Source organism: Hemicordylus capensis, chromosome 4, assembly GCF_027244095.1.
Source record: "Hemicordylus capensis ecotype Gifberg chromosome 4, rHemCap1.1.pri, whole genome shotgun sequence".
NCBI classification, from domain to species: Eukaryota; Metazoa; Chordata; class Lepidosauria; order Squamata; family Cordylidae; genus Hemicordylus; species Hemicordylus capensis.
Genome location: NC_069660.1, coordinates 9,093,628 through 9,218,692, shown reverse-complemented (window position 1 = coordinate 9,218,692; position 125,065 = coordinate 9,093,628). Strand labels below are relative to the sequence as shown.

Genomic DNA, 125,065 nt, shown 5'->3' with positions numbered 1-125,065 from the left:
TACAGATTATCTAGATCCATTTCAAACTGGCTTTCGTGTGGGCATTGGAGTTGAGATTGTCTTGCTTGGCCTGATGGATGATCTCCAACTGGATATCGACAGAGGGAGTGTGACTCTGCTGATCCTTATGGATCTCTCTGCAGCTTTCGATACCATTGACCATGGTATCCTTCTGGACCACCTGAGAGAGGTGGGATTGGGTGGCACTGTTTCACAGTGGTTCCGCTCCTCCCTCTCTGGTAGATTCCAGATGGTGCCACTTGGAGACAGTTGCTCTGCAAAACGAGAAGTGAAGTGTGGAGTTACACAAGGCACCATATTGTCTCCAATGCTCTTTGTGCGCGTTGCTTGCACACGTGCACACACGGGTGTGTGCGCACAACACGAGCAGCTGCCATTGCTACTTCCGGTGACATCCGGTATATGGCGGCATGGGGTGGCAGGGAGGTACGCTGCCACCCTGATGGGCTCTTACATACTCATGCGCCAGTGGGGGAAACACGGTGGTGGGGGTAAGTGCACCAACCCCCACCCTTAAAGCCATTTCCCCCCAACCCCCCGCTGCCATTGAACCAGCCCTTGCTGATTCCATGCACATCCCTACTGGATGAGGGATAATAAACAGAAGTTGAATCTAAATAAGATGGAGGTACTGACTGTGTGGGGTCAGGACCCGAGAGATGGTTTAGATCTGTCTGTTCTGGAGGGTGTCACACTCCTGCTGAAAGATCAGGTACGTAGCTTGCGAGTGCTCCTGGACCCAAAGCTCTCCCTGGATTTTCAGGTTGAGGCAGTGGCCAGGAGCACTTTTTATCTGCTTCGGCTGATAACGTCAGCTACATCCATTTCTAGAAGTGAATGACTTTAAAACAGTGGTACATATGTTGGTAACCTCCAGGCTTGACTACTGTAATGTGCTCGACGTTGGGCTGCCTTTGTACAGTGTCCGGAAACTACAATTGGTACAGAATGCAGCAGCCAGATTGGTCTCTAGGACAACACGAAGGGACCATATAACACCGGTTTTGAAAGAACTGCACTGGCTGCCGATATGTTTCCGGGTGAAATACAAAGTGCTGGCTATTACCTATAAAGCCCTTAACGGCTTGGGTCCAGGCTATTTGAGAGAGTGCCACCTTTGTCATGAACCCTGCCGCCTTTTACAATCTTCTGAAGAAGTCCAGTTATGGTTGCCACCAGCTCATCTGGTGCGACTCAGGACTGGGCTTTGCTGTGGCTGCCCCAGGGCTTTGGAATAGGCTCCCTGCTGAAATTAGAGCGTCTCCTTCTCTGTTTGTTTTCAGGAAGACCCTCAAGACTTTCCTGTTCTCGCAAGCTTTTAATTAGAATTAATTTTAATAATGTTAATAATTTGTTTTATATGTTTATTGTGTTTTATGTATTTTAATATGTGGTTTTTAATATTAAACTTTGTACGCCACCTAGAGATGTACATATCAGGTGGCATAAAAATACGATAAATAAGTAATAAACCATTATTTAAGAGCTGGCCTGGATTAAGGAGTGGATTCATCAGAAACACCACACTGGGCATGATCCAGGGGAGGCAGTTGGAAACAGGTATTTAGGAGCAGCTGGCAGAGTCCCAGGCAGCAGGTCAGGTTCAGGTTCTGAGCAACTAGGGATATGCATGGAATGGGATTTGCTTTCCGTTCTGAGCTTGGAAGGGAATGTAAATGCCCAGAACATTCCGTTGGAACAACCAGCTGAGCCGGTTGTTCCGATGGAATGAGCTCGAAATGTTCTGAGTGCCATTTTGGATACGTGTTTTCCCCTTGCTGACTGGTTTTATTTATTTATTTATTATTTATTTATTTTTAAAACTTTTATACCACCCTTCCAAAAGGCTCAGGGCAGTTTACATTAAGACACCATTAAAATCAATTAACAATTAAAACAGAAATTATAAAACTACATAAAATAATAATTAACAATTAAAACATCATAAAACACCAATTAAATAGCCAAAGCAATTTAAAAACAAGTTTTTAAAAGCTGAGAAAGCTTGGTTGAAGAGATGTGTTTTCAGAAGTTTCTTTAAAATTGCCAGAGATGAAGAGGATCGTATCCCAGCAGGGAGTGCATTCCACAATCTCGGGGCAGCAACCGAGAAGGCCCATCTCTGTGTAGCCACCAAACGAGTTGGCGGCAACTGGAGACGGACCTCTTCAAGTGACCTCAATGGGCGGTGGGACATATAGCAAAGAAGACGTGCTCTTAAATACCCAGGGCCTAAGCTGTTTAGGGCTTTGTAAGTTATAACTAGCACTTTGTATGTTGCCCGGAAACCTATTGGCAACCAGTGTTTCTAACATACAAATCAATAACAAGCTAACCGCAAAGCAAGGGGATTGAAAGCCAATCGAAAGCCAGTTACAAAACCAGTCAGCAGGGGGGAAACACGCCTCCGAAATGGCACTCAGAACACTTGGAACGGGTTTGCTCCATTCCAAGCTCGAATCAGGCCCTTCATTTGAATGGTGTCCTGATTTGAGCTTGAAACACCCGAAACGGCCCATTTCGAGTCAGAACCTTTTGAGCTCAGAACATTCTGCGCATCCCTATGAACAACCAAGGAGAGCTCCCCGGAATAGCAATGATTACTTGGAGGAAGGTGAGAACCCAATTTAGTGGAGTAGGCCAACCAATTGCTCAAGCCCAGCTCCTTGGCTGTGAGATCAGAGAGAGAGGTGGAAGAAAAGGAAAAGGAGGAGGGTCAGCCCCCAAAGCAGAGGGTTGCCCCTTTAAGGCTGTTCCTCTCCAGGCATAGAGGCAGAGCCTGTTGGGGTGGACTTGTTGGAGGCAAGGAGTTTGACTAACCCCAATGACAGAGCCATCATGAGCAGTACAAGTTGAGCCCACTAAAGAGTAGCTTGAGACAGTTGTAGAAGATCCAAAAGCAAGTAAGCTCTGCTGAGGAAATATATTCTTGGATAGAAAAGCCTGAGCTTTCTAGTCCGATTCAGACATTATGCTGTATGAGTGTACAGATGTCTGTACACCCATACACATGTTGGTGTGAATGACTGTAGCTGGGTTCATTTTAAAAGTGAACCTGGATACAGGCCATTCACACACTTGTAACAGAAAGGAACTGTACCTGCATTCAGCATAACATGTGAATGACTGTACCTGCATATAGATCTGTACCTGTGTACACTGTACATTGGTTGTGCATGTGTTGAACATAATGTATGAATGGGCCTTCTGTCTTCAAATGAGAAAGAGAGAGAGATGCATGGTTAATGGAGTCTGCAGCAGAGCAGAGAGCAAGAAGCAGTGTGAAGCAAGAAGAATGGAAATATCCATCTGCCATCACAGAAAGTGAGATCAGAGAGAGAGAGAAACAACAAGAGGAGAAAATACAGAGGAAGACTCTATGCTCCAGAGTTCCATCTGCAACAAGACTGAGCTCAGAGGTGTTTTACGAGCTCAGTTTAGCTCTGGCTGTTGTTGAATCAAAGTGTCTTATAGATCATCTGTGCATGGTGGTCTCCTGGCCAATGTTGCCTTGCTCCTCTCTCCCCCCCCCCCCGCAATGCTCCTGCATATTTGGAAGGTCTTTCCTCATAGCTCAGGGCTATCATGCTATGCGTCTCCCCATCCCGCCTCGTGACCACTGCACAGATAATCTCTTTGAACAGCTGCCTTTAGAAAACAGAACTGACTTCTGTCCGCCTGAGATTCATTGTCAGTGATTGATTTTTTTTTTTAATCCTCCGGGGCCACAGGGAAGCTAATTAGTTGTCATTTAAAGCATTAAGATCTTTTTAATTAATAGTCTAGTTTCACAACGGCTCCATTATACAGGGCACTGCAATGGATTACATGTCATTGTTTTCATTTCCATCTCAGATTAACATTATTGAAGGCAAATACTGGGAGATGTTTTGGGCGAATTTAAAAAAGGGAATTTCTGTTGCTAGAGCCACAAAAGCCTTGCTGGGTGGGGCATTCTTTCCCAAATCATACTGATGGCTAGCCCTGAGCAGAGCATCTATCTATCTATCTATCTATCTATCTATCTATCTATCTATCTATCTATCTGTCAAATTTGTACACCGCCCCAAACTTTCATCTCTGGGCAAATGAATGCATGAATGCTGTGTTTCATGTCATTGCTTAACTCCCTGTTCAGCAATGCCAATAATGTTAAGAAGAGAAATGCCTTAATGATAAGAGCAGTTCAGCAGTGGAACCAGTTATCTAGACCAGGGCTGCCAAACCCAGATTACATGGTGGGCCGGATTTGATCCCAATGCATCTCTAGGGGGCTGCATCGACCTCATTCCAGCCTCACGCCTTCCGTCATCCTCCTTCTCCACCCTCTTTCTATCACTCTCTTCCTTTCTTCCTCCGTCTCTCTTCTTTTCACACCAGAATATGCTCAGGGAAAGGTTGTTTTGTTTTGTTTTTTTAGAAGAAATTCTGCAGAACACACTTCCCCATGACCTACATCCACCAAATTTTGCATGGACAATCCTGCCACTTAACTGAATGCACTACCTCTTACACCAGAATATGCTGGGGGTGAGGGAAAGAGATTTTTAAAAAAGAGCCAGTCAGATCAACTGATCTTCAAAACAGATCACAGCTGTGGATTTCCTTCCCTTTTTTCATCCTGCCAGACCCCTCTCCAGCTTTTCAAGCAATTCCCACCAACCCCCTTCATTGAGCACTGTGAAGGGGATGCTCAGAGTCAGGAGAGGCCTGGCGGTTCCCAGGCAGTCTTCTCCTTGACAGCCAGCATATTGCCTCTCCCCTCCCAGGCACCCACCGGCTCGCCCTGCTCCTGTGGCTCCTGATGCCCACCCCTCTGTCTCTGGGGCCGCCTAGTCCTTTCAGGGCAAGGGGAGCCCCCTCAGCTCAGCAGCAACACCGGCCTCCTCAGCCCTGAGGGGTGGGTGACCCAAGGCTGGAGGCGGCGGCGGCAGCAATACAGGGCTTCCCATCCCATCTCAGGATGCACAGAAGCACGGCGAGGGTGAGGGGTAAAGAACGCTGTGGCGGGGGTTAGGAGAGCCTCCGCCACCATGGAAGGAGGAAGTGTGGTGGCAGGCAGTGGCTTGATGAGGGCCGGAATGCCCGCCAGCTGGACGTTTGACAGCCCTGGTCTAGAGGGATAGATGGTTTTCTGGAGATCTTTGCTGGAGGTCTTCAAGCCGAGGCACAGCCATCTATTCAGGAGGCTTTAGCTCTGGACTTCCTGCATCTTGCAGAGCAGTAGACTTGATGGCCCACAAGACTCCAACTCAGTATTGGCAACATTGTTGTCAATGTTGACCATCCATATAAAATTCTATTCATAGCCTTGGGACTGCTCCTTCCTCCAGTTGTTGTTGGACTACAGCTCCCATCTTTCCCACTCACAGTGGCCAGTGGCCAGGGATGATGGGGACTGTATGCCAATATCTGCAGGAGGGCTACAGTTTGAGACCCCTGTGCTAAGTCTTTGGAAACACTGAAATTGTGGCTGGGGGTGGTGGGAGTTGCAATTCAACAACCACTGGAGAGCCAACATTCTCTCACCCTACTCTAGAACAAGGGTTCCCAACCATTGGCCGCCAGACGTTGCTGGACTACAACTCCCATCATCCCCAGACACAATGGCCAAAGGCCACTGTTGCTGGGGCTGATGGGAATTGTAGTCCAATCCCATCTGGAGACCCCAGATTGCAAACCCCTGCTACAGAGAGAAGGACGAGCAGGGCCAGGCCTGTCTTCACCTTGAAGGAGCAGCCTAGCAGTGCACCAGACTTCTCCATCAATTGTTCCTCAAGGACTTCAAGTGGGAGTCAATGTGCCTAGGTGGCCAGGGTACAAAAAGAATCAGGCAGTTCACACGAGACGCATCCTACCCAAGTTCAGAAGCTGCATGCGCTACAGTTTTGTGATCCTCTGCGAGCGTAAAACAAGGTAGGTGGGGCATATCTAGGGTGGGGCAGGCAGGGCACGTGCCCCGGGTGCCACTTGAAGGGCGGCACCATTTCTTAAAAAAAAAATTTTTTAAAGGCTGCCAAAAACAAAATGGCCACCGCGCATGCTCAATTGGCCTCTGTGAGGCCCTAGGCCATACCAGGCCTCACAGAGGCCATTTGAGCATTTGTGGTGGCCATTTTATTTCAGCTGCAATTTTTTGAAAAAAGATTATTTTTAAAATGGCCACTGCACATGCTTAAATGGTCCCTGTGAGGCCCTAGAGGCCAGCAGGGGGGAGGGGAAACCTTTGCAGACCCCACCCCCAGCCTTTAGGAACCCCCCCAAAAGGGCTACAGGTAATTTTTTTTTTAAAAAAAAAACAAAACAATCCTCTCTAATAAAACGCTTGGTGTCCGTCCGTGGACGGGCACCAAGCGTGTGTTCGTGCCTCCCTGCCCTGTTCTGCGCCTGCGCGAAGCGCAGGCGCAGAACAGGGCAAGGGAGACACGCTTGCTGGTACCAGGGAAAAAGCAGGAAAACACCAACGAGGAAAACGAGCCAGAAACACGAGCACCGGGAAAACGAACACCAACGAGGCCACCGGGAAAACGAGGACCAACCAGCAGGACCTGAACGAGACAAACCCCGAAGCAAACTCCGGGGGCCGAGTGGAGGCTGTTCCGAAAAAGCCTGACAGGGAGAATGCTGCCCCCGCCGCCGCCGCCAAACTCCCAGCCTCCCTCCCAACTTCCAAAACCACCTTACCCTGTCCCATGTAAGCTGGATGATGAAATACCGGCATTGAAGAGGAAGTGAGGAGCACGCAGGCAGAGCTCCTCTCTCTGCACAGACTCTGCCCGAACTGCCGCTTTGGGCGGAAAGGACGCAAGAGGCGTCCTTTCCGTCCAAAGCGCCAGTTCAGAAAGAGGCATTGCAGAGAGAGAAGCACTGCTTGCAATCTTCTCTCTCCCTCTTCTATGCCAGTTTTCCTTCAGCCAGCTGAAAAGGGCCAGGGTGAGGTGGTCACTGAAGCTGGGAGGAAGGGTGGGAGTTTCGCTGCAATGGCGGGGGCAGCTTTAACCCTTTCAGGCTTTAACGGAACAGCCTCCGCTCGGCCCCCGGAGTATGGTCCCTGTCTCCCCGGTGCCGTCTCTGTCGCTCCTGCTCTCTTTCCCCCACCGCCTCGCCCCCCCCCGATCAGAACCGCAACAACATAAAAGTAACACTAAGCACTACAACAGCCACAAAAAGTAACACAAAGCACAACACACTACATTAATTTAAAAAATAAAAAACTGAGGCAGTGGCCACAAGCGAGACCAGCACACTCCCCCCCCCCAACAGCACAGCATAAAAACCCCCACCCACACACACACATACACACACACAATGCATGAAAAGAGGGAGAATAGTCTAGCACCCGTTATTCTAACGGGCTTAAAAACACTAGTATAATATAAGTCACTGTACACATATTCAGATATGTGACTTGTATGTGACCTTCAGACTTGTATTTTTCCGCTGATATTATGGTAAAGTTATCTGAAAGATGGGTGTCAAATGTTTAGACAGGGGGCGCAATTTCAATGCTTGCCCTAGGTGCTATTTTCCCTAGATACGCCACTGAAGTAGTGGTAGAGAGCATGATAATTTGCTAAGCCACAGCTGGGTCAGCCACTTTCCCCTCTTACATAGGAAGAAAGGAAGCTGCCTTCTATCAAGTCAGGCCATTGGTCCATCTAGCTCAGTATTGTCTACCCAGACTGGCAGCAGCTTCTCCAAGGTTGCAAAGACAGGAATCTCTCTCAGCCCTATCTTGGAGATGCTGCCATGGAGGGAACATGGAATCTAGATGCTCTTCCCAGAGCGGCTCCATCCCCTGAGGGGAATCTCTTACAGTGCTCACATGTGGTCTCCCGTTCAAATGCAACCAGGGTGGACCCTGCTTAGCTAAGGGGACAAGTCATGCTCCCTACCCCAAGGCTAGCTCTCCAGGGAAGGAACTTGCAACCTCAGTTGCTCTTCCCAGAGTGGCCCCATCCCCTAAGCATCTTACTGTGCTCACATGCAGTCTCCCATTCAAATGCAAACCAGGGTGGACCCTGTTTAGCAAAGAGGACACCAGACCAGCTCTCCTCCTCATTCTGAAGCTGGGGACAGAATCTGGGTAGGATATGCTCCATAGCTGAGATCATGAGGAGGAAAAAAACCAAGCTGGGTCCTCCAGTATCACACAATGCACTGCATGCACAGCAAAGAGGCAGCCTTCAGTACAGCAAGAGTGCTCTTCTCCCTGGCCTTGCAAGCCACAGGACTTTGTGGTAAACATGGCTGCCAGCTGCCCGGGAGCAATTTAAAAGCAGCAGCGGCACAGACAACCCTAGGAAGAATAGGGCAGCCTCTGTTTTCCTCCTACCTCACTTTTACCCTGGGTAGCGAATCTGGGCCACCCAAACTTTGAGCTGGTGGGTCGTGAGGACTCCCAGTGCCCCAGATGACCAGAGATTCCTGGGTTAACCCCTCTCCTACCCTGGAATCCCTGGTTATGAGAACAAGCTGACTAGCTTCTAAATGCAAGCTATATCCAAAGCCCCACAAAAACAGACATTGTACAAGTCATTCCATTTGGGGGGGGCAGATTCTAGTCCTAATTCCAGGACATGCACAGACCTTTCCCTCTCCCTGAAATGCACGGAACAGCTCCTTTTGCTCAGAATCTTTTCTTGCACACATGGAATTGCTGGATCAGAGCTCCAAAGCTTTAGGTTTTCACGAGAGGTGGGGAAACAGCCTTAAGGAAAGAAACATCAAGCCAGATCCCAGTTTCTTTCTAGCAGGCACAGAGCAATAAAACGGAAAGTAAATCATAAGAGAAACGTCATCTGAAGATATATCCGTTGCACCCCTTCTGCGTGTCGTAGAGAGCATTGCTCATACAAGGATGGTGGCAATAAAAGATGAATAATTCAGACATGAGGGGAGGAGATAAAGTGTGTGTGTTGGAGGGAGGGAGATAAGACAGCAGGAGGAGAGGAATGTGGCAGGCAGGCAGGCAGGTTTCATGCCTTCGCTGATCTTGGTGAGAACAACATTTCCAAAGCAGCTTTGGAGAGCCCAGTTAAACTGAACTCACACCACCAGTTAGACTGAAGCAGATTTCATTGCAAGATATGCTGTAGTCTGATTGGAAGGAGGAAGGTTTGGGAGGATTCCGGGCATTCTCCAGTCAGGGTTTAAATCACACTTAACAGAAGAACAGCCCTGCTGGATCAGGCCCAAGGCCCATCTAATCCAGAACCTTGTTTCACACAATGGCCCACCAGATGCCTCTGAGAAGCCCACAGGCAAGAGGTGAGGGCATGCCCTCTCTCTCCTGCTGTTGTTCCCCTGCAACTGGTATTTAGAGGCGCAGTGGGGAAATGCTTGACTAACAAGCAGAAGGTTGCTGGTTTGAATCCCCGCTGGTATGTTTCCCAGACTATGGGAAATGCTTATCTCAGGCAGCAGTGATATAGGAAGATGCTGAAAGGCATCATCTCAAACTATGCGGGAGATGGCAATGGTAAACCCCTCCTGTATTCTACCAAAGAAAACCACAGGGCTCTGTGGGTGCCAGGAGTCAAAATCGCCTTGACGGCACACTTTAAGGCTGGAGGTAGCCTATAGCCCTCAGACTAGTAGCCACTGATAGAGCTGTCCTCCATGAATTTATCTAAACCCCTCATAAAGCCATCCAGGTTGTTGGCTGTCACCACATCTTGTGGCAGAGAATTCCATAGTTAATTATGTGTTGTGTGAAAAATGTGTGACACTGTTTTCGGCTTCAGAGCATCTCTTTGGGATTGATCTGACTCTTGCAAATTTTGCAAGGTATGCTTCTCCTGAAACTCCTCGCAAAGCTTGTTGGAAGTACCAGGAGAGAAGAGAAGTCTGCGGGTACGTTTCCCTCCTTCCTACCCCCAACCCCCAGACGAGGGGCATGGGACAAGGCAGCATTGGGCAATTTGCCTCAAGCACTGCAATCCTGGTCTGGCTAGCTGCATGTTTCCATCAGGAACAGAGGGGTCATGCTCCCGCATCTGATGTCAGATGCAGGGGTGTGGTTTAGCTCCCAAATGGGTCTGCGAGGCCCCGTTTGTAGCTAAATTGGCCAGCGCTGCCTTTGCTGCATGGCCAGGAGTGGCAGGGAGAGTTGCTCCGGCCGCGCTGCAAATGCAGTACTGGCCGATTTAGCTCAAAAACAGGGCCGCGCAACCCCGTTTGGGAGCGAAATCACGCCCCCCACGTCTGACGTCAGACACAGAGGCCGTGCCTGTGGCACAAGGCGCGGCCCCTGTGGGGCAGCGGCCCGGGTTCTTTGAACCCATCTGCTCAAGGGTGTCTCTGCTCCTGGACACCAAGTGCTAGGTTAGGAAGCACCAATAGGAGGGGAGTTGCCCTGCTTGCAGGCTTCCCAGATGCACCTGGTTGCCCACTGCATGAAGATGGGACTTTGGCCTGATCCAGCGAGGCCTTTCCCTGTGTCGTTATGTACTTTGGCCACCCCTGCTCAGCACACAAGCATTCTGGGGCATGTTGCACTGGTCTTGTGGTAGCAAGCATGACTTGTCCCCATAGCTAAGCAGGGTCTGCCCTGGTTGCATTTGAATGGGAGACTTGATGTGTGAGCACTGCAAGATATCCCCCTCAGGGGATGAAGCCGCTCTGGGAAGAGCAGAAGGTTCCAAGTTCCCTCCCTGGCTTCTCCAAGATAGGGCTGAGAGAGATTCCTGCCTGCAACCTTGGAGAAGCCACTGCCAGTCTGTGAAGACAATTCTGAGCTAGATGGACCAATGGTCTGACTCAGTATATGGCAGTGTCCTATGTTTCCTACGTTGAACAGTTACCTACACCAGGCATTCCCAAACTGTGGTGCTCCGGGTGTTGCTGAACTACAACTCCCATCATCCCTACGCCACAAGAAATTGTAGCTGGGGGCGACGGGAGTTTGTAGTCCAGCAACATCTGGAGAACCACAGGTTAGGAAGCCCTGACCTACATGCAGTGTGGAGGCTGAACCAGCAGTCAAGGTTCAACAGGTGACACAGGGACCACACTCACAGCTCATACAGGCTCGACATTCTTCTCCTTGCCTCTGGATTCAACAAAATTCTCCTTCTCTTCAGCTCCATTTTCAGGTCCTTAAAAATCAGAAGTGCTTAAAACCAGAGTGGCTTGCCTTAATGAATGAGGCTGCAGCTCCACTGAACCCCTCTTTATCATTCTGCCTCACCCTGACGTTCACTAGAGCCACTCTGCCTGCAGGCTGGCCATATGTCAGGTAGAGCTGTGTGGGCTGGCCAAGGATTAACCAGCCCACACAGCTCTACCTGATGAACACCGACCTGCAGGCAGAACAGCACTCATTAATGCCAAGGGAGGACAGAATGGGAGAGGGAGGCACAACAGAGTTGCTGGGAACCAGAGGTAGCTGCGCCTCATTTGCTGCCCCCTCTCCCACTGGCTCGTTAAGGTTGGCCATTGCTGGCTTTAAGCAGAGGTCTCTGAAATAACAGCACCTCTGAGTATGTGCAGAGTTACTGGTTCTCGGGAATATATTTGTTTCCAGGAAACGAGGCATGCAGAAAGGCTGGAGTCTTGGGATGTCTAATTTGGAAACGAAGCACTGGGTGACACTCACTGGAGGCCAAGCACCGGGACGAGTAGCAGCAAACCAACCAACGTGATGCTGAGAGGGACGGGAGGATGGTGAACGTTGCTTTAGAAAAGGCACAGAGGTTCTGTCCGCTTCTTCCAGGAAAAACTGGACTCTGTACTGCTGGAGTTGGGCGGCACCTACTGGAGGCCCAAGGAGGCTGCAGCCTAGAGCGAAACGCACATTTGCAGAGCGAGAGGGATGGTCTGAGAGCCGGTCGCCTTCCAGCCCTGCACGGGGAAACCAAGCAGCCCGCCAGTCATCCTTGTCACCGAGCATAAAATGAGTAGCAGCACATTGAGAACGGGCCCTGGTTGAGAGAAACAGATCAGAGAAGTGGTCCGAGATTTGGGACAACTTTCTAGAGCGATCGATATTATGACAAAGCCACTTAATGGTACAGCGGGGAAATGACTTGAATGGCAAGCCAGAGGTTGCCGGTTCAAATCCCCGCTGGTGTGAAACACCTCAATCGGGCAGCAGCGATATAGGAAAAGGCTGAAAGGCATCATCTCATGTTGCGAGGGAGATGGCAATGGTCAACCCCTCCTGTATTCTACCAAAGACAATCAAAGGGCTTGAGTCGACACCGACTCGACGGAACACTTTACCTTTATATTATGACAACCTTTTCATTTACCTATATCCATAGACATAAAGATGTGCATTTCTCTTTCTTTCCCCTCCTTCCTTCTTTCCTTCCTTCTGTCTTCTTCCTCCCCTCCCCTTCCTTTGCTTCCCCGCCCCCTTTATTTCTGCCTCTTAGTCCCTTCCCCTTGTCCGCATGGGGTGCAGGAGAACAAGCCTTCTCCCCCACCCCATGCGGACAAGAGTAGGGGGGTGGGAGGAAGGGAGGCTGGGACATTTGGGAGGCAAAGGGGCAGCGATTCCATTTAGGCATCACTTAGCCATCGCTTAGCCATCACTGCCACAGCTCTGTAGGATTGCAGGATATAGAATTGGGAAGGAGACAGTTAGTTGCACAGAAAAAGTATACATGGTTGAGAATACCTCCCATGCGGTATGTGGATTCCCCCACCTTTTCCATGGAACTGTGAAACTGGAAACTACTTGAATCCTAACAACTTACATGGAAGTTGTACCACATATGCTGAAGAGGCAACCCACTTCTCAGATATGCTGCTTGCCTCTTCAGCTGTACACTTCAGCAAGCACTGAAAAGCATAGTCTTCCAGTTTCATTGATACATTTAAGAATAGTGTTGGAAGTGAAGGACTCTGCACTGCCTCACGCCTCAGTGACAGAGGGGGACAGACTAGTGAGTCAGAGGGCTAGAGGGGTCAAGACATTGGTCATTCCTCCTCTCTACTGCTCTGACGCTATCCCTTTGATATGTAGATTGCTATTCTCAGGGACTTCCTTCCTCCCTTCCTCCTTCTCTTCTCCCTAACACATGCTTGCCTCTCTCTGCACCATGTGTGCACAGAGATGCAGACAACATCTGTCTGCATCCAGCTAGCTAGCTAAATTAGAGATACTATCTCTCCACTATACTATCTAGAATGGAGTTCTCCAATAAAGACTCCTCATATTGATTTGAAACTATGAACTGGCTCCAAGTTTCTTTTGGCTCTTAGCAGACACGCATGCCTGGGCAGACTCTGCTGTGTTTTGCCTCTGTGCATTCTGCTGTAATAGAAGGGTGTCTCCTACCAGAGAGAACTCCCAACAGGCTGACATACAGAGCACCAGTGCAGTGAGAGCAGCAGGCTAACACTTCCAATGGTGTAGCTAGCACCCAGTGGGCATGTGTTCAATCCCACTCCCACCCCCACCCCAGCATGCAGCCCTCCCCCATGGCAAGCATGTGGTAGCATGCATGTGACCTCCCCCCCCGCCGGTGGCATATGGCATGTGCATGACCCTCCCAGTGGTGTGCACATGACCTTACCCCATGTTCACCTGCCACCTGCTGCCACCATTGCTTCCCATCCCAGTTGGAAGCAGGAAGGAAAGAGGTGGAAGGACGAAGGGATGGGAAGCAGGCAGGCAGAAGTGGTGGCAAGTGGGTAGAAGTGGAGGTAGGGAGAGCACTGGAGGCAGGAGACAAGTGTGCAAAGCTGCGGGCATCCGGAGGAGGGGAGGGGGAGGGGAGATGGAGGGTGACACCCCTAGGGGCAGACAGGCCTGTGCTCAAGGGACACCCTTGATCACCAGTAGCTCTGCTCCTGGACACTTCCCAACTGCCTGTAATGGTACACAGGGGAAGGAGCAATTTTTGATGATTTTCGCTTTGTCAGGAAGCCCTCTGTGCCATAGCTCTGCAGCCCACAGGGACATTTAGTTAGATGGCACAGAGGGCTTCCTGCGGAAGGGGGAACTGGCAAAATTAGCCCCTTCCCTGGTGCACCAGGGCCGTGGTTCAGGGAATGCTCTTTGCTGCTCCTCACACAATGCTGGTGCTTCCTCGCTCTGCATGTCAGTCAGGAGGTTTTGTTTTTGTTTGCTTTTGCATTCTGGATTATTACAACCAGCAGATCATCACACCGTTCAAGCAAAATGTAACAATTTAAGTAATACCCCAGTTCCGGAAAAAGTTCTCAGCCCGGCAGCAGAGGGGGAAACTCAGACGGAGAACTGCACTGCAAGCGGGATGATTTTTAAAAGGGCAATACCAACACTTCAATTAGCACTCAAAGGCTTTGACGCTGTAATCGCTGAGGCAGTTCTGCTGTTGATCTGTCATGCCTAAGAGCTGTTGCCAAATTCATCCTCCTTGAATTTCTCAAATCTCTTTTTAAAGCAAAGGTTCTCAGACTTGGGTCCCCTCCCCAGACTGGACTGCAACTCCCATCATGTGACTGGAGATGATGGGAGTTATAGTCCAATAACATCTGAGGGCCCACGTTTGACAACCCGTGCTTTAAAGTCATCTTAGTTACTGGCCACTGCCTCTGCACCCATGCTTTCCACACCACTCATAACCATATACTACTACACGACTACACATGCTGTATATTACGCTATTCAGCAGAATAGTCACCTTAAGTGGCACAGCGGGGAAATGCTTGACTAACAAGCAGAAGGTTGCCGGTTTGAATCCCCGCTGGTACTATATCGGGCAGCAGCGATATAGGAAGACGCTGAAAGGCATCATCAAGGGAGGAGGCAATGGGAAACCCCTCCTGTATTCTATGAAAGAAAACCACAGGGCTCTGTGGGCGCCAGGAATTGAAATCAACTTGACAGCACACTTTTTCAACAGAAGTGCTCAAAGCAGTTTACAAAGAAAAATAAATAAATAAGTTGAGAATTGTATAAACTTCTAACCCCCCCCACACACCCCCAAAAACCCCGAGAGTATAATAGAGTATAGGTCATATACTCTTGCCTAGCGAGCAAGAGGTTGTTGGTTCGAATCCCAGCTGGTATGTTTCCCAGACTATGGGAAACACTTATATCGGGCAGCAGCAATATAGGAAGATGCTGAAAGGCATCGTCTCACACTGTGGGGGAGGAAGCAATGGGAAACCCCTCCTGTTTTCTACCAAAGACAACCACAGGGCTCTGTGGGCGCCAGGAGTCGACACCGACTCGAGGGCACAACTTTACCTTTATAACATAAGAACATAAGAACAGCCCTGCTGGAACAAGTCCAAGGCCCATCTGAGTCCAGCAGTCAGTTTCACATAGTGGTCCACCAGATGCCTCCGGGAAAACCACACAACCCGGAGGCGAGGACATGCCCCCTCTCCTGCTGTTGCTACCTTGCAACTGGTATTCGGAGGCATCCTACCTCGGAACCTGGAGGTAGCCTCTATCCCCCTCACTTCTGAGATATACTTGGCAGGTCATTGAATTTAGGGTGCAATCCTGCTCTGGTTCATAGCAAGATGTCTGCTGACTACTATGGAGCAGAATAGTCGTATCAGACAGTTTCCTGTTTATTTGCATCCTGAGCTTTGAAAATTAAAGCCTGCCTGGTTAGAGCCAATTACATTTTTAAAAAGTTCTATTCCCTGCACACACACACACATCCGAGTCCAGGTTGCATCGTAAATTGCTGCACAAGGCATTCTCAATTTCTGAGCTGCCACAGCAAATCATGCAGTGCTGCAAGCAATAAATTTGCTATGATTGAACACCTAAAAACAATCTTAGAGCAACCATCAATTTTAACCAAATCAGCTGATCTCCCAGTACTTTTTCCCCTTGGGCCATTGCATATGCTACAGAAGATAACATAGCAACACATATTTTCAAGTGACAGAGCCCAGCAAGAGATGTACATGAGATGGTCCAGCATCGTGGTGAAGTGCCTGAGCTACAAATCAAGCCATCCCAGGTTGAACCCTCACCTCTGCTGTGGACTCATTAGGAGGCCTTAGAGGGACCTATTTTAGAGGAATCTAAAATGGGGGGGATGCTAACCCACCTTACAGGGCTGTTGTTTGTAAGGATGACATCAAAATAATTCATGTGGAGGGCTTTGCACACGCAAAATGCACTGTTAATGCTAACCAATTTCTGAATGAGCTGGAAATGTTATGATCCTTATGGACATATAACAAGAGTGCCTGCAGGCAAGGGAGAGGTACTGGAGGACTTGGGTTACCCCGCAGACATGTTGGTTTCACAAAAATCTGACCGGGGGGGACTAAGGAAGCCAATCGCACACCCTCAAATGTAAGTAATTGGGACAGAATGTTCATGGGCTCAAAGCACAGTTAACAAACAAGCAGGTGGGCTGGGCTAACGGCACACAGTGGCAAGCGGGAGTGGGGGCTTGAACAGAAAAAGGGGAAATTTCACAGCTTGAAGAATATTCTCTCAAGACAGTCACAACCCCTCCTGCTTCTGAAAGGGAAAGGTGTTTAAAACTGTCACCACACTCAGGCACAGGCTCGGGTAACACATGCACACCAGGGATTTACTGCAACATTTTGTTGCAGGTCTGTACTTGTTGCTATTCTTCATGACTTCCACAGGATGACCTGAAGCTGGGGCTCAGCTAAGGAGGCAGTCAGGGTGGAAGCAGAAGATGCGAGGCGCCCAATCAAGCGCCTAACTGAAACAGGAAGCTGTTCTAGGCCCTCCTATTCAAAAGGGGCTAATCACACCCCTCCATGGAATACCAGCAGAGAAGCTTCTTCACTAGGGCATAAGAGACTCAAGTAACTCCCACGAAGTCCAGTTAGGAGCAGCCTCTCCAGGAGGCAGGGTGAAGCGGTCAGAGATGCACCTAGGTAATTTTGGAGCCTGGACCTAAAGGCCTTTGGAGGCTCTCCCGCTGCAAGTTGTTGGAAATTCTCTGTGGTGAGAGAATCCCTTTCTCATTCTAGCAGAGTGCACAGAGGCACAACACAGCGGAATTTGGTTAGGCATGTGTGTATGCTGAGAGTAAAGTAACTTGGAGCCAATTCATAGTTTCAAATCAATATAAAAGGCATTTATTAAGGAACTCCATTCTAGATAGGAAAGTGAGGAGTTAGGATCTCTAATCTATCTATTTAGCTGGATGCAGATGGATTCTGCATCTTCTCTGCACACATGCTGCAGGGAGAGGAGCTTGCCATGTTGCAAGGTAGAAGGGCAGGTAGGGAAGAGAGAGAGGAAGGAAGGAAGTTAATCCCTGAGATTAGCAATCTACATATCCAAAGGGATAGTGTCAGAGCAGTGGAGAAGTGATGACCAATGTCATGACCCTCTAGCCCTCTGACTCACTAGTCTGTCCTCCACTGTCTGAGACAAGAGACAGCGCAAAGTCCTTTAACTTCCAACAAGTTAAGCATCACTTTTTAACATGTAGGTACTTGAGGGCACAAACCACACCACCTAGGACAGACTAAAGAGGTTTTGGGGGCCCCCAGGGGGTGTGTGGAGGCCCTGGACTTCGGCCCCAAAGTCCAGGGGTAAGAGCACCTCTGGAAGCGGTCTCCGCAGGCAGGGACCGGGGGGGGAAGTGGCCGCTCCCCGCCTTGCCACAGGTTTCCCTGCTTCCCAGTGCCCCTGTCCTTTCTCACTCCACTGCAGCAGGCAGTTTATTCCCCCCCTACCCCACTGACACACCTCTCCCTCCACCCCTGCCCCACTGCATATCATGCAAGTAAGGAACGCCACGGCCTGCCTTGGGGCCATAATCCGAGAATGCTCACACACCACCACCACTGCCTCAGCAGCATGGCCTGAGCATGCTGAATACCCCGCCTGTAGATTGTGATGGGGCACCATTTCCTTTGCCCTGGGAAATTCACTTCAGCTGGATCTTTTAGAGCCCAAATCACAAGAAATACAGAACAAGAAGGGTAGGATTTTGACCTTTGGCAAGTTCTGATTCTGGAGCTAATTCCCTCCGGATCCCCATTTTCAATTGGCATGCACCGAATCTGGCATGCACTGAATTTTCAAATCCTAATTTCCAATCCAATTTTGAATTGACATGCACTGAAGAAGCCAGGAAACAGCCCCTCAGTTTCATAAAACGGGGAGGGGAGAGAACCACATACATTACTTTGAGCTCCTTGAAAGAATGCACATTAAAAAAATGTGGGATAAACATGAAAAATAAATAAATGGAAAACCTGAACATTCACATTAATTCATCTGTCATCTCCTAAGGTGTTGCAAATTGAGTGGATTGTTAAGAGATGCATTATTTGCATATACGCTGACATAAAGTTGCACAATTAATTCTAGGAACAAAACCTCCATTTCCACCAAACAGAAGCTGATACACTGCACAAAAATTGCAGAAATGCTGTTGTGCAATTCCCAACTATTATTTCAAATGCTGCAACGTAGCAAAGTGTGCATAACATTGGCAGGATGTCATGCAGCATCATTTCCTCACAAGAACCTTATGAGGTAGATTAGGTGGGCAGGTTGTGACGGGCTGAACAAGGATTTAAATCCAGGTCTCTCCAGTTCTAGTCTAGTGCTCTATACCACACGGGTGTCTGTGAATGGCATAGATTATTTCTGTGGCTGCTTTTAAACAACAACTGAAAACGCTTTTATTTTTTTCAGGCTTTTACCCTTTAGGGGTTGCCAATCTCTCCTTTCCAGCCACTCTGTTGTTGTTGTTGTTGTTGTTGTTTTTAAATGGCTCTTTGTTTTTTTAGTTCATGCACTCTTAACTGATTTTGACATTTTAATGTGATTTTGTAGAATTTTTATTGTATTAACTTTTATGAACTGCCTTGGGATAAGTTTTATGAAAGGCAGTATATAAACTGAACAAGCAGTCCAATCAATTAGTCAAGCACTCAGAATCCATCAATTAATTTAGTACTGTGTTTTAAATGGTGTCTGTTTTTATGTCTTTTTACATTTGTTGTACACCACCCAGAGCCTTTGGATGGGGTGGTTTATAAATGATGATGATGAAGAAATGAAATTGAGCGGCTCTGGAAAAAGAAAACAGTAGTGGTGCCAATAGTTGTTGGTCCCCTTGGTGCAGTACCAAAAGCCGGCGTGGTGTAGTGGCTAGAGTGCTGGACTAGGACCGGGGAGACCCGAGTTCAAATCCCCATTCAGCCATGATACTAGCTGGGTGACTCTGGGCCAGTCACTTCTCTCTCAGCCTAACCTAATTCACAGGGTTGTTGTGAGGAGAAACCTAAGTATGTAGTACACCGCTCTGGGCTCCTTGGAGGAAGAGAGGGATATAAATGCAAAATAATAATAATAATAATAATAATAATACCAAAAGAACTTGAACACCATCTTGGGCATCGATAAAATTACAACAGAAGGCCACACTACTCGGGACAGCGCAAATACTACGATGCTATCTTTAATTTTTCTTTAGTTATCCTAGACCCTTGGAAAGGGCCCGATAATTAAAGTACCAAATCCAGTCAATAACATCAAATAGCATAATAATAATAATTTCCCCTATCTTCTGTTTCATTCTTAGCCCTCTGCATATGCACAGAGGCACTGTGCCTTCACATTCCTTTCTAATAACAGCCCTAACTGAACATGGAAATTGGATGCTACTTCTAACTACAAGGCCCTGTTCAGAGATATGGGGTAATGTTAGGACTGTCACTATATATTTTTTCCCCAATGTGTGCTCTGAAAGATCCAATTATGGTGGACTTCCCACTGAAACCAATGGGAATTGGAGCCTTTTCTAGCCTGTGAATGGCCCAAGTGGAGAAGCTTGCATTTTGGTGCATTTCCAGTATGTATTCAGAACTTCCTTGTTGTGGGTGCACATGTGGTCTTTTCTTATGTCTGTGGGCCCAAAGGTACCCACAGACATCTCTGTCTGTGGCCAGAGCCAGGCTAGAACCTGGAAACCTTTATTGCCTAGAAAGCTACTGCAGTCTTGAAGGTTTCCCACACAAGGCAGCTGCACACAAAGCTGAAAGTTAGCACTTCTAGCCCCAGACACCTGTGAGTTGCAGTTTCTGTTTCTATCTGATTAGCAGCATCAATATATGCACCATTCTTCCTCAACTCATTAGCACATCTGGGCTTGCCCACCCTCCAGGATTGGCTTGGAATCACCAGTGATTGGCATCAATCTGCAGGCGACTCTTGAAAGCAATTCTGGAGATGTTAATGGGTTGCTATTGTGGGAAATAGTGGGGGAAATACTGAGCGGTGGGGGTGGGGGGGAGGTGGGGGTGGGGAGAATCTTAGGATAACTTCAGTCAGAATTGGCAACCCAATTATCCCCAAAAATGCAGCTCACATCTTTACCCAGGAATTCAAGGAAACATGGTAAAGTGCCACATTTCAACTCCAAAGGAGAAAAGATGCAGAAGATTGTGGAAAAGAAAATGTCAAGTCCTCTGCTCTCCTCTCCTTGAATCGCTGTTGCTTTCAGGTGGCAAACTTAGGCACGCAGCCTAGAGCTCTTCATGGCTCCTGCAGTTGCTGCAGGATATTCCTACCTGGGGGCCAGCAAACAAGTCCCCGCTGGCTGGCTCTGGCCCCCGGGGCCCTATTTGTGCAGGCCCGATCTAGGAGAATGAATGCTCATTCTGATTTCTGACAAGCTTTACGCCCCTAGGGATGGAAAATAGGTAATAGCTTTGCAATCCTTTCAGCGTTCAGTGTGTTATCATACTTTTATGATCCTCACCACTGAGCCTGCAGCTGCCAAATTAAAAAGCTTTTTTAAGCATGCTAAAAAGACAAAAATTCTATACATTTTTATCAAAGTTTATAAAATGTGTCAGAGGAATAGAAGCGAAAATTGGCAGGAATCTTTTCCAAAGATTGCTCCATGGACAGAGTACAACAATTTGTTACCCTAACCCTTTTCTCCATATAAAAATGACTGCAATTTTGCCCTAATCATTTGGGAGTAAGGATACAGAAGGCTTGATGATAATGCAGTGAAAACTATAAGCGCAACAATACTATCACCGATTTCCCATTCCCATCTAGGAGGATAGATGTTGCCAAAAATTACTATGAGCATTCATCCCCTGCGATGGTGACGATGACCAAAATGGGTAGACAAGACGCCTGGACAAAGAGGCTTGATGGATCAGACTCAAAGTCCATGAGGACTAGCATCCTGCTTCTGACAGTTGTCAACCTGATGCCTCCAGGAAGTCCACACGCAGGGTATAACTTTCTCCAGTTACTTTCTCCAGTTGTTATTCTTCAGTATCTGGAATTCAGAGGGGCACACAGTCTCTGAACTTGGAAGTTCCACAGAACAGGGGTTCTCAAATTCAAGTTCCCTGGAATTGTTGGACTGTAACTTCCATCAGTCCCAACAAGTCCATTGTTGCTGGGAATGATAGGAGTTGCAGTCCTAACACATCTTGGGACCCAAGTTAAAGAACCCTGCCATATGACGTGAAAAATTGAATGAAAAGTATTTTAAAAAGAAGAAGAAGAACCCTGCCATATGACCATCACACGCAATTGCCACTGAGAGAACTTCCTTCCTCTCTAAACTTGTTCTAATCCCCTTTTAAAGCTAAGATAGTGGCCATCATCACATCCTGTGACAGTGAGTTCCATAGGTTAATTATGTGTTGTGTGAAGAAGGGCTTCCTTATGTCTGTCCTGAATCTCCTGCCAATCCGTTTCAAGTGGATGACCAAATTCCAGAGTTATAAGAAAGAAAAGCTTCTCTCTACTTTTTCTTTCTTTTTATCACGTGATCAAAAGAAAGTTAGTGTCACGGACCCAAGCCTGCCACCACACCATGCAGAGGCGGACAGTGAGAGCTCAGAGGACAAGGCATCACCCTGGACTCCAAGTCCCCTGGAGACACCCGCACAACCCAGCCCCGAGACTCCCCTCGGGAAACCATGTACATCACCAGCAACATCAGGACAGAGTGAGGAAGGCTCTGAGGATGAGGAAACCAAAGGGACACTTGTTCCCGAAAAGCTTCCACCCATGCCTCGCCCCGAGGATACTCCCTTGCCCATATCCTCTCACTCAGAAGATGACCTCGACCCTCCTCCAGGGACTGAAGAACCACCTCCTCTCCATAGGAGCCTGCAATTAAGGAACAGAGATTGACCCCTTTAAAGAGCCAAAATCTCTGGAAGGGGGTGGGGGGTGGAGCTGAAGTCACATTGTTGCCCAAATAAAGGTAAAGTGTGCCATCGGGTCGGTGAGTCCTGATGATCGCAAAGCCCTGTGGTTGTCTTTGGTAGGATACAGGAGGGACTTACCGTTGTCTTCTCCCGTGCAGTATGAGATGATGCCTTTCAGCCTCTTCCTATATCGCTGCTGCCCGCAGGGATTTGAACTGGCAACCTCTGGCTTGCTAGTCAAGTCAAGTCAAGGTAAAGTGTGCCATCAAGTTGATTTCGACTCCTGGTGCCCACAGAGCCCTGTGGTTTTCTTTGGTAGAATACAGGAGGGGTTTACCATTGCCTCCTCCCACTCAGTATGAGATTATGCTTTTCAGCCTCTTCCTATATTGCTGCTGCCCGATATAGTACCAGCGGGGATTCAAACCGGCAACCTTCTGCTTGTTAGTCAAGCATTTCCCTGCTGCGCCACTTACCTGCCTGTTATTCCTTCTTAGCCTAGTTCCTGATCCTTGACTTGCTTTGATCAGACTCTCCTCTGCTGCTGCTGTGTGCCACTCCATATAGACTCCTGGCTTTTCACCCTCGGCTGCCCTTGACCACGCCCTCTGATTGCCCTGTGCACTCCTCCTCTTGACACGTGGCTCCCACGGACCAAGCCTCGCGTCTCCTCCCGAGTGGCTCTCTTGGCTCCAGACCATCACCTCCATGTAGAACATGATAATTAGCACACACTAGATCTGTGATGACGACCTTGCTTGGGGAGAAAAACGGGTTTGCTCTGTTAATCAGCAGCGCTTGGATCAGCAACTCTGTTCCTTGGACTTTTTAGTCTAGAGTAGATAATGACGGACACCCTAACTAAGCTACGAAAGGAAGTCCTACTGCAATTCAGTCGTCCTTTAGCCCAACTCCTGAGTGGTGCTGTTGAGAAGCTTCATCTGGATGTCAGCCAGTGTGATTTCCTTGGAGTAAATTGTTCCAGGGGTGTGGAGGATGTAGCTGGGGAGCAGTGCTTTCACTAGAAGTGTGAGCACTGTAAGATCCGCTCTGGGAAGAGCAGAAGGTTTCAAGTTCCCTCTCTGGCTTCCCCAAGATAGGGCTGAGAGAGATTCCTGCCTGCAACCTTGGAGAAGCTGCTGCCAGTCTGTGAAGACAATACTGAGCTAGATAGACCAATGGTCTGACTCAGTATATGGCAGCTTCCTATGTTCCTATGTGGCCAGCTGAGGCGGTGGCTTCAGAGGGTAGATTACTGGGGCACCAACAGGGTGGCAAGATATTCCTTGCCTCCACCACCCACTCAGAGCTGCACTTTGGGGCTGATCAGACCCTTGCAGGCTTTGCAAGCAGTGCTTCTCCTCATTCTCCTTGCAAACGTGAGGAGAGAAGACGAGGCCTCTGAAACTGAAGGCCAGGTTCTCCTTGGCCAGATTCTACACAAGACCAAGAGAGGTAGTCTTGTGGTAGCAAGCATGGCTTGTCCCCTTAGCTAAGCAGGGTCTGCCTGCTTAGCTAAGCAGGAGACCACATGTGAGCACTGGAAGATATTCCCCTCAGGGGATGGAGCCGCTCTGGGAAGAGCAGAAGGTTCCAAGTTCCCTCCCTGGCTTCTCCAAGCTAGGGCTGAGAGAGATTCCTGCCTGCAACCTTGGAGAAGCTGCTGCCGGTCCGTGTAGACAATACTGAGCTAGATGGACTTATGGTCTGATTCAGTATATGGCAGCTTCCTATGTTCCTTCAGCAAGGCCTTATGCTTAGCAATGTTGTCCTTGCAGGGAACAGCTGGGAAGTATGCAACCAGTGCATGGATAAAATCAGGGGTCAAATCAATGAAACTGAAGGTCAGGAATTTTAGGAAGTATGGAATACCATGGAATTATATGGGAAACCGATGGGATGTGGTGACGGCCACTAGCTTGAATGGCTTTAAAAGGGGCTTAAACAAAGTCATGGTCTATCAATGGCTACTAGTCTGGTGGCTATAGGCCCACCAGCCTCAGGGGCAAGATGCTTCTCTAAATACCAGTTGCAGGGGAGCAACAGCAGGGCACTTTCCAGATTAACCCCTACAACAGTGTCACAACGTATCTGCTAAGTGTGCTTCCGTACTTCCTGTGTTGTGACACCACAGTCCCTACTCTGTCAACAGGATGCCGTTCACATTTCGGATGCCACATTTCGGATCTGTTTTCACAAGACATACATAAATATCACCCACCTCATTAGGGGAAATGACTTGACTAGCAAGCCAGAGGTTGCCAGTTCAAATCCCCGCAGGTATGTTTCCCAGTCTTTGCAAAATGCCTATGTATATTGGGCAGCAGTGATATAGGAAGATTCTGAAAGGCATCATCTCATACTGTGTGGGAGGAGGCAATGGGAAACCCCTCCTGTATTCTACAAAACACAACCAATGGGCTCCAGTCGACACCAACTCAACGACACACTTTACGTTTACTTTACATAAATATCAGTTTTGGCATTGTCTGTGTGTGCAATTTGTAGCACTATTTATTACTTGTTTTATTTTTTTAAATGTACATCCTGTCTTTCTTTTACAAGACTGTTCAAGGTGGCTAACATCTAATAATTAAATTCCGGCATAGAAACACTAAAAACTAAACAAATGACTTCCAAAGATAATTAAGTCAATGCAACACATGCAAAACTGCAGTAGCTGCAATTTAAGAAACTTAAACGAGGATTCCTAAACAGCGGGGGCCCTCAGGAAAGCTGGTACTAACAAGCTCAGAAAAGCGGTATGTATGTAGGATATCACTGGTAGATAAGCGAATGGAGAAAGGAGCCCAAGATGGGCAGGGTTGTCTGAGGAAGGAGTTATTTAAGGTGCCTGGCAATCTCAACCATTTCAATGAGAAAGAAAAAACAGGAGATATCTAAAATGCTGGTGGGGCTGCACAAAAAGCTAAGGAATGAATCCAAAATAATAATAAAACACACACACACATATATAAAAATGGAAGATAGGACAAGACTTTAGGACAGAGACAGATAAGAGGCCCACACTTGTAGGGACAGTGTCAAGAAAGCTAAAGGCTAAAATGAGTGCCCGCTAACAAAAGGATGGTAAGGGCAACCAAAAGGGCTTTTTCTGGAGTGCAGGGGCGGATTAATCTTTTGCCTCCCATAAGCAGCCAAAGATTTGCTGCCCCAGGGACAAGAGTAAGGGGGCTTAGGGGGGAGAAAACTTAATTCTGTTTTTTACCTTTAAAAATGCTGCCGTGTTGCGGCAGAGGAGGCTCTGCCCGCCTCCTAAACCATCACAGGAGGTGGGGTCGGGCACTGGAGGATGGCAGCGAAAGAGCTCCACACTCAAGCCCAGCTTACTCGCAAATGACACAGAGCGGGGGATTTCGGGCCTCTGCGCATGCACGTGCACGCACAGAGGCCCGAAATGCCCTGCAATGTGTCATTTGCGAGTAAACCGGGCTTGAGTGTAGACCTTTTTCACCGCCATCCTCCAGTGCCTGACCCCACCTCCTGTGATGGTTTAGGTGGCGGGCAGAGCCTCTGCTGCTACGCAGCAGCATTTTTAAAGGATGAAGATAAAATGAATTAAGTTTCCCTCCAAGATGCCGCCCCCCCCCAAGATTTGCTGCCATAGGCGGCTGCCTATACTGCCTATGCGGTAATCTGCTATTGCTGGTGTGTACAAAGTAGGAGGGAGAACTGTGAGACCCCTGTTCAGTAAGCATGGTGAAATGTTCATTGGTGACCAAGAGAAAGCAGAACTCCTATTTTGCTCAGTGTTCTCCCAAAGGGGGCATTGTGTGCAGCCACACAAAAGTGATGTGAATTAGTAAACTGATCAAATGAGGGCAGGATTATAATACCCAGAAGAATTCACAGCATTGGAAAAGCATACTCAAAGAATATTCATCAAAGAATCACGGAGAGAGGTTTCAAGTGGGGGCTCTGTTCTGGGCCCAGTACGGTCACTTCTACATTAGTATGGATGACTTAGATGGTGATAGGGATCTTTATCAAATTTGCAGATAAAACAAAACAAGGAGGGATAAGATAAGGGTTCAGAAGATAGGATTACCATTGGATTGCTAGAAAATAAAACTGGGCTGAAACGAACAGAGACACATTTAAAGTTCTGCCCTTGCGGGAGGGGGAGGGAAATCAAATCCACAAGTATATTATCCTATATCGGTGCATTTTATTTGTTTATTTATTTGTTTGCTTGCTTGTTTGCCTAAATGCAAAAGTTTGCATTTGTGCTTGCATTTGTATTTCATGCATGCAAAAGGATCTCAGGACTGCAGCTGATCACAAGCTGAAATGAGTCAGCAGTCATGCAGCTGCAAAAAAGACTAATGAGAATTTAGGCAGCAATAATGGAAGAGTCACAGTTTCCATGTCATGAGAAGTAATAGTTCCACACTAGTCAGATCTCACTGGGAATATTGTGCCGGGTTCTGGGCATATGACTTTAAAAAGCACGTAGGCAAATTGAAACAGTTTCAGCAGAGAGTCACAAAGATGGTCAGGGGTCTGCAAAACATGCCATAGAAGAAGGAAAGGTTCAAGAAACTGTATGCTTGAACTGGGGAAGAAATCACTGAGGGGCGGGGAGAAAGGGAAGCACACTTCAAATTCCTGAAGGGCTGCTGTGCAGAAGAGGGGCAGGCCTAGATCTAATGGACTAAAGTTAAAAGAAGGCAGATTTTGGATGAACATTAGAAGAAATATCTTAATGATAAGAACAGCAAAAGAATGGAACCTGTTCCTACAGGGCTCCTGGTGGGCTTTTCCTTACTGGAGGGCTTGAAATAGAAGCTGAGATAATAGCTGGGATGTTCCTGCTCTTCATTCCCTGCATAGAACAGACAGTTCGACTAAATGATCTATTAAGGTCATTGAGGAAGGTCCGGTTGTGATTCCCACCAGCTCATTTGGCCCCAAAACTGGGCCTTCTCTAGGGTTGCCCCAGGCTCTGGAACAATGTGCTCTCAAATGAAGTCAGAACCTACCCATCTCTAGCTGTTTTTAAGGGTCTTTTGAAAATGCACTTATTTTTATTAAGTTTATAATATTTTAGTTTATAATCTTTTAAAGTTTTATGGATAATTATTTTAATTGGTTTTATATTATTTTAGGATTTAATTGTTGTTGGGTTTTAATTGTAACCACCAAGAGATTAGAGGGTGGTATATAAATATGGTGCTGGAGAAGACTTTTGAGGAGACCATGGACAGCCAGGAGAACAAACAAATGGATCCTAGAACAAATCAATCCAGAATTTTCACTCGAGGCACAAATGGCCAGGCTCAAACTATCATACTTTGGACACATTATGCGAAGACCCAGCTCCTCGAGAAGTCCGTAATGCTGGGAAAAGTTGAAGGAAAGAGAAGAAGAGGGTGACCAGCAGCAAGGTGGATGGACTTGATTATGACAGTAATGAATGCACCACTGAGAGACCTCAAAGAACAAGTTGAAGATAGATCATCCTGGAGAGAATCTATCTGTATGGTTGCTAAAAGTTGACACCAACTTGACAGCACTTAATCAATCAATCAATCAATCAATCATATAAATATGGTAAGTAAGTAGACAGACAGACAGACAGATAGATAGATAGATGCCCTACAAGACCCCATCAACTCTTGGATTCTCAAGCAACAGTCAGCCATTACCAAAAGCCTTCCAAAAAGGTTATGTCTTCCTGAATAACAAAAATTGAGCAGGGATGTGGCCAGGCAGGCTTCTCTGGACAGGGTTTTCCACAAAAAGGGGGCCACAGCTGAAAAGACCTTGCCCTTTATGGCTCTGCTGAGCTTCAGACAGTGGGAGAAACAGAGAAGGACCTCTGATACTGCTCCAGGTGCAGAGGAGGAAGCAGGTAGTGATTAGCTTAGTATTTAGACCCTTGAAGTGTTCAGAGTAGTTCTTTTCACATGCAATGATCAATATGGCTACAATCTGTGTAGCATGTATGCATGATGGCCAGTCTGTACAGGCATACAGTTATTTACATGTTACATTTAACGTACATATAGGTTTACATGCAATCTGCACTCTACATTTTTTAGAGGTCCAATTCCCATACTAACTTTTAAAATGAACACATGTACAGGCATTCCTGCAAAACTAAAAATAAAAAAAAAATGTACAGACACCTGCACATGTGCACAACAGAAGGCCCATTCAAATGTCATGTCCAACACTCGTACAATGAGTGTACAGTATACACAGGTACAGATTTGTACACAGGTATGGTCATACACATGTTATGCTGAACGCAGGTACAGAAATACTTTTCCTATCTGTACCATGCATTTGAAGGGCCTGCATCCAGGTTCACTTTTAAAATGAACACAGGTACAGTCATTCACACAAACATGTGTGCGAGTGGACAGAGATCTGTACACTCCTGCAGCATAATTACTACTACTAAAGGTAAAGTTGTGCCGAGTCGGTGTCGACTCCTGGTGACCACAGAGCCATGTGGCTTTCTTTGGTAGAATACAGGAGGGCTTTACCATTATTACTATACTACAGTGTATATACCACTTTTCAACAAAGGTTTCCCAAGCAGTTTACATAGAAAAATAATAAGCAAGTAAGTAAACAAGTAAGTAAGATGGATCCCTATCCGCAAAGGGCTCACAATCTAATATCTTAATCAGGCTACAGTGTGCAACTACTAGTCCTCATGTTTCACAGAGCCAGCGTGGTGTAGTGGTTAGAGTGCTGGACTAGGACTGGGGAGACCTGAGTTCAAATCTCCATTCAGCAATGGAACTCACTGGGTGACTCTGAGCCAGTCACTTCTCTCTCAGCCTAACCTACTTCACAGGGTTGTTGTGAAAGAGAAACTCAAGTATGTAGTACACCGCTCTGGGCTCCTTGGAGGAAAAGCGGGATAGAAATGTAAAAAAATACATACATACATTCATGCTGTCAGTAATCCTTACACTGGCCCTGTAAGGGAATCAGATATTCTGATCCGTTAATGCAGATGTGGAGGGTGGCGGCTGAGGCCACCTTGAGAACCCATGGCTCACTTGGAATCTGAACCAGGGACTTCCCTGCTGCAGCTTTCAACATTCCCCAGAATTGCAAACGCACAAGTGGTGTTTGCATATGTTTTTCAGGCTTCCGATGTGATATTTATTGCATTTATTAATAATCAACGGAGAGAAGCACCCAGCTCCAACTACACTCCAATCTTTCCAGTTTCCCAGGGACAGTCTTTATTTTCTGGCCCCATCCGTAGTAAGCCACTGGCCCTGTTTTGGCTTTTGGGGGGGGGGGTCTTGTTAGAATGCTGCTATTCGTTGGGAGTTGCTACTAGACCTAGGAGATAAGCAAAGGCGCTCTTACCCCTGGACGTCCGGGTGGAAATCCAGGGCCTCCACACCGCCTGGGCCCCCCCAAATCCTCTTTAGTCTGTCCCGGGTGGTGCAGTTGCCGGTCACTATGCTGTGCTGCCAGCCTGCGGCACCAGCCCGCTCTGTGCCAGGTGGCCAAGCGTGGCTATGACCTCTGCAGCAAGCGTGTCCTCAGCTTCAGGGGGCGGGGAGTGGGGAAAGAAATGTGTGGGATGGGAATATGTTAAGTGGCATGTCGAAAAGTTCTGCTAATGCAGATTTGCATCAATATACCTGTTTTATATGTTTATATTCTTGTGAGTTCAGTTGCTGTTTGTGCCCTCAAGAACCTGTGTGTTAAAAATACTGCATGTGTCATGGTGTGTGTGTGTGTGTGTGTGTAGGGAAATGATGCTTCACTTGCAGTGAGGGTGGAGGTGGGGCCCAGGCTCCAAAATTACCTAGATCCCTCCAGGATCGGTCTGGAGTCTCCAGAATGGGCATCAGTCTCCGAGTGAGCTTTGAAAACAATCCTGGAGTTTTGAATGGCAGGTTTGATATTGTGAAAAGTGGAGGGGGGGGGGGGTTAGGTGTTAGTGCGAATGTCCAGAAATAGCTTTACAGACAGAAATGAAATCTGTGTGTTCCTGAGTGCATCTTATCTTCTCGATACTGTACATCCATATGAAGGCACACGAACACGAAGGAACCATGCCGTGTGCGATTTGCTGGTTCCGCTGTGTGTAGACGACTGTAGGCCGACTAGCTTTAACCTAAAGAACAAGCCTCTCTGTCTGGCTTGCAATGGGGAAATGCCAGCGACAGAAGGAAGAGCGGCATCTTCAGCTATGTAATAAATGATGCGGGGCGGGGGTGGGGGTGGGTGTCGGGCAGCACTCATCCTTGGACTCGGAAGTATGGGGTTGCAAGAATGTCCCGAATTATGACTCGTTGGGTGATGCACGCTGCGTCAGTGAGCTCTCCCTGCCTCTGGCTCCCTCCTTCCGACGTTGCACTGGAAACCCCATCCGCTATGTGGTGAGCCAAGGAAATCCCTCTGTGGCAAAGGGAAAGCACTTTGCACGTCCTCAGAGGCACTGTGCACGAGGAATTTCCATGGGCGCCGCCAGTCTTCCGGCTTGGCGCTGCATGCACACATGTCCCGGGGCTCCTCCGGGGAAACCCTGCCCGCACCCCCCCGCGACACAGCCCGGTGCAGAGGCAGGCCGGCGCGTGGCAGGCGCGGCCTCTTTGATCAGGCGCGCAGAGGAGCCCCCAGTGGGGCGCGCGGCGGCGCGCAAGGGAAGCCTGAACTTTCTCACATCTGGAGCCAGGCAGGGCGAAGCTGCCGCCCCCAACTTCTGCCGGCGGGAGATGCAATGCAGATGTTGGCCATTGCTGTTTGCGGCTCTTTGCAAAGCGAGCGCCTCTCCCGGCAGCTGCCGTGGCCACTTTGCAGGCTGCAGTGACTGGTTGCAACGCGTGGCGGGGGGGGGGGGGAGACGACGTGCCCCCTGCTGCCCGGTCCTGCAAAAGAGGCGAGGGAGGGGGGTTCGCTTGCTTGACGCGAGGAAGTGCAAGGCTGCAGTTGCTTTAGGAAGTCAATCGTTGGGGCCGGGGGACGCGTGCGCAGTGGAGACCCTGCCAGCCAGTTGTGTGTGTGTTTTTTTAACGCTTGCTCCCCCCCGTCCCCCCCCCCGCCGCTTTCCTCAAAGGGTGTCGATTCTGGACCTTAAAAAAAGAAGCGAGGAGCAAGGCACGAATGTGCTCCAGCCAGCGGAGAGGCTGCAGGGGCCTCGGATGCAGAGAACGTGAGTACCCCCCCCCCCCCTTTTAAAAATAAAAATTAAATATCTCTAGGTATAGATACAACTCTTCTTGCTATCAGTGTGGGGAGGGTGGGAGGCGATGGGGCAAGGGGGGGCACAGGAGAGGGTGTTTCCTCGGAGGAGGGAAGAAAGGGAGGGGAATCGGAGCCAACCTTGCAACACGCCCCCCCCCCCCTCGCCCGGGTCTTCTTCCTGTCTTGCTGCTGGCTGGGTTGCCTCGAATTGCAGATTACGGCCCCGTCCTCTGAACTGCCGCGGCGGGAGGACGGGGGGGGGGGCGGAGAAGAAGTGCACGGGGGAGCAGCCCGGGCTGGAGTGGAGTCGGTCTCTTCGCCAGGGCCCCCCTTGCAAGCTGGGGTTCCCCCCCCCTCCAAAGGGCTCTGGGGCGTGGAGTTCCCCAGTCTGCTGCTCTGACGGCCAGCCCTCTTGCATGCATCAAGTGTGCGGCGGCAAGATACCGTTGCAACGCTCTCTGGGGAGAAGAAACCGGGGCCGAGATGCAGCCGTGCCGGGGCGGGTGGGCGGCGGCGGACAGTGTCCCGAGTTGCCAGCAACCACGGGGGGGGGGCTCGCATCACGCTCCCCCTGTCTGTAATGAAAGCCATGTGCGGTGGTGGTGGTGGTGCAAGCCGCGAAGGGGGGATCGGCGAGGAGGGAAGCCCTCGGCGGCGCCTCTTTGCCTGAGGGAGGAGGGGAGGGGAGGGGAGGCGAGAGCGCCCCGGAGGAGTTGGGAAGGGCAGGGCATCTCCTCTCCCAGCCCCCGGCGTGCAGCGCGCAGTGTGACTCCAGGGTCTTCTTCTCGGGCTCCGGGGAGAGCAGCCCTGGAGACTGCCGTGGGGAGGGCTCCGGTCCCGGCTTCTCCTCTTCCCTGACCCAGGGATGTGCCGCGCCGCTGCTTCTCCGCTTGGCACGAGGCAGACAGAACCGTAAAAGGACCCCCTCCCGCAACACACACACACACACACACCACCCCCCGCAAACCTCCCCCCCCCTTGCGGGCGCGCTCAGTGCAGAAGGGCGCTCCCACTCTTCCTCCATCCTCTTCCCTGGGCTCAGGCAGCCCCTCCATGGCTACTCGCGAGCATCGCCCCCCCCCCGCATGGGTGGGTTTTTCTTCCTCTTCCGTGGCTTCAAAGGGAAATAAATGATTTCTCTCTCTCTCTCTCTCTCTCTCTCTCACACACACCTCGCGGGGGGGGGGGATACACGGGCTTCCCTTTGCCACAGTCTAGTGTGAGGTTTCCCTTCCCCTCCTCCTGATTGCAAGATTTCCCCCCCCCTCGGCCCCACCCTCTAGAGGCCAGCATGCTCTGTTGGAGCAAGGGAATCCCTGCTTCTTCTCTCTGCTTGCTCTCTCTCTCTCTCTCTCTCTCTCTCTCTCTCTCTCACACACACACACACAGAGTAATCTCCCTTTCCCAGCAGAAAATATGGCAGGGCATTGAAGTCTGGGATTTCCTCCCCCACCCCCCAAATGCTGGTGCTTCCTGGCAGAACCAGGCGCTCTGCTTCCTTCGCCTCCAAGGTCGTCTGCAGAAATAATTCTCGGGGGGCCTCCTGGGAGATGCTGAATGTTGGAGTTGGTTGCGGTGCATGCATGCCGTGTGGGTCTGACATTGCTCACGCAGACAGCACACAACATCACCGCTTCTGCACACATCTGGGCATCTCCCATCTCCTGTGCTTGCTTTTTGAGACACCAGCAATTGCTCAGTGAATGATCACTGCCATCCTCAGCCCACTTCAGGGTTCACTGTGTATCAAATTTCCAGCTGCATTAGCATTGCCTGAAGGCAGGAGGGTGTCTCCGCACATATGCAGAGTGCATGCTCCTTGCTACTGAATGACCACACCAGGTGATCCCCACACTTCTGTAGGGATTATCATGTCTTCCTGCTAACTGAGCAAAGAGGCACCTTTTTAAAGTGCCGATTCTCTTTGTTGAACAGGGGGAGAGCAACTGGCCCTCTCCATCCCCAGCACAGCATCCCTCCAGAGGCTGTTGCTGGTGTCTCTCTTACGTTTCTTTTTTTAGATTGTGAGACCTTTGGGGACAGGGAGCCATTTTATTTATTTCTATCGCTTTGGGAACTTCTGTGGAAAAGCGGAATATAAATATTTGTCGTATTCATATTCTACCAAAACACAGAGTATCATCACTGTTGGTTCTCTGCATGAGTAGAATAATCCCCTCTTTTATGCAGTTCTGAATTGAAAAGGTGATTAAATGGGAGCTGCCTTATACCGAGTCAGATCATTGCTCTATTTAGCTCAGTATCGTCTACACTGGCTGGCAGCAGCTCTCCAAGGTTCTAGGCAGGAGCCTCTCCCAGACCTACCTGGAGATGTTGCCAGGGTTTGAACCTGGGACCTGCTGCATGCAAAGCAGATGTTCTGCCGCTGAGCTACGGCCACACCTCCATATGGTACATGGTACATACCTACAGCTGTTATAAAAATGGAATGTGCAAGATTATTTGAAGAACAGCAAAAAGTACAAGGATGATACAACCACACCTTTATCAGGAGGAAAGTCCTCAATGCAGTATGTAAGCTTTGGGGCTACAGAGAACTCAATCCAGTATGTAAGCTTTGGGGCTACAGAGAATTCTTCTCTCATGCTGGATGCAATTGGAAAAAGGGGGGAAATAGCTTTTTCTGGGGAAAGTCATCGCATTTTTCAAGTCTGCTGTCTGTATCCATTTTCGAATTGGTAGGAAAAGTTGTTGCAGACAACTTGTTCAAAGGTCTGCAAATATCTGCTTGGCCTAGCATAAATTTGTTTCCCTGACACACACACACACACCCTTCTAAAACACCCCCAGCCTTTCATGCACACCATACATACACACCAAGCACACACACACCCCAAACCATCTGTTCCCAAGCACACACTCAACATCTCCACCCCAGGGGCCCACAGCTGTGAAATATAATCCCACCATGATACTACAGCAGTACTGTAGTATGTAAATATGCCTGTTACTAGTACTAGTATGAAATGCATTTTCAAAACAGGTAGTTCCATCAAGCTGAGTGAAGTTATGTATTACTTCAGGCTTTATCTATGTTAATGAACACATAGATGATTATGTTTTATTTCTAGTCTGTGGTTTGACTTTTCCACTTTTTAATTATATCTCATCTTTCCTCCCCTGCAAATATATTTCTCTGATTTTATTAGAAGCTCAATTATTATATTTTCTGGTGCAAAACAAGTATGCACGGCAAGTATGGATTTTGGCCTGTCTTACAAAAGGGCCTCTCTTAATTCCCTGCCTGACATCGTCTTTAAAAAGTCAAGAATGATGGGCACTAGACTTGTTCACATGATTCTAAACAGGATAGGAGGAGCAGCCTGCCAGGCGGCGGCAGCTTGTCCTACATAGCTCTACCTGATGAATGGCCAGCCTGCAGGCAGTTAACACAGGGCAGGGTGGGATGAGAGAAACAGGCACAGTCAGGCTACCAGGAACTAGAAGCAGTTGTGTCCCGTTTGGAGCCCCCCTGGCTCGGTCAGATGAGCCTCCTCTGCAACCAGGGTAGGAAATCTGCGCATGCCTCAGATCAGTGGCTGTGTAAATTCAAACAGCAAGGTAGGAGGAGGTGAGAGGGATTGTGTGGGAGGCATTGAGCTTTCCGCCCACCCCTGATAAAATGCTGGGGAGAGAATCTGGGTAGGCCGTGCCCGTCTTACCCGGCTCTTGCCTCCCACATGATCACTCTCCCCTTCTCCTTCTACCTTTCTGTTTGGGTTTACACGACTGCTGGTCTGGAGCACGCCTGGTTCTTCTGCCCTGATGAGGATTGTGAGAACCAGCCTAGTTTCCACCCCCCACCCCACCCCAAAAGCAGGAGTCCTGTGGCACCTGGAAGACTAACCACTTTTTTGTAGCTTGGATGCTCATATTAGTGTGTTCTGGGGCAGATTTTCCAGGCTAGAACACAGAAATTATCTGCCTACAAGATCTGAATAGCTCTACTTTGGACTTTATTTTTTATGCAGAATCCATAATAGAAACTTGTTGTTTGTACATGTAGGATCCTGTGACCCAAAAGGTTGCAATCCAGTGATAACACTGCCTTGCCTCCGAGTACAAACTTTGACTCCTTATGATACTCTTCTAAGATTGCAATCCTGTGCACACTTACCTGGGAGTAAGTTCCACTGCAATCCCTGAGACTGACTTCTGAGCAAGTATGTGTAGGTTCAGGCTGGAAAGAACGCGTGATCTGCTTAACAAAGATTCTCTTCCGCCAACTTTAATGCAGTGTTTGCATTTCTAAAAAAGCTAAAGCGTTATTTAGAGAACTGCGCTTTTTCTCAAGTTTCATTCTGAGCTAGAAGCTCCATCAAATGAATGAGAGAATATCCAGCCCTGCACTACATGATCCTTTTTATTCCTCCTTCTTTGCCTCTGTCTCTCTCTTGTGTGCATGGAGTGTATGTTTTCTCTCTTTCTTTTTTAATTATTTGTTTTAGCTTGGAATCCCTGCACGCTAATTAGCAAAGATAAGATCATTGGTTCCCCTACCCCTGATCACCAAATGCTCCTCTACAGCGTATCTTTAGTATTTGTGCTCGTGCTTGAGACTCACAGCTATCAGTTCATTCCAGCTGCCAGAGTTAAGAGGGGCACTTGCCTTGCCTGGCAACTGCTTTCGTGGAATCCTGACTTTCTTTATTTAAAACTTATCTATAATTTTTTTTGACAAGGCTGTTCTCCAAACTTGTGTATCTTAAGAGATCAGTACAGACTTTCATAATAAAATAACAACAGTACAGTATTCACTTGTACTAAAATAAAGTTATTAGAATCACAGAATCTTACCATTTTAGTGTTGAAGGGACCTTTGAGTCTTCGAGTCCAGCTCCCAGCTCAGTGCTTGCACAGATGGTGGGCCAGTGAAGCCGATCAGGAGCTGATTTGGGAGCATGATCCTATGCAGGTCTTCTCAAAAATAAGTCCCATTGATTTTATTAGGGCTTATGCCTAAGAAAGTGTGCTCTGAGAATCGGACTCGAGTTGGTGCAGACCATACGTCCCCTGCCTGTGTCGTTGGGAAGGGGACATGCTGAGGGGGTGTCTTATCATGACTGACATCTTCTGATGAAACAGGTACTTCATTTCATCTTTCTTTCTTACTTGCTTGCTTGCTTTCTTTGTATGTGTGAGTATATGTGTGTGTGTGTGTGTATACACACACGCACATACATATACATATACATACATACATACCACACTACTCCAAGGGCTCTAGGGATTCACAAAAATAAACACAATAGAAACAGAATAAAACCAACTATTAAACAATTAAAAATATTAAAACATTCAAAGATTACCACAGTTAAAAAATTCAAACAGCAATTAAAAATTTAAGACATTCAGAGACTATTAAAAGCCTGGCTTTAAAAAAAGTGTGTCTTGCGTGCTTTTTTAAAGGCTGGTAAAGATGTTAAGCCACAATTGTCTATAGGGAGCATGTTCCCCACAGCCCAGGAGCAATTATAGAGAACGCTCGAGTCACCGCCAGATGAGCCTTAATGTGTGGTTGGGGCTCATGCAAAAGAAGACACCCTCCCAGATAACCCGGTCTGAAGCCAGTTAGGGCTTTAAAGGCAATGTAAACCGCCCTGAGCCTTTTGGAAGGGCGGTATAAAAGTTTTAATAATAATAATAAATAATAATAATAATTACCAGTACTTTGTATTTTGCCTGGAAACCTATTGGCAGCCAATGCAGTTGCTTTAAAACAGGCATAATATGATCTCTCTGAGAAACCCTGGAGACCTATCTAGCCCCACTGCATTTTGAACCAACGCCACCAAACTCTGGAGACCAATCTAGCTGCTGCATGCAGAAAGCTCCCTCCATGCACACAGGGAGTTTGGCTGCAGCCGAGGAGATGAAGTCCTAGAACACTGGCTAGGGAGAAGAGGGGTGCACTTCATGCTCCCAGCTGGCGAGCACTTCATTCGCCATTGGGAGGCGGGAGGGGACAAGGGGGCGCCAAGGGCAAGGGGATGCCTTGGCAGCCCCCCCAGACCCTGGCGGTTGGGGGATGGTTGTTAGCCAAGCCAGTGGGAGGAAACGATGTAGATATGTTCCACCAGAAACCCCTTGATTGCACTCTTGCAAGTAAGCCCATTGCTGCATGAGAAACACTGAAGCGAAATTGTAGTAGATCACACTTGAGGTTTTTTTAATGCATAGTTTTCCCCACTATGTATATACTGAGGTTGTTCCCATGACTGGGCGGGCGGTGGAGAAGGCTTGTTATACTCCCCTTCCCTCCAGACAACCATTCTATGTTGCTGGGAGTGCGTCCCTGCAGTGCGGAGCTTTGGAGCCCAGGACAACACGTCCTGGCTTCTGGAGAGACCCCACAATGTACCATGCAGTACACGTGATGCATTGGAGGATTCCCCATCTCTTACCCCTGCGAACCTGGCAAAGAGGCACCTTTTTAATGTGGTGATTCTCTTTATTCAGCAGGAGGAGAGTAACTGGCCCTATCCACCCCCAGCACAGGACCACCAGTGACTGTTGCTGGTGTCTGTCATGTTTCTTTTTAGATTGTGAGCTTTTTGGGAATAGGGATCCATCTTATTTATTTGTTATTTCTCTATGTAAACCACCCTGAGCCATTTTTGGAAGGGTGGCATAGAAATTGAATTATTATTTCTTGTTTACACAGTCAGACAGGTGTTATTGACTGGTTTGTTTTATCCAGACATCAAGTCCTTCCCAAGGACCTGGGATGCCAGAATTTTATTGTCAATTGTTATTGTCGCAGAATATAGGCTGATCCCAGTAAAGCTGCTTTTTGTAATTGGCTGATGGTGATTTCTGTGGCCCCTATGGTGTTGAGGTGCTCTTCAAGGTCTTTTGGAACTGCACCCAGGGCGCCAATGACCACTGGGATTATTTTGGTCTTTTTCTGCCACAGCCTTTCAATTTCCATTTGTAGATCTTTGTATTTGGTGATTTTTTCTATTTCTTTTTCTATTCTGCTATCCCCTGGTATTGCTATGTCGATTATTTTAACTTGTTTTTCTTTCTTCTCGACTACAGTTATATCTGGTGTATTGTGTGGCAGATGTTTGTCTGTTTGTAGTCGGAAGTCCCATAATATTTTTACATCTTCATTTTCTTCAACTTTTTCAATTTTATGGTACCACCAATTTTTGGCTATAGGTAGCTTGTATTTTTTGCAGATGTTCCAGTGTATCATCCCTGCTACCTTGTCATGCCTTTGTTTGTAGTCAGTCTGTGTGATCTTTTGACAACAGCTGATTAGGTAGTCCACGGTTTCATCTGCTTCTTTACAAAGGCAGCACTTGCTGTTTGTTGTGGATTTTTCGACTTTTGCTCTTATTGCATTTGTTCTTAGTGCCTGTTCTTGCGCAGCCAGTATTAAACCCTCTGTTTCTTTCTTCAGGTTGCCATTCTTAAGCCATTGCCAGGTCTTGGTGATGTCTGATTTTCCACTTATATTGTGCAAATATTGACCATGCAGGGGCTTATTTTTCCATTTTTCTTTTCGGTTCTCGGCTTGTTCTTTCTTGTAGGCCTGCTTTCTTTCATTGGTGTTGAATAGTTTCGCGTTATTGACCATTTGAAGTGCAACTGCATAATAAGTGCATAATATGTCCGAAGTATGATAGTTTATTTATTATATAAATAAATAAGTATGATAAGTATGAATAGATCAGTCGGAAGTTTGATAGTGCTTTTATTATTTTTAGTAAATGCAAAATGCCAGGGGAGATACGTGCCCCTTCTTGGCCCCCTACAGACATCCATGCTTATGTTGTAGTGTATTATCACTGAAATCTTGGCTTGTTACTGTTCTTCTCCATACATGGCTTGCATGTAGAAGATCTGAGATTAAATCCCAGGCATTTCTGTGTTTAAATGATTGCTGGTAAAAGGACTGGGGAAGATCTCTGCTTCAGTTCTTCCTTGAAGGAGAACTGCTGTCAGACTTCAGCATGGAAGACCGAAGGAAGAGGCAAAGCCTCAAAACCGGTATTCAGAAGGTAGGATTTATTAAGGAGGATCAGGGTAGGCACAGGGCTGCTCGGACTCAGTATTAGAGCTGCTTCCTGTTTTTGTCCTTTGTTTGGCACTTTGAAATAGGCATGTCAGAAATGCTGTGGCCAAAGCAGTGATTTTTACCTTGCAAAGACTGGATCGCATGTCAGCCCTGCAAAGTAGGTAATTGCTACTCCTGCAAACATGGGTTTGGGAAATTCAGGGCTATAGTTCAGGAGCAGCAGAGTATCTGCTTTTGCATGCAGAGGGACTCGGGTTCCGACGCTGGCAGCATCTCCAGGTAGAGCGGAGAGAGACTCCTGCCTGAAATCTTGGAGCTGCTGCCAGTCAGTGTAGACCATACTGAGCTAGATGGATCAGTGGTGTGACTCAGTGCAAGGCAGCTTCCTGTGTTCCTACATGTGAGAAAATGACTTGCGCAGGGCCGGTCAGGCTATGGAGGGCCTTGGGGCCAGCTGTCCTAGAACCCAAGACCAGCGCTAGTCTGTGGGCTCATAGAATAGTTTTTGCCAAACTCAGCAGGAACTGATGACGCAGCACTCTTCAGCATGCGTTAAGGATGGTGACTGGTCTCGTTAGACGCAGTTTGGGAAGGTTTAGATTTTGGACGTTGTGACTCAGAACTGTGACGAGAAATGTTCAGATTGCAAAATGGTGACTGCTGATTTGTTGGTGTTTTGCCTTCCCTCGGGCTGTGCTGCAGCTATGATCTTAAAATGCAACACATAAAAATTAGTAAGATGCATTCCCAAGTTAACAGGTAACTTATGGACACAGATTAAAGTGTCTCCCTGCCCCTGCAGCCCTGGCACTGTTTTACCTAAGCTTTTTATTATTTATTATTTATTTTATTTTTACATTTTATATCCCACTCTTCCTCCAAGGAGCCCAGAGCAGTGTACTACATACTTAAGTTTCTCCACACAACAACCCTGTGAAGTAGGTTAGGCTGAGAGAGAAGTGACTGGCTCAGAGTCACCCAGTGAGTTCCATTGCTGAATGGAGATTTGAATTCAGGTCTCCTCAGTCCTAGTCCAGCACTCTAACCACTATACACGCTGGCTTTAACAGCAAGAAGGCAATCGCCACCTGGCTTACCACTCACCTAGCAGTTGTTCCCCAGGAAAGCATGCAAGGGGCAGGCTCCAGGCATCCTCTGGGTGAAAGCACGTTGTGAGAACGGGCTCACTTATGGACCTCATTGTTGCCAAGTTCTCCCTTCCGTCAGAGCACCAAACGTGGGCAAGCAGGAGGCCTGTGGGTGCTTCCCGCACATCACATCCTCGAGGCAACATACAGCCAAGCTGCAGCTTCCCAAGCAAAGGACTTACCTGGGCATGGTCGGGGGACATGGGTGGCTGGGATGGGTTGGGAGTGTAAAGGAGGGTTACTGCGTGTTAAAGAAGGTAATAAAGAGAGGAAGTTCATATAGAGGTAATGGAGAGAGGAAGGGAGAGGGACAGGAAGGCAATTTGTGGCATATAAGGCTAGCAGAGTCAGTGATGGGGTTGCCGCCCTCTGGGGCAGTGTGGTATTTAGTTACAAGTGGAAGATCCTAGAGCACCTTCCTTATGAGGCAAGGCTACAACACTTGGGGCTTTTTAGTTTAGAAAAAAAGACGACTGCGGGGAGACATGATAGAGGTCTATAAAATCATGCATGGTGCGGAGAAAGTGGATAGAGAGAAATTATTTTCCCTCTCACATAACACTAGAACCAGGGGTCACTCCATGAAACTGATTGCCAGGAAATCTAGGACCAACAAACGGAAGTACTTTTTCACACAACGCATAATCCACTTGTGGAATTCTCTGCCACGAGATGTGGTGACAGCCAACAACCTGGAGGCTTTAAGAGGCGTTTGGATAACTTCATGGAAGAGGGGTCTATCATCTGCTACTAGTTGGAGGGCCACCTCCAGCCTCCAAGGCAGGATGCCTCTGAGTACCAGTTGTGGGGGAGTAACAGCAGGAGAGAGGACGTGCCCTCAACGCCTGCCTGTAGACTTCCAGTGAAACCGGATGCTGGACTAGATGGGCCTTGAGCCTGATCCAGCAGGGCTGTTCTTATGCTTTTTGACACCCTTTGTTCATTGGGTACTTTTGACGCCATTGATGCAGGCGTCTTTTGAAAACCAGGATATTTGGGGTCTGGTTCTTCATTTTTAAATGAAACTTCCTTCAGAACACTTGGCTGTGGGGAAACCCGAACTGTGCATTATGTGGCAATTTGTTAATAGGTGGTGCTTGTGGGGCCTTCCTTTGGCCCTGCTTTGCCATTTTTCTCACTATCGGAAGAAGAAGAAGAGGTTGCTGTAGACTGACTGTGGAGTAAGCTGGGAGGCAAGCAGAGGCGGAAGGAAGGCAAGCAGCTTTGGGAGGTGAAGGCTGAGGGTGCTGGAATCCCTCCATTACCATTCGGAGACTTGGCTAGGCCTGAAACCCAAATGGTCCCGGCTCACAGCGAGGCTCTGCAATACACTTCCCTATCCACTTCCTTTGATTGCTTGCTTGGCTCACCAAAAAAGGTGGGTTGGATGGTGATATGGGAAGCCCCCATATGCACTTCCCATAGTGGTCTTGGGGTATCCGGGGGAAGGTGGGAAAACTCTCCCTTATGCCTTACGGGATCCCTCCACAAATGCTGCTCCCACACCTGGAAGGATCGTGGCCATTATATTGGGGAAAAGAGTCACAGTGCGTTCTAAACCTACATTTTGTGTATTGTAATTCCCAATTGTAGGCTTGTGTATTGTAATTCCCAATTCCAATAGGTGCTTTTTTCTACCTCTCTGGTCCTGCACAGAGGCAGATGCTCCCAGCGTGGCCAATTTCATGCTGCCATTTCTGGTGTCAGGATAGCCCCTTCTACAGACTCACAGTCCATGGGGACAGCTGGGAAGCCATGTGGGGATGATGCCATTGTCATGGGTCTGACCCCCCCCCCACTTCTTCTACGAGAGACCCAGAGACAGAGTCTATTTATGCAGAGGAAGAAGCACTCTGCAAGGCCCCTCTGCTCCAGGACCCTGGGGACCCTATATCTTGAAATCTGCCTTTGACCTGAGGATGCCTCCCAGGACTCGGAGGACCCTACGTCTCCTGCACCTCTGCTTCCGCCTGACGACATCCCATTACCCTCTCCTTCCTCTTTTAGTTCTGAAGAGGAAGCTAAAGCCACTCTAGTTCCAGCACCAGTACACAGCTAGCAATTGTGTAATAAGGCACAGTCAACATAGGAATCTGCCTTCTACTGAGTCAGACCATTGGTCTATCTAGCTCAGTATTGTCTGCACAGACTGGCAGCGGCTTCTCCAAGGTGGCGGGCAGGAGTCTCTCTCAGCCCTATCCTGGAGATGCTGCCAGGGAGGGAACTTGGAACCTTCTGCATGCAGCTGCTCTTCCCAGAGTGGCTGCCTCCCCAAAGGGGAATCTCTTCTAGTGCCCACATGTGGTCTCCCATTCAAATGCAACCAGGGCAGAGCCTGCTTAGCAAAGGCTACCACAAGACCAGCCCCCCCTTCCATTGCACTTCAAGGCATGCAGCATTACAGGCCAGGCGCCACACTTCCCCTTCAAAAGGCCTCAGCTTGCAACAGAACTTTGCTGAAGCAACATCATTGACCAACTCTCAACCTGGTCTTTGAGCTTTGCTTTGCTCCCATGTAGACCTGACTTCCCTCCCTTCTGACCTTGGCTTGATGACCTCGATTTATGCTTCACGCCCTTGTTGAGTGCTTGCTGGGAGGCCAGCACTGCACGGCCCCTGCAAGACGTGATAGTCCCCTGGGAAGCGTAATTCCTGCCATTACTCTCCCCATGTGGGAAGTGACATGCTTGTGCTCCTTCCTGGCCCCCGCACATTCCTCGCCAGCCGTCCCTGTGGACTCTATTCCCAGTGAAAAGTGTCCTCCAGTAGTGGCATTAGCAGGTACTGCATTTGTGGTAGCGAGCATGAATTGTCCCCTTTGCTAAGAGGGTCTGCCTTGGTTTGCATTTGCATGGGTGACTACATGCGAGCCCTGTAAGATATTCTCGGAAACTCCAGTTGGTTCAGAATGTGGCAGCCAGGTTGGTCTCTGGGTCATCTTGGAGAGACCACATTACTCCTCTGCTGATGGAGCTTCACTGGCTGCCAATAGGTTTCCGGGCAAAATACAAAGTGCTCGTTATAACTTATAAAGCCCTAAATGGCCTAGGCCCTGAGTATTTAAGAGAGCATCTTCTTCACTATGAGCCCCACCGCCCATTGAGGTCACTTGAGGAGGTCCGTCTCCGGTTACCGCCAACTCGTCTGGTGGCCACACAGAGATGGGCCTTCTCGATTGCTGCCCTGAGATTGTGGAATGCGCTCCCTGCTGAGATATGATCCTCCCCATCTCTGGCAATTTTTAAAAAACACCTGAAAACCCCTCTTTTCACCCAAGCTTCCCAAGCTTTTAAAAATTGTCTGTTTTTAATTTTATGGCTGTTTTTAAATTGTTGCATTGTTTTGACTTTTATACATGTTTTAATTGTTTTTATGTTAACTGCCCAGAGACGAAAGTTTGGGCGGTATAGAAGTTTAATAAATAATAATAAAATAATATAGGAGATGGGGCTGTAGCTCAGTGGAAGAGCATCGGCTTGGCATGCAGAAGGTCCCAGGTTCAATCCCTGGTAACATCTCCAGGCAGGGCTGGGAGAGACTGCTGCCTAAAACCTTGGAGAGCCTTTGCCGGTCACTGTACTGAGCTAGATGGACCAATGGTCTGACTTGCTATAAGGCAGCTTCTTATGTAGACTGGAAGCACCTCCTTCATGTGGCATTGAGGGGCGGGCGGTGGCACACATTTGTCAGAATGGGATATACCGACACACAGACCTAGTAAACCGAGGCAAAAGATGCATTCAGTTCAGTTACGCATGCTAGCCCCCTTCAGACATTTTCCAGAAGCACTACTGTAACCATGCACAACGGGTTTCAAGTCCAAATGGGTCGGAAGTCCCGCCCTCAACCTGTCACTAACTGCTGCGCCTGCCGCTCAAACTGACAGTGGCATTTGTATGAACAGGGAAGTGCCATATCTGTACTAGTGGACGCTTCCATGATCGCAGGGCTGGACTGCTAATTGAAGAAGAGTTTCAGAGATGTAAGAGAGGAGGCTTTTCTCTGGTGTCCCGGGAGGGGTTTCCAGGAATAAGGGGCAGCCAGGGAGAAAGAACAGAATTGCTTAAGGAAGCCGGGAATCTTAAACAGAATGAGGGTAGTGGAGCTGGAGAAGCAAAGGCAGGAATATTTCACAATACGGAGTGTGAAAATCGAGCCAGGCCCTGGAGAGCTGAGAAGTTTGTGCTGCATTTGGGATCAGGCAGGAAGTAGGCTGGAGAGCTTGTCCCTCACCTGAACATCACAGTGTGGGAAGTCAACAAAGACGACAAGAGGAAGCCAGGTGACTCATCTCTTGAGGCCTTTTGGCGCCTTCATCGCTGGCCACACAGGAAGCTTGCACAATGGCAGGCGGCCTTTTTTTCTAGAAGCTGACTCTTTCTTTCTTTCTTTCTTTCTTTCTTTCTTTCTTTCTTTCTTTCTTTCTTTCTTTCTTTCTTTCTTATTGTTTTTTCTTACGGTGCAACTGTAGAAGCATTTTCCGAGTGGGCCACTGTGGCTCCTATCATAGCTGCAGAAGCCTTTCCAGTGTTGTGTGTGTTTTTGTGGGGGGTGGGACACCCATGGGGATCCTGTCTGAGAAGCACTGCCCCCCGCCCACCGCCCCTGGTCAGTCCTCCAAAGGCTGACAAGCAGCCTAGGTAGACTTAGGCTTAAAACAGGGGTTCCCAACCTTGGGTCCCACAGTGGCCAAAGTACTACAACTTTGGCCATTGTGGCTGGGGATGATGGGAGTTGTAGTACCACACCTGGGACCCAAGGTTGCTTTAAACTCCTGCTTTAGAGGCTGCTGGGTCCTGATGCTGGACTATTTTTAATCGCATTCCAGACTCTAAACCCAGAATAGATCCTTTTATCTCTGGAAAACCCAGCTTCCTGGAATGCCACTGGCTGGACAGCTTAAGTCCGGAGTTTCCCTTACATTTGAAATTTTGATGACTGGAAGTGGTTGTAATTCATAGCGTTTGTAAAGCACATGAAAAGCATAGGGCACTTGGGTGTTTTTAACCTCTTTGGCCTCTCAAACCTGCCCCTTAGAGAAGAGAGCATCTGCGAGCAGGTTGCATCTTTGGGTCAGGCATTCAGATTGCTCCCCAAAAAGATATTAACAAGAATGGAAAGGGAGTTCCCTTCTTATTATCTACTGCCTCTGTTGCTTTTCTTGTCTTCTGTAAACATTTGCAGAGAAATAACCACAAACGGGTAAAATGCACTTTCTTGCAAGGTGGGAAGAGTTGCAAGGTTAAGCTGAGACTTTCTAGCCCTATTCACATGGTATGTTGAAAACAGATTTGTTCACAGGTACAGTTATTTGCACATGTTGGACACATGTACATCATCGCACTTCCTATCTTCATCCTGCATTTCAGGAGACCTGTACCCAGATTCACCACTAACATGAACACAGATACAATCATTCACATTAAAACATGGACAAGTGTACAGACATCTGAACACAGTACAATGTAATGTCCGAATAGGACTATGGTCTTAATACCTGCAGAATTAGGAAGGATTGGCATCCTACTCCCAGGCTGACAGCTCCTCTGCTATCATGGAGAATGAAGGTCTCTGGGAAGGAGGACATCAGTCTGAGGGAAAGGAGGAGGCTTCCTTTAGAAGGGACCCCTTCCTTGGGTGACGCACCCTTATCCTCTCGCACAGAGGATATTCCTCCGGGGGTTGGGGTCCTCCTAGTAGAGGGTGATTTGATTGTTAGGGGCATAGAGAGATGGGTTCTGGGACCTATGTGTAGACCGCACGGTGACTTGCCTGTCTGCGGACATCAAGCAGCATCTAGATAGGCTATTATGCAGTGTTGGGGAGGAGTCGGCTGTCGTGGTGCATGTTGGCACCAACGATGTTGGGAAATGCAGTTGAGAGGCCCTGAAAACCAAATGTAGGCTGCTAGGTAGCATATTGAAGTCCAGGACCCTCAGGTAGCATTATCCGAAGTGCTACCTGTTCCACCTGCAGGTTCAGTGAGACAGGCGGAGCTGAGAGGTCTCAATGCATGGATCAGATGGTGGTACCAGGAGGAGGGGTTTAGATTGGGCACTGGGATACATTTTGCGGCAAGCGAAGCCTGTACAAAAGGGGCGGGCTTCACTTGAACCAAGATGGAACCAGACTGCTGGCTCTTAAAATCAAGAAGACCACAGAGCAGCTTTTTAAAATGATGACTGGAGGATTGCTGACAGGAACTGGGTGGTATCTGGTTCGGCAAGCAAAACCCCCTAAGGCACGAGGGTGCAAACATTTCAGATAAGCCAGAAGGGGACATAGTAGAACCAGGAGTAGAGAAGATGGAAACACATGATAGCTGGTCAAAAAGATCAAGTGACAGTAAGGAAGACAGCATATGCCAGTGCCAGGTAAAAGATTTGGTGTACAGGTGTTTACGGCATTATACCATTGCCAGAAGCCTCTGAGACAAGATGGGCCAAATGGAGTGCTTGGTTGCTAATGAAAATTGTGGGCATAATGGAAATCTGGTAGAATGGTGAGAACCAGTGGGATACTGTTATTCCTGGATACAAACACTACAGAAAGGACGGAGTGGGGGGAGATTAGGGGTGAAGTAGCACTGTATATTAAAGAAGGGATAGAATCCAAGAAGCTAGAAAACTTAGGAGGACCTGAGTCCTTCACAAAATAATTATGGGTGACAATATGAGGATTGAAAGGAGATGTGTTACTAGGAACATGCTATCACCCTCTGGATAAAAACTCTGAGAGTGACCTGGAGTTGGGGAAGCAAGTCAGAGAAGCTTCAAAGTGAGACAGAGCTATAATAAAGGGTGACTTCAATCACCCTCACATAGTCTGAGTAAATTCACATTCAGGTAGTGAAAAATAGGTCACATTTCTAGACATGCTAAATGACTGTGCCTTAGAACAGTTGGTTTGAGTACCAACAAGAGAGAAGGTGACCTTGGACTTAATCCTGAGTGGTGCCCAGGACCTGGTGCAAGATGTCAGAGTTCTAGAACCATTGGGGAACAGTGACCATTGTGTGATCCAGTTCAGCGTATATGGAAGTGGAGCATTGCCAAGTAAGTCCAAGACAGATGCGTTGGACTTCAGAAGAGGAAACTGCTCAAAAATGAGGGGACTGGTAAAAAGGAAGCTGAAAGGGAAAGTCAGGAGGGACAAATCACTCCAGAAAGCATGGAACTTATTCAAAACCACAATAATAGAAGCTCAGTTGGAATGTATACCAAGAAGGAGGAAAGGTACCACCAAGTTCATGAGTTCGCCAGCATGACTAACAAATAGGAAAGCTATAAAAGGGAAGAAGACTTCCTTGAGAAAATGGAATTCCTGCCTAAATGAAGAGAACAGAAAGGAACATAAAGTCTGGCAAAAGAAATGCAAGGAGACAAGGGATGAATAAGAGAGTTTGAGGTGCATAAAGCTAGAAATGTCAAGAGGAATAACAAAAACTTCTTCAAATATATCGGAAGCCGAAAACCTACGAGGGAGGCAGTTGGACCCTTAGATAATGACGTGAAAGGGATTATTATGGAGGATAAGGAGATTGCAGAGAAGCTGAATGAGTTGATTGCAGAGAAGCTGAATGAGTTATTTGCATCTCTCTTCATGGCAGAGGATACTGACCATATACCTGCTCTGGAACAGAGCTTCTCAGGCTTGAAGGCTGAAGAACTGGGCCAATTTGAGGTGACAAGAGAGGATGTTCCAAACTGCCTTGAAAAACTAAAAATTAACAAATTGCCAGGGCCAGATAGCATCCACCCAAGAGTTCTGAAGGAACTCAAATGTGAAATTGCTGATCTCTTAGCAAAAATATGAAACTTGTCCCTACAATCAGGCTCTGTAGCAGAGAACTGGGAAGTAGCTAATGTAACATCGATTTTCAAAAAGGAATCCAGGGGCAATCCAGGAAATTACAGGCCGGTGAGTTAAGCTCTGTGCCTGGTAAATTGATGGAAAGCATACTTAAGGACAACATTGTTAAACAAATAGAAGAACAGGCCTTGCTGAAGGAGAACTAGCATGGCTTCTACAAGGGCAAGTCTTGCCTCACTAACCTCTTGGAGTTCTTTGAGAGTGTCAACAGACATATGGATAAAGGTGATCCACTTGACATAGTATACTTGGACTTCCAAAAAGCTTTTGACAAAGTTCTCACTCAAGGCTCTTGAATAAACTTAGCAGTCATAGGATAGGGGGACAGATTCATGTGTAGATTGGTAACTGGTTGAAGGACAGGAAACAGAGGGTAGGAATAAATGGACAGTTTTCACAATGGAGGGAAGTAAGAAGTGGGGTCCCCAAAGAATCTACTGGGACCAGTGCTCTTTAACTTGTTCATAAATGATCATTTTATGATCAGTTGGGGTAAGCAGCGAAGTGGCCAGATTTGCGGATGACACTAAACTATTTAGGGTAGTGAAATCTACAACAGAATGTGAGGAGCTGCAAACTTCATGAGTGGGCAACAAAATGGTAAATGCGGGTTAATGTAAGCAAGTGTAAAGTGATGCATATTGTGGGGGGGAAACCCGCTTCACATATACTCTGATGGAGTCTGAGCTGTCAGTGACTGCCCAGGAGAGAGCTCTTGGAGATGTGGTAGACAGTTCGTTGAATGTGTTGACAAGTTTGGAAAAGAGGTGACTATGAGGAGACATGATAGAAGGGTATAAAATTATGCATGGGGTAGAGCTGTGAAAAAGGCAAATTCCATAACCGAGATCATTAGGAAGGGGATTGAAATTAAAAATAATATTATTGTAATGCCCTTAAACAGATTTATGGTGTGGCCACATTTCGAGTACTGCGTCTAGTTCTGGTCACCGTATCTTAAGAAGAACTTTGTAGAACTGGGAAAGGTGCAGAAGAGGGCAACCAAGATGATCAGGGGCTTGGAGCACCTTCCTTATGAGGCTAGGCTACAGCATCTGGGGCTCTTTAGTTTGGAAAAGAGGCTACTATGGTGAGACATGATAGAGGTATATAAAATTATGCATGGAGCACACAGAGTGAGCAGAGATAAATGTTTCTCCTTCTCTCACAAGACTAGAACTAGGGGTCATCCCATGAAACTAAAGGCTGGGAGTTTTAGGACCATCAAAAGGAAGTGCTTTTTCACACAGTGCTTAATTAATCTATGGAATTCTCTGCAATGGAATGTGGCGATGGCCACTAGCTTGGATGGCTTTAAAAGAGGCTTAGATTAATTCATGGAGAACAGGTCTATCAATGGCTACTAGTCCGGTGTCTATAGGCCGCTTCCATCCTCAGAGGCAAGATTCCCCTAAAGACCAGTTGCAGGGGAGCAACAGCAAGAGAGAGGGCATGCCCTCAGCTCTTACCTGTGGGCTTCTTAGAGGCATCTGGTGGGCCACTGTGTGAAATGGAATGCTGGATGGGCCTTGTGCCTGATCCATCAGGGCTGTTCTTATGGCCATGGTAATAAAATATAACTCCCATGACCAAGAGCAGCATATCTCCAAATGCTTGGAGCTGGAGACAGACTGGGGAGGGTTGTAACTTTTATATGCCAAAGCAGCTGGTTGACTATTGTTGGAAACAGACTGGTGAACAAAATTGGATCTTTGGTCTGAGGCGGGAGGGCAATTCTTAGATTTTTGTTTGGATATTATGTTTGAAGAACAGGACAAGTGTTTGTAGATCTTGGCAAGGGACAGATTCTATGACACAAAGGCAGTTGGCTGTCCGTCCCAGTGGGCCAGGAGGCAAGTTCCAGAACAGCAATCAAGCCTAGGGAGAAGTCGCTTAGACAGGCATTGTCCTCACACCGGGAACAAGTTGCTGGAACTGAGGAGCAAAACCGGACGCTAGGGCTTTATAGGGCCTGGTGGCCATGGATTGGTCCTCCGGGGCCAGCTGACCAAGGCAGGCTGCTATTGCAGCCCAGATGGCACTTTGATGCATGGAGCCCAGCACACCCGGCTTGCCTTGGAAACACCAGTGGTGGCCCAGAAAGTGAGGCTTCAGGGCCTGACAGGTGGAAACCCCCATTTGAGATTCTCTTTTCGCACCCCCACCACTGTTCCCTCTAACAGGGATTCCCAGGTGTTGTTGACTCCATCTCCCAGAATCCCCAGCTGTGCTTAGGGATTCTGGGAGTTGTAGTCAACAACATCTGGTAATCCCTGTTAGAGGGAACACTGACCCCCCCACACACCAGTCCCATGGTACTTTGTGATTTACAGTGGGGCACTGGTCAAGACAATTGAGTGAGCTACTTCTATGAAATTTGGGGTTTTCTTCTGCCAGAGAATTTTTTAAAAAACCCTAACCGGAAGATATAATAAAGCTTGCAAAGCACACATCTGATTTAGTCCCCAAGATTGTGTTGCTCTTGCTCATTATCTCACTCCTAAAGCATTAAAGTCTGCTGCATTGCTGAGCTCAGTGTGCCCTCTTACAGTTGTGATATCTGATGAAAGTAGGTAGCAGTCTGTGATATCACTGCAGTAGAAGGCTGTGGGGAACCTTAACTTTTGGAGAAGACCGTCTGGGTATGCTGAGATTCTACCTTGAGGCTAAAGGCTCTCCTCTCATCTGGCTATGCATGTCACTAAGATGTTTGTTTACAGCCATCTTCTGAAGGCTGATTTGCTACAGACATTTTCAGAGCACCAGTGCTAGAAAAAGTAATGATGGGAAATTCGTCCTCCTGGATCTAAGTGTCTTTCCACATGTGCAGTAAAGTCATAGTTATCGTTGTTGATTGTATATAGTGAGATCTTCCTTCAGGACAGGTCTCCTGTCATGGGTACTGTATTTACCTGAATCCAAGTTTTCCCCAAGTTCTTTCATTTTAGAAATCAGGGGGTCATTTTAAATTCCTTTGGGGGTAAATAAGGGTATAACCTGTATTTAACCTCCATTTTAAAAGCGGCTCATCTTGAATTCAGTGTCATTGGGTAAATACGGTAGATTGCATTCTCCCAGCAATGAAAGCACAGCCCTTTCCCGCCAGGAACATGTGATTCTTCCCCCAAACTAGTGCCTGCATTGCTCTTGCGGTTGTGTTGTGGAATTCACATGAGTCATAGACACCTATTGGTTGTTGTCTTTGACATTATTAGAGATGGTGATTTGGGTTGGGCCACTGCTCAGTTTTGGCCAGCTAAATATTGCCATTTGACTGGTGATAAATATTTCACAAAGTCAAGAATGGCCGTATATAAACAGCAGCTTATCTTTTTAAAAATTACCTTCATGTGGTCATTGGATAGCAGTGGTTGAGGGATTTGGATCCAGTTGGATTCACTGAAACACTGCACCGATATCATAATTCCTAAATTAGAGTTCTGTGGCTAATCTTACTGTGCTGCACTAATGCTCTGCCTAACGCTATATTAAATAATTACTGCCTTAGCATTCCCTGTTTTGAGCTAGAGCCCCTGGTTTGAATTGAGCTTCAGCCATGAATTCACATTTTTTAAAAAAAATATATTTTTATCAGCCACAATCTCAGTGGGTGATCTTAGGAAAGCTGCTATTGTTCAGTCTCAAGTCGCCCACTTGCACTATGGTGGTGTTCAGAGTGACCTCCCTTGCAGAGTTATTATAAGGATTACTGAGACAATGTGTATGAAATGTTTGAACCCTCTCAAACATGGAACAGTCTGCCTTGCGCAGTGGAGGGCTCTCTGAGGGTTTGCAAGCAGAGGCTGGATGGTCATCTGTCAGGGATGTGATAGCAGATTCCTGCACTGAGCAGGGGGGTGGATTAGAAGATCACCAAGGTCCCTTCCAACTCTAACATTCAATGGGTGGGTTCATGCAACCACCTGAATAGGAATGTGCAGAACATTCCAATAGTGAAACATTTCCACTCGAAATGGGCTGTGTCGAGCTCAAAACATTTGGAATGGGCCATTTTGAGTGTTTCGAGCTTGAAACAAAATACCCTTTAAATAAAGGACCTGTTTTGAGCAGAACAACCTTGTTTCGATCAAAATGTTTTGAGCGCTAAATACGGTAGGCACCTCCCCCCTGTGTTTCCCCCCGCGAAAATCGATGTCCTTGGCAATGTTTTCCCCTGACTGGGAACCTAACCCCCAATCCCCCATTGCAGCATTGCCTCGATATTTGCAGTTTCCATATCCGCGGCTTTACCATGGAATGGAATCCCCACAAATATTGAGGTCCTCCTGTATTCTAAGAGACTGTGAGGCAGAGAGAGCCCTTATGCCTCTCTTGAAGAGGATACATCAGGAGAGGGGGAAGGTAGGTTTGATTTTGTTTGTTTGTTTGTTTTTCTTTTCTCAGCACTGAGTATATTATGCTGTGCTGTTGTTGCTATAACTATCTGGTTTTGCTGGATCTCAGACTGACAAAGGCAGAACTTGGGTGCCTCCCTTCCTTGAGTTGTGGTTTCTTTTGTTTGTGAAATAGTGTTGTGGCAAGAAATGGACAGTGGCAGCTCTCTCTCTCTCTCTCTCTCTCTCTCTCTGTGTGTGTGTGTGTGTGCATGCGTGCATAATATTTTATGGTGATAAGCTCCATTTCTGGCCTTGAGAATAACTTGTGTTTCACTCGCTGCTCTGGTCTGCTTTGCAAGGTGTACTCAGTCAAAATGTGGCTGAAGTTGCTCCAGTCGAGCTTGCTTGCTTATCTATCTATCTATCATATTTCTATACCGCCTGATATGTACATCTCTAGGTGGTGTACAAAATTTAAAATATTTAAAAATCACAGATTAAAATACATGACAATAAAAACAACAGAATAAAATAGTTATTTTAAAAAGTTTTTTAAATTATTGAAAATTAATTCTAATTAAGAGCCTATGAAAACAGGAGAGTCTTGAGGTTTTTCCTGAAAACCAGCAGAGAAGGAGATGCTCTTATTTCAGTAGGGAGCATATTCCATAGCCTTATGGCTAAGCTTTCTGCAAAGTAAGGGTGCTTCTGTAGCAACTGTTGCAATACTAGGAAGTAACATAAGGAGTCCTAATTGTGTGTGAGAGAGAGACTTGTGCCAGTGATGTTACTGCAGTGTTGGCCCTGGATTCTTTTGTGGCCATTTGGACTATGTTTGAAATGTGTGTTCTGTGTTGGGAGGGTCAGCTTCCCTTTTACTGTGTGCTTCTGTAGTGTTTTTCAAGGCAGGGTTTCAAAATGCATTATACTCTTTGAGTGCAGCTTGTTCTGGCCATAGGGAACAAAGAGGAAACTCAAAACACCCCTTGTTTCCCATGGGTAGCACCTAGGGACACCAAAGTGGTTTGTGTGGTAGGGCATGATGGACGCTACCTACCACCTGACCCACAAAGGAAATGGGCAAGTGGGTAATTTTTAACAGTTTTTTAAACTTTTCCCCTAGGAGCTACCCGTGGGGAACAATGGAATCTTTCGAGTTTTCCCATGTTCCCTATGGCTGAAACGCTCAAAACTTTCAAGTTTTGTTCCATCGAAACAACCAGTTCAGCACTGTTTTGATGAAACATTTTGGCCATCTGCATTTTGTTTTGAGTTCGAAACAGAACACAAAATCTGTTTCATTCACATCCCTACACCTGAATGTTAGGAGGTCTGGGACATGGACCAATGCTGGGAGTGGCCGTACGTACTCCCAGTGGATATAGCATCTGAATCTACCCGTCTGGTTCCAGCACTGGATTCCCAATATTTGTCTGGGATTCTCCCCCAGATTCTCTGTCATCTACATTGGAAGTTGGCCACCTCTGCTCTAAAATGCCACATAAATCCTGCTATTAACTCTGATGAAATGCTTCCAGACTTCCAGCACTGCTTTCCCCCAGTGTCATGTGACTGTGAAGTGTCCTCGCTTGAGGCTCAGGGAGAAATGGACTTTCAGGCCCATGGTATGATTTCTGAATGTATTTGCATTTCAGCATCTGTCTTAGAAAACATAAGCACTGCTTTTGATCTGGTTTCATTTCAGAATCCTGATAATATAGAAGCCTGCCTTGGGACACGGAGGCTTGCAAAATAAAAGCAAAATGGAGATTATGTTTGTTGATTTAGGCGCGGTAAGGTTTTGGAGGATTAAGTGGATGTCTGTTCTTATCATCATTAGTATCTTGCATTCTAACGTTAGTCATATCCTTTTTGAGCAGAGAAGCTACAAAATACCTTTATTGGAAAAGAATAAAATGATAAAGACTAATGCAAAGTAACATTTTAAAGTTGGGCCAGTTCTCACGATCAGAGCAAAGTTGGATGAAAGAAAACCGGAGATCCTGCCATCAGGTGTGCTCCCACAGAATGTGATGGGAGAATCCAGGAAAAATCTTGGATTGGCACCAGTGTTCCTTCAAGCAGGGATTCTCAGCTGTTTTTGACTACAACTCCCATAATCCCCAGCTGCAATGGCCAAAGGCCATTACAGCTGGGGATCATGGGAGTTGTAGTCAAAAAAATATCTGGGAATCCCTGGCACCAAATCAGAGGTGTTTGTCAGCCCTATTCAATACTGTGCCTTAAATATCGCACATTAAAAATGGTATTGTGCAACCCTTTTTATATTACACATTTTACATGAGTCAGGAAGTAATCATGTAAACTGGAAACGTGGGAATCTTGCCATCAGTGTACCAAAAATGACAGCACGTGTGGGCAGGCAAATGGCTAGCAAGAATTGTTTTCTCAGTTAGCAATTTTTGTGGGTTTGCTTGAAAGTTGTGGCTCCTAGTGGTCTGAATCCAACCAGAGTTGGGATGCTGGGGTCCTAATAATTAATAAATAAACTTTATTTGTTAGCCGCCCCATAACAAATTCTTCTCTAGGTGGCACACAACAGAGGATTAAAGTGTACAATAAAAACGCATAACACACTAAATCATAACAGACAAAAAAAGTGAAAAGAAAATACAAAATACAAAGCAGCTTGAAAACTCATTTTAAAATTAGTTAAAAATCAGATCAAATCTGAAAATCAGAATTTAAAAGGCCTAGCTGACCAAAACTATATTTACCTGGTGTCTAAAAGAACAAAGTGATGAAGCCAGGTGAACCTCACTGGGGAGACTATTCCATAAACAGAGTGCAACCACCGAAAAGGTCCTCTCCCTGGTAGCCACTCGCCTCACCTTGTTTGGCAGGGTCACCTGGAGAAGGTCCTCCAAAGACTATCTTAAGGTTCAGTTTGGGACATATGGAGCAAGACCTATTCCTTTAACTACCCCACTCTTTTGTTCCTTCTTTATTTCAGCCTCCTGCTTCTCTTTAGTGGCTATAGGCCACCCCCAGCCTCAAAGGCAAGATGCCTCTGAGTACCAGTTGCAGGGGTAGCAACAGCAGGAGAGAGGGCTTGCCCTCACCTCTTTTACCTGTGGGCTTCTCAGAGGCATCTGGTGTGCCACTGTGGGAAACAGGATGCTGGACTAGAGAGGCCTTGGGCCTGATCCAGCAGGGCTGTTCCTCTGTTCTTCTGTGCTGTATCTTCATTAAAAATAAAATCTGAAATCTAATGTAGATATTGCATGTCTTGTTCTGTAATGGGCTTACAGGGTGAGAAATCTTTTTAAATTCTTAGGTGCCAAAATTTAAAATTATTGTTGATGGCATGAAATCTTTTAACCTCCATCCCTCTGTGGGAATGGTTTGGGTGCTGGCTGGGGAAGGTTAAAAATTCTAAGTGCCAACACCCTATTAACAGCATCAGGTGCCTGGGATTTTTGACTGCCTAACCTAAAGGATGTACATCTGAGTGCTATTTTTAGTGTTTTGCATAATTTATATTGCATGCTGAATTTAGATTTCTTGTTGGCACGGAGGTGTCTTGGCACAGAGTGCATGAACAGCCTTTCGGAGCAATAGATATGCTGTTTGGCTTGGTTCTCCTGTCTTGCTGCTAGCTTCTCCCATCGGTTTACTCGCTCAGGAATGCTTTTTAAGAGGGAGTTAGAAACGCATTCCATTTTGTCGAAGGGAAATGCTGATTAAATAGCTATTGACTCTTTAAGCCGTCTTTTATAGAGCTTTAACTAGTGATTAATAGGTGCTTATCTGTGCCAGTGTGACCCTATTATTAGTGATTAATAGGTGCTTATCTGCGCTATAAATATGCCATTTGGGCATCAGTAGCTGTGTGATCTAAATCTTAAAGGCTAGGAAGGATTACAGAGGCTGACAATTGAGGGGTAAATAAGTGGAGAGACGTGTGTGCACTGGCTGTAGGCTGGCAGTGCAACTTGTATTCTGTAAAAGGGAAAAAAGCAGCCCTTGGTAGTATGCGGGGGAGAAGAAAATAATGTGGTTGTGTGTGTGTGTGTGTGTGTGTGTGTGTGTGTGTGTGTGTGTGTGTGTGTAGGGGGTGTGGTCTCTCTCCAGAACCCGATGCTGTGTGTGATTTCATTTTTGCACCCACACCCTATGTCAGGGGTTCCCAACCTGGGGTCCCCAAATGTTGTTGGACTACAACTCCCATCATCCCCTGGTACAATGGCCCTCTGGCAAGCAGGCTTCCAGAACTACTAAAGGGGAAGGAATCTGAATTCACCTCTGAAGAGGCGCCTCGAAATCCACTTGCCAGCTCGACAGTGTGAGTGTCCCCTGCCCTCTGGCCAGCAGGACCATCATGCAGACCTCACCAGAGTCCTCCTTTCCAGTGCCATTTATTTATGAGAAGGCAAACAGCAGGAATCCTTTCTGAGCCATAGGAGAGGGCTCCTGCGGTTTCTTACCATCTTCATATTCCAGTGCAAACGGCAGAAGACCTGCTTCTCCCCTATGCCTGTGGGCCAGAGAAGGATTTGAGGGGAGAGGGGACTGGTGGTGACCACAAATAATGTCTGGCTAGTGAGCCAAGCCTAAATTTGTAGACCTCTGATGCAGAAGGTCCCAGATTCAGTCTGGCAGCATCTTCAGACAGGGCTGAGAAAGCTCCTCCTCTGAAACTTTCAAGCTGTTACTAGTCTCTGCAGACAGCACCCACCAGGTGGGACATAGAGGAAGCAATCTCCAAAATTTATCTTGGCATCAAATGCAATGCAGAAAGCAAATGAATTTCCTCTATACACTATTATTACAAATATATATATACTACTTTTCAGCAGCAACAACAAAAAGTTCTTAAAGTAGTTTACATAGAAAAATAAACAAGATGATGATGATGATGATGATTTACGTTTATATCTCGCTCTTCCTCCAAGGAGCCCAGAGCGGTGTACTACATACTTAAGTTTCTCTTTCACAACAACCCTGTGAAGTAGGCTAGGCTGAGAGAGAAGTGACTGGCCCAGAGTCACCCAGCTAGTTTTATGGCTGAATGGGGATTTGAACTTGGGTCTCCCCGGTCCTAGTCCAGCACTCTAACCACTACACCACGCTGATCCCCTGCCCCAAAAGACTCACAATCTAAAAAAGAAAAAGTGGCATAGCCACTGTCACGTGTATGTGTGTAGGGTGTGTGTGTGTCCCTGGGCCACGGGGGTAGGGTGGGGTGAGGGGCTTGCCAGGTCATCCCTTGCTCTGCCCTCCGGCACCCCGCTCACCTCTCTCACCCCCCAGCGCTTCTACAGCAGCGCCAACCCCCCCCCCCCTTCAGAATGGGGCCTTCCTGATTCAACCTGAGCCGGATCTAAAATGAACTGAGTGGATATCCAAAACTTGTGAGTTTTGTGAGTGAAGCTCTGGCTGGCGCACGCCTTAGAGGGAACAGTGCAGAGCTTTCTTTGTGGGCCCAGCTGGGGGCTTCTCTCCTCCCCGTCACTTGCAAGGGAGAGGAGAGACACACCCAGTCAGACGGGCGAAGAAAGCTCTGGCCGGTTGCATGGGCACCCCATTGGTACCCGGAGCAGCCATGCCCCCTGCATGGGCTTGCTGATGCAGCTGGGACAGATATGGTTGGTGTGGGGTAGCATGCTTGGCAAGGAAGGGGGCAGGTGTGGTGGCAGCAGCGAGTGGGGGCGGGCATGGCCCCCACCCTCCAATCCTGTCCTGGGACTTCCACCAGCCTTTCTACATCCCTGGAAGCAGCAACAACCATTGGGTGGATACTGTGCTAGGGTGGTAGAGGGCCATGTGCTCTTCCCCGCTAAACATACGAGTGTCACCGCTTTGAAAGGTGTCTGTTTTCTCAGTTATCAGAGGCTGTGTATAGTCCAGTCTCCTTTTCAGCCATAACCTCGTTCCGGGTTGTAAACATCCACTCGCCAAATGAGAAATCCCCTGCTTTCATTCATTCATTCATTCACAGAAGCCGTACAAAATGTGTCAGTCTTCTTCTCTGTTAGGCCACAGATGACTAATACAGGTATTTTGTGGGCAGGCAGTAACACATGTATGTTGTGGGTTAGGAACTGCTGCAGGCTTGTTTGCAAGATTGGGTTTGCTAACCGGAAGAACTATCTCTAACAGAAGGCACAGATGGTAAGGAAGCCACTATTAAAAGAAGAGAAAACCCCTCAAGTTTTTCTAGGAAGGCACAGGCAGTGATCGGCCTCAAGGCAATACAGAGCTCTCGTCTGAAGGGTTGGTGAAACAGGAAGAGTGATTTTAAGTAATGTTAAAGTATCTCTGGAGCTCGGTCCCGGGACTCTGCTTACTATTTATTATCTATGTATTGCTATATCCCCTCCCTTTCTGTGTTCAGTACATTCAGGGTAGCTCTGGGGAGGCTTGGAAGTCCTGAATGGTAACTGGTGGCAGTTTAGACTGGATCAGGGCAACAAACAAAAGATTAGTCTAGATAATAAGGCAGCGGCAATAGCCCTATTCAGACATTATGATGTATCTTAATTCAGATGTTTGTATACTCGTATATGTTTTTGTGTGAGTGACAATACCTGCATTCATTTTTTTTTTCATTAGTGAGCGGGGAATGAATTTTGTTCTGGGTAGCAGTATCAAGGCAGTGTGCACACATGTGCATTATTTTGTGCCACTATAGATACAACACACACACACACACACACACACACACACGCAATTGTATTTGCCATTGGTGGTTAAAAGTGGCCTATAAAATAATAATTTTTTAAAAAAACTTGTCTAAGTGCTGTTTATTTAAATTTGAGTTCATCCTTGCGTTCTTACTCTTATCCTGTGAAATTTTGGTTGCCCCTATAATTTGATAATCACACGGTAGGCTTCCCATTTCCTTCCAAATAGCCTGGAGATTGGCGCTCACATGCCTTAGATTAGCCAAACTAGCTACTTGCCAAAGTCAGGGTGTTAAATAAGGGCCCTGACTGTAGACTGTAGATTAATTTGTACATTTTTGTTCCATCTTTTGGAGCTGATTCAAACCTTCAAGGCAGGTAATAACATTAGAAATTTTAAAATAGCTAAACATTGGAAGCTGCCATATACTGAGTCAGACTGTTGGTCCATCTAGCTCTGTATTGTTGACCCAGACTGGCAGTGGCTGCTTCTCCAAGGTTGCAGCAGGCAGGAGCAGTGTTCCCTCTAATTTTTACAATCAATGGGTGGAAAAAGTTTTGTCCTGGGCGGCAGCATCAAGTTGGTGTGTGCACATAACTCTCTCTCTCTCTCTCTCACACACGCACACACGGGTTAATGACCTTTGCTCTTTTTAAAAAAGTTAATTAATGTTTAACCCTTTCCCCACCTGCCAGGGGGAGTCACCACTACCTCCCCTCCTCTACCTCTGGTCCCTCCCTCCCGTTCTTTTCTGGCTGCTCCGTCTGCAGACTGCCGCCTCCTGCCCCCCAACCCCGGTCTCTCTGGGCTCTGTCTGGGCTGCCGGAGGGGAGGGGAGCAGCCATCTCTTGTCCTCCACTGGCTGCTGCAGATCTTGCGAGATCCACAGCTGGAACTGGAGGGAGAGGAGGCGGCGGTGGCAGTGGCCGCGGGGTGGCAGCGACCCAGCCGAGGAGAGGGGAAAGCGCGGTAATGCTTCCCTGCTGGGGAGGGGGGAAACGGGGTGCCGGGCAATTGGGCGGCAGTGGCGGGGTCCTGTGCGGGGGTCTGGAAGCTGGTGCACGCACACCTTAGAGGGAACACAGGGCAGGAGTCTCTCTCAGTCCTATCTGAAGATGCCGGGGAGGGAACCTAAAACCTTCTCTGTGCAAGCATGCAGGATTATATTATACTAGTATTTTTCAGCCCGTTGAAATAACGGGCACTAGTTGCCTACTCCGCCCTCCCCCGCCGCCGCCTCCCGGCTGGACTTTCCACCTTCCACGGTAGTTTTGGGTGGGGGGGGCCTCCGCGGTGGTGCTGCCCGCCGACGCCACCTTTGGCCTTCTGGGGGGCCGCGCGGCCCCTTCGGGAGTTGGACTTTAACTCCCGAATGGAACCTCAAGGCTCCATTCGGGAGCCAGACCACACGTCTGACGTCGGACACGGGGGGCGGGGTCAGCGGGGCCACTGCCGTGGCCGCACACGGGCCGCTGATGGTCACGCTCCGCGCCTGAAGACTTTGGATTCTCTCAACGAGACTTCCAATGAGATCTGTAACCAGAGCTAGAGGCCTGGCCAGGGAGAGAGGGGAGGGGGAAACCGGGACCTTGGCGGGCAGTTGGGTGGTGTTGGCGGAGACGTGATATGTGAGCACTGGAAGATATTCCCTTCAGGGGATGGAGCCGCTCTGGGAAGAGCAGAAGCTTCCAAGTTAAGAACATAAGAACAGCCCTGCTGGATCAGGCCCAAGGCCCATCTAGTCTAGCATCCTGTTTCGCACAGTGGCCCACCAGAGTTCCCTCCCTGGCAGCATCTCCAAGATAGGGCTGAGAGAGAGACTCCTGCCTGCAACTTTGGAGAAGCTGCTGCCAGTCTGTGAAGACAATGCTGAGCTAGATGGACCAGTGGTCTGACTCAGTATATGGCAGCTTCCTATGTTCCTATGACATAATGAGGCTGTAGTCACAAGCAGGCAACCCCAGCCAAGCCCACGCAGATCCTGGCAGTGCCAAACCCTGCATGTCCATGCTTAGCCAAGGTTAAGGTCAACTCGGCTTGTAGCTCACACTGATACAGAGACAGGTGCCTAGAGCTCGCATGCCCTGGGGGAATCCCCCAGTGCACCGCACTCAGCGCATGGACCCAGCCTCAGAGCAATCTGCCCTGCTCCATACTGCCTGGAGCAGCGGAGATTGTGTGGGAGCACACTCTGCGCTCCCACCAAGCAAAACATGGTCATCGGGGGCGGGGGGGAAGCAAGGTTTGCAGAACTTCCCTAACTTCCTTGAATATCCTAGTCTATGCACCATAGTTAAATTTCTAGCACCATGGCTCCCTGGCACCTGGGATTCCTCAATCCTTAAACTCTGTTCAACACCCGTACAATCTGTGTACAGTGTACGCAAGTACAGCTCTGTGTACAGGTATAGTTATCCACACGTAATTCTTGTACCATGTACTGCAGGGGGCCTGTACCAGTGTTCCCTCTAAGGTGCGCAGCTACAGGCACACACAGCTGGGGCACCTCAGCCTGTTGATCACAGAAACGGGCAAAATAATGCATACAGTATTCACTTCTTCAAACAAACGACATTAGCCACTGTTAAAACAGCAATTTAAAACATTCAAACATTACTAAAAGCCTGGCTTTAAAAAGTGTGTCTAAAGGGCTCTTTTAAAGGCTGGTAAAGATGTTAAACCACAAACATCTATAGGGAGTGCATTCCATAGCCCAGGAGTGACTACAGAGAAGGCCTAGGAACTAGGAGCCAGCCCCAACATTAAGAAACCAGACAATGGACACGACAAAATTACCGAACTTAGTGATGGATATTGTGAAGGGGAAAGATAAATGGGCTTCTCTTTATCTCATTTATAAAGAACATGCTTAAAAAAGAAACAGAGCTGTTTGGGAGAAATAAAGATAGTATTCAATAACAGAGCCTTCCCCCACTCTCCCGCTTGCCTGTTAGGTCGTGAGAATGACCCCAATGTGTGAATGCAGGGCTCAGGAAATCCACTCGTCTACTTGTTTGTGACGAGTGAAAAATGATGCCTGACAAGCGAAAACAATCCTGAAGAGTAATGTACCAACATAGTTTGCTGAGTGAAAAATTTCTGGGGGCTGAAGAGGTAGACAACTAGAGTGCAAGTGGAGAAAGACTCAACTTGAATCCAACAGATTATTACATAGAGCGCATGTGAAGATCTATGCTCAGGCGATAAGTGTGGCAAAGAAGCGATTCTTTTCTGCCTGTATCATGTCCTCAAGTTTACATCCAGAGGAGTTGTTCAGGGTTATGAGGGGACTAGTGCTTGCCCCTTCCCCCTTGAATCAGAACTTGGAATCAGCAATTACTCCCTGTGATGTTTTTCAATGAGTTTTTTGTGGGGGAAATCTCTCGTGTTTGGGCCAACTTAGATTTAAACTCCACAATTATTACAGTTTCTGATGCCAAGGTGTCCAGCAGCTCTTATGAAATGATCCTGGATCAGTTTCAGCTTGCGACTCCTGAGGATGTGGACAAGCTGCTTGGAGTGATGTCGCCTACCACCTGCCCTCTTGATCCTTGTCCGACATGGCTTATACTATCTGACAGGGAGGCTGTTGTAGAGGGCCTGGTAGAGATAATAAATGCTTCTCTGAGGGAGGGCAGGATGCCTCCTTTTCTCAAGGAGGCAATCATTAGACCACTTCTGAAGAGGCCTGCCTTGGATCCCTCAGAGTTAAGCGATTACAGACCTGTCTCCAACCTTCCATTGCTGGACAAAGTGATTGAGAGATTGATGGCCTCCCGGCTCCAGGCAGTCTTGGAGGAAACTGATTATCTAGACCCATTTCAGAGACTAGCTTTCGGGCGGGCTATGGGGTGGAGACTGCCTTGGTCGGCCTGATGGATGATCTCCAGTTGGGAATTGACAGAGTCAGTGTACCTCTGTTGGTCCTTTTGGATATCTTGGCAACCTTCAATACTATCCACCATAGCATCCTTCTGGAACATCTGAGAGGATTGGGGGTGGGAGGCACTGCTTAGCAGTGGTTCCACTCCTACCTTTCTGGCAGGTTCCAGATGTTATCTCTTGGAGACTGTTGTTCTTCAAAATCTGAACTTTTGGTGTCCCCCAGGGCTCCATATCATCTCCAATGTTGTTTAACATCTACATGAAGCTGCTGGGAGGAATCATCAGGAGATTTGGTGCAGGGTGTTATCAATATGCTTATGACACCCAAATATATTTCTCCGTGTCAATCTCATCGGGAGAATGCATAATCTCCCTAAATGTCTGCCTGGAGGTGGTGATAGGTTGGATGAGGGTGGGGTCACGCTCCCCCAGAAGGAACAGGCCTGCAGCCTGGGAGTGCTTCTGGATCTGAATCTCTCTCTGGTGTCCCAGGTTTAGGCGGTGGCCAGAGGTGCTTTCTATCAGCTTTGGTTGATACGCCAGCTGCGTCCATTTCTTGAGATGGATGACCTCAAAATGGTGGTACATCTGCTGGTAACCTCTAGGCTGGATTATGGCAATGTGCTCTATGTGGGTCTGCCTTTGTGTGTAGTCCAGAAACTGCAGTTGGTATCTCTGGGTCATCTTGGAGAGACCATATTATTCCTGTATTGAAAGAGCTACACTGCCTGCCGATAAAATCCCGGGCAAATACAAGGTGCTGGCTATTAACTATAAAGCCCTAAAGAGCTTAGGCCCTGTGTATTTAAGAGAACATTTCCGTGAGTGAGGCTGCAGTATAGCTTCCTCTGTTTGTGTGACCTAGACTCTAGCTGATCTTGCATCCCCAGGGCCCTCCACACCAGGAGAACCAGGGAAACCTGATTTAGTACCTCCATCTTGACACAGCCCTGCCTTCATCTTCTAACTCAGAGGAGTCTCCTGAGGTTCTGCCTGCTCTGGTAGAGGTCTCCCAGCATCCTGGAAATCAGTCCATGCTTAGGAAATCAGACAAGACCCCTTTAAGCAACAGAGCCTTCCTTAGGGAAGGTGTGGAGCCAGTTAACTTCTCCTGGGCAAAATGAATAATATCTGCAGCTGCTGAAGCAACATTCCTCCTGTCTTGCTAAACCCAGCTCTTATATCTCTTGTATGTGCCTGCTTGAAGCTAGCCAAAGTGCTGATCCTGTTCCCGTTGGAACTCTCAAAGGTTTGCGAAATTCTTGGATTCTTGCTTTGGCGATGTCAATCTTGCACACACAAAAAGTTGCTCTACACAAATAGTGTGTTTCAAGCGGGTCCGGAAGTCCCACCCACTGCAAGAATCTGGATTGCTGGTCACCTTCCCGCCCACAATCATCATGCTAATGTCGTTTGTTTGAAGAAGTGAATACTGTAAGCATTATTTTGCCCGTTTCTGTGATCAACAGGCTGAGGTGCCCCAGCTGTCTAATCAGATACGAGTGTGTGGGGCCAGAGACATGAGTGTGGGACGGTATAAAAGTGTAATCAATACAATACAACACAACGCAACACAATACAACGAATATATATATACGTTTTTCAACAAAAGTTCCCAAAGTGGTTTACATAGAGAAATATAAATAAACAAATAAATAAATTAAATGGGTGCAGTCACACGGTGTGCACCTTTTCAGACAAATGACATAACCGTGAAGATCACGGGCAGGAGGGCGACTGATGTGCCAGATTCTTGCAGCAGGTGGGACTTGCAGACCCTGGTGGAACATTCTGCTTGTGCAGAGCAGTGTTTTGGTAAACGACTAAATAGGGCTACAGGTACATCCAAGCCCTGTTCACACATTACATTCAACATACATACGATGTGCACACAGTGTACTCGGATACAGTTCTTCACATGTTATGCTGAACACAGGTATACCAGTACACTTTCTACCTGTAGCATGCATTTGAGGGGCCTGTACCCAGGTTCACTTTTTAAATGGACATGGATACAGTCATTCACACCCAAACATGTACGAATGTACAGATACCTGTACACTTGTATAACATAATATCGGAATAATTCTCCAGTCTCCAATATCAGCCCTGTGCAGACGTGCCCTAAGCTGACACTAACTGATGATCAGGGAGTGAGAACGTGCTGAGAAGAGAAATGTCCTAATTCCTCCTCAGTCGCAAGCACTATGCCCGACACTGACACTGCAGAATCAAAGTCGCCATGTCTCCATGCTGATGGGGTGTGTGGCGGATGGAAATTGTATAAATGTAATTAGATTTTGGTGGGGATTTGGTGACTGCAAACAGCCAACATAGCAGCAAACAACCAACATAGCAATTGTGGTTTAGGGAGCCTATTTAAAAGTGATTCACAATTTTAAAATGCAAAAAATGACTGTTCATGGTATGTGTCATGGCAGGGTTTGACCCCATTCATTAGTCAGAGTCAGTATAGAGTAGACTGTTTACTCAGCTATGAGAGCGGCATTAGTATTCTGAATACGTATGTCAAATTAGCCCTGGCACTACAGCTAATTTCCATATTTAATTGCAGTTAAACCCAAATCTCTTCACCTCTTTGCTCCCTTCCCTCCCAGGCTCCTGTAGGGTTGCCGCCCACTCATAATTTCTATGGACTGCTCATATTTCAGGAGCCCTCTCCATAGATGGAGAGCATCTGTGCATGCCACAATAGGAAATGAGGAACATAGGAAGCGGCCTTCTACCGAGTCAGACCCTTGGTCCATCTAGCTCAGTATTGTCTTCACAGACTGGCAGCGGCTTCTCCAAGGTTGCAGGCAGGAGTCTCTCTGGAGATGCTGCCAGGGAGGGAAAGTGGAACTTTCTGCATGCAAACATGCATGTACTCGTCTGCTGCACTATAGCACCTAAGGGGAATATCTTGCATGCTCTCTTTCTTTCTTTCTTTCTTTCTTTCTTTATTTATTTATTTATTTATTTATTTATTTATTTATTTGACTTGACTCATATACTGCCCTTCCAAAAATGGGGTGGTATATTGCAAATGACTAGACATGTGGTCTCCTATTCAAATGCAAACCAGGGTGAACCCTACTTCACCAAGAGGACAATTCATGCTTGCTACCACCAGGACAGCTCTCTTCCCATAGATCTTCCCACTGCGGACTAGGGGTGTGCACGGAACCGCCACACTGTGGTCCGGCACTGGGGTTGGGGGTAGCTTTAAGAGCGGCGGGAGGGTTTGCTTACCCCTCCCGCCGCTTTCCCGCTCTGGCGCCGTAAAGTTATGAGTAATTGGGGCGGCAGGATACCTCCCTGCCGCCCCTTCCCCGATGTTGCTTTAAAAAAACCTCCCAGTAGTCCTTTGAGTCTCTGACGTGCGCGTGCGCAAAGGACTACTGGGAGGTTTTTTTAGAGCAACATCGGGGAAGGGGCGGCAGGGAGGTATCCTGCCGCCCCAATTACTCATAATTTTACAGCGCCAGAGCGGGAAAGCAGCGGGAGGGGTAAGTAAACCCTTCCGCCGCTCTTAAAGCTACCCCCGAACCGAACCACCCAGGTCTGGGCCCATCCCTACTGCGGACTGCAAAGCTTCATCCTGTGCAGAATTAAGTCTGTTCAGTGGTTTTTACTCACAAGTCTGCGTGCAAAGGGTTGCAGTGATGATGATGTTGATGAATATTTATGTACCACTTTTCAACAAAAAGGGATATACATGGAAGAAAAATGATGGTTCCGTGTCCCAGAAAAGCTCACAAGGTTAAAAAAAACAAAACAAAACCCTAAGGTAGACACCAGCAATAGCCACTAGAGAAATGCGGTTCGGGGGAGATAATAGGGTCAGTTGCTCTCCCCCTGCTAAGATAAAAGAATCACCACTTTAAAAAGGTGCCTATAATTGCCTAAGTGCACTTATTTTTGTGTTAGATGGAGGCCAACATATTTGGCAAGTGATATGTTTCCTAGCAGCAAAGAGCGGCAGCAAAGATACTTTTAAAACAAGTTCTGGTAAGAACTAATCTGCCTAGTTTCCTTTCACTGTAATCTTAATTCAAAGTTACAATTTTCACAAGTATGCTCACTTCAACCTTAAATGTTCATGCATTTGCCATCTTGAATTGGGGTAAAGGATATAATCACAAACTATATTGTTGAGGTATCCCTGTCAGTCACTCGCCACAGTTGTTCCAAATTTGGTTCATAGGAACATAGGAAGCTGCCATATACTGAATCAGACCATTGGTCTATTCAGTATTGTCTTCACAGACTGGCAGTAGCTTCTCCAAGGTTGCAGGCAGGAATTTCTCTCAGGCCTATTTTGGAGAAGCCATGGAGGGAACTTGGAACCTAGATGCTCTTCCTAGAGCATCTCCTTCCCGTGAGGGGAATATCTTACAGTGCTCACATATTTAGTCTCCCATTCATATGCAACCAGGGCAGACCCTGCTTAACTAAGGGGACAAGTCATGCTTGCTATCACAAGACCAGCTCTCCTCCCTTCAAATCAGTTAGGTGGTCCACAAGTTAGCCCACTTGCACCTCAAACATTTACACATCCACCATCTTGAATCAGGGTGGATGACATCATCGCAAACTATGCCGTTGAGGTGTGCCTATGTGTCCCTACAACTGTACCTGATTTGGTTCATATTGGTCCAGTCATTGCAAAATTGATATGGGAACACCCCCACAGACACCCCCCCCACACACACAGAATGCCGGGTGATTTCATAAACTTACTTTCCTTAAGGAAAGTAAACAATTCGCCCCTATTCATCTTTAGACTACTTTCCTTAGGGAAAGTAGGCTAAAATGAATAGGGGTGAATTGTTTAGTATATGCATGGTGCATAGTTTTGCATTGGTGTTTGTTATTTCCATTCTGAAAACTAAGATTGCTGTGTAGGGTGGTTAAGAGTGTTCTAATGTTCTATTAGGAATTAAGGATATTTTTCTCCAATTCCATATTTAAAATAACACGTCTTAATGTTCATAATTATACTTAGTTGCAAAAAGCCCCTCAAAGGCTTCCTCATTTATATTATTTGGCAGATAGGAACATATTATTAGGAATATAGTTGCTTGCTACTGAGTCACACCATTGCTTCATCTAGCTCAGTATTTATAGTAACTGGGAGTTATTCCCACATGGCTTCATGCAGTGGGGTATCTGAAGAGCAAATCTGCTTTGCAGCAGATTCGCAAGGTGTTTAATTTGTGGGATTAAATGGACAGGCCACGTAGGGTCGGCTCCTCTCCGCAACCCCTAGCAGATCTTTTTCCTGTGCGCTCCCACACTTTGCTCCGGGTTTTTCCTCCAACCAGTCACATCGCAGAGGAGGAGGAGGAGGAGAGAGAGCTTGTTTTGTTTTGTGTTGTGAGTTTGACAGCGTTATGGAAGTACAGCATGATGCGTTGCCAGGCAGGCGGATCAAACAGCAGAGCGCTTAACGCGAGCCTGCCAAATCTGACCCAAATGTTTGCTGATTTTTATAATGAACTAGCCTTTGTGAATGAATGCCTTCATCACCTCATGTCCCCACCCCACCCCAGACCTTCTAAGAAGCAGGGAAGTTCAAAGGAGAAATCATTGTTTTCTCTGTCATGAAGAAAAAGGCAGGCGGATCGGCGCAGACAAAAAGGTCTCAGGTTATGTCAAGCTGTAGCCTCCATTCTGCACATCTAAAGCCTGTGTTAAGACCCACATTTTGCAGTTTGTGCTTGCGTTTAACTCAGGAATTTCTCCCTCCCCCTCCCTTTCTGGACTCCCTCCACAGAATTTCACCAATCTGCTAAAAACCCTTCCCCCACCCCCACTCCAGCGCTTGCAATTGCAAATGCTCAGAGCAGACCAAACCAAACACAGCTGTCAAACTCCCCTTCACTGAGTTTTGGGAAATGCCAAATTACTGCCAATGGCCACTACACACATCAGAGCAGAAGCAGCAGGGCATAACAGGAGCCTTGGGCTTGTTTTTTTTAAAAGCTGCTGGAAATAGTGGATTTTTTAAAGCCGGACATAATTCAAGCTAAGCCAGAATGCACAGCCTTGATTCGGGGGGAAAGAGAGTCATGTCTGTGATGGTCCCTGATAGCCCGCAGGGACTTCGGAGTAAATGCAGCTAATATGTGGATTGGCACACTCCAATCCGGAGGAGATTCGAAGTAAAAGCCATGTGTGTAAAGCCTCCTAATTCTCCAAGGTTTCAGGCGTGGGTCTTTCCCAGCCCTACCTGGAAGCTTTTTACACAGAGCTTTTAAAGCCTTTAAACTCGCAGCTCCTCCGGAATGGAGGGCGGGGTGCATTCACATATCGGCCAGATTTACCCCGAAGTCCCTGCGAGTTATCGTGGAACAGTTCACACAGCATTTGGGTTTCTGACAGTGCATTAAGAGTGTAGCCCGATTTATATCCAGGGTTGAAAAATTGACTATCTGTGTTGGTTTTTTTGGGACAACCGAGTTTGCAGTAAAGCCTCCCAGTAAACCCGCGGTAAAGCCTGCTGTGTGTAAAAGGCCCTGTCGGTGCTGGGGAATGAAGCGGGGACCTTCTGCATGCACTACTAAGCCGCAGCCCCATCTTTAATGCGATTGGTGCCTTTTCCACGAAAAAGCACCTTCACCTAATGGCGCAGCGGGGAAATGGCTTGACTAGCAAGCTGGAGGTTGCCGGTTCGAATCCCCGCTGGTATGTTTCCCAGACGATGGGAAACGCCTGTATCGGGCAGCAGTGTTATAGGAAGATGCTGAAAGGCATCATCTCATCCTGTGTGGGAGGAGGCAATGGGAAACCCCTCCAGTATGCTACCAAAGACAACCACAGGGCTCTGTTGGCGCCAGGAGTCGACACCGACTTGACAGTACGCTTTACTTTCCTGGAGGCTTTTCAGACAGCAGGCTTTACCTTGGGTTTACCATAAGGCTTTATTGCAAGTTCAGGGCATAATGGATACTCTGAGGCTAACAGATTTTTTTTACCCATACATAAATCATTTCCTCTTCTTATAAGGAGGGAAAAACCTGAATTGTGTGTGAAATGCTCTCTGAAATATTGCACAGAGTTTGGAGGCAAATCAGGCCTATATGTGAAGACACACACACCCTCCCAAAATAAAGTCACGGTAAAGTCACCGTCCGAAAAAGCTCCTGCTCTTTCCAGTATACCCCTGAAGATTGTAAATCAGGCCTGTGTAGCACCATACCTCCCAACCTGGATATAGCCTACCAATCATGTATTGTGGCTTGCCGTGTGTGTGTGTGTGTGTGTGTGTGTGTGTGTGTGTGTGTGTGTGTGTTTTGCAATCCCAGGCAGGCAGCTATAACAATAGGGCTTATCACTTCAAACTATCCATGGCTGTTGGGTTACATCTGCTTTGGTGTGTTGCAAATAGTGCTGGCTTGATGTAAATAAATCAGAGGTTCAGGTGAGTTAAGAGGGTATTTGTCCAAGGTAACAAGTGAGCTGTGTGCATCTCTTGAACAGAAAAACCTCTGTGTTGTTGTTTTTACTATATTACCTATCCAACGGGTACAGACAACTGAGGAAATTGTATGCCCATTAAGTGAAGCATCTCCACATTTATTGCCCCAAAGTGTTGCCCGAGCAACAAGTGAATGGAACACAGCACACTTCTGCCTTTCATCGTCCACCCCACTTTTTCTCAACCACTTCCTCAGCTCTTTCTCAGTGTGGCCACTGGCTTTTCCTGTCTCTAGGAAGCCTCACAAGAGATCTTGAGTAGCTGGGACTTTCCCAAAAAAGGGCTTCAGAGCTGCGTTCGATTATGCCATTTCCTTCACCACTCCCTTTCCTGTTAAGTAACGTGATGCTAACTTCCCCTCTACCCCTTCTTCACCACCTCTGAAGTCTGTGCATCTGTCCTGTTAGAACTCTGACTATGCCATGCTTCGTAAGTAGGCACCCGTCGGTTTGGAGGGGCCTCCGGAATGGTAGATGGAACCCTGCCAGCCACGGAACAGGTATGGCAGCTGCACAGACCTGCACTTTTCCTCTTGTTTTTCAGGCTCCTTTTGTCCTGGGCTTTTGAGACATCCAGTATAGTGCATTTAACCCTGAGGTGGTGTCTCAGCATCTGCCTTGTCCTGCTCTGCTTGTCAGGGGTAGGTCATGCATTAAAGCTGAAGCCTTGCAAATAAAAACCCATGCAAGTTACCAGCCCGTAATGTTTTTTCACTACCTGCTTGCCCACCTGTTGGCTCTTGTGTTAGTCGTTTGTGGCACATCAACAACCAGATGGGGGCGGTGGGGTGGGGGACGACAGCTTTCTTCCTGCTCCTGAAAACTTCCCTCCCTGGTCGGCCAGTGGTAGGCAAGTTGTAATGTTGGCAAGTGTAAAGTGATCCACATTGGGATGCAAAACCCCAACTTCCAAGTATACGCTGATGGGATCTGAGCTTTTGGTGACTGACCAGGAGAGGGATCTTGGGGTCGTGGTGGACAGCTTGTTGAAAGTATCGTCTCATTGTGCGGCAGCTGTGAAAAAGGCCAATTCCATGCTAGGGATCATTAGGAAGGGGGTTGAAAATAAAACAGCTAATATTCTAATGCCCTTATACAAAACTATAGTGCTACCATACTTGGAGTACTGCGTACAATTCTGGTCACCACATCTAAAAAAGGACATTGTAGAACTGGAAAAGGTGCAGAAGAGGGCAACCAAGATGATCAGGGGCCTAGAGCACCTTTCTTATGAGGCAACACTACACCTGGGACTATTTAGTTTAGAAAAAAGATGACTGCGGGGAGACATGATCGAAGTCTATAAAATCATCCTGGTGGGGCGAAAGTGGATAGAGAGAAATTCTTCTCCCTCTCCCATAACACTAGAACCAGGGATCATTGCATGAAATGGATTGCCAGGAAATCTAGGACCAACTAACAGAAGGACTTTTTCACACAACGCGTGATCCACTTGTGGAACTCTCTGCCACAAGATGTGACAGCCACAACCTGGATGGCTTTAAGAAGGGTTTGGATAGCTTCATGGAGGAGAGGTCTTTCAACGGCTACTAGTCGGAGGGCTGTGGGCCACCTCCAGCTTCAAAGGCAGGATGCCTCCCCAGTTGCAGGGGAGTAACAGCAGGAGAGAGGGCATGCCCTCAACTCCTGCCTGTGACTTCCAGCAGCATCTGGTGGGCCACTGTGCGAAACAGGAGGCTGGACTAGATGGGCCTTGGGCCTGATCCAGCAGGGCTGTTCTTATGTTCTTATGTAGTTCTTACTGGCCACAGGCAACCAAGCAAGTGGCTATTTACAAACTTGATAATACAGTAACTTTTAAATGACCCGCTGTCCATACACATTGTGTATCTGGTCACCTTGGTCTGGAGGTTTGATGCCGGTATTTTGGAATTTGAAATATTCTTTTGCATCTCTGAACTTAATTATCCCCAGATTATATTGTTATGACCCTTGCTTGTCTCAGGGCTTCCCATTCCTCTCCTCCCTCATACCTTCCTCATCTCTTTACTTTCCATGCCTTTTTCGGTTCCCTTATTTATTCCACTCATCTTCCTCTTTACCTCCTCCCTCCCCACCGTGCCATGTATATGTAGTTTTCTAAGTGGATCCTCATGTTGGTGCTTAGGGATTCCCAAGTGAATGGTCTCTCAGACAAGGTATTGCAATAGGTCCAATTTTTAATGTTATCCTTAAGCAGTCAAGAAGCACTGCATGGTTGCTTTTATATGTAGGAAGCCATTTGTACAAAGCAACTGTGGTAAAGGGTGGGGAAGGGCGGTATAGAAATTGAATTATTAATAATAATAATAATAATAATAATAATAATAATAATAATAATAATAAATTAATTAATAAAGGCCCAACACAAACCATGCCAGCAAACCTTCCCCCACCCATCCGCTTTCTTTAAAGGGGTCTTTGCAAAAATATCAGTCTCAAGCAATGTGTGTGCCATTCACAGTATACAAGTTCCCATGTGGAAAGTATTGCACACAGTTTGCCATCCTGGTGGTAATCGCCTTGCTATTGTCTTAATTTTTTTATTATTTTATTTGCTACATTTATGTCTCGCTTTTCCTTTGAGGAGCTCAGAGTGGTACATGCTTATTTTTATCCTCACAACAACCCTGTCAGGTAGGTTAGGCTGAGAGAGAAGTGACTGGCCCAGAATTACCCAGTGAGTTTCAAGGCTGAATGTGGACTTGAACTCAGGTCTTCCCAGTCCTAGTTCAAAACTCCAACCACTATGCTATGCTGGCTTTGCGGTAGCAAGCATGACTGGTCCCCTTAGCTAAGCAGGGTCTGCCCCAGTTGCATATGAATGGGAGACTTGATGTGTGAGCACTGTAACGTAGGGGATGGAGCCGCTCTGGGGAGAGCAGAAGGTTCCAAGTTATGGCTTATCCAAGATAGGGGTGAGAGAGATTCCTGCCTGCAACCTTGGAGAAGCTGCTGCCAGTCTGTGTAGACAATACTGAGCTAGATAGACCAATGGTCTGACTCAGCATATGGCACCTTCCGATGTTCCTAAGGGGGGGGAAATAGGCCTTGGTTTCAAGATTGTGAAGATTCTCCTCAGGAAGTGTTTTGAGATTTGAGGGAAATGCACAGATGCAAGCAGGGTTGGCTCAGTGGTTAAGCCAGGTGAGACAGCTTATTTCAGGTGATCCTTTTTGTAGTACCAATGAAGGGTAGCCGAATATGAATTATTTAGCTTCTTGGTATGTTTTTACCATGATGGAGAGGGGTGGGTCGCCAAGATGCCTTGAACTCTCTTTGGAGGTGAGGTACGATGTCATCTAGAAATTATTAGATGTTCTCTGGCAGAGAAAGCGTTAGACAGGACAGGGATCAAAGCTGGAGCGGCAAGAGCAGCCACCAGCTCATATGACATGAATTGCCTTTTAGTTTCCATGGTGGGTGCTCAGAATGGTGGGCAGCACCGTTGTGGCCATGATGGCGTGCTTTTCACTGCTGGAGGCAAAGGGCCTCCTGGCTGCTTCTGCCTGCGGAGGGGAATGAAAAGGTGCGTCCTCCGTGTGCAGGCGGCTTAAGACGAGGAGAGAGCCGTTCTGCTTCCCTCTCCCCGGGCACCCTGTCCGCGGTGCAAGGATTGGGTTTGCCAGCCTCGCTCTGCAGGGTGGAGTCCTGCAGGGCTTGTGCAGGGACACGCTTCATACGCAGCTTCCACCAAAGGAGAAAGTAAGTAGCATAACTTTTGCCACCCACTTCAGCTGGAGGAAGTGGCGAGAGAGAGAGACAGAGGCAGGCAGGCATTGAACTGGGGAGTGTCTGGGGAAGGAGGAGGGAAGTGGCGCAGTGTCTGTTCTCTCTGTGAGAGGCCTGGGCCTCGCTGGCCTCCAGTCGGGTCCTGTGTGACGGGCCCGAGAGAGGACAGTGGCTGAGAGGACAGGAGGAGAGCTGGCCTTGAATTGTGAAATGGTAGCAAGCATGAAGTGTCCCCTTTGCTAAGCAGGGTCCGCCCTGGTTTGCGTTTGAAAGGGGGACTGCATGTGTGAGCACGGTGCGATATTCCCCTCAGGGGATGGAGCCGCTGTGGGAAGAGCATCTCCATGTTTGCATACAGAGGGTTCCAAGTTCCCTCCCTGACTTCCCCAAGAGAGGGCTGAGAGAGACTCCTGCCTCTGCAACCTTGGAGAAGCCGCTGCCAGTCTGTGTGTAGACAATACTGAGCTAGATGGATCAATGGTCTGACTCAGTATAAGGCAGCTTCCTGTGTTCTCATGAGGAGCAGAGGCTGGCCTTGTGGTAGCAAGCATGAATTGTCCCCTTTGCTAAGCAGGGTCCAGCCTGGGTTGCATTTGAATGGGGGACTACATGAGTGAGCAGTGTAAGATAATTCCCCCCAGGGGGTGGGGCCACTTTGGGAAGAGCATCCACATGCTTGCATACAGAAGGTTCCAATTCCCCTCCCTGGCAGCATCTTCAGGATAGGGCTGAGAGAGACTCCTGCCTCTGCAACCTTGGAGAAGCCGCTGCCGGTCTGGGTGGACAATCCTGAGCTAGATGGACCAAGGGTCTGACTCCGTAGAAGCTTCCTATGTTCCCATTCTCTTGCTAGAGTACTAGAGACTGCATTGCCTTCCTTTCTTCCTTCTTGGTACTGCAGGAAGGTGTATGAAATCTCTCTCTACCAAAGACAACCACTGCTCGCTGAAAAAACCCTGCTATAGCTGCGGAGGCAGGGGCCTCACTGTGGTCCGGCCAGCCCTGGCTCTGAGCCCAAATGAGAAGTGCTGGACCCTTCGCATGAAATGATGCTTCTGTTTGTCTGTGTGTTTGCCTGTGTATTTGTTTTAAACTTTTTATTTGTCATTTAAGACAAAAGGATACCACCGCCCAAATAACAATTCACAAAAGTCAGTTTAAAAAAAAAAAAGGTTTGGCCCAAGTAGTGGAGCTTTCTTCATTTCTCTTGGTGAATGTCAGTTATCTCTTTGCCCACGTTTATGTCACTTGTTTGTGCAACTGAGGCAATTTCCAGATGGGTTGGAGGCTTCCTTCCCCATCTCCCCTCACCCACCAGCGCTCTTACAAGCTTGGGGAGGGGGGGCGGTATTATTTTTAATCTTCCATTTTGCTTGCTCCCCAGAGAGCTGAAAACATTTACTTGCTTTTATCTTGGCTTTTGGGATGAATATCTATCCTTCAACTTCTGATGTTTGGGAAGGAAAATATTCTCTTTCATAGTAGAGTTCACAATTTCTTATGAACAGTCCCTACAGGAATGTTTAAAGTCTTTGACCGTGCAAAGGGTATTGATGCTTATTCAGTGACTGGATGATGTCTGGTTTTAATCATAATGTGCGTCAAATGTTTTTTACTTTATTTTAATTGTGTTATTATGTGCTTTTTATTTTCATGTAAACCACCCTGTGCCACTTTAGGAAGGGCAGTATATATTATGCACGTATGAATTGCACACAAGTGCAGTATCTAATTAGTTAATTAATTAGATACTGCACTTTTGTGCAATTCATACATGCTGAAGGATATGTTACTGGTATTGTGGAAGGAGAGGCAGAAAGCGGCAAGTCAGCCCAACAAATCATTTGCAATGAAATGAAATGAAAATATTTGGTTTAAGTCCATCTCAGAAGAATCATTTATTTAGAGTTCTCAACCTTGGGTCCACAGATGTTGTTGGAGTACAACTCCCATCATCCCCTGTCACAGTGGCCAACTCTGGACCCAAGGTTGAGTAACCCTGTTTTAGGGAGACCCTCCACCCCATATTTCAGACTACATGTGATTAATCCTTATGAACACCTATATTTCAGGCCTGGTCACTGGTTCTGCACACCCAGGGCCAAACTACCTTAAACGTGTAGATGCTGCCAACCTGTGAATCTGTACCATCTGGTCTACCAGTAATGTTTCATTAAAACAAACAGGTGATATGAGGTCATTGTTCTCAGTTATTTTCTACACCCCCACCTAAGTGGCAGTGAAGGAGACAAAGAAACACTGAGTGACATGTCTGTTTTAACTTAATCTTAACAGGAGTGCTGGAGGCCACGTGACTAATAAAAAATCACTCAGTGACTTTTGTTGTGAACAGTTAAATGGACCTGTGGTCTAGATAGCATATCAAAGGCACAAATCCTTTTTGTTATAAAAAAAAGTGGCAATGAATCTGACCCAGGTTGTTACTTTTGTAGATAAATATCCTTAATGCATCTTCTTAAACCACACAGTTGCTTCATTTTTGTTGTGTGTTTTGTTGTATGTTTATGTGCATGTGATTGACAACCTACCCTTATGTCCCACTGAGTTCAGAAAGGCTTATTCTCCAGTAAGTGTGTGCATAGGATCAGTCTGGAATATATATCCAGGAACTGACCTTTCAGCGTTTATTGGGAAAATCTCAATCTCAAATTGTGCCCCAGTGAATCTTCATTTTGTCCACTTCCCTGTGATTAAATCCTTTTCTGTCCCAAGTCCTTTTACTTAATTAGGCTTTGTGGGATGGGCCGTTTGGTGACCTCTTTGTTGGTGTGGTTTAGATGTTGCACTGTCCAAGCCACAGTTTGGTGATGGGACAGTGTGATGCCTGAACTGGGTCATTGCTATGTGTTGTAAATTACTGAAGATTTCCAGAACAACACAGTAAGCTTGTTCAAACAGTCATTTGAATCTAGGTTCAATGTGGGTTACCAACATTGAAATGATTGTGTGAACGCATGCCAAGGTGGTTTATGGCCCAAGATTCCCACCTTGGCATGGGTTCACACATTCACTTGATAACCCACATTAAAACTAGATTCAAGCAATTGTGTGAACAAGCCCAGTGAGTCCCTTGGTCAAAAAGAAAAATAGAGCGAGGTCCTATTTTGTGTGTGTCTGTCTTGGGAAATTTCCGCATTTTTAGATTGTTCCTCTTCACAGTTAACACACATACTTTTGTTCCTCTTTTTAAAGGGCGTTTTGAGATTACTGGCGGTATTCTAGCTACCCAAAACGGACTTCCTTATTCTCTGGGCTGCTGCATAGTCTCTGTGGATTTGTGTGCACTTGGCAGACTTGGCCTGCACAACTTGTGACCTGTGAAGCCGGATGCAGCCCACCAACTATGGAGCGGGGGCTCACCAGGGCATCAGCAGTAACCCTCTTGTGTTTTGCTGTCCACCTGGGACTACAAAGCTGAGGAGGCTGCCACACACCTGGCAGGTCACAGTGCCATGGTGGGCCCTAGGCTGTGCAGTGCAAAACTGAATTCCGTATTTTCGCACGTCGTCCCTGCACACGGCATCTGCCCACCCCTGCCTGGAGCCTGCAGCTCAGAAGGATCCTTGCAAAGAGGAAATTGGGCAGCCCACACCCAGCTGCTTTCCGCAGGGATTGAGGGCTGCAGGGGGCCATGCTGCTGGCTGGCATGGGCCCTCCTCTGCCTCCTGCTCAGGGCAAGGCTCCGCAGCAGAGCAGGGCAGCTGCAGGGGCGGGAGGCGCAGAAGCCGTTGCTCACGTCCTGGCCCCACTGTCTCTTCTCCCCAACCACCCACCAGGCCAGCAGCCAAAGAGGTCGGCTGGGGCGGGTGGGTGGCAGCCGCAGCGGTGCATGGTGTTTGGTTTTTTTTTAAAGCACCGCTCTTCGCCCTTTAAGGCACCCGGCGTCCGCCTCTGTGAACCAGCAGAGGCTCACCTGGCATTCTGTGGGGGGCTGCCCCATCTCCACCGCTCAGAACGGAGAGCAACAGAAGGCAGCGGGAGAGCAACAGAGGTGCTGGGGAGATCAATCTATGTTTATGTTCAGATAGACGGCCCACGCCTTTTTAAGCCCCCCACCCAAACCCGGCCTCCTTCTATTTGTAAAAAAACACAACCCCGCGTGTTCTTGGTGTGAAAATACGGTACTTTGCAGTAAGGAAACTGTTGGTGTCTTAGGCTGGGGAAGAAAGCATTGTGACTATAGCATGATGAGGGGGTGAGAGGGGGCCTTGTTTTGTGTCCTTACCTGTTTCAAACACCTGTGTCCCCATTTTTCGTCCAAGGGGCTTGGGGTAGTTTATATGGCGTTATCCCATGTTATCAATGCACAACCCTTAAGGTAGGCCAGTTCTTCATTGTAAGGCCCGGGGGCCAGTGATGGGCCCCCATCAACCCTTGGAACATAGGAAGCTGCCATATACGGAGTCAGACCACTGGTCCATCTAGCTCAGTATTGTCTGCACAGACTGGCAGCAGCTTCTCCAAGGTTGAAGGCAGGTGTTGCTCTCAGCCCTATCTTGGAGATGCTGCCAGGGAGGGAACTTGGAACCTAGATGCTCTTCCCAGAGCGGCTTCATCCCCTGAGGGGAATCTCTTGCAGTGCTCACACTTCTAGTCTCCCATTCATATGCAACCAGGGCAGACCCTGCTTAGCAAAGGGGACAAGTCATGCTTGCTACCACAAGACCAGCTCTCCTCTCCTAAGTGTGGCCAGTTGTTCATTGGGCCTGTGTGAAGCTTCAGACCAAGCTGAATACTCTGCACTGTCTTCCTAGCATCATTCAGAGGCAGATCGTTCTCATCATGCTGCCCTATGCCAGTGGGGGGAGCCTCCTTTAAGGGGGGAGGAGCCCTCTTGAGCCCCTCCGCCATCTTGGAAGGTGTGCCCAGAGGGCTGGCTAGTGTCGCCCTCCCCAGGGCTTGCCTCCCAGAGCTCTTCAGAGAGGGCTCCATTTCTCTTAAAGGGCCCTCCCAACACTGAGAAAAGCACAGTATTGTACAGAGGTCAGCGCAGCGGGAAATGGCTCTCATGTTGAAGGTTTTTTTCCCAAGTGGCCCCCACTTGAAAAATAGTGAAAATCGCGGAGGTAGGCTGTGCTTAGAGGTAGTGACTTGCATAAGGACCAAACGACATGTGGCACTCAAATGTGCCTTGCAAGGAAAGTTGCTCTTGGAGCACAGAAGCTGGTGCAAGGGGTGAGGTGGGGCCTAATTTTCTCATATGCATCCGCCTTATATTGCATCTGACCATTGGCCCATATATCTCAGTATTGTCTGCCTAGATTTTGAGACCTGCTGACTCGGCAGAGACACCATTTAAAGTGGCAGTTCTTTTTTAATTTTTCAGGGAGAAAGCAACTGGCCCTATTCATCCCAACATAGCTTCCATCCGAGTGGCTGTTGCTAGCTTGTGACTCCTTTTGGGACTGGGAACCATCTTCTCATACAACTAGTTAGTGACAGCTTTCCGGAGCCTTAAGTAGAGGACTTCTTGTATGCATACATTGTGGGCTCCTTAAAGTGCCCACCCCTTTTCCGTTTCAACTTCTCCTTCTCCAAACTGCTTCCTCCACAACATGAGTTCCCAAACCTCATCCGGAAGGTGCTCCAGCTACTTGATAATTTGCCCTTGTACTTTTTCTAGCTCTGTGATAGTCTGTTTGAGGGTGTGAAAGTCAATCTCTCTCTCTCTCTCTCTCTCTCTCCTCCCGCTTTCCATTTTTGTCTGTCAGATCAAAGCCTAGAGTAGCTTCTAGGTCCTTTTCGCAGGCAAGGCATTGTATTCACAGAGGTAAGGAAAGCACTCCTGCTAAATTGGACTTTTAAGATCCCAGTAGACAAATTCTCACTCACACTAATGCCATGGCAATGCTGCAGTTGAGAACCTCCACGCTGTCTTCCGTTACATTGATGGCTAATGCAGGGTTGGAGGATGTGGGTGTGTTCTGGAGCGTAAGAAAGAAAAAGTCAAATTAGAAGGGAGGTGAGGAGCTAGCTATATGTAGCTCCTATAAACCTATACGTTTATGCTGAAGCAGAAAATCCATATGGCACCCCCTTCCCTACCTAGCTGTGGCAAAAATATAATAGTAAATAAGCAAATGCCATAGGTAGCCGTATTGGTCCATTGGTGGGGCAGGGTACAAAAAGCCACTGTATGGTAATTCTTTGGTTAGGGTCAGTTGAACTGTTCCAAAGTCCTGATCAAGCTTTTGACTCCTCAAGAACTTCTCTTCTGACTGGGTAGCGGCTGGGTAATGTGAGAAAAAGCAGGACATGATCTTAAAACCCCAGTGCCTGCAGTTTAAGTGTTTCAATATGGAGCACAGGAGGATTCACCTCTGCTAGGCGCAAGACATATTTCAGGATGCACCAAAAGCGATTGGGACAACGGAGCACTCATGGTTTCTCCGCCCCCACCACCCTTTTTCAAACAAACAAAATTAGTCAGTTACATAATTCTGTCCCCAGAATCAAGTATCTTATGAGGCTCTCCACATGAGCAGTGTGGTGAGCCTAACTGGGCTCTGTGGGGAGAACGGGCTAAGCCCGCAGCCGAGCAGGGAGCCATCCCCGGGTAGCCAGATCGGCTGCCCACACGATTACCGGCTCCGTCATGGAGCTGGTAGGGGTGGCGGGGATCGGGGCTCACCCGGCTCCAGGATGCCCCTCACTTGCGGAGCATCCTGGGGAGACTCCTGAGGCCAGGAGGCTTGTTGGAGCCTCCCCGACGGAGGTCTCCTCGTGAGTTGGCTCAGAGCTGTGCCACGGCATCTCACGATCAGAAGAACGGGGTTAGCAGAGTGCTCGCTCTGCTAACATCGTTTAAGGGGAGGGGTATTTTAGAAGGTTTGCTGCCGGGAGCTATGTGGTTCCCTTTGCAGCACATGACTGCACAGAACCAGGATGGCCTCCCTTAGCCCAGTTCCATGTGGTCGTGAGAATAGCCTCAGTAATTAATAAATGAAGTAAACAATTGCTAATTTCCTCCTTTTGAATTGTCTGCCAAAATTAGTCTCCTGAGGTTGGCTGCTTTTCCCTGATGATGAAGAAGATCTACCGCTAATGATAGAACGAGCCCTGAGTCTCGAAGGGGGACAGGTTTTTTAAAGACGAGAAATGCTAGCCTAGGCACTTACCAGTTTATATGCTGCAATGGGGTAAAATGTTTCGGCTAGGCAGAACCGTATTGAAAATGATCCCTAGAATCTCAAATTCCTACAGCTAGTTTTCTGCAACGGACTTGCAACGCTGTAGCATTATAACGGAAAGATAAAATCCGAAAGAAGGCATTGGAAATGTGAACGGCACCTTGCTAACAGCACAGGGACCGTGGTGTCACAACACAGAAAGTACAGAAGCACGCTTAGGAGATCCGTAGTGACCCTGTTGTAGGGTTTAATCTGGAAAGTGCCCTGGGGGGAGAGAATTGAAGGGTGCAGTGTAAGGAAGAAATGTGTGTTGAGAGAGCTCTCGAAAACTCGAAGGTTGGGAGAGGTGATCATTTTTCTCTGCTTCCTTATTCACTGAGGACAGGACCCCAAGCAGTGTCCCCTCTAAGGCATGCACGTGTGCATGTGCTCACATGGTTTTTGATGTCCACGCAGTTAATTTTAGATACCGCTCAGGTTGAATCCGGAAGGCCCCACTTTGAAAACACATGCGCACATACTGCCTCGATACTGCCACTCAGAACAAAACTCATTCCTCACACAGATGAAAAAAATTAGAGAGAGAACACTGACCCCAAGCTGTGGTTATGATTTTGCAAAAGTACTGACTTTCTTAGGTTGCGTGCATTTGTGTGTGTTTGGGTTCCCTCCTTTCATTTTGCGTTCCTCCCCCACAGTGCTTGAACCACAAGCTGTTTCTCTTCCCCACCCCCCCACCCTTCAGTCTCATATTTTTAAAAAGTGGTCTGTGTGGGTGAAAAAAGGAGAGGCAAAACAGGTTCACAGGTATCACTGCTGTGTAAGATTGTTCTGACTGTGGCCACCACACTACAGAGAGAGGCCACTTGCCAATGAGTTGGTAACAGGCCAAGAGACATTGCCTGCACAGCTGGGACATGGATTCTGTTATGATTATGATTGTTGTCATTGTTATTATTCTGATGTTACGTCAGTTCCTAATGTTGAAGAGACATGCCCAGATACCTGCTTTTCAAGAGCAGCTTTTCTTTGATGCTGAAGGAGTAGGGTAATTTTGCTTCCTTGGATTGCATCCCAAAAGAATAGTTGAGCAATGGAATGCATTTCCAAGATGGGTTAACAAATGGGAGCTCAGCCCATATCTGAATGAGAGAACAACTGGAAGGCCCAAGTTCAACCCTTGGCATCTCTAGGACACTTTCAAGATTAGCTACTCAACAGCAGCAAAATGCTTCCATTCAGGTAAATCACTCTCCAAACGTAAACAGCAGGGGGAGCAGTCTTGTGGAAACTAACAACCAAAAAACCCAGCAACCTTTTTACGCCGGATACACGATGTCATGGCACTATGTCGCAGCGATTAAATTCAAAACAAGGCCTCGGAAATATGAACAGCACCCTGCTGTCAGCGTAGGGACTGCGGTGTCACAACACAGAAAGTGTGGAAGCACACTTCAGAGATTCATTGTGACCCCGTTGCAGGGTGTAATCTGGAAAGCGCCCAGTTAAAGAATCTAAGGAATCGGGTTTTAGAAAGATCACTGCCTAAGATCTTGGAGAGCTGCTTCTGGTTAGATCTGGAGTTTCCAGTCTTGGATCCCCAGTTGTGGGACTACGGCTCCCATCATCCTCAGCCACAATGGCCTTCAGGGCACTTTCCAGCTAGCTGCTCAACAGTAGCAAAATGCCTCCATTCAGGCAAGTCGCATTCGAAATGTAAACAGCAGGGGGAGCAGTCTCGCTGAAACGAACAACCCCCCAAAACAGAAGCATTTTTACGCCAGATATATGATGTCCTAGCTCCATAGTGCAGTGATTAAATTTGAAACAAGGCTTTGGGAATGTGAACGGCACTCTGCTGTCTGCGTAGGGACTGCAGTGTCACAACACAGGTAGTGTGGAAGTACACTTCCGAGATATGACATGACCCCATTGCAGGGTCTAATCTGGAAAGTGCCCAGCTAAACCCCTGGCTTAGATGGATAGTTCTAGGTTAGACTACTTGTCTGGCTCAGTATAAGGCTACTTCTTTGGTTTCCACTGAAATCATTGCTTGATGGATGATTTTTCACAAGAAGGCAACCTAGCAATTGGGAGGGGAGATCTGCTTCCAGACGAGATACCAAGGAGAAAGCTTAGTGGCCCAACAACCTATTTTTTTAGGGAGGATCTGCTCTGCTGAGTGTGAGTCTGAAACAGGGCCTTGCCCCTTGCTTTCAGGGGCAGCATGGGGCAAGGCCTCTCCAGCGATAATTCTTTGTAGGGGTCACATGTGGTCAGCAGCCTTCAGTATTACCCAGAGCCAAACTGCTTGATATTTGAGAAATGCAACTTGCAGCCAGGAGTTAAAGTGAATTGAAAGAGATTCAACCAACTTGGCCAGAGTTAATCAGGGTTGCTTCTCTTTCCTCTTTTAAAGGGTGCAGGGTGGGGTGGGGTGAATCCTAGGAGAAGCAGTCTTGAAAAGGAAAAACCTACCAGGGTTATTATCTCTGATGAATGAAGTTTGGAGTTACGTAGACACACCCAAGTGATTTATTTTATTTATCAAATTTTATTTTATTTATCAGATTTGTACACCGCCCCAAACTTTCGTCTCTGGGCAGCTAACAATAGCATAAAACCAGTTTAAAACATATACAAAAACTTTATAACAATTTAACAATTTAAAAATAAACCAGAGATGATCTGAGAAAGTTGTTAATATCCATCCAAGGAGCTCATGATTGCCCATTTTTACCTGTGTGGTAGATTAGGTTGCGAGAGAGAATGATTGGCTCAGGGTCACCCAGTGAGTTTTATGGCTAAGGATTTGAACTTGGGTTTCCCCCGTCTGATAGTCAAACCACTACACCCTACTGCCTCTCATTTGGTGCAACTGAAGCTGGACTCAGACACTGAGTGGCAAGCACGGGAGTCCAAGCAGTATATTTGTCTCCCAGCCTGCAGAGCAGGGGAGCATTTCGAGTGTGTACATGAGCCTAACCCCTTCCCCCCTTAACTGCTCTTCTTCTGCAACCTCTCCCTCCAGCCGCTTCTCCACAACTAACCAGGAAACCCAGTTTTTGAGTCTAGCCTTGCTGTGGAGGCATTTCAAAGGATGCCCTGCACCTGCTGCTTCACCCCAGTGATTGCTTTGTCCTGCCTGCTTTTTGGAGGCCAGCGTGAGATTGGGAATCCGGTCCTGGTGTTTGCTACTGAACATCGTTCTGGCCTTGAGCATACCTTGCAGTTCTTGGTTGCTGCCACAGAGATTGTTCGGTCAGGATCACTACTCTGCGGTAGCAGCATCCTCTGAATGTTGGTTGGTGGTGGAACGTTGGTTGGGGTGGGATCACTTTTCTAACGTTAGAGGTTCCCTCTTTCCAGCATTCTGCAACGAAAGGGATTTGTGCCTGCCCACCCCAGCTCTGTGCAGAGATACAGCTTCCACCCCACTCCTGCATATCCCCCAAAGTATTTTGCTCCCAGGAAGGCTTAAGTAAAGATCTGCCCTAGTCACAAAGGGATATGCATGTCTGCACTTCTCCTTCTTCTGGTCTACGATGAATTCTTTGCTGTTTTGACTTCACCTGACTGCTCTGAAATTTTTCTTTGGGAAGAGGCTGTTGCTCAGGGTAGAGCAGGGATTCTCAACGTTGGGTACCCAGATGTTTTTGGACTTCAGCTCCCATAATCCCCAACTAAATGCCACTGGGACTGGGGATTATGGGAGTTGAAGTCCAAAAACATCTGGGGACCTAACGTTGAGAATCCCTGGGGTAGAGCACATGCTTTGCACACTGAAGGTCCCAGGTCCAGTTTCTAGCATCTCCTGTTAAAAGGATCTCGGATGGCATCATGGACAAGCCTGGGTAGGATCCCCATTTGAGACGAGAGCATTGCTGTCAGTCAGAGGAAACCATTGATGACCCATCTGTCCATCAAGTGTGCCACAAGTCGTCCTTTTGTTCTAGACACTACACAGAAAGCCTTCTGGGTGTGTTTTGCCTCAAGCCTGCTGAGTTGGGGAGCAGAGCAGTGCCAGAGCGGCAGGCAGGGGACATAGGTCCAACACTTGGCCAAGACCTGGCCCATGGGCCCCCTAGCTCTAGGGATGTGCAAACAAGTTCGACGTTCAAGAAATTCGACGTTGAACCTGTTCGGTTCGAAGGTTTGGGGTCGAACCAAACCATCCCCTGTTCGGTCCGACCCCAGACCAAAGACGCCCCCTCCCAACTGTTCGGGGAGTTCGCAAAGGTGTTATATATATATATATATATATATATATATATATATATATATATATATATGTATATGTATATGTATATGTATATGTATATAACACCCGCTGGCTCTCTTTATGGCCCCCTTTGGCCGCTCTTTGGCCAGTTTTCGGTCTTCTCCCCTTGGCGTGGTGGCCATTTTGGGGTCCGCATGCCTGCGCAATTGTCTTCTGCATACCACGCAGAGGCGAATTGCACAGGTGCGCGGCCTCAAAAATGGCCGCTGCATCGAGGGGAGAAGGCTGAAAACTGGCTGAAGAGCAGCAGAACGGCCGAAGAGCCGGCTGAACCGGCTGGAGGGGGCCATCAAGAGAGCCAGCGGTGGAGGGGGAACCTCCACGGGACACCCCATACACACACACACCGCCTCCAGGAACTCCCCCGAGGGGGGTAAGGTGATTTTTTAATAACAAAAAACGTTTGCAGACACCCCGGACCGGACTGAGCTGTGGGGGGGGGAGGGTTTGAGGGGGTGCTGGACTGAACTGGCCTGGTCAGGTTTGAGTCCAGTCCGGTTCCCACAAGAATCCAGAGAGATGCTCCCAGAAATGTATAGCTCTTGTCATGTCAGAAAATCCTATGCTGATTTCTGACTCTCATCATCTGTTCCTTCTGCTCTGGATGAATTAATTGCTTCATTGCTGCAGAATTGACCTGGTCTCTCCCTCTCCTTCTCCTTCTCCTTCTCCTTCTCCTTCTCCTTCTCCTTCTCCTTCTCCTTCTCCTTCTCCCTCTGGAGTATCATGAAACGAGCACCTGGGTTCCTTGGAAGTATGGGTCTGACTGTGATGTCAGCATAGTTGCAGAGGCAATCTGCAAAGTTTCATAGACTTGGCAGATGCTACCGAATTGCATAACAGGATTCCGGGCTAAGCCTTTTCATCTGAACATTTGATGGAACGGGCCTTGGCTTTATTCCTCGGATGCACATTTTCTCATCCAGACAAGTATCCCTCCGTGGAATATAGGCCATCTTCAGAACTCGATGCTGTGTATAGATAAGGTTGAGCATGAGGTGCCTCAGTCAGGGATTCCAACATCCTGTCTGGCTGAAGCTCAAGCAGAAGTTTGTCTTGCTCAACTAACAACCAATTGGCTAAAGCCAATATTATTTCAGCTACCACATTTCAGCCATTCAGCGTGGTTTGGCATACAATGAGGCTGTTTTCATGTACAGCCTAACCTGGGCTAGGGATGTCCAGCCCAGGTTAGGCTGTGTGTAAGAACTGCTGTGATCTGCATAGATCCCAGCGGCACCTTGGCAGCAGACTTGACAAAGAAGTCCACCAGTTAGCTGAGGTTAAGGGTGCTCTCGGTGCTCATGTGTCAGCACTTGTGTCCCAACCTCTGCGCTCCCAGAGGCAGCAGCGGAATGTCTGGGTGCACGACCCGCTGGATTGTCTCCGGGGAAGGTAAGCTCCTGCAGCGTTCCCCACCGACGGCCCGCCCTCAAGCCCTTTCACGGGATCATGAGAAAGGGCTCACTATCTCACACGACAGCCTGTATGAACCAGGCCCACCAATTTTGGCCATTGATACCATCTTGAGACAAATGCTCATAGTAATTTTGGCAGCAACTCCCCCCCCACCCCCCCACCCCAAGATGAAAAATAGAGGAAAACATTGTTGCACTTACAGCTTCCTGTGGGTGTTATCAGCCCTTCTTTATCCCTGCCCCCAAACTGGTAGGGTAACTTGCAGCCATTTTTGCACAGAGGAAAGCATTAGGGTCAGAGTGAGGATAACCATGAATGAATTGTTGTACTCTCCCCGTGGAGTAATCTTTGGAGGACATTCCTGCCAATTTTCATTTCTGTTCCTCTAGCATTGATAACATTTTACAGTAGTTTTTGTGTTTTTGAAACTTGTTTACAGCTTCTAAAACACCACGGCTAATTTGGCCACTGCAGGCCTGATGGTCAGGAGAATAAAAGCATGATAACCCTGAAAGCTGAAAGGAGAGTATCTACCAATCTCTCAGCAGGAGCGGCCAGTCAGCACTGCTTTGCGGGGAGGTGGAGAGGGCAGGGAAATATCACAGCATCCTGTAGAGAGGCTGCCTTGCCCCCACTGCTCAGGCCATGTGAGGGGTTAGAACAATGAATTTGTGCCCTGCTAACCCCTCAGGTAGCCTCCATGCATGCACAGAGGCCAACTGAGGAATGCCGGGTCACATGCCTCCGTCCTGCAGAGCATTCTGGCTACCGGTGGCAGGTAAGTGTGCCCTTGTTTAAAGTGAGATTTTTCTGCCCTCCCTGCCCCGGAGTGGTGCTTACTGGCCACTCCTGTCTCTAGGAGTGTCAAAAATCACAACGAGCATTTGTCCCCCTAGATGGGACTGACCAACCACCCCAGCTAGCTCATGTACTATTTTAATCAATCAGTCAATCAATCAATTTGTATACTGCCCACTACCGGAGTCTCTAGGCAGTTTACAGCATAAAACAAACCAAAACTAAAACAAACCAAGAATTTAACAGTTAAAATGTAAAACCAGACCAAAATATCCATAAAAACACCAACTAACTGAAAAGCTTGGCTGAAGAGCTTGGTGTCTTCAGTTGTTTCCTAAAAGCCAACAGGAATGGAGCAGCTCTAAGCTCAGGAGGAAGTGCGTTCCACAGTCCCGGGGCAACCACAGAGAAGGCCCACCTTTGAGTTGCCACCAAACAAGCTGGCGGCACCCTCAGACGAACCTCCCCTGACGATCTTAATAGGCAGCAGGGTTCATAACGAAGAAGGTGTTCTCTTAAATACCTAATGTACTAATATTACTGTCCCCATATTGCAGATGCTTAAGGGAGGGACAGGCCTTATGGGCTGGCTCTCACAACCACAGCAGTGTTGGGTAACCAGGAATCTGATATCCCTGCAACAAGCATGTTCCCATAGAGTGTGTCATGAAAACTTGGAAAATGTCAGCAATCCCAGTTTGGCAGTACGCCAACCCAACATATAACAGATCGTTAATCTAAGATGAACTCATTTCTGTTAATAAAAAATGTTCTGATCCTTTTTGGAAGGGATCCTTTAGAGATTCAATAGAGATTGAATAAATACATAAATAAAATAAATAAATCCAGGCTGTCAGTGTTCATGTAGGGTTGGTGTGCTGTCAACCTGAGATCACTGACTTGTTTTCGGTTTTGTTTTTTTGAGTTCTCACGACACACCCTGGGAATATCAGATGCCCGGTTACCCAGCCTGACACAATTCATCAGTTAATGATATGAAAGTACTTCATTATGCTTACCACTGGTCAAGATGATTGCAATCGTTTCAGCTAGCTGGGTGACCAGGCCATTGTGGGACAATGGGTATAAGCGTGGTAGAGAAAGGTCGGGGGCTGTTGCCAGTTCTGCAGAGAAAGCTCCATGCTAACTCTCCAAGGCCTGGTCACCCAGTTAACTGAAACGCCTGTATTCATCTTGACCGGTGGTAAATCATCTGTATTCATCTTGATCGGTGGTAATGAAGTACTTTTATAACATTAACTGAATAATTAATGTGTCTGGACATTTTTTTTTCTAGACACATTAATGTCTAGACACACATTAATGTGTCTAGACAATAATAGTGTCTAGAAATTTTTTTCTGTGGGCCCATAAGACAAATAGTTCTTGAAGGCCTAGCTATTGTTTTGCTGCTCTTCTGCTGACGACGATGGCTGTGCCCCAGTAGAGGATAGTGAATGTTTCAGTAAACCAATAATCAATTTCCTACACTGTGATAGTGAAAACTGGCCCTGAGGGTGAGGGACAATGGCCTTGCCTAAGGACCAGCCTAGAGAGTTTGTGGCCCAGGTGCAATTTGAACCAGGGGATTCTTGAACCACTGTGTCACTCTAATTTAAGAGAACGCCTTCTTCGCCATGAGCTCCATCGCCCATTGAGATCATCCGGAGAGGTCTGTCTGCAGCTGCCACCAGCCCATCCGGTGGCCACACAGGGACGGGCCTTCTCCGTTGCTGCCCCGAGACTCTGGAATGTGCTCCCTGTTAAAATAAGAGCTTCCCCATCTTGGACAACTTTTATAAAAGTCCCTAAAAACTTATCTTTTGACCCAAGCTTTTAATTTTAACTTTAAATTGTTTTAAGGTCTTTACTTTTGTGTTTTAACTTGCTTTATGTTGTAAACATGGAAGTTTGGGGAGGTACACCAATTTGATAAATAAATAAATCTGTATTTGAAGCTACCATGTCAGGCTTAGCTCCGTTTTACTCACTTTAACTTGCAGCAAGTCTCCAGGCTGGGTGAGGTGGGGGCCTTTCCTGTTGCCTGCTACCTGATCCTTTTTTAAAAACAACAACAACAACTGGGGATGCCTGGGATTGAACCTGGACCCTGTGCACTGCCACTGAGGCATGGCCCCTGAAGCCACAATAAGGCCACTTTTCTGCAGTGCCCTGAGTTGTTTCAATGGTCAGGGGACTTGGGAGGGTGTGTTTTCATCAGGATCACGAAGTCTGCAGGTGCGGGGAGCATATGTTGAGTATAAGTCTATAGAATGGTGTAGGCCCTCCCAGTCAATGGGCTGTAATATTTCATGTAACAGTAGTCTGAAGGAAGGCTAGGTTAGCAGTTCCTGGTTGGGGGGGGGTGGGGGGAAGGGTGTGTGTGTGTGTGTGTGTGTGCGCGCGCGCGCAACCCTGAAGTTGTGGCACCCGTGGGGGATAAAAATAGGGTTGACATATTCAAGTTTCCCAAATCTGGATGGCCTAATTTGCATATTATGCAACTCATGCAACAACTAATTTGCATTTTATTTATTTGACAGTTTTGTATACTTTCCCCTCCTTCTCTGCCCTCCCATGTGATTGGATCCAGAGTAAAATCTGGGCAGCACATTTGAAATCCGTGTAAATCCGGGTGGAATTTAGCAGCTGGGTGGAGGAGCCAAAATCGAGGGGCTTCCCTAAATTCTGGGGGGACATGGCAACTAGATAAAAAGTACTGCCAGACCAATGAATGGGATGTTTATGTGAGGTTAGATATGGAGCATCTAAGTTTTCGAGTGAGGAGAGATTCCAGGTGTCCCAGGTAGGGTGTCAGTCGAGGTACTTGTATGCATAGACCTGGGATGGATATTGAGGGTGGTGCTGGTGAGTTTCAAGCCTGAGAAAGGGACTCCTTTGCTCTGGGACTCATGAATCTCTCCATGATGGGGAAGTACATTTGATGTTGCTTCATAGCCTCTCTTCCCTGAACTGCCTCTTGACTGGCAGTGTTGGTGGTGGAAGAACAGTCTTGCCTGTGTTGAATCGGTGCAGTACACATATGAAGTTGCTTTATGTCTAGCCAGAGCATGGATCGATCTAGCCTAGGGGCTCCCAGATGTTGGACTACCACTCCCATCATCCCCTGCCACAAGGCCATTGTGGCTAGAGATGTTGGTAGTCCAACAACATCTGGGCACCCAGGGTCGGGAGCGCCTGGGCTGCCCTCGTACAACGTGGTTTCCTCTAACTAGCAACAGCTCTTCAAAGTCTTGGGTGCCCCCATCCATGGGTCCCCCTAATCCTTAATCAGAGATGCTGGGCATTGGACATGGGGCCTCCTGCAGGCAAAACATGTGCTCTGTGACTGGGCTGTGGTCCTTTCCGTGTATAGCTAGTGCTGTATATTCCACCCGTCCACAACCATACCAAGAACATCTTGGCTTTCCTATTAAAAGCAAGTTCAAATTTCTAGACCTTGCGGAGAGGAGCATGAAAAGGCGCAGGGGTTCTTCAGGCAGTCTCAGAAGCCAGAGGGACGTGTGGGTGCGTGCACGCCTCTTGAGCAACGCTTCCGCTAGTCAGAAGAGGAAGCTTCCTTGTTCCTCTCCCCTCCCCCAGCACCTAGCTGGCACTGAATGGAGCCTGCAAAATAAGCACCGTGGCTCCGTTTGCAAAAGGCACTGGGTATAATTTGGGGGTTATTTATTTATTTATTTTGAGAACGAGTTTGGGTCTTGGAGGGCCAGGAGTATGCGCAGCCCTGATTGTAAATGTGTAACAATATAGTCTGATTTCTTACCACCACCACCACCCCGCCATAAGGCTGGCAGGATGTGGGGAAGAAGCAAGTGGTTACATGGGCCAGATTTTTAGTACCAACCTCTACTGTGCTGCATAAACAGAGTCCCAGTTCCGAAGGTGCAATGCTGTGTGTCATGCTGCACCATGCTGCTTTAGAAATGGCTTGCATGAAAGGAAGAGGGTGGCAGTTGAAGCAGCAACATTAAAATGAGGGAGGAGCAGGCTTTGGGTCTGGCTGTGCTTTTTCATGGAGTGGCGATGGTGCAGTCCTCACCACAAGGCGTTTCTACCCAGAGGTCACAGCTCAGCCACAGAGCACCTGTGTTTTGGTTTTGGGGAGGGACATTATACTTGCATCTATAGGATCTCAAATTCAGCCCCTGGTATATCCAGCTGAATCAGGGCTTGACAGATCCCAGGCACCAGGGCGACATGGCGCCTAGATATTTATCTCTGGTGCCTAGACTAGAATATTCTAGGGATGTTCAGGGGTTTGGGTTTGGGGTTTTTTAACAACAACAACAAAAAGGTGGACTTACCACCATTGTGGGACTTTGAGGGGTGCTGCCACAGAGGGAGTGTCTCCTGATGTTCCCCCTCCCCCTGCTGGCCTCCCCCTGGTCATTTCCGGATCCTTTCAGGCAGTTTTCAGCCCCTTTTGGGCCCACCTCTAGTGTGCAAAGAACCAGACTGAACTCAGTTCGGTTTGAGTCTGGTTCTACTCAAACCAAACCGGGTTTTCCAGTTTTGTGCACATCCCTAGGATATTCAGAGACAGAGTTACCTACCTACCTACCTACCTACCTATCTATCTATCTAAGGCGTACCTGTGGCTAATCCCATGCTTAGCAGCTCTCGCAAGAGTTCGCGAGCAGCTGCCTGGATAGCGACGGGTATGACGAGGGGAGAAAATGGTGGTGGCCAGCAAGCAACAAAAATGGCAGGGGGTGGCTGCCTGGCTGGCCAAAGAAAACAACATAGAGGAGAGAAGGGCTGGTCTTGTGGTAGCAAGCATGACTTGTCCCCTTATCTAAGCAGGGTCCACCTTGGTTGAATATGAATGGGAGACTTGGTGTGTGAGCCCTGTAAGATATTCCCCTCAGAGGATGGAGCAGCTCTGGGAAGAGCAGAAGGTTCCAAGATCCCTCCCTGGCAGCATCTCCAAGACAGGGCTGAGAGAGATTCCTGCCTGCAACCTTGGAGAAGCCACTGCCAGTCTGTGTAGACAATGCTGAGCTAGATGGACCAATGATCTGACTCAGTATATAGCAGCTTCCTATGTCCCTAAGACAGATCAATTAGCCATGGCGACTGGATGGAGCCTCCATGTTCAGAGGCAGTATGCCACTGAATACCCGCTGCTGGTGAGCAATAGCAGGAAGAGCTCTTTTCTTCATGTTCGGCTTCTGTGGACTTCCTGGAGGTATCTGGTTGGCCACTGTGAGAAATGGGAGTCTGGACTAGATGAACTCTCTATCCCTATTCATTGTGTTGAACACTCGTATAATGAGTGTGCAGCGTACACGGGTACAAATCTGTACACAAGTACAGTTGTTCACATGTTATGTTATTTGTACACAGGTACAGCAGCCCACTTTCTATCTGCACCATGCATTTGAGGGGTTTTGCCCAGGTTCAGTTTTAAAGTGAACCCAGGTACAGGCATTCACACAAAAACGTACTAGTGTGTATGCATCTGTACACTTGTTACAACATAATGTCTGAATAGGGCTACTGTCTCATCCTGGAGGGCTGCCCCTAGAATCTCATTCTAGCAGGGGTTCTTGATCATGGTTCCCCATATTTTGTCCGACTACAACTCCCATCATCCCCAGGCAAAGTGGCCAAAGTAAAGGTCAGTGCGGCTGAGAATGATAGGAATTGTAGCCCAACAACATCTCGGGACTCAAGTCTGAAAACCCTTGAGTTATAGGGAATATTTAAGGACTTTCCATTTGTTAAGGTAGTTCTCATAACCATTTTTTGCGGCCGGGGAGGGCGTGGGAGGGAAGGCAAGATGGAGCTTCTCCCCCCCCCCCAGTCAATCTTGAGCGGTTCACGCGGCCACATGATCCACACTGCTCCGGACAGCACAGACTTCTGGAGGCCAGGAAATTGCAACCCGGCCGGCCTCCAGATATCCCTAAATGCACTGTGCATGGAGCATTGTGCCTTGAGGGATTTCCCCTCAATCCGGCTGCTCTAGGCACTCAGCTCTGTGTCTGCTCAGGCTGCTAGTCCCAGCTCATTCATACGTTACGTATTTATATGGCCCATTTCGAAGTCTGAGCTGTGTGTGCTTAAAAGATGCAACGTGGCCTTCAGTTTGACTCAGCAGGCGTTCAGCTTGTGTCTGGCCTCGGGGAGCTCCACCCCCTTCCTGTGTCTGATCTGCGGGCACTGTCTGTAGCTGCAGCTCCCACAAGGTAGAAGAAAGAGGGGAGCCGTGTTTGAGGTGCTCCTTTATCTCCTTGGTCGGCAGCCTTGCGGGCTGGCTTGGTCCCCTGCTGGCACGCTTCCTAGTTCCATTCAGATCCTGCTCTAGCAAGCACATCCAGCCATTGTGCGCCAGTGTGGGGTGCGAGTCACACACGGCTCAGATGCAGCAGTGTGCCTCTGCTGTGCAAAGAGCCCAAGCATAGGAACATAGGAAGCTGCCATATACTGAGTCAGACCATTGGTCTGTCTAGCTCAGTACTGTCTGCACAGACTGGCAGCGGCTTCTTCAAGATTGCAGGCAGGAATCTCTCTCAGCCGTATCTTGGAGATACTGCCAGGGAGGGAACTTGGAACCTAGGTGCTTGTCCCAGAGCAGGCTTCATCCCCTAAGGGGAATATCTTACAGTGCTCACACATCAAGTTTCCCATTCATATGCAACCAGGGTGGACCCTGCTTAGCTAGGGGAGCAAGTCATGCCTGCTACCACAAGACCAGCTCTCCTCCGTTCGGGTTGCATGTTCAATGCTCAGGTGATGTGGGGAAAAGATCAGCTCACAAACATTCATGGGGATCCTGCATAAGTGTTTAGCAGAAATCATGTTGTGCCTTATTCGCATTATCAACAGGAGGTAGGAATTTCCTCTTGAACACATAATGACAATGGAGCAAGAGTCAGATTCTGCATGTCTGTATTCTTTACGCTGAAGCAGCACTGCATCCAAGCCTGTTAGAGGTGGAACACAGGAAGCTGCCACCAACTGAGTCAGACCCTTGGTCCATCTAGCTCAGTATTGTCTACACAGAGTGGTAGCGGCTTCTCCAAGGTGGCAGGCAGGAGTCTCTCCCAGCTGTATCTTGGAGATGCTGCCAGGGAGGGAACTTGGAATCTTCTGCATGCAGCTATATACAGTTTGCTGGAAATACAATAGATTATACCTGCTGACTGGGCAAAGAAGCACCATTTCTTCCACTGAGCAATGGCCCCATCCCCTAAGGGGAATATCTTGCAGTGCTCAGGTGTAGGCTCCCATTCAAATGCAAGCCAGGGTAGACCCTGCTGAGTGAGCAAAGGAGACAATTCATGCTTGCTACCACAAGACCAGCTCTCCTCTCCTAGGCTCAAGGTGCAACAGAGCAAGCCTTGAATTGAGCCACTGGTGAAGAAAAGTGGGGAAATTCACAGGCTACTGGCTTCCCAGGCAACTGGGGGTTTGATCCTCTCTCCTCCTCCCTGCTCCGTAGTCCCATTGAAGACCTTGTTTGTTTCCACCTCTGGGTCAGGTTGTATCAGCAGTGGAGTGGTGGCACCTTGTGCTTGGTGGTGCAACAGCTGGGGGACTCCCGTGGCCTGGCAGGGTAGCCGCCAGACTTGAGCCTGTTTCAGAAATGCATCGCCTCTGGATAGTGCCCGTAGATGTGGGATATACCACGTTGCAGAAGGCCACTGTTGCCCTTGGCATATGCATGTTGTGGCTTTAGGGGTTTCTTTTTAAAAAGCTGCATATGTGCAGCTGGCTGGTGAAACTGGATGTGCAGCGGGCTGTTGGAAGCCATTGTGGTCTGGTGCCGTCGCCTCCCACCACTTCAGACAACGGAACCCACACTTTGCTCAAACATGCTTTAAAGAACCCACTTAAATTGTTTGCGTTTTTTAGCCTTGGGATAGGTTGTGGTCCAGTTGTGCATCCTGACCCATCAGTTGCACACTAGTGGTACAACTAATTGATAGCATCCAACTAGGATCGTAGAGACCTGGAGGGTTGGAGAGACCAAGCTGTAGGTGGCTATGGGCCACCTCCTGCCCTCAGAGGCAGGATGTCTCTCAATCCCAGTTGCCGGGGAGCAACAGCAGGAGAGAGGGCAAGCCCCCTTCACCTCTTGCCTGTGGGGCTCCCCGGAGGCATCTGGTGGGCCACTGTGGGAAAGAGGATGCTGGACTACGTGGGCCAAGTTGTGCCTGATCCAGCAGGGCTGTTCTTAGCGATTCAAATGTTTTTCAGCCATGAAACTCGCAAGTGACCGTGAACAAGCCATTGCCTTTCCATCTGACTTGATATGTGACTGTGACTTACTTAGCTTGGCTTTCAAGAACAGAGAGGCTCTCTGGTGCATATGCCACAGCCAATAGCATTGGAGCCTGCAGCTGTGCCAAATGATGCATGCCCTCACCAGCTGCATCCCACTTGAGCAGTGTGGGCGTTCACATGCACAGGGGGAGGGGACAATATCTGCCAACCTCGCCTTCTCCAGAAATGCTCTGTCCAACCCGCAAATATCTCCTGGAAGGCTGCACAGCCCTCGGGGACATGTTTGCAGGCTGCACAGAGTGCTTCTAGTGCACAACCACCATTCCTGCAGTTATTAAAATATGTTATGACTTGGGGGAAGGAGGGAGAGAGGGACACAGGGCTGCTGTTTTCAGTGGTAGCCACGTGTCACTTGTAAAGTCTTGGATCTGTTCAAGGATACTTTTATTTGGGCAAAGGTGACCAAGGTTAAGCTTTCATGTACTTTCTTGTGTACATCCTTGCCCCAGTAAAACTTAAGACGGGCAGGCAGCCTTGGAGCTTCAGCTGTTGTTCAATTATAGCTGGGGCCAACTTTGCCTGCTCCTAGCTTAGGAGATCCGGATTTGAGCCTGAACTTGCATGCATGGACTATTTACTGGACTGGGAGCTGGATGCACATTTGAGCAAGGCTGTCATGTGGCTTTGAATGCTTGCACAACTAGTCACAAGTGAATGCCATTTTAGAGTTCAGTCAACTTGGATCATTCTTTCTAAATTGGGTTTTGAGGGTTTGGGGCTTTTTTAGAAGTCCAGATGTGTGCTGTGTCTTTTAAAATGACAGGCCATGCCAAACTCTCAGAATGGGCTGGGATATTGAAACAAATGACGTTTAGGATTTCCTTTTCCTGTGTGCGAGATGGGACTTCCATTGGAATGACTCCAGTGGGGGGGTTGCCTTTCTCTTCTTGCAGGTGCCAACCGATAAGCCGCAGGGGCCCTAGGAAGGGCAAGCATCAGCGGGACGTGTGGCCAGCCATTGGCCATCAAAGACAGCCACAGTGGGCCACCGCAGCAGAACAGAACTGTCCATGCCGACTGTTTATGAAGCGGAGAAACAGGTGAGCGGCTGATGTGGTCTTATGGTACGGTTAAAGGTTGGTTTAACCCTGTCCCCAAAGGGCTCACAATCTAAAAAGAAACACAAGATAGACACCAGCAACAGGCACTGGAGGTACTGTTCCAAATTTGCATCAAATCGGTTAGGTGGTTCACAGATTAGCCCACTTGCGCCTCAAACATTTACGCATCCGCCATCTTGAATCAGAGTGGATGATATCATCACACACTATACTGTTGAGGTGTCCCTATGGGTCCCCACAACTGTACCCAATTTGGTTCATATTGGTCCAGGCATTGCGAAATTGATAGGGACACACAAAAATACACAGAATTGCGGGTGATCTCATAAGCTTACTTTCCTTAAGGAAAGTAGGCTAAAAACATGGGCAAGATAGGAACCAGCAGCAGCCCTTGAAGGAGCGCCGGGCTTGGGCCAGTTGAAATGGTGCTTCTTTGCCCAGTCAGCAGGTATCATCTATTGTATTTCCAGTCCTAGCAAACTATATATAGCCACATGGGAGATAACCGATCAGAGGCAGCTGGAGAGGTCTGGAAGGTTTCTGTACCAGCTGCATGTAGCACTATGCAGGCAAGCTACTTGTCATCTGCTCTGAACTGTGTGTGCAATAGAAACAGTAGAAGTTTCAAAGACTGTCACGCTGGTCAGTCGTTAGGCCTGAATGTGAGGAAGACATACAAGAGCACACTCTCTAACCATGGCCCCTGCACCAGTGCTTCATCCTCTGGGACTCCATGCATTCAGCACTAGGAATGTGTGCAAATCAATATCTGCAATTTGATTCAAGGTCAAATCGAATTGGAGGCATACACACACCCCAGCTGATTCATCAAAAGTGAATCACCTTGACAAATCACCCTGATTTCACCCAAATTGAATCGAGTGCCATTTTGAAGCTGGGGAACTGGGCCTCAAAATGGCACTTATTTCTGGGGAGAGTTGGTCTACCAATTGGGATCGGCAGGTAGACCAATCCTCCACTCCAGACTTAGTGCTTCAGCCTGCTGGTCTACCGGCTGATTCCAATTGGTAGACCAGCTCTCCCCAGAAATAAGCACAATTTTGAGGCCCATTTCTCCAGCAAAACAGCCATCAAAATGGTGCCCGAATTGATTCAGGTTGAATAGGGGATGATTCTGCTATCTTTAATCTGGCCCCTTCTTTCCAGGGTGATTCAATTTGGGGCAGAATCATCAAATCTCCCGATTTGACCTGAATTGGTTCGTGATCAAATCAATTTGCACATCCCTGTTCAGCACTTGTGTGCAGACGATAGCACCGAATGTGGGAAGAACTGAGAGATGTGGCCATTGAGCACTGTCTGTGGAGGAAGTGTGGCTAGCCACCACAATGTCATTGCCCTTACCATGTGTACATGGCAGGCATTATTCCTGCATAGGCCTTGTGTTAATTGCATCTGCATTCTGCCGCATGTACGCATGGCTCTGTATGATTTCAGTCTGATCCAGCCAAACCTGACTTGCAGTAGCATTCCAGGGTCTCAAGCAGCCATCTTTCCTTGCCCTGCCAGTAGAGTAATAGGAAAGGAAAGATGTCCTTTAACTGAAGACGCCAGAGATTGAACCCCAGACCTTATCCACCCAACCCATGTTCCTTAATTTATGTGAACTTAATTTCCAAGCACCTGCTCTCCATTCCTGAAGTTCTTTTGTATCTGAGATGACTTTTTTGGATCAGGCCTGTTTTTCAAGTTGTTGAAGACCCTAATAGGATTGATTGATTGATTGATTGATTGATTAAAAACAATCCTAGACCCTTGGAATGGGCCCAATAATTAAAGTACCAAACCCAGTCAATAACATCTGATAGGCTGTGTGTAAATAGCATAATCATGAGCATTTATATAGCGCTTCTGAGTGTTCAGACTGCTTCACATGCATTGTATTGATAGAATTGTTACAACAACTCTGAAAAGTGCGTAAGTAATTTTATCCCCCTTGTTGCAGATGAGCCTGAGTGGCTTGCCTAAGGCCGCCTAGTGAGTCAATAGCAGAGGCGAGATTCAGACTAGGGAAGTCCTGGTTTATAGCTCAGTCTCCTTAATCATTAAGTAGTGTAACCCAGAAGTTCTCAAACTTGGGTCCTCTGATATTGTTAGACTAAAACTCCCATCATCCTGAGCCACCATGCCACTGTGGCTGGGGGAGATGAGCATTGCAGTCCAACATCTGGGGACGCAAGTTTGAAAACCCCTGGTAGAACCCAAAGTGTAATGTTGTTACAGAGATGTAGCCATATAATGATTAGGGCAATTCACATTAACATCATTAGGGTAGGATCAGCCTCCTACCTAATTCGGGAGCTGGGTGCACTCCCAATTCTCAATAGTGTGTTAGCCTCAGCTCGTTAGGACGATTTTCCCACCGACCTTGTTCAGAAGCTGGGAACGGGATCTGGGTAGGGTGCGCTTGTCCTACCCAGCTGGGGCTTGACTGATGATCAAGCTCCCTGCCTCAGTCCTTGTTTTTATCTAACGCATGATAGAGTGCGCCCAGCTCCCGGATTCGGGTAGGAGGCTTTTCCTACCCTAATGACAATTATATGAACTGCCCTATTTATTTTTAAACTGTCCTATCTAAACTGCCCTTTAAAAAACAAAGTGTCCACAAAGCATCCAGCTGTTCTGGAAATGTCCCGTCTCCAAGGGGTTCATTGGTCAAGGAGCCAGTCCCCCAGAGCTGCTTTGCTTACCCTCTCCATTCTGCTTCTTCCCTTGAAGTACCCGGATCCAGAGTACCCGGAGAGACCACTTCCAATGTCCCGGCATGAGACCTCTCCCACAACTCTGCGACGGCCCAGCAACAACCAACGCTCCAACCCTTGCTGCTTTTGCTGGTGCTGCTGTTGCAGTTGCTCATGGTATGTGTGGGGGGGTGGGGGAGGACACTGTGGGACATGGGGAGGGAGAGAACAGCTCTCCTTCAATTCACATTCAAGAGGTTGGGCACAGTGGGAAGCGCCACGCACCATTCATTCATTCATTCATTCGTTCGTTTGTCAAAATATTTTCTTTCCTGTCTTTCTGTTTTAAAATAAAACGCGCAAAGCAGGGCACAGCAGAAGTTAAAAACAGTTGATTGTAAAAATAATTAAACATTAGGATGGAGGAGCAGCTGAAAACACAAGCCACAGGTGAAAGATGGGGGCAGCCAGGAATAAGGGATGGGTCTGGCACAGCACGGAAAGGACCTGATTATCAAGCCAGAGGTTGCCGGTTCTAATCCCCACTGGTATGTTTCCCAGACTATGGGAAACACCTCTATCGGGCAGCAGCGATATAGGAAGATGCTGAAAGGCATCATCTCGTATTGCGTGGGAGGAGGCAATGGGAAACCCCTCCTATATTCTACCAAAGACAACCACAGGGCTCTGTGGTCGCCAAAAGTCGAAACTGACTCGACGGCACACTTTACTTTCACTTTACTATTAATCTAGCCAAAGATCTGGTGGAGCAAGAACATCTTTCATGGGCCTGAACAAAATCCATCACCCACCCACCCTAAAAAAGGGGGGGTGGGGGTGTTCTCCATTCTCAGCTGGCCAATTTGGGAGGTGGTGTTCTGCCTCCTTTCAGGGTTGCGAAATTTCTCAAATGTTTCGGGTGGTGGGGGAGGGCTGCCTGTAGTGATGTAGCAGTGGCGGCTCCTTCTTCCTAATTCCTTTAATAGCCATGTCTGAATTGTTTGGGGTGATGGCAGTAGAGCTATTGGGGGTTACCATTTTGCCGTCCCCACCCACAGCCTTGCCAAGCCAGTCTGAGAAGGTTCCTGATTCTTTTGCTGCCTCATTTGTCAGCGGCCGTGGATGGGCCATGTGCTTGCACTGCATTTATAGCTGAAAGCGAATTGGGGGTGTATTTAACAAAGCAAGTCTAAACACCATCTTGAGCAGATGGTCTGGTGTTTGCGTTTTGCGGCGTGGAGGCCCTTGGAAGCTCCATGCGTTCAGTTTTGTTTGGGTTCTTTTTTCCCTTCCCTTCCCTTAAAAAAATAAAGAATAAAAAATTCAGAGTATTCTTCATTTCCCCACAATCTGTTCTAGAAAACGCTCCCATTTCCTTACATGCTTTGGTTTCCCTTCCACACAGCCAGCAGTGCTCCCACGAGGGACGTGGGCTCACTGGTTCCACAGCACTCACCAGCACATGGATGTCCCTAGCAATGGTAGGGAGGCTCCATGCATCCAGAGTGCTGTGTCATAAGAACATGAGAACAGCCCTGCTGGATCAGGCCCAAGGAAGCCCATCTAGTCCAGCATCCTGTTCTCCACAGTGGCCCACCAGATGCCTCTGAGAAGCCCACAGGCAAGAGATGAGGGCAGGCCCTCTCTCCTGCTGTTGCTCCTCTGCAGCTGGTATTCAGAGTCATCTTGCCTCTGAGGCTGGAGGTGGCCAATAGCCACTAGACTAGTAGCCATGGTTAGACCTGTCCTTCACGAAGCCCCTAAGCCCTTTTTAAAGCCGTCCAAGCTGTTGGCCATCACCACATCCCGTGGCAAAGAATTCCATAGATTAATTATGCGCTGTGTGAAAAAGTATTTCCTCTTGTCGGTCCTAAATTTCCAGACCTTCAGTTTCATGGGATCAGAGCGGTCATGCCGTATTTCTGTTGGGAATGATGGGAGTGGGCCACAGCTGCTTTGACGCAGCACTTAGGATGCACAGAGCCTCCCCCTCCGTCATCAGAATCATCCATATGCTGATGAGTGCTGTGGAGCCAGTGAGCCCACATCTTTGGTGGGTGCATGACTGGCTGCAGAGAGTGTAGGCCTCCAGCCCCTTGTTTGGGAGCTGTGTGCGCTCCTGATACTGGATCATATTTTAGATGACAACAAGGTAGGAGGCAGGGAGCTTGATCGTCTTTCGAGCCCAAGATGGATAGGATGAGCACACTCTACCCAAATTCTGTCCCCAGCTTCAGAACGCGATAGGCAGGGAAATCATCATGATGATTAATAATAGTGAGAACAGCTCTACGTTATCCTGTGCATAGGAACATAGGAAGCTGCCATATACTGGGTCAGACCTTTGGTCCATCTAGCTCAGTATTTTTTTTACCCAGACTGGCAGCAGCTTCTCCAAAGTTGCGGGAAGGAATCTCTCTCAGCTCTATCCGGAGGTGGCAGAGAGGGAACTTGGAACTTTCTGCATGAAAGCATACAGGTGCTCTTCCCAGAGCAGCCCCACCTTCCAGTGCTCAAATGTAGTCTCCCATTCAAATGCATAGCAGGGTGGACCCTGCTTAGCAAATGGAACAATTCAGGCTTGCTACCACGAGATCAACTCTCCTTCCTGTGTGTGCTGCACTGATCTTTTATTTTATTTTTCCTAAAGCAAAGCATTGTTATTAGGGATGTAATCTTTAATCTCTTCATTGGTTAGACCATTCAGGTAAAAGCTTTTTTAATTGACTAAAAAGGCACCTACAACCAAGTGGTCTATATGTTTTTTTTTAAAAAATAGGTTAAACTGCTGATGGCACAAACCATCTTAGAAGAGGTTTTCTCCCTTGACGCTCACACAGGAGGGGATACCTCTTCTGGGGCAGTGGTAGGAGAGGCATTCCCTCCATTCAGATGGTAAAAAGATGGGGGCATTTTGATTATTTTGGGAAGCTTACTGGTGACAATGTTGGAGGTGCTCCTGGTGGCTGCTGTTTTTTCCAGAACACTTCCTATGAATGATCCTACACCATCACATTAACTTTGTTCCTAAGAGGTGGAATAAAGACCCAATGAGTCTGCTCACACAACTGAAAACTGGGTAGGAGACGTGCCCTACCCATGATTGGGATCTGTGTGCGTTCCCAATTTTCAGTTGTGTGGGAGCAAACAGCTAGGTAGGTGGAGGGAGATAGGAGGTAGGAGGAGGGAGAAGTGATTGTGTGGAAGGCAGGAGTTGAGTAGAGCAGCTTTTCCTCCTACCTTGGTAAAATTCTGGGTATGAAAGCTGTCTAGGACAGCCCTGTCCTGCCCAGCTCCTGTCTCCCACAGTCACACAGCCAAAAATCAGGAGTGCACACAGCTCTCAAACCTGGGTAGGAGAGTTGGCCTGCTTAGTTTTCGGTTGTGTGAACAGCCTTCATGTGTTGTGGTGGCTAGAGTGTCAGATTAGGAGTGTGGAAACACAGGGTGGTTGTAAGGTTAAATTGGGTGGGGAACACTGGAAGCTGCCCTGAGCTCCTGGGAGGAAAGTGGGATAGAAATGTAAATTGTCCAAGGGTTCTCAGACTTGTGTCAGTCCTTCCTTCATTCTTTCCCTTCCTTTGGTGAAACTGGATTCTGTATATGCCATCTCTTCACCAAAGATACTCTAAACCAGGGTCTCTCAAATAGGTCCCCAGATGTTGTTGAACTACAACTCTCATCATCCCCTGCCATAACGGCCCTTTGTCCATTGTGGCTGGGGATGATGGGAGTTGTAGTCCAACTTCAGCTGGAGTCCCAGGCAGTGGCCCCTCTAATTTTTTTCATCTGAGTGCGGAATGAGTTTCCTTCTGGGCGGCAGTATCAAGGCAGTGTGTGGGCACCTGCATTCAGAGTGGGGCCTTCCTGATTCAACCTGAGCAGGATCTAAAATTAACTGAGCAGACATCAGAAAACTTGTGAGCGTGCGCACGCCTTAGAGGGAACCGTGGTCCCAGGTCGGAGAAGCCCTGTCCTAACTGAAACATTTCCCTCTTCCCCAAAGCAAAGGGGCTGGACTGTTTCCCTGGGAGAAAGTATCTTCTCTGACATGGTCTCTGTCTTTTGTACCAATGGGCTTCGCGCATGCGCAGGGAGCGTGTTGGCGTCTTCCAAGCTTCAGCTCCCCAGAAACAAACGGTTGTTTTTATGGGGTTTGTTTTCCCCTTCTGTGCAGTAGCCTCGGTGAGGCGAGCCTGAGGTGAGGTTTAGGCCCCCAGGGTTGCTTCCGTGGGCGGCAAGGTTTCCGTCGATCCATTTTCTTCCTGCGTGTTGACTGCCTTCAAGAGCAGGGAAGAAGAGACAGGAGCTGCAGACAGGAGCCTCTCTTCCTGTGGCAGCTTGAGTCAGGGCTGTGGCCAATGGTACGAGGTGGGAGCCAGGGCAGCCTTCAGAAGCTGAAGTAACTTGGGCGTGTGTCGCTTGCCTCTCACCCTGGTTGACACTTCTGGTCGTCTGGAGGAACCTTTTCTGCTTGTCTTAAGCTGAAGGGCTGTTCTCATGGTCGGTACTAGGGTGGGAGAAGCCTATTTGCACAAAAGGAAGAGAACTTTGAATTTAAGATGACCTCCTGATTTCTAGTTTCCAAGAACTTGGGGGAAACCTAGTCTTGGATTCCGGTAAATATGGTAACTGAAACTTGAATTGGATTGATCTACCAGCTGAAGCTCTGTTCACCAATTACATCCCATCTTCCACACATACAAGCAAGATGTGGAATGTGGATTCACACACGAAATGTGCTGGTGCTGAAAGCAAATCTCATCGGCTTCTGTGGTGATATGTTTCTACTGGATAAATCACATCTTTATGTCTTAGTGGCAACCTATTTGTGACTCTTTCAATGTTAATCTATACAGTACGATGGCAGTTTTTAAAATCTGGTTGTTCTGTAATTAAACGTTTGGTGTTTACTTGAGGTGTTGGTGCCGTAATTCTGTCAGGATCGCTGGTCTTGTGGTAGCAAGCATGAATTGTCCTCTTTGCTAAGCAGGGTCTGCCCTGGTTGCATTTGAATGGGAGACTACATGTGAGCACTGTAAGAAATTCCCCTTAGGGGATTTAGCAGCTCTGGGAAGAGCCCTTTTCTGTTTGCAAGCAGAAAGTCCCAGGTTCCCTCCCTGGCAGCATCTCCAAGATAGGGCTGAGAGAGACTCCTGCCTGCAACTTGGAGAAGCCGCTGCCAGTCTGTGCTAGGTGATACTGAGCTAGATGATGGACCAAGGGTCTGACTCAGTAGAAGGCAGCTTCCTGTGTTCCTATGTTAGAGAATCTTGGGTGTTAGAGTTGTTGCCATATGATTTTCTGGAAGGCCATTGCCATATCTGAAATCCATCTTTTCTCCCCTTTTGGTGCCCTTCACAAATGCACTGACACAGTCACCCCCTTCTAAATACAGCTGCACCGACTTCCAATGCTGCTCGAGGTGATCTCTTTTCCTGGAGCACAGCATCGTGCATTTGTGCCGCCGCCGGCATCATTTTCAGAAATCGACGCATACTTGTGTTTGATTCCCAAGGAAATGCATCTGTCGGCCCTCTTGACGGGATTATTATTATTATTGGTTTCATTTCTATCCGACTCTCCCTCCATTGAATTCAGAGTGGCATACAAAGTTCTGACCCTTCCCTTCATTTTCTCCGCACAACAGCCCTGTCAGGTAGGTTAGGTTGAGAGCCGTTGGCCCAAGATGGCTCAGCATCAGGCATCTACACATCCACTTGCCAGATCGCCAAGTGTTGAGTGCCCCCGGCCCTTTTGTGAGCACGACACATGGCACCACACAGATCTCCTCACTAAAGATCTCATTTCCACTGCCATTTTTGAGAAGGAACGAAACAGCAGAGGAGAGGACTCCCGCTCTTCCTTACCATCTCCATATCCCAGTGCAAATGAGAGAAGACCTGCTTCTCTCCTAAGGCCTCTGCTTGCTTGTGCCAGGAAAGGATCTGAGGGACGAGAGGGAGTTGGTGGCGACCACAAATAATGACGGGCTAGTGAGCTAAGCCCAAGGAGCCAAGCCAAAGACCCAGGGCTTCTAAGTGGATTCCCTACTCAGCACATTCCATATTTGGAGTGGGGATTTGAACCTGGGTTTCTCGCTGCTTCTAGGCTAACCATCCTGGCGAATGGCATCTTGTGCAGGAATAACTTGCTATACACTTAATTACAGTTAATTACATCAACTTCTAAAACTGCCCCCTGTTAGGGATGTGCACAGAACCGGTTTGGAGGCCCTTCATGGTTCAAAGGTGGCGGGGGTCTCCCTTTAAGAGCAGGGGGAGGGTGCACTCCCCCCATTCGCCCCCCCCACCAGCATCAGTTTTTTTAACAGTCCATCGGGGTGGCAGCGTGCTACCCTGCCACTCCTTTGCTCTCGTCTTCCGGATATGACCGGAAGTTGCCCGGCATGGGCACACACATGTGTGTGCGTGATGTGTGCGCGCCCATGCGTCAGCAACTTCCGGTCATATCAGGATGACGAGGGCAATGGGGCGGTAGGAGGTACGCTGTCGCCACGATGGGCTGTTAAAAAAACTGATGCCGGCGGGGGGAAAGCGGCAGGAGGGGTAAGTGTACCCTTCCCCTGCTCTTAAAGGGAGACCCCCACCACCTTTGAACTGCCCCACCGCAGTTCCATGCACATCCCTACCCCCTACATATCCCTACCCCCTACCTTCCCTACAAGGAGCCCTTGCTAGGAAAATTGCAAAATCAGATAAGTAAAGGAAAAAGCGGAAAAAATAATGACCACAGTCCTAAACGATGTGACCGCAGTGTGAACTCTGCTTGCAAAATAAAAGCCCACAAAAACTTAGTAATCTGCAGTAGTGGGTGCTACTGGGTGGAGAAATACTGCATTTGAAAATGGACATTCTGCTCTGCTTTTCCACAAGACCTTCAGATGACATCCTTGGCCATTGCACAGTTCTGCAGCGCCACCTGTTGGCCATTTGCTGCCAATCTGTGATGAGAATCTAGTCTTGGGACTAAAAGTAGTCTGCAATAATGGGTGTTTCTAAACAGAGCAGTACTCTGTTTGAAAACAAAAGTTCTCTTTCCACTTCTCCGTAAAAAGTATCAAAAGAATCCATTCTCATCATAGAGGGGCAGCAGCAAGTCAGCAGATGGCATGTGGAATTGCATGTTGGAGACATCATCTGCACACTCCATGGAATAGCAATGAGAACTTCCATTTTCAGTTGGAGTATTTTTTTTCCCCACATTCTGGAAACTCTCAGGGTTTACTAGCCAGCTTGCCTACACATAGCCATGTTAGTCATTTGTAAAATCCAAATGCCAGAGTGCCCACAATGGGATGGTGAAACTGGGAGGGTTGTCTCACTCCAACCCTAACTGTATTTAGGGCTGCCATATTCTAACTTTCCAAATCTACGTGCCTCGTTTGCATATTATGTAAATTGGCTTGAAAATAATTTTGCATATGCAAATTAGCATCTGCACTTTCCAGTTGACTTGCATTTGCTCTGGATATCTACCAACAATAATTGGGGAAGATATATCTTTGCCTGACCATTTTCCATGACATATTAACAGCAGCAATAAAACAAACAAAAAATGCACAGCTTTTTAATGAAGGCTGCAATTCTGTTCACACTTATTTGAGAGACAATCTGATTGAAACTAAGGGTGCTTACTTCTAAGTAGGCATGCATTGAACGCAAAGCTAAGAAAGTCCTTAAACATTACAATACACAGCCTGGTAGGCAGGCAGTTATTTACATCAAAAGCAAACTATCCTCTCAACTGCCCAATAGAGATTCCCTGCTGATAAAAAACAAAGGCAACCTTCCTCAGGGGGTCACTGTACTTGTGAAAGTGAAATCCTCCCAGCGAGCCTCCTGTGCTAGCTCTCTTAATCCAAGTCCAGCGGTTGAGCAGAATAGTGACTGCACATTTTGCTCCATAACTCTGCTTCTACAAGGACTAGAGCTTAGCTGTTTTGTTTTTAAATGACAGCTGAAATTTGGGCAAATCCAGGTGGGCTAAGCAATTTGGGCGAGATGCTTAAAATCCGGGTGAAACCCAGAATTCCAGGGGGCATGGCAACTCTAACTGTATTATGAAAGGAACAAAAGAGCCTGTTTTGTAAAAAGCTTCCTTGTCTGATCACCTGAAGGCAGTTCTGACACACCCCAAGATGCCCAGGGAATTGTCTGTTCACAAGTTCCTTGCAGAAACAACAATTCCCAGTGTTCCTTGGAGAAAGCCATGATTGTTAAGCTGGTTTAAATATGTCCAGAGCTGTGGCTGGCATGTCTCTGGGCCGTGAGATTTCAGAGGGGATTGGGCTCTAACCAGCTTTCTAATGAGCCTGTAACCTCAGATTCAAGCTAGGCCTCTAATTTGAGCTGCAAGGAGAAAACAGTTCCTCTTCGTTTTTGATAGCCATGCACTGTAGGCAGAAGAGGGCGTTTTAGAAGGTGCAGGTACGTTTTTCACACCCTTCTTGCACGGCAAGCTGCACACAATGAAGGGGTTGTCTTCTGCAGAGGTGCCGTGGGACGCGAGCCCTGTCCTTTGCCTCTGGTGACTGCCCCCAGCCAAAGAGTAGCAAAGATTTCGCTTTGCAATAGCTCAATTTCTGTTCCTGCTCCTTAAGCTATTGACAATTTAACTGTGAGAGAACACTGACCTCTAGTGGTCAAACCGGGTAAATGTGGCTGTATGTTTTCTTCCCCAAATTTGATTATTCCTCTCAGGATTCGTTTACAAGGTTCTCTCCCCTATTTCATCCTCGCAACAACCCTGTGAGGCAGGTCAGACTGAGAGGTAGTGACTAGCCCAAGGTCATCCAGTAAGCCTCATGGCTTGGTGTGGATTTGGACCCATCTCCCGACCTTAGTTGGACACTCATGAGAACATTTAGAAGGGCCCTCCTGAATCAGAACAGAGGTCCTTCTAATTCACTGGAACCACTACACCACACTACTCAGACTTAAGTTCCATTGAGTTCTGTGGCTGTTTTCTCCATTTGGGTTTTTGTAAGAAACTCAAAGCAGCTTAGAGAGACTCCTGTCTTTTCCCCTTTTACCCCTCCTGTCTTTTCTTAGCTCATGTTACTTAATGGTGATAGGGATACAGATTTGTACAAGGGATACAGATGCAGATTTGTATTGGATGCCTTCCCACCCACTCACCCTTTTTGCAGAGGCTCAGCACAGCTAGCAACAGGTTAGAACAGGGATTCTCCCACTTGGATTCCCATTTGTGGGGAATCTTTTGTGGCTGGGTTAAAATATTTACATCAAACATGGTACAGAAGAGGGCAACCAAGATGATCAGGGGCCTAGAGCACCTTTCTTATGAGGCAAGACTACAACACCTGGGGCTTTTTAGTTTAGAAAAAAGATGACTGCGAGGAGACATGATAGAGGTCTATAAAATCATGCATGGCGTGGAGAAAGTGGAGAGAGAGAGATTCTTTTCCCTCTCACACAACACTAGAACCAGGAGTCACTCCATGAAATTGATTGCCAGGAGGTCTAGGACCAACCAACGGAAGTACTTTTTCACACAACGCGTGATCCACTTGTGGAACTCTCTGCCACAGGATGTGGTGACAGCCAACAACCTGGATGGCTTTAAGAGGGGTTTGGATGACTTCATGGAGGAGAGGTCTGTCAATGGCTACTAGTCAGAGGGCTGTGGGCCACCTCCAGCCTCAAGGGCAGGGTGCCTCTGAGTACCAGTTGCAGGGGAGTAATGGCAGGAGAGAGGGCATGCCCTCAACTCCTGTCTGTGGCTTCCAGCGGCGTCTGGTGGGCCACTGTGTGAGGCAGGATGCTGGACTGGATGGGCCGTGGGCCTGATCCAGCAGTGCTGTTCTTATGTTCATGGTATTAAATTACAAGATACAGCTGAACAGGTGAACAGAACCATATTTCTAAAACCCAGCTCATAAGACCTTTCTTGTGCCCGGCCTGTCCAGCCCATGACCTTTTCCTCTTTTTTTAAGGAATGAAGATCGGGAGCGGGCATGGAGGGCGTCACGCGAAACCAAACTGGAGACCATCCCAAACTGTGAAGCCTGGTGAGTTACCTCTTTGCAGCACTCTGGCCTGCTGTGTACTTGGCAGTTCTGCTGTTGTATCATCTGTACACGTTTCCCTGGGCATTTTGGCCGCCAGAAGGGACCTTGCTCCAGATGTGAACACTCTCTGATATCTAGCCAGCTGACGGAAAGGGCAGGGTCTTTTTCATGGTGACACCTTTGCTGTGCAACCCACCCAGAGAGGCTCAGCAGTCCCACTGTGTGTTGGTTTTAAGAGATACTGAAGGATCACGGTGCACTGTCGAGCATTTTGGGAGTTAACTTTAGTTTTCCAAGATTACACTACCGTTTTATTTATTTAGTTATCTATCAAGATCCATGTTTTTATACTGCCTGCTATGCACATCTCTAAAGTGGTGATGATGATGATTTTAATCAAGCCATTAAGTTTTGCCTAGACTTGTTTAATTTCTGCCATTTTTATATCCAGATTTTGATTGGTCTTGCATGGTTTATGGGCTTTTACTGAAGTGTGTGGACAGCTTCGTGTCTTTATTGACGGACTTCGTAGTTGTTCCACGGGCTTCATTGGAACCACGTAGATAGCAATAGCACTTACATTTATATACCGCTCTATAGCTGGAAGCTCTCTAAGCGGTTTACAATGATTTAGCATATTGCCCCCAACATTCTGGGTACTCATTTTACTGACCTCGGAAGGATGGAAGGCTGAGTCAACCTTGAGCCCCTGGTCAGGATCAAACTTGTAACCTTCTGGTTACAGGGCGGCAGTTTTACCACTGCGCCACCAGGGGCAGGATCAATCTTATGAACCAATGAATAAATACCAAGGCACAATTCAGCCAAAGCAGGGGGTGAATCTATAATTGTGTGGCCGTGTGTGAAGAACACAGGCAGCTGGGTGCCCTGCCGGGAAGGGAGCTGCCATTCGCCGACTGGAACCTCCGCTGCGACCCACCCCTCTGCCGGCTGCTGCAGCCCTGGCAACCGCTGCAGCCCCCGTGGCCAGCAAAGGGAAACAGACTGGCCACGGTGTGGTATAATATTACTGCCTGGCACCAGGAAGGGGACCGTAGCAGAAAGGGAGCTGCGGTGGTGATGACCCACCAGAACATTTGGACACAGGCCGCTGGCAACGTTGCTACGCCCCTGAGATGTATACACCAGTGGTGCATTTTCTAACTCCTCCATTTCAAAGGAGGAGCACTTGAGTGTCTCCCTTCTGCACTCCATGGGGCTTGGATTGACTTGTGCCTTGGATAAGCATAGAAACTGGCACCAACGTAAACTGACCCTCTGGCCGCTTATATTCTTTTCTCTTCTGCCTTCCAAAAAAGAAATAAGTTTGTGGTGGTTCTTGGAAGGCTTGGAAATGTGTGAAGCGGGAAAAGCTTAGGAACCCACTTCACAGGGTGGTTGTGACGATCAAAGTGGGGGGTGCCTGTTGCCCTGAGCTCCTTTTTGAAAGGGTAGGGTATCAGGGTAGAAAAATAAAAACAGAATGTACGGAGGAGGGGGCAGTGGGGGGAGAGGGAAGGATTTCCACTCTTTGGGAGATGGGGTTCCGTGTCCTGCAATCCTCCTCGCTGTTGACTTAAAACAGGATAAATAAAGCTAATATAATGTATGCAAATACATCGAGCTTGGAATAGTTTAAACAGGTCACCCCTTCTAGCCTTCCTTGGCTAGGCATGCTCCTCTTTCCCGGGGTGCAGACGCCTGATGCCATTCGAAATATTCCCAGCACGTTGTGTGGGCTAATAGAACTTAAAAGCCAAGGAAGCCATTGTATTCATTTTATTTCTTTATGTCTGTTGCAAAATACTCTTTTTTTTTTTTTTTGCTTCTATGGTATCCCTTTGTGGGAAAGAAATTCTCTCTTGTTCTTCACTGCTCTACCTTGAGAAGGCACCTTAGGCCCCAGGTTCAGTCCCTGGCACACGCGTGCGCACATGCACACGCACACACTTAAGGATCTAGGAACTTGGGAAGCTGGCATATCCTGAGTCAGACCCTTGGTCCACCTCGCTCAGGATTGTCTACCCAGACTGGCAGCGGCTTCTCCAAGGTTACAGGCAGGAATCTCTCTCAGCCCTATCTTGGAGATGCTGCCAGGGAGGGGACTTGGAACCTTCTGCTCTTCCCAGAGCGGCTTCATCCCCAGAGGGGAATATCTTGCAGTGCTCACACATCAAGTCTCCCATTCATATGCAACCAGGGCAGACCCTGCTTATCTAAGGGGACAGGTCATGCTTGCTACCACAAGACGAGCTTTCCTCCATGTAGCTCTCCTCCGTGTCATGTAGCAGGGTGGCGAAAGTCCTTCGCTTGAGATTCTGGAGAGTTGCTGCCAGCCAGGGTAGACAATACTGGGCTAGATGGACCAAGGGTCTGACTCAGTAGACGGCAGCTTCATACACCACTCTTCTTGATGACTCTCAGTTGAACATGTGAGATGAAAGCATCAGCCAGTCTTTAATAAAGTTTATAAAGTGGTCACAAACCCGTCATAAAAATACGAATGAGGTGCAAAAGCACCAAACCACTGATTACAGGATGCAAACTAAAATGCCTAAACAGTGGGGGGGGGGATATCAAATAGCTATACATAAATAAAACTAAAACAGCCGATATTAGACCATTACACATTAAAAGAAACAAAATGAAATCCAAGAGAACTGCACTTAAACTAGCATGTTACTTTTGTGAGCCTTTACTACAGGAAAAAAAAGGAGTGTAGCAACAGTTTCTGTCAGGCTTTTACTGGTATCAGCCAATAAAAAGGTCAGATACTGACTCAAAAGTTCTTCCTGGGTATTTAACTAAAACAGTAGTGGGAGACCTTGTGCGCGCATCTCCATAAAAATCACACAAGAAGAGCACGAGTGAAAGATTCAAGCACTTCATCTCCACAGGGACAATGCCAGTTATTGTGAGCAATACCCTTAAATTGACCATGTAAAATAGTAGAAGGAAGTGAATTACCGTAAATCTGGCCTTAGGAGGGAAAGAGTCGAAATTTAAGGACTGTCTTATTATTAAGTTAATCAGTGTGACCCTTGGTGAAATTAAAGGACAAGCCTAAGTACGTTGCTGAGAGCATTTTGTCTGAGAAGATATGAAAGCTGGGAGACATGAGGATGGTGATGCTGCACAGCCCGCTGTCACTGGAAGGAGCACTGGAGGCCTACAAGAAGCCTCTACTTTTTTCGCACAACGCGTCATCAACTTGTGGAACTCTCTGCCACAAGATGTGGTGACAGCAGACAACCTGGATGGCTTTAAGTGGGGTTTGGATAACTTCATGGAGGAGAGGTCTATCAACGGCTGCTAGTTGGGAGGGCTATAGGCCACCTCCAGCCTCAGAGGCAGGATGCCTCTGAGTACCAGTTGCAGGGGAGTAACAGCAGGAGGGAGGGCATGCCCTCAACGCCTGCCTGTGGCTTCCAGCGGCATCTGGTGGGCCACTGTGTGAAACAGGATGCTGGACTAGATGGGCCTTGGGCCTGATCCAGCAGGGCAGTCCTTATGTTCTTCAGCCTTCAGCGTCCCTGCACTGAAGGCTGCTTTGCACTACAGACCAGGCACGGAAGGGGAGGGAGGAGGAATTTTTGCGCTTCTTCCCTCCCTCTAAAATCCCTGTCCACCTGGTATCAACCTGTTCCTGTGGGCTGTGTGACCCCCATGAACAGATTTATACAGGGGGAAGAGGACTTTTGGAGGCAGGGGTCATGGCCCCCTCCCCCCTGCACATGACCCACTGCAGGGGGAAAAACCTCCCGTGCAAGGATCCTGAAGGCTGCTTGTGGGCCCAGAGCGCCTTCCAGCGACCGAGGGCTGCACATCACGTCCCCCACTGTGTCCGTTCTGCATGCAAAGTCACATCATGGTCATCACAGGATAAACATTCACGTGTGACCAGTGTGCCCTGGAAGAGGGATTTCCAGATGTTATTGACTACAACTCCCATAATCCTCGGCCAAAGGCCATTGCAGCTGGGGATGCTGGGGGTTGTAGTCAACAACAGCTGAAATCCCTCTTACAAGGAACACTGGTGTGACCACACCCTACCTCTGAGCTGCTCCTACGAGCCCCCAGCCTGGCAGAGATGGCCGAGACCAGGCGGGGATTGCAGACACGGCTTTCCGCTAACTCCACTTTCTGCTCCTTTTGTTTCTCCCGGCTCCCTCGGTGTGGGTGTGCTTTCGTCTCTGCTGGGGTCGCCTCGCCTTTCCAGCACCAAGCCAAGCACTGAGGAAGTCAAGGGCTGGTCCCAGTCGTTTGACAAGTTGATGAAAAACCCGGCCGGCAGGAACATATTTCGGGAATTCTTACGGACTGAGTACAGCGAAGAGAACATGCTGTTTTGGTTAGCTTGTGAGGAACTCAAAAATGAATGTAACAAACATGCCATTGACGAGAAGGCGCGGGTGATCTACGAAGATTACATCTCCATCCTTTCGCCCAAAGAGGTACTTGATTGACTGTCTGGTTGTCTAGAGCTTCAGCCTTTAATCAATTGATCTGTTAGATTAATCCAATAAACCCTGTTGGCCCAAATGGCATCCCTGATTAATCAGGCAATACTTGTTGTTAACTACAACTCCCAGAATCCTCCAGCTGCAATGGCTTTTGCTTGGGGATCCTGGGAGTCGTAGTCAACAACATCTGGGAATCCCTCTTAGCGGGAACACTGCCTGTTCCCCATCTCTCGGGCTGCAGACCCTGTCAATAATCAGAATGAGCATTTGCCCCCTCAGAGGACACTGGCCACTCAAGCGGGCTCACGCACTACCAGGACGTCAGCCAGCATTTCCCAGTCCTCCAGTTTCTAGTTCAGGCCCCTGATGCTGAGCCCCGAGTTGGAGAGACCACTCTGGGTCTGGTCTGGAGCGCAGCTGTTCACAGCCCCAGCTTGGCTCTGCTGCTGGGTGCACAAGACCTACCTGGTCTGCAGATGGAACGACCATGGTTGAACTTGCAACCCTAGGTTCTGAGCACGTTGTGTCCTGCTCACCCCACCTTTTCCTCCACACTGCCGATGTTTCCATCTCCCTCTTTAGGTCTCACCTTCTTCAGCAGTTCCTCTCTCTATCACCTTCTAAGTCAGGGGTTCTCGCACTTGGCTCCTTGCCCGGAGGTGTCTTGTTGGCCTACAACTCCCATCTCCCGCAGCCATCCTGGCCTTTGCTCTTTGGCCTCTGGCCATTGTGGCTGGAAATGATGGGAGTTGTAGGCCAACAGCATCTTGGGGGGCAGTGTTCCCTCTAAGAAGGATTCCCAGATGTGGACTACAACTCCCCTAATCCCCAAGCAAATGCCATTATAGCTGGGGGATTCTGGGAGTTGTAGTCAACAACATCTGGGAATCCCTGTTAGAGGGAACGCTGCTTGGGAGAGCCAAGTCCGAGAACCCCTTTTCTAAGCATTCCCCCCTCCCCCGCTTTCTCTTCCCATTGCTCAGGTCAGCCTGGACTCCCGGGTGCGTGAAGGCATCAACCGCAAGATGCAGGAGCCCTCCTCACACACCTTCGACGACGCACAGCTGCAGATCTACACGCTTATGCATAGAGACTCCTATCCCCGTTTCCTGAACTCTGCCATATACAAAGCGTTGATCCAGAGCGTCTCTCGGTCGTCCTCGGAGTCCTAAACTCCTCTCACCATCGTCGAGGGAAGCAAAATATGAAGCGATGGTTCTCCTCTCAGACAGCAGGTGTCTCCTTTTTTAAAAAAAAAACCCGCAGCTCCCGCTGGGGTCTCGCGGAACCAAGAGACTTAAAATGGCACCCCAGACGCGTCAGGTCCCTCGGTCCACCTCACTTCAGACTACAGCCTGGCTGTCCAGCCACTGGAACACTTGCTCTGGGTCTGGGTGCCCGGCCTCCTGCTGCCAGGGAGTGGGGCAACGGCACCCGCTGTCCCATGAACCACAAACTCAGGCCTCTGCTTTTACTACTGAATCCGTGCTGGCAAGCTGGCCCCAGCTGACCAGGCAGAAGAACAGGAGGACAGGAGAGAGCAGCCCGCTGGTGTGGGGGAAACGTGTGGGAACTTGGCACAAGGGGGAGAGGCCAACGGCCCCGTTCTCTGAATGTTGTTCTTTCTTTGAGCTGTCTTTCCTCTTCCGTTTTCTTTAAAAAGAGCCGTTGCCATGGTGTTCCTGTAGACGCTGAGAGAAAATTCCACATGGTTCAGGTGATAACTGCAGTCAGACCAGTTTAAGAACTGGAAGGGTTGGGACGGCACAGAAGCCTTTTGCAGGTGCTTCTTGCCTGAAGAAGGGTTCTGTGCAGCTCGGAAGTTTTCTCTGTTTCCGACTTGCATCTATGCCATCAGGGTCCGGGCCTCAGGGAGGGGTCTCCCACTCCTCTGAGGAGGGAAAACGGAAGAGTGCCTTGCTTCAGAGCTCTTAACAGGACCGACAGAGCCGTTCAGGGCTCCCACTGAATGCCAAGTGTCCCAGTGGTGCTGTCCACAGCAGAATGAACCTGGGAGTCATCCCGGACTTTCTGAAACTCGGCCGGTTTAGCTGTGGGCCCAGGCTGCTTCCCCCACCCCACCCCACCCCGCGTTGACCACGTGCTGGCAGCACGGAGTGTGGTTGTGTGTCTGCACTAGGAAGACGGGAGACTTGTCTACAGGTGCACTCCAGGGCCTTTGAGGGTAGAGAAGCTTGGCAAGCCGCCACTCTGAGACGTCTGACCCTGGGGGTGAGGCTCCAGGATTCAGGGTGGATTTGGGAAAGGGATGTGGAGCTCCTTTGCAGGTGGGAAAACTGGGCCAAAGCTTCAGCGGGGAGCAGCTCTGGATGGAACAAGGGAAGCCCTATCTTTCTAGCTACACGGCCACTCCCCATGAGGCACAGTCATGACAGTGGTGGGTCTCGCTTCTGAATGTGCCCAACCGCCCCCATCAGGCAGAAGAACTCCACTGCGCCGCCCCCGCCCGGTAGCACAGCAGCCGTCTCCCGAAGAGGCTTTGCTGGAGTGGGAGGGAGCAATTCAGAGAGCCTCCTTCTCTCTCTCCCTCCCCCCCCCCCGCCCAGGTGTCCACCAGCTTAGGTAGGCTAAGCAGCTGTGAAGAGAGAATGGGATTGAAGAACATAAGCACCACCCTGCTGGATCTGGCAAACTCACACCCTGTGTTTCCCACAGTGGCCCACCAGATGCCTTGGGAAGCCATGCAACCAGGAGGTGGAGACAGCCCCTCTGCTGCTCCTCTGCAACTGGGATTTGGAGGCATCCTACCTCTGAGCATAGGGAGGACATGGTTGCCGTCCCACCATTCGGAGTGCGATGGCATGCCTCTGGGCCCACGTTGCTCAAAAACAACCCCTCGGGGAGGGCTGCCCAAAGTAGCGCTTCTGTCCCTATTAAGAGCTCTAGAGAAGGCAGGTTTCTCCCATGACATTGCCGTGAAAGGAAGCGCGAGCTGCCAGTCGAGAGACCAAAGTCTCGTCATGGGTGGAATATGGCCGCCCTCTTCCTTTTCTACTGGCAGGGTTGGCCCAAGCAAAGTTCTCACCTGAATCGTTTCTCATTCCCTTCAAATCCTGCAGCTGTTTTTCTGTCATCTACCGTAAGAGATGTGGCATCATCACTCTTCCTCCTCCTCCCCCCCCGCCCCCAAATAATGTTTAGCTCCTCTCTGTTGTTTTATTCTGGGTGTCAGAATTGTAGCAGAACAATGCTCTGTCCAGGAGAAAAGGAGAAGCCCCAAATTGCAGCCTGCTCCTCACTGCCCCTTCTTAAAGTGTGTGCGTGCGCACGCAGTGTGTGTACTGAACATTGTTCCCTTTGAAGCTGCCTTCACCCATCCACCTACACACACATCCATCTTGAAAAATCCACTCTGTGACCAGTCAGTTACAGACTCTCTCTCTCTCTCTCTTTAAGGTATTATTTGCAGTTCTGTTGTTTCTGCTTGTAATTCTTATCACCTTGGAGTTGCATAAGAAGCCACAGATATTCTCCCCCCCCCCGCTTCACGAGATAGTGAAATTAGAGGACATGCATCCACGTGGCTGGCTTCAAACATACTTTTTTACCTGTGGAACTCTCTTCCACTAGAAGTAATAAAAGCAAATTGCATAAATGAAGATATTTCTTTAAAGGGCCTGACAGATTCAGCGAAGATGAGAACAGCAACATGTCCCCTAAAGCATCCTCTGTGCCTTTTGGAATGCTGGAATCAAATGACGGGGAATAATATAATACTTAACATCAGAGTGTGCAAAGTGCTTCATGTGTATTATCGTGATGTAATCTTTTCAACAACCCTGCAAGTAGGTAAGTATTACTATCCCCATATTGCAGCTGCGGCTGAGAGGGAGCAGTGTGAGTGTCACAGATACATGTTAAAACACACATGTCCAGACTCAGCTATGTGTTGTAGACAAATGGGGACTGGGCAGAGAAATGCCTGCACCTCTTTCATTTTCATTTTCATTTTTTATCATTTATTTGATTTCTATACCGCCCTTCCAAAAATTGATCAGGGCGGTTTACACAGAGAAATAATGCATAAATAAGACGAATCCCTGTCCCCAAAGGTCTCACAGTCTAAAAAGAAACATAAGATAGACACCAGCACCAGTCACTGGAGGTACTGTGCTGGGGGTGAATAGGGCCAGTTGCTCTCCCCCTGCTAAATAAAAGAGAATCACCACGTTAAAAGGTGCCTCTTTGCCAAGTGGGCAGGATAGGAGGTAGCTTAAGCTGCTCCTCAATAAATTTGGCTAGCAGATGTTCCTTATTTAACCAACACCTTTGCAAAATGCTTTCTCGTCTCCTGGGCTGGCCCTTGCAGTACTCCTGTGAAGCATCAGAATGTAAGAACAGCCCTGCTGGATCAGGCCCAAGGCCCATCTAGTCTGACATCCTATTTCCTACAATGGACCCACCAGATGCCTCTAGGGAGCCCACCAGCAAGAGCTGAGGACGTGCCCCCTCTCTGCTCTTGCTCTCCTGCGACTGATATTCAGAGGCATCTTGCCTCAGAGGCTGGAGGTTGCTTATAGCCACCATCCTAGTAGGCATTGACAAACCTGTGCTCCATAAAGGTCACTCTTCTTGTCCCTTGAAATATGGGGAGGTGGGGCTGCTTCTAGAGTTGTACCAAGGCAGGCCACTTGGCCAACAAGCCTCCAGTGTGTTGCCGGCCAGGTCTTCCACAGCACACAAGTGGCGCTGCTGCTGTGGCTCTTGTGTCTTTTCTGGTTATGGGATAACCCTGGTGTCATAAGATGCATCCCACGTGGCAAAGCCAAGGTGGAGGGTAACTTTGCTCCAGAATGCATAGAGTTTACTCAAAACCACAATACTAGAAGCCCAGTTAGACTGTATAACCAAAAGGAGGAAAGGGACCACTAAGTCCAGGAGGATGCCAGTATGGATAACAGGTAAGTAATGTCAAGGAAGCCATAAAAAGGAAGAAGACTTCCTTCCAAAATTGGAAGGCCTGTCCAAATGAAGAGAACAGAAAGGAACACAAACTCTGGCAAAAGAAATGCAAGGTGACAATAAGGGAGGTGAAAAGAGTATGAGGATCATTTAGCTAAAAGCATCAAGGGGAATAACAAAAACTTCTTTAAATACATCAGAAGCAGGAAACTTGCCAGGGAGGTGGTTGGACCATTAGACAATGAGGGAGTGAAAGGGATTATTAAGGAGGATATGGAGTTTGCAGAGAAGCTCAATGAGTTCTTGGCGTCCGTCTTCACGGCAGAGGATACTGAGCATATACCTGTTCTTGAACCAGGCTTTTTAGGAATGGAGGCTAAAGAACTGAGTCAGATAGAAGTGACAAAATATGATGTTCTAAACTGTCTGGAAAAACTGAAAACTAGCAAATTGCCAGGGCTGGATGGCATCCATCCAAGAGTCCCCAAAGAACTCAAATATGAAATTGCCAGTCTTCTTGCTAAAATACATAACATATCCCTGCAATCAGGCTCTGTACTAGAGGACTGGAAAGTAGCAAATGTAACACCGATTTTCAAAAAGGGATTCAGGGGCAATCTGGGAAATTACAGGCCGGTTAGCTTAAAGCCCATTCCAGGCAAATTGATGGAAAGCATCCTCAAGGATAAAATTGTAAAGCACATAGAACAACAGGCCCTGCTGGGAGTGAACCAGCATGGCCTCTGCAAAGGTAAATCTTGTCTCACCAACCTTTTAGAGTTCTTTTGACAGTGTCAACAAGTGTGTGGATCAAGGTGATCCAGTTGACATAGTCTACCTGGACTTCCAAAAAGCTTTTGACAAAGTTCCTCATCAGACTCCTGAGGAAACATAGCGGTCATGGGATAAGGGGACAAGTACATGTGTGGATTGCTAACTGGTTGAAAGACAGGAACTAGAGGGTAGGTATAAATGGAGAGTTTTCACGATGGAGAGAAGTAAGAAATGAGGGACCCCAGGGATCTGTACTGGGACCGGTGCTTTTTAATTTATTCATAAATGATCTAGAAGTAGGGGTAAGCAAGGAGGTGGCCAAATTTGAAGATGATACCAAAATCTTTTGGGTAGTGAAATCCAAAACAGATTGCGAGGAGCTTCAAAAGGATCTCTCCAAACTGGGGGAGTGGGCGACAAAGTGGCAAATGTGGTTCAGTGTTGGCAAGTGTAAGGTGATGCACACTGGGACGAAATACCCCAACTTCAAGTATACGCTGATGGGATCCAAGCTGTTGGTGACTGACCACGAGAGAGATCTTGGGATCATGGTGGACAGCTCATTGAAAGTGTCAACTCAATGTGTGGCAGCTGTGAAAAAGTCCCATTCCATGCTAGAGATCATTAGGAAGGCAACTGAAAATAAAACTGCTAATATAATGCTCTTATACAAAACAATGGTGCGGCCACACCTGGAGTACTGTGTACATTTCTGGTCACCACATCTCAAAAAGGACATTGTAGAACTGGAAAAGGTGCAGAAGAGGGCAACCAAGATGATCAGGGGCCTAGAGCACCTTTCTTATGAGGCAAGACTACAACACTTGGGACTTTTTAGCTTAGAAAAAAGATGACTGTGTGGAGACATGATAGAGGTCTATAAAATCATGCATGGTATGGAGAAAGTGGATAGGGATAAATTCTTCTCCCTCTCCCATAACGCTAGAACCAGGGGTCATCGCATAAAATGGATTGACAGGAAATCTAGGACCAAAAAACGGAAGGACTTTTTCACACAACGCATAATCAACTTGTGGGATTCTCTGCCACAAGATGTGACAGCCAACAACCTGGATGGCTTTAAGGGGGGTTTGGATAACTTCATGGAGGAGAGGCCTATCAATGGCTACTAGTCGGAGGGCTATAGGCCACCTCCAGCCTCAAAGGCAGGATGCCTCCAAGTACCAGTTGCAGGGGAGTAACAGCAGGGGAGAGGGCATGACAACAATGTGGGGTTATGTCCCATCTACGGAGACAGTTTTTGTCCTGGATTGAGGGTGGAGGGAGCAGTTATTGCAGCACTCCAGCAATGGCCTACATGGGATGTGAAGCCACCATGGCCAAGGATGCTCTGCTGATGGGTAGTTCATTGTTCTCATAGCACTTTCTTTTAATGGTCGCCAAGGGAGAGAGAGTCATCTAGAAGCTGCAGGCACGCAACTGGGTCCTGGCAGTCGTGGCCATTGCTACCAGCCCCATTGCTACCAGCAGCAAACGCCATTGGCTGGCTGGCCTCCGAGATGCAAATACTACGGTGGATAAAACGGGGGGCCTTAATGGTAGCGGCTGCTGTTTCTTTTCCTGGGAAGCCCTGCACTGAACTATTGTGATGTGGCATCACTTTGCTCTGTTAGAGAAGACTCCAAACTGTGGAAGAGTACTGGTTCACGTTTTTCTCCTCGATCTCCTTTGCCAACTCAAAATTGCCCTCAAGTTGCTTTTTCATCAGTGGGGGCAAGGTTGTAGGAAGGCTAAGGCCCACATTTGAAAATGGACTTGCCAACTGTACTCTGTGATGTCAATGTAATGGCCTGGACATCCCACCCATCAGCCTCTTGGCCTGCGACCACTTGAGCGAAGCACTCGCTGGCTGAGAGCGGCTGAGAGGCAGTGCATTAGGGCCCTGATGCCAACCATGCCCTTTGGAGAAGCATGCTGATGTCGTTGGGGCACGTGCACAGGGCCCACTGGCCTAGCCCAGCCAGCGAGTGCTTCATTCTCCCTCAGTGGGGGAGTGCATCCAGTGCTGGGTTGCTCCTCCCACCTGCTCCAAGACAGGGCCAATCAGAAAACCCCTTACCACAGGCCATGCAGGAGGAGCCATCCCCTCAGCCCCCGTTTCTGCCCTCTCTCACTCTGAAGCAGAAGCCCTTTCCTTGTTCCTTGTTGCTGGTGCCTGTAAAGTTCTTCGTTGTTTCTCCTGTTTTCTCTCCTGCATGTGCCTTTCCCTGTGTGGATAGTAATGAGGCAGGGGGAAAGGGAGACAGAATTGTGGCCAAACAGCTCCATTGGCCACTGGGGCACCGCGTCACTGCTGGGTGTCACTTTTCCCCCAACATGGTCGCTCACTCACCTAGAAGCAAGAGAAAGTTCTCTCCCTCCAATGACTGTCACCTTTGTTTGCTGGGAAGCATGGGGTTAGTGGCTCCTACCACCAGTACTCACACTAGGATGAAGAAAGGGGCAAAGTCTCTTCCCAAAGCTTCCTTCACACCAGAAACCTCACGGGCATGGCATACTCCCGATCATGGGGGTTTGGCAGAAGAAACCCTAGAGTCCAGTGCAGTGTTCCCTCTAAGGCGTGCACATGTGTGCGTGCTCACATGTTTTTTTGATGTCCACTCAGTTAATTTTAGATCAGTTTGAATCAGGAAGGCCACACTCTAAATGCACATGTGCACACACTGCCTTGATACTGCTGCCCAAAACAAACCTCATTCTGCAAACAGATGGAAAAAAATTTATAGAGAACACTGGTCCATAGGTGCTCTGAAGGGGCATACACAGGATAGGTGGAATCTGTTTCTGGGACCTCCGGTGGGCAGCACAAGCATGCCCATCAGTCACTGGGTGAAGGGATGAGTGTCATTAGCCCCAAGTGCCTGCACAATTCTGATAGCCTTAGTTGGGGCAGGGGGTGTGTGATTCCTGAGCATGTCCAAGCCTGTCTCTGGTGGCATAGGGGCTCTGCAAGGGGCTTTCCTCTCATTTCCCCAACAATCCAGAAGTCCCACCAATTTTGACCTTAGCTCCTGAAGCTGATCCTAGTGGCAACAGCACCCCTGGGGGCACTCTAGCAATAAGAGACGAAGGGAGCAATCCAAACATTCTAGTGGATCTGAGCAGAGTTCTCCACATGACTTGAATATATGCCCTAACCTGGGAAGAGAACTCCTACCTTCTCATGGTTTTCCCTGTCCCCAAACCTCTTGATATACAAAATGTTTCTGAGAGAGGGAATGGGTCTGATGTGTCAATCTCAGGGAAGTGGGCGAGCTTTCCGAAGATGAGGCAGGTCCCTCACAGTCCACCTCACATTGTTTCCTCAGGAAGATTTTCCTATCTTCTTCCACAAGGCATGCAAAATCCTTAAATTGGAGGGCACCCTCCCCACTCCCCCCAACAACATTGGTGATCAGGTTGTGCTTCCTATGGCTCAAGTCTCCAAAGATGACTATGCCCTCCACTCAGTTGGTTTTGAACACAAATCAGACTGAGTGGGACAACCCTCGTTTGTTTGTTTGTTTATTTACTTATTTATTGTATTTTGATTGATTGATTAAGTGCCGTCAAGTTGGTGTTGACTCTTAGCAACCACATAGATAGATTCTCTCCAGGATGATCTGTCTTCAACTTGGCCTTTAAAGTCTCTCAGTGATGCATTCATTGCTGTTGTAATCGTACACCTTGCTGCTGGTCATCCTATTCTTCTCTTCCTGTCAACTTTTCCCAGCATTATGGACTTCTCAAAGGAGCAGGGTCTTTGCATAATGTGTCCAAAGTATGATAGTTTGAGCCTGGTCATTTGTGCCTCCAGTGAAAATTCTGGATTGATTTGTTCTATGATCCATTTGTTTGTTCTCCTGGCTGTCCATGGTCTCCTCAAACGTCTTCTCCAGCACCAAAGTTCACAAGCATCAATGTTTTTTCTATCTTGCTTCTTCAAAGTCCAGCTTTCACATCCATAACGTGTCATGGCAAAAATCAATGTCCAAACAATTGTAGACACGTCATGGCATCTAAATATCCTTTCCAAGGCCTTTATTGCAACCCTACCAAGTGCTAGTCTGAGGCATAAATACTTTATATACGGCCTGCTATATACTTCTCTAGGCAGTGTACAAAATCCGAATTACAATATAAAGATAAAAACAAACAAAACACTTTCACAGAATAAAACAAAAACAATTCACAAAGTGAACAATTAAAATAATTTCATAGGATAAAATCAGGCAGTTTAAAATTAATTTCCGTTAAAAGCCTGAGAAAACAGGTGTCAAGGGCCTTTAGGTGAGATGGAGAAGCTCTTATTTTGACAGGGAGTGCATTCCAAAGCCCTGGGGCAGCCATGGAGAAGACCGGGCCATGAGACATCCCCAGACAAGCTGGTGGCAACTGTAACCCAACCTCCCCAGATGATCTTACTAGGTGGCAGGGTTCATGACGCAGAAGGCAGTCTCTTAAATACCTTGGACCTAAGCCAATCAGGGCTTAACAGGTAATAACCAGCACTTTGTATGTCACTCAGAAACATAGCAGCAGGCAGTGCAATTCTTTCAGAATAAGTGTTATAACAGAATAAGTGTTATATGGTCCCTTCATATTGTCCAAGAGACCAAAACTGGCTGCCACATTCTGTACCAGTTTCTGGACTACATACAAAGGACAC

At 47.9% G+C, this 125,065-nt stretch overlaps 1 protein-coding gene and 1 non-coding gene across 3 annotated transcripts; both read left to right on the top strand.

Annotated features, from left to right (window-relative positions):
- Positions 1-30,797: 30,797 nt before the first annotated feature.
- RGS19 (regulator of G protein signaling 19) lies at positions 30,798-118,448 on the top strand. Of its 2 annotated transcripts, none has more exons than XM_053250071.1 (6): positions 30,798-31,273; positions 97,313-97,459; positions 100,220-100,359; positions 110,162-110,236; positions 114,456-114,690; positions 115,683-118,448. In XM_053250071.1, exons 2-6 carry the CDS (start codon positions 97,430-97,432, stop codon positions 115,869-115,871), a joined length of 669 nt encoding a protein of 222 aa, XP_053106046.1. In that variant the 5' UTR covers positions 30,798-31,273; positions 97,313-97,429; the 3' UTR covers positions 115,872-118,448. The 2 variants fall into 2 exon arrangements, with proteins under 2 accessions (XP_053106046.1, XP_053106048.1); XM_053250073.1 differs by lacking the exon at positions 30,798-31,273 and adding an exon at positions 71,131-71,224.
- Positions 43,941-44,021, top strand: TRNAA-GGC (transfer RNA alanine (anticodon GGC)). Its single transcript has one exon. It is a non-coding gene; the product is annotated as a tRNA-Ala (tRNA).
- Positions 118,449-125,065: the final 6,617 nt, after the last annotated feature.

Bases quoted from the DNA above. Each gene is read 5' to 3' on its own strand.
- RGS19 (XM_053250071.1), top strand. From the start codon at position 97,430: ATGCCGACTGTTTATGAAGCGGAGAAACAG. The intron at 97,460-100,219 runs GTGAGCGGCTGA...CTTCCCTTGAAG, and splicing joins TTTATGAAGCGGAGAAACAG to TACCCGGATCCAGAGTACCC. The intron at 110,237-114,455 runs GTGAGTTACCTC...TCGCCTTTCCAG, and splicing joins ATCCCAAACTGTGAAGCCTG to CACCAAGCCAAGCACTGAGG.